Source organism: Cervus canadensis, chromosome 11, assembly GCF_019320065.1.
Source record: "Cervus canadensis isolate Bull #8, Minnesota chromosome 11, ASM1932006v1, whole genome shotgun sequence".
Taxonomy (NCBI): Eukaryota; Metazoa; Chordata; class Mammalia; order Artiodactyla; family Cervidae; genus Cervus; species Cervus canadensis.
In genome coordinates, this window is record NC_057396.1 from 43,462,996 (window position 1) to 43,607,174 (window position 144,179).

General features: G+C 37.7%; 10 protein-coding genes and 4 pseudogenes across 10 annotated transcripts; 4 read left to right on the forward strand and 10 right to left on the reverse strand.

Annotated features, from left to right (window-relative positions):
• Nucleotides 1–2,071: 2,071 nt before the first annotated feature.
• LOC122450257 (olfactory receptor 56A4-like) lies at nt 2,072–3,013 on the reverse strand. The gene has a single exon (XM_043482498.1). It carries the CDS (start codon nt 3,011–3,013, stop codon nt 2,072–2,074), a length of 942 nt encoding a protein of 313 aa, XP_043338433.1.
• Nucleotides 3,014–17,864: 14,851 nt separating this feature from the next.
• Nucleotides 17,865–18,812, reverse strand: LOC122450132 (olfactory receptor 52E5). The gene has a single exon (XM_043482304.1). It carries the CDS (start codon nt 18,804–18,806, stop codon nt 17,865–17,867), a length of 942 nt encoding a protein of 313 aa, XP_043338239.1. The 5' UTR covers nt 18,807–18,812.
• Nucleotides 18,813–34,419: 15,607 nt separating this feature from the next.
• Nucleotides 34,420–35,355, reverse strand: LOC122450009 (olfactory receptor 52E4). The gene has a single exon (XM_043482146.1). The coding sequence runs from the start codon at nt 35,353–35,355 to the stop codon at nt 34,420–34,422; it is 936 nt and encodes a 311-aa protein (XP_043338081.1).
• An 8,856-nt stretch (nt 35,356–44,211) lies between these two features.
• LOC122450085 (olfactory receptor 52E8-like) lies at nt 44,212–45,150 on the reverse strand. The gene has a single exon (XM_043482226.1). It carries the CDS (start codon nt 45,148–45,150, stop codon nt 44,212–44,214), a length of 939 nt encoding a protein of 312 aa, XP_043338161.1.
• Nucleotides 45,151–45,915: 765 nt separating this feature from the next.
• LOC122449198 (cytochrome c oxidase subunit NDUFA4-like) lies at nt 45,916–46,283 on the forward strand. The gene has a single exon (XM_043480714.1). The coding sequence runs from the start codon at nt 45,981–45,983 to the stop codon at nt 46,215–46,217; it is 237 nt and encodes a 78-aa protein (XP_043336649.1). The 5' UTR covers nt 45,916–45,980; the 3' UTR covers nt 46,218–46,283.
• A 7,740-nt stretch (nt 46,284–54,023) lies between these two features.
• LOC122449259 (olfactory receptor 52E8) lies at nt 54,024–54,980 on the forward strand. The gene has a single exon (XM_043480803.1). The coding sequence runs from the start codon at nt 54,030–54,032 to the stop codon at nt 54,978–54,980; it is 951 nt and encodes a 316-aa protein (XP_043336738.1). The 5' UTR covers nt 54,024–54,029.
• Nucleotides 54,981–65,967: 10,987 nt separating this feature from the next.
• LOC122449792 lies at nt 65,968–66,910 on the forward strand (annotated as a pseudogene).
• Nucleotides 66,911–68,095: 1,185 nt separating this feature from the next.
• LOC122449794 (olfactory receptor 52E8-like) lies at nt 68,096–75,737 on the reverse strand. Its single transcript, XM_043481807.1, has 2 exons — nt 74,829–75,737; nt 68,096–68,128 (listed from the first exon to the last, which is right to left on the reverse strand). Exons 1-2 carry the CDS (start codon nt 75,735–75,737, stop codon nt 68,096–68,098), a joined length of 942 nt encoding a protein of 313 aa, XP_043337742.1.
• Nucleotides 75,738–89,805: 14,068 nt separating this feature from the next.
• LOC122449260 lies at nt 89,806–90,594 on the reverse strand (annotated as a pseudogene).
• Nucleotides 90,595–102,720: 12,126 nt separating this feature from the next.
• LOC122450062 (olfactory receptor 52N2) lies at nt 102,721–103,726 on the reverse strand. The gene has a single exon (XM_043482201.1). The coding sequence runs from the start codon at nt 103,708–103,710 to the stop codon at nt 102,745–102,747; it is 966 nt and encodes a 321-aa protein (XP_043338136.1). The 5' UTR covers nt 103,711–103,726; the 3' UTR covers nt 102,721–102,744.
• Nucleotides 103,727–112,180: 8,454 nt separating this feature from the next.
• Nucleotides 112,181–120,265, reverse strand: LOC122449261 (annotated as a pseudogene).
• Nucleotides 120,266–120,829: 564 nt separating this feature from the next.
• Nucleotides 120,830–121,792, reverse strand: LOC122450099 (olfactory receptor 52N2-like). Its single transcript, XM_043482252.1, has one exon. It carries the CDS (start codon nt 121,790–121,792, stop codon nt 120,830–120,832), a length of 963 nt encoding a protein of 320 aa, XP_043338187.1.
• Nucleotides 121,793–130,543: 8,751 nt separating this feature from the next.
• On the reverse strand, nt 130,544–131,473 carry LOC122449262 (annotated as a pseudogene).
• A 10,257-nt stretch (nt 131,474–141,730) lies between these two features.
• Nucleotides 141,731–142,687, forward strand: LOC122449263 (olfactory receptor 52N1). The gene has a single exon (XM_043480805.1). It carries the CDS (start codon nt 141,863–141,865, stop codon nt 142,685–142,687), a length of 825 nt encoding a protein of 274 aa, XP_043336740.1. The 5' UTR covers nt 141,731–141,862.
• Nucleotides 142,688–144,179: the final 1,492 nt, after the last annotated feature.

Sequence of the window (144,179 nt, forward strand, 5' to 3'; positions counted from 1 at the left end):
CACAATAAATTTAATGCACTTGAATCTTCCTGAAACCATTTTCACCCTCAGTCTGTGGAAAAAATTATCTTCCACAAAACTGGTTGGGGACCACTGGTTAGAGCAACCATAGGGGCATAGATTATACAGTCGATTGTCCCAGACCTCATTTTGCCTATCTCATTTAAATGACCGTCTTTCCTTCTCTTCACATCAATGACCTCAAGGAGGTTTGCTATGACCAAATAAAAGGGAGAGGTCAGAGCTCAGGCCTAGAAATGAATGAGTGATATTGCTATGTTGTGGAAGCTAAAATGTTGTCACATTACAGCCTTAAGTCATGAGTGAACTACAAAGATGGAGGCAGAGCTCTAAGCAGTGCATGTGGTCATCAACTTGATGTACAGAAAGAATTAGCAAGACTTGACAATCAGAGGCAAAGAGGTTTTGGGGAAGAAGCATGTGAATACTCCCATGGAATCTGGCAAACAACATGTGAATCTAATGGTTCATATTAATGGCCACCAAGGAGCTTGTATCAGGGAAGAGGAGGTGAGGAACAACAGGGCAGCTAGAGGTAGTGACTTCTAAAAACACTGATTGAGTGTGAGCAGAATCTAGAATGAATGGTAAAGGAGGAGGTGAAGAATGAAGGGACCAGCTGCAGTGGCAGTAATATATCTCCCTGTCTTGAATCCTTCCTTAGAAAAATTGTGAGAGGCCACTGTCTTGAAGAACTAGTGACAGGTCAGCACCAATGAACACAGAGAATGAGAACATCTGATAGTACAGGGGTGGCTGTCACAGAAGCTCTCAGGGCCCTGTCCCTGCTGCTCCCGCACTTTAACACCCACACAAGGGTACTCCTCTCATGGTATATAGCTAGTGGGAAACTGTTGTATAGTACAGGGAGCTTAGCTCCCTGCTCTCTGATGACCTAGAAGGGCTGGATGAGGGCTGTGGTGGAGGCTTAAAAGGGAGGGAATATATGTATACATATAGCTGATTCACTTTGTTCTACATCAGAAACTAACAACATTGTGAAGCATTTTTACTCCAACTAAAACAAACATCCATGCAGTTCTACTGCAAACTCCTGGGACTCTGCCTAGGAGTGCCCTCTAACCGTGGAAGTATGATAGACTCATGGTTGGGACATGACTGAAATGAGGTATCAGGGGGATTAAAGCCTTGTGAAACATTTTTCAAGTTGTGGTGGACAGAATTTTGACAAGATCTTTCCAGTTCTTTTGATCATCACTTGGGTCTGTTCTCTACCATAGGCATATCCTGATTTATTCTGGTGGCCGTCATTTTAATTTCTGTGCCAGAAACAAACTATGTTATGTGAGATCTCTGCTTATGTGCTGGAGATACCTGATGTTACTGGGATCTCATTGGGTCTAAAATTTACCTCTATGGTTACTGTGGTATGTAGATAACTAGAGAGAACTCAAGGAAAGTCAGAGGCCAGGTGTAAGACAATATTATTTAAGACATTACTTGCTTAGGATATGAGGTCATCTTTACAGTTATTTTCTTTTAGAAAGTTGCACAGAACCCTTTATGTTGCCTCAATGCAGGGTTTTTTTTTTTTTTTTTTTTTTTTTGTATAAAGAGTACATAAGATGAGAAGTCTTCTGGCATCAAAGTTTCCATTTATCTTTTTAGCTTTCTTGGTGAACTGATTAACTCTTTTAGATTTCAAATTCCAAAATGATCTGATAGAAATTTAACAACACAACCAAGAATGTTTAATTGAGACCTCAGTTCAGTCACTCAGTCGTGTCCAACTCTTTGCAACCCCATGGGCTGCAGCATGCCAGGCCTCCCTGTCCATCACCAACTCCCAGAGCTTGCTCAAACTCATGCTTATTGAGTCAGTGATGCCATCCAACCATCTCATCCTCTGTCGTCCCCTTCTCCTTCTGCCTTCAATCTTTCCCAGCATCAGGGTCTTTTCAAATGAGTCAGGTCTTTGCATCAGTTGGCCAAAGTATTAGAGTTTCAGCTTCAACATCAGTCCTTCCAATGAAATTATTGCCTGTCAGCAATTTCTGTTCCCAAGGTTAAGCCTCTCGCGTTTTACCTCTTATAACCTCCTGAGCAGTTTCTGGATTCCCTGCCTGATCTCCTTGGTTCTCACACCATAAACAATGGGGTTCAGAGCTGGGGGGATGAGGTGGTGCAGGATGTTGAGCAGGATGGGGACATCTGGGGGAATCCTCTCCCTGGCCAGGTTAGTGATGACCAGGACCAGCAGGACTGTGCTGAAGAAGAGGATGAGGATGAAGTGGGAACCACAGGTGCTCAGGGCCTTGGTGGCAGCTCCCTCAGCCTTAATCCTTAGCACAGCTTTCAGGATAAAAGAGTAGGAGAGAATGATAAGGATGAGGTCAGAGCCCAGTAGGGTCCAGCCTGCCACGAACTGGTAGAGTCGATTGAAGGTGATGTCATCACAGGAGAGTTTGGACACAGAGAGGTTAGTGCAGAGGCAGTTCTTGATGATGTTCTCCGCACAGTATCTGAGTCTGGCAGAGAGAATTGGAACTGGTAGTGAAGCAAGGGCATTCCGGGCCACTACAAAGATGATGGCTCTGGCCACAAATTGGTTAGTGATGATAAATGGGTAGTGCAGAGGCTTGCAGATGGCCACATAGCGGTCATAGGCCATGACCATGAATGTGCAGGACTCCATGGTCAAGAAACTGTTCATGATGAACATCTGGAGGAAGCAGGAAAAAAACCCGATAGACCTGAGGTCAAACCAGAAGATGGCCAGGACCTTGGGGATGACGGTGAGGCAGAGCACCATGTCCAGCAGGGAGAGCAGGCTGAGCAGGTAGTACATGGGCTCGTGCAGAGAGGCCTCCAGCCGGATGGTGAGCAGGAGGGTGGCGTTGGCCCCCATGGCCAGGAGGAAGAGGAGGCTAAGGGGCAGGGACAGCCAGTGCTGCCAGCTCTGGTAGTTAGGGAAGCAGATGAGGAGGAATTCAGAGACTGGAGCAGTGGTGTAGTTGCTGTGTGAGGCCATGCAGCATATCCTGATCACACTGAAAATCCAGAGTCCTTAACATGTAGAACAGAACATATCACCAAGGGAAGTGTACGTTATAATTGTAGTAAAACTCAGGTTTTCACTAGAGCTCTGAAACTGCCTCAGTGATGTTTTAAAGTCATCATCCATCAACATTGTTCATCATTGCTGACATTTAACTAAAAACTTGCCATGCATGTGGTATCATACCAAAAGCTTTATACTCATTATATCACTTACTCTTTTAAAAACGTGTAAAAGTAACTAATATTGTTATTTTCATAGATAATGAAGGGAACAAGGAAAGAGAGGCTGAGTACTTTGATCAAAATTAGAAAGTTAGAACATGAGCCACATTTCCTGGTGGCTCAGATGGTAAAGAATCTGCCTGCAATGCAGGAGACCTGGGTTCAATCCCTGGAGAAATGAATGGCAACCCACCCCAGCATTCTTGCCTGGAGAGCTCCATGAACAGAGGAGACTGGTGGGCTACAGTTCATGCTGTCACAGAGTCGGACATGACTGAGTAACTAATACACACACACACAGGAAAGCCAAACTGAAAACCAGGGGATCTGTTTCTAGAGCCTGTGCTTTCAGCCCCAGTACAAGATTTAGCCTCATTAAGCCCAATTACTTAACTCAGCTTTTCCTTCCCTCAGAGTTTACAGGGAAGATAGCTCTGTTCAGCTGATTCTAGAGAAGCCGAGCCCTCTGCTCCATACAATTGCACAGGGACTGACTTGAGGATTCTTTATTTTCAGTATTCAGGAAATATTGGATTAGAGGTGGAGCAGCCCTTTGCACCATCGAAGGACAACAATTTCTTCCAGCTCCAAGAGGATTTCACTTCAAAGTATGATGTTTATCATTTTCTTACTGGATTAACTGCTATTGCTTCTCTTTGTGAAATTTCAAGAGTGCTTTATTAGATTTGAGTCCTTTAGAAAAGACTGTGAATTTCCTATTCTAGTGACAGAGACAGTATTGCAAGGTACACCAGGAGGTTACCAAAGGTGAAATAGAAGCTTTCAATAGTTAGTGAGTTTTCAGCATATAAACTCAAATAGGGCTTACTTACCTGGTAAGTAAAATTATCCACGAATCCTTGTGACCAGGATCCAATTATTTCAGCATGTGGAATCTGTGTTCTGAAATTTTACCTGCTGTGATTCTAGTTGTTTTTTTCTTCTTTTTTTGGTGTTGGGTTCTGTGTTAACTCCCTCACTGCTAAACCGAAAGTTGACTGACCGACAGTAAGAAGAGTGACAACAATGGCTACAGCAACTGAAGACCGGGGCCGGGAGTCATGGAAGGATGAGAGAAGGAGCCCAGGAGACATACAATCAGCAGATTTGGGGTTACCGATTCTGCTCATGTATCCCATCTGACCAGCCTCTTACAGGAGAATGAATTGTATATGAGAAGGTATCAGATGTTGGCTGCCAGAGAAGGAAATGAATGGTTTTTCTTGATCTAAAGAGTTTCACTGTGAATATCCTAGACTTTCCAAACATAGATTATGCAATAAACACACACAACTTTCTACTCAGTGTAGGACTTTAGGAAACCAAAGATTCGGGGGCTCAGGGGTCAAATCTGGGGTAAGGACAGCTATGTACTAGTTCAGTTCTGTATTTCCATTTGCAATTAGAGAAATTATTCTCAGTATGAATCAGAGAAATAAGGAGGATAGGAAACATACCTATCTCTTCTAAAAAGGGTTCTCCTTCTCAATAATCAAGTTCTAGATCCTCAGAGTGACTCAAACTATTTGAAAAATAAAGAAAATGATCAGTGCCTTTTCAGACCTGATCTTGTTTGGCATACAGATGCATAGCATGGATTAAGTAAAAATGATTATTTTCAGGGAGATTAACTAATAGAGAAAACTTGCCTTATAAACATGTATAACACATGTTATAATTGTGGTTATAGTAAAAAAGATCTTACAAGCAGTGGGAAAGAGACAAAAGTACAGGTGAATGAAGCGATGTTCTGTAGTTGAAAATTTGAGTTCCAACTCTGGCACTTATACTCATTATATGACCCTGAAGGCTATTTAAACTCTTTGGTACCTAATTTTCTTATATGTGAAACAGATAAATGATACTTAGCTTTGCTGTTGTTGTGGGGACAGAAAGGATCATTTCCCGAGATCCTATTAGCCCAGGGACATAATAGGCTTAGAGCATCTGAGAAGGCACATAAAGCGGTTATATTCATCTGGAGAGAGGGGAGGGTTACTCTTGTAGGCAATGGCAAGAGAAGAAAGGTCTGCCTAGGTGGATGTTCAGTAATGATTAATGATGAGGTATTAGGGGCCAGTAGATCCTAAGGTCTTTGGGGGGAGGAGGTAGGAGAGCAGGAGCATACGCAGCCATTCACAGCCCACCTGGCAGTAGGCAGTCAGGTACATCCTAAGAAATCAACAGAGAATTTGACACAAGGAAGTGTTATGCTACAGATGGGACAAAGGAGAACCACGCACCAGCCTTTTAGAGAGTCCTGAAGAGTTCCAAAGGAAAAGTGATCAAAATCTGAACACAGGCAGGTAGCTGGAGAAGGAAGGATATATTAATATTTGAGGGGTGAGAAGGACACCTAGATTTAGTGTAAGGAAGACTGAAGACACAAAGCAACTGGAGTCAAGAACATCATCAAAGGTCTTTTAACAGACACAGGGAAGAAATGTCCCTTTCAGACCTGATGTAACACTGATATAGTATAGCGATAGACTTTTAGTCCCATCTTAGAATCCTTTTAAATTCCTCAATAGCTGGGACCATTTTTTCTCTATATACATATTCTCCTCAATGAAACTTAAGCCCCTTAATATGAGAAATGAGGATTTGTTGGCCATCTGGGGCATAGCTTTGATCTTCAATACTCCAATTTCATTAATTACTCTATTAATTCCCTTAGTTATACTCACAGACATACTTACAAAGGAGTGGTCATAGTGGTTCCTTATTCTAAGTGCTAAAGAACAAGACATGATCCCTGACAATGAAATGTTGAGAGTCTAGAAAGGAGAGACAAGTCTTAAATAACCCAAATGATAACAGAAGGTCTGAACCTAGCTATGATTGCCTAGAAACAGAGTGATCATCTTGGCTCACAGATGGGTTTAGACAAGAGAAGAAAGAAAGGTCCTGACCCAGCCAGGCACACGACCTTGGTCTTCTAGCCGTGATATGGATGGTGGCTTTGAGTCTGCAGTTGTTTGGGGTCAACAAACTTTGTATGGCCACAGGATCTAAGTGTGTTGGCAGAGTCGACATCTATATCAGGCCCTATTGGAAGATTTCATCTCGTTTTCATTCCAGGCTCCTGGACTCACCTTTCTTCATAGTCTCCTTCCTCACAATTTTCCTGGCCTCAACTTGGGACTTACCAGCTTCCGATGTTTGCACTGCCTCTATTTTTGGTTGTTGGAAAAAGTATCCGAACTGGCCTCTTCAAAGGCTCTAGAGGCTGATTTTATGGCCTCTGGCTCCTCTGTGCCCCTTCCATTCCCATTACTTTCAATGGTTGGTGACTTTGTTAGACATCTAGACCCTGAGGCCCTTTGGTCTATTTCCCAGGAGAGTATTTTGTAAAAGACTTAATTCAGCACTGTGAATAGAGTGAGAGAGATCAAAGGCTCTTGGGGAGTCTGAATAAAGAAAAAACACCCCAAGAAAAGAAGGGTATGAAAACTGAGTGATGAGAATCTTCTTTGGAAAAATTTCTATGGTTGCACCAGTGGGGAAGGAATAGAATAAATTACCCTCACAGGGAGATGAGAGTGATATCTCTAGTGATCAAAGGAGCAGGGGCCTCTAAGCAGCTTGGACTGTGGGCAACTGTGGGGGCCAGGAAGTCAGAAATGTTCTTTACAGGGAGGAAGGACTCGTTTCCTCTTATAATGGTGTGAAATAACCTTCAGAGTGCAACACGAGAAAATGACACTAGGTGGCAAATGTTGGCACTCTAAAATTTTCTTAACTTTATTCATGTAATTATTTTCTCTCCTTCTGGACTTAACTAGACAGATAATTAAGCTGGTTACCTGTGCTTTATCTACTTGAGTGCAAAACACATGCTAGATTATCCAAAGTAATTGACTGATCTTGAAAGTATGTGTTAATGGTGACACACTTTGGAGGAAGAGAGTATGAAAAAACAAAGATAGTCTTGGGGTCACAGTCAAGAGCAGAATAATTGACCTGAGGTTCTTATGAAACAAGGAGAGAATAAAGGAGAAAATGGGTGAAATAGAGAGAAAAGGAACTATGGAAAATAATGAAAGAAAAGAAAAAGGGAGGGAGGGGAAGGAAAACAAATTATAAGAAAGAAAAAAGCACAAAGATAGTGAATTAATGTTTTTACATGCATATAAAATTGAATGAAAAAAGTCAGTAAAATAATTACTGTTTTCAGTATTTTAGACAATGAAACAGAAATATGGGGAGTTTAAATTAATTGCTTATTTTGTGTGGCTGGCAGTAGCCTAGCCAGAATATTAAACCTGGCTTCCACACTTAAAATCTAGGTTTTTTTACACTGAAAGTGAATGCCAGGAAATTCTTCCTCAAGAGTATATGGCATATTGACCAATCTGTCACTCAGTGGAATGTAGGAAGAATCAGCCATGGTGATCATTATAACATGTGTATTATTTGGTGAACTAAACAATCTTTTTCTCTAAGAAAAGAAAATTGGTGCAAAAGGAATATGAAGTGATGACACTAAGCAAGGCAATATTATCCCACAACAGGAAAAAAAAGTCTCAGAAATATCTTCTCACTGATATTAGTTGCCTGGATAAATGTACAGAACTCCTCAGACATCTCTTAAGTCAGCAGAGTACCTAAACTCAGGCAGCCTGCTCTCACCTCAGCTGTGAGGAAGCAAGATACTCAGACCCATAAATACCACCACCACCTCCACTCTTGGCTCATTCTACAGACAAATCAATATTTACTTTTACAGGAGTGAGCACAGGTCTCGGGAAACTCTCAGCCTATTTCTCAAATAGGACACAGTTCTTAATTCTATTATAAACATCCAAGTAAATGCAAATTCAGTGATTTTGTTGAGGAAATCCATCAAGGTCTGTCTTCCTTAGGTATTAACTCCTCTAATCCCCTTCCCAATTATATCCCAACAACAGTGTCTTCTGACAGACAACAAACTGTGTAAACTAAAAGAGAATCCTCATTTGTTTGGATTAAATGTTGAACTCCTGATGTCACCCTGGCAAAATGGCAAAGCAGGTCTGCGGAGAATATTTAGATGGTCCTGGGCTGGGGTCTGGGTCTGGGGAGGAATTCACATCCCTGAACCGCGTCTGTTGAACTTCTGTCTCTGACATGCAGTTTACCCATACTCCAGCCAGTGCCTTCTCCTCCTTCCTACCACAGGTGAGGGGGATGATGGGAGGGATCTCAATGTGTCCCTCTGCTTCTCTCTCTTTTGTCTAAAATAAACATGGGGAGTTATTTAGTGAAGCATCTGGAAAAAGTAAACAAGAAGTAGATCAGGCTGTAGGACAGACAGTGTCTCAGTGAGACCAGAAGAGCCATAGACATATTCTATGTAGGAGACAGAGGTTCTCCTACCACTTCTCACCATTCTCACGCCATGGTTGGATTTTAGCTTGGCAATCAGTGTGTATAAATGACAGAGACAAGGTTAATTTTTCCACGCAGAGTTCTTTTTCCTCCTAAATACAAATAAATTTACATTTTCCAGGCATACTTGCAGTTGCACATGTGCTCAGTTGCATCTGACTCTTTGCAACCCTATGGACTGTAGCCCACCAGGCTCCTTTGTCCATGGGATACTCCAGGCAAGAACACTGGAGTGGGTTGCCACGCCGTCCTCCAGGGGATCTCCCCGACGCAGGGATCGAGCCCTTCGGTCCTGTGTCTCCTGCATTACAGGCAAATCTTTACCCAATGAGCAAACTTGGAAGCTCATACTTGTAGTTGTGTGGGGCTTTATGACTAAGTCTGGCCAAAGGAATGGCATGCGCCTCTTCCAGGAATGATTTTTACAACCTCCTCAATATCCTCTGCATTCTGTCTCTTCCTCCTTCTCTGGCTCATTGCAGATAATTCACTGGGAGACACAAACCCATAGAGAATAGTGGAACCATACAGTGAACAAGGCTAGGACCCTGAATGACTGGAAGGAAGAGAGCTTTCACCTTTCACATACACTGAATTCAATGTCATTAAAAAGTATAAAATTGCATTGTGCTAATTCACGGGTAAATTGGAATTGTTTGTTTTGACGGCTGGTAGAGAATCTGCTGGTCAATACAGGAGATGCAAAAGACGTGCATTCAATCCCTGGGTTGGGAAGATCTCCTGGAGAAGGACTGACAACCCATTCCAGTATTCTTGCCTGGAAAATCCCATAGACAGAGAAGCCTGTCGGACCACAGTCCATGGGGTCCAAGGAGTTGAACGTGTCTGAGTGACATGCCTGACTGAACACACATACACGCAAACACAAGTTGGTAATTCTAGGGGAAAGGTTGAAAGAATTCAAAATAATAGTGTGTGTTTGCAGTTATTGATTTAATTTGATAAGTTGTTATGAGTAATAAATGAGCTTAACAGAAAGTTAGCTGGTTTCCAAGAAGAAATTAATCACAATAGATAAAGTTTATAAATACAAAGTCTTGTAGAATGTTCCAAGTACTTGGGAAGTCAAAGGTTAAGAGAAAGATTTAGAACGTCTTTGAGTAGCAGACTCATAAAAAATGACTCTGAGAAAAGACTAGATTATGTGAATCTCTGTCCTCTCAAGTCTGATAGCTTTAGATAGACACCTTTATGTAGAAAAGCAGTTGTCTGGGGAAAGCAAAAATACATAAAAAAGGAAAGAAAGTTTACCTAAGAAAAATCTTGTTAAGTTTTTAAGGGGTCTCACTGCTAAAAGAACATGATCTAGGCTTTTAAAATGTCTTTGATTAAAAATGAAAACAATCATTGATTTTAATATTTGACAGACACAGAACAGTCTCCAAATGCAATATCTGCAAAAGAAGTCACATTTTCCAGTGCCTGCTTCATATAAGGCAGTGGGGAACACTGAAGAGACACAACCCCACAGATGCAGAAAAAGGACATGGAAAGCAATAGCCAGGAGAGATTCTCCCAGAATCATATAAAGTGTGTAGTCAAGGGAACTTACCCAACTGTTAGAGATAAAAGTATTGCAGTGTCTGCCCCCAAAGTATTTCAGAATTACCACTGACAAGTTCCTGCTAAATGTATTCCATGCTTCAGTTCAACTGGGAATCTTTTTGTTTATGCTCCACTATTAGATGTATGGTAGGAGGAGGAAGATGACTCATCCAAGAGGAACTACATCAGGACTCGATGGAGATGACCACACACGCCTGGAGACCTTGGACTCTCTGAGGACACAGTGCCTAGGTGAGGGTTCTGGTAGTCTCATTTGGGAAGAGGTTATATATGCATTACATGTGAGGGTCTCTCATATCATTTTTCTTATTGTTTAGTCACTAAGTCACATCTAACTCTTTGTGACCCCATGGACTGCACCAACCTAGGCCTTTTTGTCCTCCATCATCTCCCAGAGTCCATTCAAATCCCTGTCCATTGAATCAGTAATGCCATCCAACCATCTCATGCTCTGCTGCCCCCTTCTCTCACCCTCAAGCTTTCCCAGCCTCACACTCTTTTCCAATGAGTTGGCTCTTCGAAACAGGTGGCCAAAATATTGGAACTTCAGCATCAGTCCTTTCAATGAATATTCAGGGTTGATTTCCTTTAGGGTTGACTAGTTTGACCTTATTTCTCTTAAGAAATAAATATTTAATCAACAGGCCTCTCCAGCTAGATTTATGTAAAAATTCTGGCCAAGGGAATGACAGAAAAAAATGGTGTAAATCTCTCTTAAATTGAACCCCTAAAATATCTTACAAAATGCTGCTCACTCTCCCCCTTTATTTGCCTGACATATTCAGAAGCACCAGTGGCAGTCTGTAAGGGATTAGAACATGAAGGAGTCAACTAATCAAAGAAGCATAGGTCTCTAAATGCTGATGTGAAACAAAGCCCACATGTATTGGAATGGTATGTGGATGAGAAGTAAACTTTAATTGTTAAGTGTGTTAAGTTATGATATCTTTGATGTGTGATATCTTTGATGGAGAAATCAACTTTACTTACACTGAGCAATTCACTTTATGTTGGGTTGTACAGTGGTCTGCCTTTGCTATTTATAATATGGACCATGAAAAAGTCCAGGAAACTGCAAAACTATCCAGTTGAAGTCTAACAATGCAACTCACTCTTCAAAACTGTAATAGGAAAAGCAGATTTATGTAGCAGATGTGCCTAACTCACTCTTGACTTTGGCCACTATTAATTAAATGATCATTAGGAATTTATCATTTTGCTTAATTGCCTAATTGGCAAGGGTGGAAATAATGATAAGTCATGGGCTGTTTTGAACATAATCTTTCTTAAAGTAGCTTGTTTCTTGGTAACTGTCTGTACTAACCACTATTTTGTGAATCACACATATGACACTTGATAACTAATTTTTTGGTTGGAAAATGAATAAATGTTATTTTTATGTATAGCCTCTAGTCAAATATTACTAATGTAAAATCTTATAAAATGTTGAGATATATTTTATTTATGAATACTTGACTCATGTCATTGATTTGATATTGACTTTTCAATGTCAATAGAGAAAAGGAAATCAGAGTATAAATTGTCATATATATCTTTTATTTTTTAAATTAACCATTAAAATTCCCAATGGCTTTTGATCATGAAATACAGTATTTTCTTCTTTGAGCTATCCACTGTCCTTCCTCTACTGTTGGAGATCCCAGAAATTTTTATTTCAAAGTTGTCAGTCTCCTTTCAAACACCAAGCCGACTTAAGTAGAATCACTCCAGTGTTGCTATTCTGGTTAATAGCCACAAGGAGACACTGTTGAGTTGCCAGCAATGAAGCCTTTGATGGGTCCTTTTGGAGAGCTCTGACAAAACGTGGTCCACTGGAGAAGGGAATGGCAAAACACTTCAGCGTTCTTGCCTTGAAAACCCCATGAACAGTATGAAAAGACAAAAGATATGATACTGAAAGGTGAACTCCTCTGGTTGGTAGGTGCCAATACACTACTGGAGGAGAGTGGAGAAATAGCTCCAGAAGGAATGAAGAAGCTGAGCCAAAGTGTGAGTGTGTCTGGTGATAAAAGTAGTCTGATGCTATAAAGGACAATATTGCTTAGGAACCTTGAGCATTAGGTCTACAAATCAAGATAAACTGGAAGTGGTCAAACAGGAGATGGCAAGAGTGAACTTCGACATTTTAGGAATCAGTGAACTAAAATGGACTGGAATGGGTGAATTTAATCCAGATGACCATTACATACACAACTGTGGTTAAGAATCCCTTAGAAGAAATGGAGTAGCCATCATAGTCAACAAAAGAGTCAAAAATGCAATACTTGCATGCAATCTCAAAAATGACAGAATGATCTCTGTTCATTTCCAAGACAAACCACTCAATATCACAGTAATCCAAGTCTATGCCCCAACCACTAGTCCAAAGAAGCTAAAGTTGAACGGGTCTATGAAGACCTACCAGATGTTCTAGAACTAACACCAAAAACTGATGTTCTTTTCACCGTAGGGGATTGGAATGCAAAAGTAGGAAGTCAAGAGATACCTGGAGTAACAGGCAAGTTTGGCCTTGGAGTACAAAATGAAATAGGGCAAAGGCTAACAGAATTTTGCCAGAGAATGCACTGGTCATAGGAAACACCTTCTTCCAACAACACGAGAGATGACTCTACACATGACATCACTAGATGGTCAGTACCAAAATCAGATAATTATATTTTTTACAGCCAAAATGGAGAAGCAATATATAGTCAGCAAAATCAAAACTGGGAGCTGACTGTGGCTCAGATCATAAACTCCTTATTGTAAAATTCAGACTTGAATTGAAGAAAGTAGGGCAAACCACTAGGCAGGTCAGGTATGACCTAAATCAAATCCCTTGCAATTATGCAGTGGAAGTGACAAATAGCTTCAAGGGATTTGATCTGATAGACAGAGTGGCTGAAGAATGATGGATGGAGTTTACAATATTGTACAGGAGGCAGTGATCAAAGCCGTCTCCAAGAAGAAGAAGTGCAAAAAGGCAAAATGGTTGCCTGAGAAGGCCTTACAAATAGCTGAGAAAAGAAGAGAAGTGAAAGGCAAAGGAGAAAAGGAAAGATATACTCATCAGAATTCAGAGTTTCAAAGAATAGCAAGGAGAGAAAAGAAAGCCTCCTTAAGGGATCAGTGAAAAGAAATAGAGGAAAGCAATAGAATGGGAAAGACTAGAGAGATCTCCTCAAGAAAATTAGAGATACCAGGGGAATATTTCATGCAGAGATGGGCACAATAAAGGACAGAAATGATATGGACTTAACAGAAGCAGAAGGTATTAAGAAAAGGTGGCAAGAATACACAGAGGGACTTTACAAAAGAGACCTTAATGACCCAGATAACTATGATGGTGTGATCACTCACCTAGAGTCAGACATCCTGGAATGTGAAGTCAAGTGGGCCTTGGGAAGTATCACTATGAACAAAGCTAGAGGAGGTGATGGAATTCCAGTTGAGCTATTTCAAATCTTAAAAGATGATGCTGTTAAAGTGCTGCACTCCATATGCCAGCAAATTTGGAAAACTCAGCAGTGGCTCCAGGACTGAAAAAGGTCAGTTTTCATTCCAAACCCAAAGAAAGGCAATGCCAATGAATGTTCAAACTACCACACAATTGCACTCATCTTACACGCTAGCAAAGTAATGCTCAAAATTCTCCAAGTGAGGCTTCAGCAGTATATGAACTGAGAACTTCCAGATGTTCAGCTGGATTTAGAAAAGGCAGAGGAACCAGAGATCAAATTGTCAACATCTGTTAGATCATAGAAAAAACAAGAGAATTCCAGAAAAGTTACTACTTCTGCTTCATTGCCTACACTAAAGCCTTTGGCTGTGTAGATCACAATGAACTGTGGCAAATTCAAAAAGAGATGGGAATACCAGACCACCTGACCTGCTTCCTGAGAAATCTGTATGCAGGTCAAGAAACAACAATTAGAACTGAACATGGAATGATGGACTGGTTTCAAACTGGGAAAGGAGTACATCAAGGCTGTATATTGTCACCTTGCCTTTTTATTTAACTTATATGCAATGTACATTATACGAAATGCTGGGATGGATGAAGCACAAGCCGGAATCAAGACTGCTAGGGAAAATATCAATAACTTCAGAAATGTTGATGACACCACCCTTATAGCAGAAACTGAGGAGGCACTAAAGAGCCTCTTGATGAAAGTGAAAGAGGAGAGTGAAAAGGCTGGCTTAAAACTCAACATTCAAGAAAACTAAAATCATGGCATCTGGTCCTATAACTTTATGGCAAATAGATGGGGAGACAATGGAAACTGTGACAGACTTTATTTTCTTGGTCTCCAAAATTGCTGCAGATGCAGTCATGAAATTAAAAGATGCTTGCTTTTGAGTGGGGGGGAAACTTTGAAAAACCTAGGCAGCATATTAAAAAGAAGAGATATTACTTTGTCAGCAAAGGTCTGTCTAGTTAAAACTATGGTTTTTCCTGTAGTCATGTATGGATATGAGAGTTGGACCATAAAGAAGGCTGAGCGCCAAAGAATTGATGCTTTTGAATTGTGGTGTTGGAGAAGACTCTTGAGAGTCCCTTGGACAGCAAGGAGATCAAAGTAGTCAATCTTAAAGGAAATCCATCCTGAATATTCATTGAAAGGACTAATGCTGAAGCTCTAAAACTTTAGCCACCTGATGTGAAGAGCCGAGTCATCAGAAAAGACCCTGATGCTGGGAAAGATTGATAGGAGGAAACGGGGATGATAGAGGATGAGATGGTTGGATGACATCACCTATTCTATGGACATGAGTTTGAGCAAGATCCAGGAGATGGTGAAGGACAGGAAAGCCTGGAGTGCTGCAGTCCATGGGGTCGCAAAGAGTCAGACATGACTGAGCGACTGAACAACAACAACAAATGCTGTTTAGACACCCAGATTCCCTGTCCTGATGTCCCACTCTGGGTCTCTGAGGTCACAGTTGTCATCATTAGCATCCACATGCTTGGAATATATCCTAAGCAAAATATAGCATCAGATGTACTAAGAGGCTTGCAAACTCCACTTTATGATACATGGAATGCATAGTTTTATTTCCTCAGCAATATTTAGCTCTTTGTTTTTAGTCTTGGTCACTAGGTTAGATTCTTGTTTCCTCTAGATATTTAATTCCCAGGTAACCTGTTGCTCTCTCTTGCTACTGGATCTTGATTAAAATTTTCTCTGTTTCTCAATACTGTTCAATGGTTTCAGATCTTTATTTCTCAAAAGGACCTGTGTTGCTCATGTAAATTTCTTATGCAAATATGGCAAACCTGCAAACCAGGGAGTGAGGTGAATAGTTTTGATAGGTCCCACCTTACCCTTCTCTGGTTCTTAATACAACTTCTTCCAGAACAACTGAACCATAGTCAAACTATAATAGCAAAGCAACTCTTCATAGATTTTCTCAGTTAAATTGACAAAAACAACTACTGTCTACTAATTTAAAATACATCTAGTTAATACTAAATCTGGCCAACTAAGACTGTGCTAAGAGGACTTTTTTTTTTTTTTAATATTATTGAAACTTCTTGGCAGTGTTGGATCTGCCCTTTAAGACCTGGTTCTTTGAATAATCCTGGCCCCGTATTCCCATTCCCTTTACCTGTATGTAGAATCACCTGAAACCTTGTCTTAGGACCATTTTGTCCAGTTTCTTGAATCACCTTCCCTGGTTTTGACAATTCTGTGAGAACCTGTGGTCCTCTTTAACCTCTCTCCTTAGAACCAGAGCAGAAAGACACTCATATTTAGGGACTGACTTCTGTAGAACTGGAGATCTGTTGTAGACACTATTTGTCAACTCTACATTTATACACTTCAGTATTGTAAGTAAAGGAATGTTTTCTGAGCCCCTGCATGTGCCAAAATTGTGCTAGTTATCATGAGGAATGACAACTGGTATATGGAATCCTATATCCTTTACAAATCCTTAGAACAAATTGGTAGTATCTATCCCTGTGAACACTGACTTTGAGTCAAATTTCTCATAATTGTGTTGCTATTTGCATTGATTTAAAGATTCTGTGTCTTCTTCTCTATTTTCTGATTTTGTCATCTGAATAACATTAATTTTCTAAATGATTTTGAAAGATTTGCAAATTTGTTAATGTTGCAAATGAGTTAATATAGTATTAATATAAGAAACATGACAAGTTATCATGGCTTCTTACCATCTTACTGGGGCTTCCCTGATGGCTCAGGGGTAAAGAATTCACCTGCAATGCAAGAGATGTGGGTTCAATCCCTGGGTAGGGAAGATCCCCTGGAGGAGGAAGTGGCAACCCACTTCAGTATCCTTGCCTAGAAAATTCCTTGGACAGAGGAGCCAAGGGGTAGCAAAGAGTTGGATGAGACTGAGCATACACACCATCTTACTTGGATGAAAATCTGCAATAACCTTTTTTGTCATCTCCCTTCATCATTTTGATCTGTTTAGTTTTTTAAAAATCTTGTTTGTGTCAATATTGTAATTTCTATGTAGAAACTGATCATTTGGTCATTTTTCTTTATGAATTTACACAAAGTATCATTTTTTTAAGTTTACCACCTCTCTTTGTTTACATTACCACAGTCCCATTCTCTGTTTATTCCTTGCTCACTCTCTCCTGAATTTTAACCAGGGTCCCATTTCCAATTAGAAGCCAACTGAATGTTTCTGCAGTTCCTAGAATACCCAAAGAAATCAGTTATACCATCTAGCTTCCATACTCAGGTGAGAATGACTTTGTGTTAGTAGCTACTCTCGTGCATTCTGCCCTAAAGCTAACCATTCTGCCTCATGCCCTAACCAGGACTGTAGGGCATGTGGTTTCACTGAGAAAGTGAAAGAGTGCCCAGAGAAAGCACTCTTAACTCTTTAGGCATTATAGCCTTCTGACTTAAAGGCTTTGACCAAGGTCAGGGTTGAGTCCCTGCAGACCCCCAAGCAGCGGGGTCATCTGCAGCTAGAACCAGTGACTGTAGAGGAGGATTGAAATTAGTAAATTAATCTACATGCACCAGAAGTAACAACCACACCAGAAACACATGCGTTTATTTTCAATGTTTCTTTGTTCTTAGAAGCTGCAAAGATGTTCACAACAGTTTTTTTTTTTTTTTAGTTATTTTATTAGTGAGTATACTGACACTCAAAGAGCTCTAAGTGACAAACTCAGGTAAACCTTCCAGTCAAGGACAGAGCCTGAGTTTAAACCTGGATCTCATGACTCGTGCATGTCCCTTACCACTGTGTCTTGCTTGACTTTCATGAAATTCATCATTTTTATAGTCATGGACTTCAGCTTCTGAGCTGTGAATAACAAGACCATGAGAAAGAAAATTATTTAAGGTACCGGGGACATGACTTTTTCAAACCTTTTTCTCCCTTTAAGAATTTTGTAGCATCAGTGGGATTTCAATGTGAGAATTTTTGATGTACTTTTCCTGTGGCAAAAAGTAGAGTGATTATTTTGGAATCTTTGAGCTATGCCTTCCAATGGGGATATACAGATTATGACTGATGGGCAAAATAGTAGTGTGACTGGCTTGTGTGGGAATGCCAGAGGAGTTTAATGAAAATATTTCCAGTGTTTACTACTGCTTTGATCTTATTATTATCCCACTGATGATCATGGAGGATTTTCTTGGGGCTAAACATCAATAGCTTTTTGGGTTGAGCATCCTAAGTACTCGCTCTCTTATCTGCTTTGTCCTGACCCCATAGATGATAGGATTAAGGGCAGGAGGGACAACCACATATAGATTGGCCAGAAGTATGTGGATGCAGTGAGGGATACTGTGGCCAAAGCGGTGGGTCATGAAGGAGAAGAGTGCTGGCAGGTAGAAGGCCAGCACGACGCAGACATGGGATCCACAGGTGCTGAGTGCCTTGAGCCGTGCATCCCAGGACGGCAGGTGGAAGACTGCTCTGAGGATTTGGACATATGAAAATCCAATCACAGAAAGATCAAGGTATCCCACAGAGAAAGCAATCAAACCATAGATTACGTTGACCCTAATACTGGCACAAGACAACTTTGCCAAACCCATGTGTTCACAATAGGTGTGGGGGATGATCCGGACTTCACAGAAAGGCAGTCTCAGGATAAAGAAAATAAATGGAGTCACAAATAACAAAGTCCTAAATATGATGACTATGCCAAGGATAGCTATTACCTTATTGGTGAGGATCATGCTATATCTCAGGGGGTTGCAGATGGCAATGTATCGGTCTATGGCCATGACTGTCAGCACCACAGACTCCAGGCCAGTGCATATGTGAATTGTGTACATCTGTGTGATGCAAGCACCAAACACAATCTCCCTGAGATTGAACCAGAAGATGCCCAGCATCTTGGGGATGGTGGCTGTGGACAGGCCAAGGTCAGTGAAGGCCAACATGGCCAGGAAGTAAAACATAGGTTGGTGGAGGCTGCGTTCAGTCTGGATCACAAACAGGATGGTAATGTTTCCCAGGAGAGCTATTAGATAAACTGCAAAGAAGGGGAAGCCAATCCAGATGTGCACATCTTCCAGCCCTGGAATCCCCATCAGAAGAAAGGAAGAAGGATGGAACTGTGTCTTGTTGGGGTGCAGCATATCTGTTTGGAGTGGTTATAGATACATTGTTTGCAGTTTTCTTACTTCCAGGGAGACACCATAACCTCTTTCAGAGCATGTCACCTGTTTTCTGGAAGAATAGAAGATCCACTCTTTAATTTCATAATACAGCTGAGGAGACCTAGAGACGGAATATGAGGCAGAATTAAAAAGACATTCTCACTTCAAAGTATTTACCTCACCAACATAGAAAATCATGTGGAAAATTTCCAAAAAAAAGCCATTCTTCACTTGTATCTTTTTCCCTTCACTCTTTAAGGAAGAAACTATATATGGCTATAAAATAACAAATATTGATTGTTAATTATATCTATTAATCATCATGTAAAGCCTAAACAAGATGGTCTGTGTGTGTATAAAATCATAGGACTTGTATTGATATAGATGGTTTAGGGGAATGATACATTCTTTCAAGAGAGGCCTGAAAAGATGGTATGTGGATACATAAACAACAAGGTCCTACTGTATATCACAGATAGCTATATTTAGTATCCTATAGTAAATGATAATGGAAAAGAATATGAAAAAGACTTACAACATTATAAATCAACTATACTTTAATAAAGTTTTTTTTTTTTAAAGAACAAGGAATTGCTAAATGAAAAGAGAAAATGGTATGTGGGAGAGAACTTAGTTAGGGTGGAGGGGTGGACAGCTGGTGTTTAGAGCTGAGCTAAGGAATGAAATTACAAAATTTTGACGTATCAGGAGACTAATGTATAATTCCAGCAAAATAATAAACCTTCTCAGAACTATAAATTCTTCTAAGTCCAATCACCAAAATAATTCTTAGTCTAGATTTAATGAAACTCTATCCACAGAGCCTTCCCCAGCTGGCTTATTTCATGATTATTTATTATTTTTGTTATTTTCCAGAAGTCTATTTATCTTGCTGTTATGCTAGTTATTATTGATTATTGGTGTTTTTTAAAGTGTAGTCCCTGGGCCATGGGTATCAGCATCATCTAGTAATTTGTTATAAATGCTAATTACTGGACACTACCCTAAACTCTCTAAAGCAGAATCTCTGGGATTGAGACCTATTAATAATGCTAATTAAACCCTCCGGGCGATTCTAATGCTCATTCTAGCTTAAAGAAACCCTGCTAGCTTTTTACCACTAAGGTAAAATGTCTTTGAGGTCAAAATCTGTGTCAGATATATGTTCATGGTATAAAGTATCTTTATACTTTACATAGTGATAGGCAGAGATCAACAATAGTTAGCAAATAAAAGTTAAAGATTTAGCGGAAATAATCTTTCCAATTATTATATAAATATGAGATCCTAGATAAATACAAACTGGGTTATAGAGTGGCATGCAGAGGGATTTTGGAGGAGATCTCTCAGAAATTATACTTGTAAAAAAGCTAGTAAAGTAGGACTGGGTCAAAGGAGAAGCTGGCTCACCATGAGATAGCATCTGCGGCCTCCAGTGATATTATGGGAAGCTCTGGGGCTGGGATGGCTCTTCTATGTTGCCCTACGATGATGCAAGGAAGTCAGTTATTTGCATTCCATGGTGTCCTGCCATTGGCTGCGTGTTACCCTGAGTGATGGGACAAAACTTGGGTTGAGATTGTTTCTTGGGTTGGATGACAGTTCCAGAAAGGGGTGCAGATGTGAGCTCCCAGTATCTGATATTCCTAGTAGTTGGGAGGTAGATGCATATTTCCTAAAAAGCAGGTCTGGAAGGTGTGTCACAGGGCACACAACAGATGGATTATGTTTCTGCTCGTTCTTGGCTGTATTTCTCTTTCAGTCTCAGGAAACTTCCTCTTTCCTTACGTAGTTGTCTGCATTTGAACTTCACATCTTACTTTTTCTTCTTTCTCTACCTTCCAGTATTCTCTGTATTTCTTGTGTCAGGGGCAAAACTTTAATTTGCTCCTGGGCATGGCTTGGACTCAAATTCACGTTTGCGTGCATGCTAAGTTGCTTCAGTTGTGTATGACTCTTTGTGACCTTATGGACTATAGCCCACCAGGCTCCTCTGTCCATAGAATTTTTCAGACAAGAATACTGGAGTGGACAGCATTGCCCTTCTCCAGGGGATATTTCTGATCCAGGGATCAAACCTTGGTCTCCTGCAATGCAGACAGATTCTTTATCATCTGAGCCACCAAGTACTTTAATAGTGTTAATCTTCAGAAATAGCTATCAAATCTATTTTTCTTCCCCCTCACAACTACTGAGTTAATTAAGACTTCTATAATCTTTTATCTTAATTTTTCAATAATTCATCCCTCTTCACCAATGACTGTCAGTAATTTTCCTTTTGAAAAACATATGACTGATCAATATAATACTATCAATAAAATGTGATTGAACAGGATACATATCCTGTTCAACGGGAGTAGGGGGTTCAAAGATTCATGTCCTGTTCAATGAGATTGTCCAGTGTTTCCAACGTTTACTACTGTTTTGATCTTATTATCATCCCACTGAGTGATCATGGAAGATTTTCTTGGGGCTAAATATCAATAGAAGCATATCGTCATTGACAAAAAATCTGTCTGTTTAGGTCAATATGTTGCAACAATTGTCTGTACTGTGCTTCCCTGGTTGCTCTAGGGGTCAAGAACCCACTTGCTAATGCAGGAGATTTGAGAGATGCAGGTTCAATTCCTGAGTTGGGAAGATCCTCTGGAGGAGGGCTTGGCAACCCACTCTAGTATTCTTGCCTGGAGAATCCCAGGGACAGAGGAGCCTGGTGGGCTGCAGACCATAGGGTCACAAAGAGTGAGATATGACTGAGCAACTGAGCATGTACACATGCATTATCATTACTATGACCACTACTGATGCAGTCATCTTCACCTTTTGTGTGCTTAATGTTATTTTCTGTTTAATAAACACTTCCATGTATATTTTTAAAGTTTATGTTCACCATAACTCTCTGAAGCTCTTTCTTTTCCTTTCTGAACCTCTCTTTCCTTTCAGACACACAGTTCCCCAGGTAAACTGTAGTGAGCTTCTCCCAGGGACTGGCTTCCATCTTTGCAGCAGAATTGAATAATCTCTTTGCCCAGGTTTCCAGGCTCCCCCTCTCTCAACCCCTCTGAGCCTCATTTTCAGAGATGCTGTAACCTCTCACTAGGATGATTGTGCCCAGGGTAAGAGGTTCTCTTCTGAGATATCAAAATGGAAGGCTGTAGAGAAGGAAGGAGTTCATTTGTTCCAGCCAGTGAGTTACCATTAGTATTTTTCCCTCCTGTTTGCATATCACATTCTTTGTTCATATGTTTGAATCTATCTGTTCAATATCTGTCTACCTATCTGCTGAGTTTGTTGATATCAGTTTGCATATTTAGTCCTGTGTTCTGCTATGTGATTTTGTGTTAGTGACTGATGTGCATCTATAAATTCAGGTTTTTCTCAACACAATTTCTTGCTTCTCTGCTTGGAGATAGCCTTCTCTACAGAGACTCTGATGGAGCCACTGGAATTCCATCATTCCATGAACCACTTTAGTTACTGTCATTGTGATCCCTCTTCCAGCATAACCAGAAACTGACTCACCTACCTCTGGCTGGCATCTGAGAAATCGTTTGTGAAGAACTAGATGCCACAGCCTGCAGCCTGCACATGTCTGAGTTCTCAATAGCCAAGGCCAAGGAGTTTTATGAGAACTCTAGCCCCCTGGAAGGGCCTTCCCACTGTGGGTTGTGTCCCTGGACCTGTAATATGGCATGGAAAATTTCCATATCCCTGAGGACAACCTTAAAATTTTCTGGTCAGAAATTCCCTCTGGTTACAGATCTATAGTCTGCATCCTCCAGTGAGTACCCTCAGGAGTCTAGTCAGTCAGAGGAATAATGGCCTCCCACCAAACTGGCAGGCTGCAGACCATGGGTCACAAAGAGTCAGACATGACTGAGCGACTTTCAGTTTCACCTTTTTTTTCCACCAACATCTTAAATATCACTGTGGATCAGGTGGAGTTACTTTTGGCAGACAGTGAAAGAGCACTACAGGAAAAAACCCAGCATTTCTCAAACTCAGTGCAGAAATATATGTACATTTAACAAAGGCCGGAGCCGGAATCCTTTTTTTTTTTTCATTTATTTTTATTAGTTGGAGGCTAATTACTTTATAATATTGTAGTGGTTTTTGTCATACATTGACATGAATCTGCCAGAATTCTTATGTAAGTTTACAAACTTAGAGCTATGTTTGTTTTAAGAATTACACTAAGTGATTTTTGTGAGTATAGCACCTCTAACACTAGATATAATAGTAATTATGTATCATGTATATTAGGAACATGGTCCCTTTGCCCATCCTTTGTTCTATGACCTTAGTCCATTCAATTTACCTTTTGCGCTTTGGTTTTCTCACAGGGAAATGAGTAAAGAAAATCAACTTAATGGGATTGTTGTAATGATACAATAAGATAATGCCTAGAAAGGACTCTATCATTGTTTATCAGAAATTAATTGATATTAAACACTGGCTATTTAATTAATTTATGGCATTATTTCTAGAGTCAACATTTTAGAGTCAGAAAACAAGTTTAAATCTATTTTATACAATACAAAAACTGACAGACTTTGAGCATAATTCTTTACCTCTATAAGCCTCACATTCCACCTTATAAATAAATAAAATCTTTAAAAAGGGATGAAAATGACAATTCACATCCCATGTTTTTTTCCAAATTAAGATAATGCAATGAGATAGACGTGTTTGACAATAGATCCAAGCTATTACTAAAATGGACATTGTCTTTATTACTTATTTAAGATACATGTTTTTGATGGAATTTGAATAAAACTACTGCAGTTACTTTTTAGTTCACTCCTACTTTTATAAAGGACTCATTTAATTAAGAAATGCATTTAGCTTGACCACTAGGTGTCAGTAATGCTCATATGACAAGCAAACATTCTTGATTCAACCTATTACTTACTAAGCTCCTATTAGACAACACATTATTTAGGTGTTCAATAAATATAAGCTAAATCGACAAAACTTTGTTTGTAATTTTAGCTTTATACATATGTAATGGTATAATCAACTACTTCTTGAGCAAATAACAAAAGATTTCTTGTGAGCTATCAGGTAAATAACTGTAATTTTTCAAGATATTTTACATATAGCTTTACTTATATGACTCCAAAGTGAATCACCATCTTCTCCTCAGAAAGCTTTGATTTATTTTATAGTAAAAGAGTATAAAGGATAAAAAAAAAGTTTTTGACTCTTCATCAATTATAGTATTCTCCACAAAATGTGTTATATCTGGCTATACATTTTAACATCAATTTTTTTGAATTTCAGTGCTAGTTAAAGCTTTAGAAAGCTCAAAGTTTTCTTCAATACCCATGGATTTTATAAAACATGTAAAAGAATACTTCTGGCATTTCGGTTTTTCTTTCACCTCACTTTAGACCTTAGGGAAAAAGTAATATAAAATTACTTGAGACCATACAGAAATACAAACATAGGACATGCATGGCAATTACATGATTATCCATTCCTTCTTTTTAAAAAATTTTGATCCTCCAGGTAAACATTGTACATTTAATTTCAGAGTGAATTCCTAACATAATTTTTGAAAATCAGAATTATTTTGCATAACTCTTGAGTGGTCTAAAAGGATAAAAAGACATTCTAATCTCTTCTAAGGGGACTCTGAGAATGAATGGTGTGTGTGCATGCCTGCTAAGTCGCTTCAGTCGTGTCTGACTTTGTGCGACCCCATGGACTGTATCCACCAGGCTCCTCTGTCCATGGGGATTCTCCAGGCAAGAATATTGGAGTGGGTTGCCATGCCCTCCTCCAGGGGATCTTCCCAACCCAGGGATTGAACATGTATCTCTTGTATCTTCTGCATTGGCAGGCAGGTTTTTTACCTATAGCACCCCCTGGGAAGCCTGAGAACAAAGAGAGACAGTATCAAATATCACAGATACAATCCTGAAAAAATAGTCTAGTACTTGAAAGGAGAAGATATAAAAATGCTGGCCTTCGAGATTTTGTTCCGAATTTTTTTCTAGCTTTTCATTTATGTGGGCCAATGTGCTGCATATCTTCTCTGCCTCTCTAGGACCACTTCATACTCTGTATCCTGGAGGACTCACACAAATGTACTGCATTGATTGCCTCCTTTGCACTTTGACACCTGGTTGTATTCAGAATATAGAAAACACCAGCAGGAGGGTAACAGGGAGGAAAGTCAGGGTATTCACTCTGGTTTCCAAGTGCCCACTCTTTGTAGATGAACTGAAAGTCATCATGTGCTGGGTGAGTCCCTCAAAATAAATCCCAGCTCCTGCCAGGTAGGTTCCTTCACTGTGTCTTGTGCCTATAGCTTGCCATAGTTTAAGGGCACCAGCTTGAGTTTGCCAAATATTTTTTTCTGAAATTTTAATAGTCAGTAAGCAACTTTATCATTCACTGAGGATCTCTCTATTTAAATTTGCTTTTAGTTTATGCAATAATGTACAATATATAACATATCTTATATATTGTATGTTTTATTGGTCCTATTTTTAACATAGGCAGTTTTATCTTTAACTCCAATTTTCCAAAGGCTTTTGAACTGCATTCAAATATATATTAAAGGAACTAGTTTTGTAGTTATTGGAAAAGACTGGTACAAACTCAGGCTTCCCAGGTGGCTCGGTGGTAAAGAATCTGCTTGCCAATCCCTGAGCTGAGAAGATCCCCTGGAGAAGGAAATGACAACCCACTCCAGTATTCTTGCCTGGAATCCCATGGACAGAGGATCCTGCTGGGTTGCAAAACAGTTGGACACAACTTAGTGACTAAACAACAGCAACAACACAAACTTTATAAAGGAAGATTTAAAAATGGTCAGTAAGTGCCAAAAGTATAATCAATGTCACTAGCTATCAGGGAAATGAAAATGAAAACTACAATGAGATACTGTTTCTCATGCACTAGAATAGCTAAAATTCAAAAGATCAAAAACCCCTCAACATTGGTGAAAATGCAAAGCAGCTGAAGCTCCCATACTTGTTGATGGGAGTACAAAATCATGAAACCACCTTGGAAAGTTGTTGGTAATTTTCTTCAAAATTTCCAAGTGGGCACCTGGGAAATGGAAGTGTCTGCAAAGAATTTTCCAAGTTTTTAAAGATACCCCTGAATTATGGGTGGGCTTTCCTTTTGGCTTAGCTGGTAAAGAATCTGCTGGCAATGAGGGAGAACTGGGTTCGATCCCTGGGTTGGGAAAATGCCCTGGAGAAGGGAAAGGCTACCCACTCCAGTATTCTGGCCTGGAGAATTCCATGGACTGTATAGTCCATGGGATAGCAAAGAGTCTGGTCGCAAATGAAGCACAAGTTGGAATCAAGATTGCTGGGGAAAATATCAGTAACCTCAGATATGCAGATGACACCACCCTTATGGCAGAAAGTTAAGAAGAACTAAAGAGCCTCTTGATGAAAATGAAAGAAGAGAATGAAAAAGTTGGCTTAAACTCAGCGTTTAGAAAACTAAGATCATGGCATCCAGTGCCATCATTTCATGGCAAATAGATGGGGAGACAGTGGAAACAGTGAGAGACTGTGGGCTCCAAAATCACTGCAGATGGTGACTGCAGCCATGAAAGTTTTTTAAAAGACACTTGCTCTTTGGAGGAAAAGCTATGACCAACCTAGACAGCATATTAAAAAGCAGAGAGGTTACTTTGCCAACAAAGCTCTGTTCAGTCAAAGCTGTAAGTTTTCCAGTAGTCAAGTATGGATGTGAGAGCTGGACTATAAAGAAAGCTGAGTGCCGAAGAATTGATGCTTTTGAACTGTGGTGCTGGAGAAGACTCTTTAGAGCCCCTTGGACTACAAGGAGATCCAACCAGTCAATCCTAGAGGAACTCAGTCCTGAATATTCATTGGAAGAACTGATGCTGAAGCTGAAACTCCAATACTTTGGCCACCTGATGCGAAGAGCTGACTCATTTAAAAAGACCCTTATGCTGGGAAAGATTGAAGAGAGGAGAAGGGGGAAGATTGTAGGAGGAAAAGGGGATGACAGAGGATAAAAGTGGTTGGATGGCATCACCGACTTGATGGACATGAGTTGAGCAAGCTCTGGGAGCTGGTGATGGACAGGGAAGCCTGGTGTGCTGCAGTCCATGGGGTCTCAAAGAATCAGACACAACTGAGCATCTGAACGGAACTGAACTGAATTATGGGCTGATAAACCAAATTAATTGACCAATATTGGAATAGATTTGAGAGATATTGTATCTGGATTAAATGTCTTGAAAGTTTGCTTCTTTCTTTTTTTAAAAACATGATTTATGTACATTTATGGCTTTATACAATAATAACAAAGATTTCTCTTGTGTCTGTAAGTGATCAGCATCATTAGGCACTTCTCAGAGAGTATTGGAGTGGGAATGTGGAATCTGCACTGGTACTAAATTCCGTCAGCTAAATGTGGGCGGGCCTGTCTGCGTCTGGTTGGGAGGAAGTGGCCACCCTTGGCCAGGCTGTCACCCCCACTCAGGGAGGAGGCCAAGAGTAATGTTAAGCTGTTTTGTCCGCATAAACCACACTGTATCTTTTACTGAACGATTACTAGTTAATCATTCAGTTGGAGAGTGGGGTGTGGTGGGGGATTGGTAACATATATTCAGCAGCTGCTGCTGCTGCTAAGTCACTTCAGTCATGTCCGACTCTGTGCGACCCCATAGACGGCAGCCCACCAGGCTTCCCCGTCCCTGGGATTCTCCAGGCAAGAACACTGGAGTACTGGAATGGGTTGCCATTTCCTTCTCCAATGCATGAAAGTGAAAAGTGAAAGTGAAGTCACTCAGTCGCATCCGACTCTTAGCGACCCCATGGACTGCAGCCTACCAGGCTCCTTCGTCCATGGGATTTTCCAGGCAAGAGTACTGGAGTGGGGTGCCATTGCCTTCTCCATATTCAGCAGCTAAATAAGTACAAATCATATACTTTGGGGGAACTGTTTCCATTTAGAGTGTCTTTCTTCTCTTCTTGGGATGTTCCATTGATTTACTGCTCACTGGGATTTTAATTTAGACTTTGTCAGTTTGTCAAACAGATCTTTCCAAGTAGCACATCTATCCCTAAATATACTCCATATGTCTACATTATGGAAACAACACTTTAAAATATTCGAATAGCTCTATAATACAAAATGCTTTTAATAACAGTACAAACTAGAGGAAATAAATCAGTTAGACTGAGTTATGTCCACTCTCAAAGTGCTGGTGAGTAATATAGAAAGAAACAACACTAATATTCTATGAACTAGATGGGTTTCTGTATTCTGTGAAGTACCCTGTGGTGTATAAAGTGTTCCCGTGAAGAAGGGGTATCTGGGAGTGTAAGGGTGGCTTAAGTGAAAAGGCATTGTCTTGGGGCATTTAATCTGATAGAATATAATTAAAACTGGAGTAATTTTTCTCTTGTCACCATTTCCTTAACTATTTTTATGTTTATGTATTTTTTCTTCTTATCATATTGTTCAGTGTTCAGTGCTAGTCACTCAGTCATGTCTGACTATTTGTGACCCCCATGGACTATAGCCCACCAGGCTCCTCTGTCTATGTAATCTCCAGGCAAGAATACTGGAGTGGGTTGCCATTTCCTTCTCCTATTGCATATCTTTGCTATTAAGTCTGTATGTAAAGCATTTAATTTTCAGACCCTAGCAAATTCATGTCATGTGTAACACAAATATAAGCATGTGTGCACACATACACTTACACACAGCATCGTTCATAAATCAATAGTCAAACTGCATACATATTATTCCCAGAACACTGGGATCCTGTTCAGGTCCAGGACAGTATTACCATGACACAGATCATAGGAATGAAATGGGATGTTAAAAGTTGGGTTCACAGACACTGAATGTAAAAGTGTATGGAGGACTTGACCTATCTCTATATCTGGTGCCTGGGCAAATGTGTTCTTTGGGTCCTGAACATACAAACAATTTGCTCAAAAAATGTATGATAAACACCATGTGATATATAGTAATTTATCAATGAGCATTTAAGATAATGAGTAGAGAAGAATTAATTATATATTTGGTTATTGTCTAATCACTGCACAAAAAGATTCTTTGTAGTTTCCAGGTACTTTCTTCTTCCTGTTCAGCTCCATGAACTACTTGTTTTTTAATTGAGAAGACAGGCCATTTCTGGCCATTTCTAGTCTCCTGCTATAAAAGAAGGTTCTAATGTGGTTATTATTTACTATGACATGGCTGTTCAGAACAATATAGACCATCTTGTTTCTAGCATTTCCAAATTCCATTTGTTTAATGCTGATTGCATCATTAGTAGGCTGCTGCATTCTCCATTATATTACCCATGGATAATAACTTCCAATGACTCTTCAAAAGTTCTTTCTGTGTTTCATTGATGATGACTACAAATGCCAGGTTTAACCAGATCCTACAGGAAAATGTGAATTTTTCTTTTTTACTGTTTATATTCCTTTTTTTTTGGACTTTATAACATTAATGTAGAAAAACACATATTTTGCCACCTAAAATATTTAATCCCTAATGACTGCATGTCTAGAAGATGATCTCTTTCAGTTCTTACTGCATTGTTTCCTTTCACACTGTGTCACCAGCTTGTAGCATAGGTGAGGTGTCTGTAGTAAAATGAGAAGGGCATTCTCGCTCCTGTAAGAAATACCCCTACCTCATCTGGCATTATTTAACATTGACTTGGGGTGGCATGTCATAATATCAGTTTTCTACAATGGTCACAAATCCTTTGTAGTATACAGGTGTAATCACTTAGCTGACAGGTGATATGGAGCTTGCAGAGAGGATGGGATGGTCAGTCATTCTGGGTACCAGGGCCATGGTGAGGAAGGCAGGAAGGTAAAGGAGGTCTGCTGCTCCTGCTACTACCTTCAAGCACTGTAGCTAGGAAGCAGCATGAGAGTGTAAATGTAGACAGTTGAAAGACAGTGAACAGTTCTAACACATAGTTCAAGCCCAGCATTTCAGAATGGACCATTGGTAGCCTAGAGCCCTGAACTCATCCTATGTCTGTCACGAGTGATGAGTGAGAAACACCTCCAATTAGCATGTCAGAACCCTTCTGGTGGCTTCATCTCATGTGATTCCATGAAAGTCTAGAAAGACAAATCTGCTGACCAAGCCACTCTCCTGAAACCAGGTCCCAGGGTACAGCGATGAGGTCCCAAGACAACCTGATAGACATGGGTCATAGAGCCTCTTGGGGCAAATGTCTGACTCCATAAGGTGGTGGGTGTTGAACAAAGGGAATCAGAGTCCTGTAAAGAGGGGAATTAATGATTAGGCCTATGTGTGCTTGGTTCAAGTTCAAGGCACCCTGCACAGACAGTGTTGCTATCTCCAGCTGACCCCAAGCAGCAGAAGTGAACTTAGAACCATTTGGGGAAGCTACTCCAAAGCACAGAGTTGCCCCGAGAAGGGAGCTGAGGGCGGGAACTCTGCCCAGCCAGGTCCAAGCATAGCACTGCAGTTTGATGGGGAACCATTTCAGGGCCAGCATTACTGTTCACTTCAATCCACTTTGTGTACATTATTACTATTACATTGAATTTTCCCCAATATCATAAGTAGATTTAATCATAAAGTTGCTTTTTATGTGTCACAGACCACTTAGTATCATTGACAGAGAAATGAGAAAGCATTGTCTTTATTTAGTCTGTTTGTGTGTGGTATAAATATGAATGACCAGGGAGCTAGTCAGTCCTCACCACTCAGGATTTATAGACCACAGTAATGAGGACTGTATTAGTCACTCTCTGCTACTATTCTGCTTGCACCTGCAGCAGAGTTGCTGTAGTCTCCTTTTTCTCATTACCAACACCAATCCTAGGTTACTTGCTCTGTCTTCCACTTGCCTAGCTATCTCTACCTGGCATTATTATTGGATTGCCACTTATTTACACCAAGTATTTTCTATCCAGATGTCCTGCAAGCGTTAAGAGTTTGTGGTCAAAATGATTTATCTGAGTGATCATTTCTTGTTACCTCTGTGAATGCATGCTAAGCTGCTTCAGTCATGTCCAACTATGTGCAACCCTATGAACTGTATCCCCAGGCTCCTCTGTCCATGGGATTCTCCAGACAAGGATACTGTAGTGGGTTGCTGCATCCTCCCCCAGGGCATATTTCTGACCCAGGAAGAGAACTTGTGTCTCCTATGTCTCCTGCATTGGTAGGAGGGTACTTTACCACTAGAGCCACCTTGTTACCTCTAAATGATGCTAAATGCAGATCTGCTTTATACATAAATTTCCTGCCTTTCTTTGAACTTTGGTTTTCTTATTTGTAAAATACAGGAGGTAGATTAGATCTCTCCATCTTTAAAATTCAAAGTTCACATAAAATTTTAGGGACATGAGGCAGAGACCTAAACAAAACAAAACAATTTATAATACATGCAGACAAGCCTAAGGAAATTACATAAGGTGTTATAGGATACAAGAATTGTACTTAGCCAGTGTTAAATTTCAGATCAAGAGCTGACGGATTTACAGGAATTGCAACATATGTTGTTGCTTTCCTTGTCTTATTGGCTATATCTTTCCTAGTTTCCAGATATCTAACTCTGAAGAGCTTTGAATATTTTGCCTATCTTCATTCAACCTAGAGAGTGGTTCTAAAACACAGGATATGATAGAGACTTCTGATTTCTACACAAGAGTGTCCTGGTCAGTCACAAATTTCAAATCAGTGCTCTTTTTACCTAGTTTAAGCAAACCACACTTTCCAACCATATCTAGAGTTTGTGCATGAGACTATACATGCGAAATCTACAGGGTTAATAAATTCAGTTCAGTTCAGTTCAGTCGCTCAGTCATGTCCTACTCTTTGCGACCCTATGAACTGCAGCATGCCAGGCCTCCCTGTCCAGCACCAACTCCCGGAGTCTACTCAAACTCATGTCCATGGAGTCAGTGATGCCATCCAATCATCTCATCCTCTGTCATCCCCTTCTCCTCCTGCCCCCGATCCCCCCCAGCATCACGGTCTTTTCCAATGAGTCAACTCTTCGCATGAGGTGGCCAAAGTACGGGAGTTTCAGCTTCAGCATCAGTCCTTCCAATGAACACGCCAGACTGATCTTCTTTAGGATGGACCGGTTGGATCTCCTTGCAGTCCAAGGGACTCTCAAGAGTCTTCTCCAACACCACAGTTCAAAAGCATCAATTCTTCAGCACTCAGCTTTCTTCACAGTCCAACTCTCACATCCATACATGACCACTGGAAAAACCATAGCCTTGACCAGACAGAACTTGGTTGGCAAAGTAATGTCTCTGCTTTTTAATATGCTATCTAGGTTGACCTTAACTTTCCTTCCAAGGAGTAAACATCTTTTAATTTCATGGCTGCAATCACCAGTGCAATCTGCAGTGATTTTGGAGCCCCCCAAAATAAAGTCTGACACTGTTTCCACTCTTTCCCCATCTATTTCCCACGAAGTGATGGGACCAGATGCCATGATCTTAGTTTTCTGAATGTTGAGCTTTAAGCCAACTTTTTCACTCTCTTCTTTCACTTTCATCAAGAGGTTTTTTTAGTTCCTCTTCCCTTTCTGCCATAAGGGTGGTGTCATCTGCGTATCTGAGGTTATTGATATTTCTTCTGGCAATCTTGATTCCAGCTTGTGCTTCTTCCAGCCCAGTGTTTCTCATGATGTACTCTGCATATAAAATAAATTACAGTGAGATAATTCTGAACTTGACACCAAGACGGGTCTTATTCATAAACCATAGAATGATCCTGATTCCTTTTTAAGTGTTCTGAAGTCCTGTATATCTGAAGGTACATGGTATAGAAAACAAGACAAATTTTAAGTAGAACTCAAGGAATTAGACATAGGACAGATGATAATTCACATCTAAAATGACTTTTTTGGCAGGCCGTCGCCCGCCTCGCTGATGCCCGCCCTGCCGCGGGTGGGGACGGGGGTCCAGTACGGAGAGCCCTAGTTCCTGGGACACTGGGGCGCGGCCGGAAAGGCGATACCCCCTTCCCAGTCACACACCTGCACTTTAGTGGGGAACCTGGTGCTAAGCCATTGGTAGAGGACCTGCGTCTTTGTTGGGGTTTCATAGGTAGCAGAACAGCTCCCTCCCTGTGATCTATTGAAAATCAGCCCTGAACTCAATGGTTTGAAAAGAAAAAAAGAAATTAAAAAAAATAAATAAATAAAGGTTAAAAAAAAAAAAAGACTTTGCTTCAGGAGGGAAAACAATGTTATGTATTCTTAGTGCTCACATTGCAGGTTCTCTTATTCTTTAATTCCCAAAAGCTTGATCTGTTAGAGAAAGAGAGAGAGGAACTAAAAAGAATAGTAAAGATAAAAAGGAGCAAAATGACAAGACTGAGGGATCATAAAAATAAAAATAAGTCCAGGATTCTAGAGAAGGGAGACAAAATTCAAGGATTGTTATAAAGAACATGGTCTTACGGAACAGGATATTCTAATTCAGATGTCACTACCCACCCATGGTTTGAACTTTATTTTCTTGATCTATATAATGAGATCAGTGTTCTATCTGATTTTAAACTTACCTAAAGAGAAGACATGGAGAAATGAGGGAAATCTCACCCTTTTCCATCAGGCATTCTATCCAAGACCACTGCTGCCTCCAGAATATTGACAGAGTCAATTCCTAGGTAGGTTGATAAGAAGTCTGGGGTCCTGGAGGAGGAGAGAGGGGTCTGGAGCTCTCAAGGAGGAGATAGGGGGTCTGGAATTCTCAAGGAGGAGGAAAGGACATATCTTTTTTATCCTCTACATTCCTTAGTCTTAGGCACATAAAATGTTTTTTTCTTTAAGCCTGGAATTGATGATTATACAACAAACAACTCAGTTTTAAACTCTGTAGTAAGGATTATATAACAACAATGTACCCTGCTTGAGAACAGTTTCTCCTTCTTGAAAAGTTCCTGACTAATCCTGATATCTTAAAATGTATCTTATGGGAGTGGGTCTAGTAAGATCATTACAGCTCTGAGACATTCTTTTGATAATAACCAATTAAAAAAGTATATAGCTCCCTTGCTAACACTAAGAATGGGGGCACTCTCAGCCCCCCCTTTTTATGTCAGAAGCTTTCTCTGTCTCTTTTTATACTTCAATAAAACTCTGGTACACAAAAGCTCTTGAGTGATCAAGCCTGGTCCCTGGTCCCAAAGTTAAATCTTCTTCGGAGATCTAGAATCTGACACCATTCACTGCAAAGCTATCACCTTGGGAGCTCGTCCAGGATCTTCAGGACAAGGTAAAAACACAGAGCTCTAGCCTCTCTGCTTTCTCAATATACATGCTTTCTACTTTACTTTACTAACTCTATGGTGTGCTTGTGTGATTGAATGACACACCGTGATACTGTTTACCATAAGCTATCAATATCTTCCTGTTTTGTTAGTCCTTGCTCAGTTACATGGGGAAGGTGACCAGAGTGGACAAAAATGGTAGTTTGCTTAATCTGTTTACCGTAAGCCATTTCCAATAAAAATGAAAAATCTGGGGAGTACTATACATTATAATGAAAAGCTTAGATCTTAGATTATTAAAATTTGACTATATGTGAATATATTTCCCAGTCATTTCACAGAGCTATTATTTCTGTACAAATATTTTTACAACCCGCTCTCGGATTTGCTTTGTCCTGACTCCATAGATGACTGGGTTAAGGGCAGGTGGGACAACCACATATAAATTAGCCAAAAGAATGTGGATGTAGTGGGGAATATTACGGCCAAAGCGGTGTGTCATAAAAGAAAAAAATGCCGGTGTATAAAAGCACAACATGACACAGACGTGAGACCCACAGGTATTGAGAGCCTTCAGCCGGGCATCCTGACAGGGGAGGTGGAAAACAGCCTGAAGGATCAGTACATAGGAGGAGGCAATCAGAATCACGTCTACAATAATATTAGAAATCACCATGAGCCCATAGATAACATTGATCTTGATGGGTGCACAGGCCAATCGGGCAAGACCCATGTGCTCACAGTATGTATGGGGAACAATGTGGTGCCCACAGAAGGGCAGCCTCAGAATGAGAAACACAAATGGAGTCACAAGAAGTGAATTTCTGCCCACAACAACAGAGGCCAAAATGCCGATGGTTTTACTGGTGAGGATGCTGGTGTACTGGAGGGGGTTGCAGATGGCAACATAGCGGTCATAAGCCATGGCCACCAGTAGAACAGTCTCCATTCCTGTGAACATGTGGATAAAGAACATCTGAGCAAGGCAGCCTCCAAAGCTGATCTCTTGGAGGTTGAACCAGAAGATGCCCAGCATTTTGGGGATGGTGGAGGTGGACAGACCCAGGTCAATCATGGACAACATGGCCAGAAAGTAGAACATGGGCTGGTGGAGACTGTGTTCAGTCTTGATCACATAGAGAACAGTGATGTTCCCCACAAGGGCAATCAGATATACAACACAGAATGGGAAAGCAATCCAGATATGTACAGTCTCCAGCCCTGGTATTCCTAGCAGGAGAAAGAAGGGAGGATGGAACTGGGTGTCATTGATAGAAGGCATTCTCCTAGAGGTGTCATTGAATTCTTGTCAGAAAGTAGAATCACACTGTTTTTCTTATCAATAAGTCCTGGAAAGAGGAAAAGACTTTTAGTCAGTACACTGGAGGTTATGGTAAAAGCAGTTAATTTAGAAACATTAGATATTCTCCTGTTTCCTGAGAGTAGTCAACAACTCTCTCAATAGAAGTTATTGTTCTGAGATTCATCAGTTCAGTTCAGTCCCTCAGTCATGTCTGACTCTTTGTGACCCCATGGACTAAAGCGTGCCAGGCTTCAGTGTCCATTATCAACCCCCAGAGCTTACTCAAACTCAAGTCCATTGAGTCAGTGATGCCATCCAACCATCTCATCCTCTGTTGTCCCCTTCTCCTGCCTTCAATCTTTCCCAGCATCAGGATCTTTTTAAATGAGTCAGTTCTTAGCATCAGGTGGCCAAAGTATTGGAGTTTCAGCTTCAGCATCAGTCCTTCCAATGAATATTCAGGACTGATCTCCTTTATGATAGACTGGTTGGATCTCCTTGCTGTCCAACAGGCTCTCAGTCTTCTCCAACACCACAGTTCAAAAGCATCAATTCTTCAGCACTCAGCTTTACAGGCACTATTATTTATGGTTTTTATTTTTTCTTATATATGAGAATTTTGAAGGAACTGGCAATATTTCAAAGAAGAGTGTATACTATCTTTTATGGTATTCTCTTCCTTTTCTTTTCCAAGAAGTTTTTTGGTTACTTTTGAGAAATTATTATACCTAGTGTTTTTCAAAGTGTGGTCTGGTGTTAAAGAATCCTAGGTCTAAATGAAAACTGCTAACTTATACCGCTGTTTGTGCTTGCTATTATATAAATATAGGAATTTCCCTCATGGATCTGTTGCAGCCACATTATGGGAAGCAGGGCTTCCCTTGTAGCTCAGTTGGTAAAAAATCTGCCTGTAGTGCAGGAAACCCGGCTTCAATCCCTGGGTCAGGAAGATCCCCTGGAGAAGAAAATGGGAACCCACTCCAGTATTCTTGCCTGGAGAATCCCACAGACAGAGGAGCCTGGCGGGCTACAGTCCATGGTGTTATAAAAGTCAGACATGACTTAGCAACTAAAGCACCACCAGTCAGATGGTCTCTCTTAGAATTTTCTTCTTTCTCCTTCTACTAGAAAGCCACTGCTATTTTTGATGCTTGCTGATCTTATGGAATTAACAAGCATCAAAAATCTAATCTAAGCTGCTAATCTTACTTTGGCCACCTGATGCGAAGAGCCAGCTCATTGGAAAAAACCCTGATGCTGGGAAAGGTTGAGAGCAGGAGAAGGAGGTGACAGAGAATGAAGTGGTTGGATGGCATCACTGACACAGTGGACATGAGTTTGAACAAACTCTGGGAGATACTGAAGGACAGGGAAGCCTGGCGTACTGTAGTTAGTGAGGTTGCAGACCAGAGTCAGACATGACTGAACAGCTGAACAACAGCAAAAATTTTATGGAAAGGTTTGGTTTCTGATCTGACACCTCCAGATTCCTGTTTATTCTGTGATCCCTTGATGTTCTTACAGTAAGTACAGTAATTTGTCTTTTGCTTATCAGCTAAATCATGTTCATATGCCTTACATGCCTTAACTTATCACAAATTAACATGCAAAATTGCACTCATGTCCTGAAATTATGCCTAGCTTCAGGTTTATATAGATAAAATGCCTAGCAAATTTAAGTGACACTAAAATTAAAGCATTGTGAATGAATCTTTCCTGATGCTTAAAAGTAATAAAGTTATATATATATATATATATATTATATATATTTATTTATTTAAGTTTTGGCATTTCTAGGATATTATACAACTCTGCAGCATCTAACATGACATGATTTTATTTATAAATTTTTCTATTCCCTACCAACATAAATGCTGCTACTGGAAGTAACAAACCAGGAGTATTTACTTTAATATCTCTAACATTGACATGTGAGGATATGGCTCCCAGTTTTTCAGAATGTAGCTGTTGAATGGAATTAGGATTTGTGTATGTGTGTGTTTATATGTATGTATGGGTAAGAGAGAGAGTATGTGTGAATGTATGTGTAAGGGAGAGAGAAAGAGCAGAAATATTCTGCGTATAACTCAGTGACATATCACATTTTCTCACCTGTGGTCATCTGCTTTAATCCCATATACTATGTCATGTTTTGTTTGTGTGTGTGTGTGGCGAGGATAGAAAATGGTTACTTTGGATACCTTCTCAGCAAAGGGGAGGCTGCTCTCCCATTCTCTCCTCATTTGCCTCTTCTTTCTGTAGCATCTCATTTCTCTCTTTCATGTATCCTTACCTTTCCAATATTTCCTTCTCCAGGCCTTCCTTGGAACAGTGTGTCATAGTATAAGCCCTGGTGCTATAGATGGTGATTGGAACCCCAAGAAACCTCTGGGTTTCAGTTTGTCCTATCACATGAAGAAAACCTTTATAGTGAATGAGGGTGTCTCTAAGTCTAAGCATGTCCCAGAATCCCTAACCTTAGCCTTCAAAGTCCTCTGGGCATAAACATGGGCTCATGGGTCATTAAATCCAGCTAACTCTTTGTTCTTCCCCACTCCATCTGCAGAGACACATCACCACACCAGACTTAATTCTTTAACTCACAGGAAGGGATGTCTCTTGAGCTATTAGGAAGGGAAACATCCAGAAGGGAGAGGAATCAGCATATGGGATGATACTGACTCTGACCATTTCAAAAGGCATAAAAGTGTTAAATTTAGACCATTAAGTTTTTCAAAATGTGACTTCTTAGGGAACTACCCTTAGCAAGTCTTTTGTTTTGTTGAATATAGATATGTGAATCCTGAAGCGGTTTGACAATGCTACAAGTGAATTTCAAAAGTTAAAGAAGGAGATCTGTCAAACAGACACACTGGACTCTGTAACAGCAAATTTTGGTTTTGGGTAGTGCTCATCATACCTGTAGAAAATGGCATCAACTTTCTTCTAACCTAGTAAGACTCTCCTTCCTAAATTATAACTAATGGTAAAGGTAAAATCTTCAGAGAGGGGCTTTCTTATGTTCCAGTTCTTTGGGCAGAAGGTGAAAGAAACTCCACAATCTCCTGAGGAGACAGAATCCAGGTAGGGCTCAAATTCTAGAGTTTACTTAGAATTTCCCTTCCTGGAAGGTGATGGAGTTGACCTGAGAGTACCAGGATGCGCCATAGATCATGGTTTTCCTGAGTGCAGATAGAAAAAGACTGACAGAAAATTGAATATGCTAGATAATCAGTTTTTCTTTTTTTATCTTCTGAGTTCAGACAATTTTGTGTTATTATGACAGAAGATAATGTTATTTGTGATCCAGAAGATTCTGGTTCAATCTCATATGTCCCTGCTTTTTCACTGCTTCTCTTTTAGATTAATGAGACCTGTACTTCCAGTCTTCCCCATCACTTTCTCATGTTATCCATCCTCACCATTGTGTCAACATTTACCTTCCCAAATCAAGTCTGACTTTGTCAAATCTTCTGTTAAAATTTCTCCCTATGACTTTCATTTCTGTGGTGTGTATTATGGACTTTATTTGGTAAAGCATACTCAACATTGTTGCCAAAACTTTCAGTCAATACCTAATCACCATTTTTAACTTTAGTTCTATGTCATGAATCTTCAAAACACTATGCTGTTTTGGTGGTCAAAAGTCCTCTTTATGAAACCATTTTCCTTACCATGCCATTTATGAAGAGTCTGTATGAAGCAGATATGATCTGTATGTCTCCTGCATCAGTTTGTGATACTATTATAACATGAACAAATTATTTTATTTGATTCTGTGTTTACTCCCTTTCCCATTTTTTCTAATATTTTATTGTGATAGAAACACTTAACACAAAATTTTCTATCTTAACTATTTTTAAGTATATTTCAGTAGTACTAAATACATTCATATTGTTTCACTTTGTTAAAATAAAAACTATATCCATTAAACAATAACTGCTGATGATCTACTCCCTTCAATCCTTGGTAACTACTTTTCATTTTTTAAATAATCTTTTTTCTTCTAAGCCCCAGCATGTGGTAATTGCCATTCTACTCTCCCGTTACTATGAGTTTGACTTCTTTTAATAAAGGTGCCACATAAAACCAAGATCATGCAATGTTTGTCTATGTGACTGGTTTATTTCACTTAGCATAACTTCCTGTTTCTTTCATGTTGTAGGAATGATGGGATTTCCTTCTTTTCTAAGGCTGAATAATATTCCATTTTATATATAAACCAAACTTTAAAAGGTCTGCATTGAAGTTTTCAGTTCAGTCATTATATTCTTCAGTTCCAGTATTGCTGTTTAGTTCATTTTATAGTATTTATTTGTTAGCCTTCTTATGTTATTCATGTATTTTTTTCCTGATTGCATGTAGTTGTATATTTTCTTTTGTAGTACACTGAGCTTCTTTAAGATAATTATTCTGAATGATTTGTCAAGCAGTTCATGTATCTCCATCTCTTTAGGAACAGTCATTGGAGCTTTATTAGTTACCTTCACTGGTGTTTGTCTGATTCCTTGTGGTCTATCTAGCCTTGAGTTGGTATGCACATTTGAAGAAACAAGCATGCCTTCCAAGATTTAGATTGATTTTAGCAGGTAATGTTATTCTCCTGCTGGGATCTTGGATTGATGGGACTGTCACTGAGATCATTGTTGGATAAAAATGGAACTGGGCCTTATGGCTATTATCTGGTCTATAGTCAGGTCTGCAATTGGCAGGATAGTTACCAGGTTGCCAGGGGGTGTGGTTTCCACTGGTTCTCTGAGAGTGCTCTCATTGGGTCACTGGACTGGTCTCTATTTGGCAAGAATTGCCCCTAGTCTGTGCTAGAGTGGAATGGCTTTGGGGGTCAGGATTAGGTCTGAAGCTGCCATATCTATCACGTGGGGAACAGATAGGCTTGGTTCTTCAGGGCCCCTTGGCAGCAGTAGCTAGTGATAGAACTACATACAAGTGGGACTGGAGTTGAACTCAGAGGTGAACTGAGAGGGGACAGTATGCAGTCACACATCAGACAGTATGCAGAACCACAACATCAGGCCTGACATTGGTGTGCTGGTTTGCATTCCCATAACAGTCCTCCTTAATCATAAGCTCTACCTGGATTCCAAGCTTCCTCAAAGACATTATTTTTCTTCATGGATGGCTGCCAAATATTTGTTTCTCTGGGTGGACATAAGTTGGAGTATTCTTGGTTGAAAGTTTTTTATTTTTAGCATTTTGAATACATCCTCCCACGTCCTCTGCTGAAAAATCTGAAAGTTTTATTGGGTTTCCCTTGGGTGTTAACAAGTTGTTTTTCTCTTGCTTCTAAGATTTTCTTTATCTTTAACTTTTGACATTTTCATTGTAATTGTGTCTTGGTGTGAATCTCTTTAGGTTCATCTTATCTGTAATTCTCTATGCTTCTTGAGGGCTTCCCAGGTGGGCTCAGTAGGTAAAGAATCTGCCTGCAATGCAGGAGAAGCAAGAGACATAGGTTTGATCCCTGGTTTGGGAAGATACCCTGGGGGAAGGCATGGCAATCCACTCCAGTATTACTGCCTGGAGAATCTCATGGACAGAGGAGTCTGGTGGACTATAGTCCATAGGGTTCCTGGACCTGGATATATGTTTCCTTCCTCAGATTAGAAAAAAATCTTCAGCCATTATTTCTTCAAGTAAGTGTTTGGTCTATTTCTCCTTCTGGGACTCCTACAGCATAAACGTTATTCTGCTTAATGACATATGTTTTATTTCCCAATAATGCTATATATTTATTATTTTGTTTCTAGATTATCATTAATTTCAGCATGTTTTTGAAGGAGAGCAGAAATGAGTATTTATGCTCAAAATATAGCTTGACACAGAAATGTAGGCAGAATTTTTTTGACAAAAACTCAGTCATAAGATGTGTAAATAAATAAAGTGTTTGCCCCTCATTACTTTCAGGGGTACAGAATATTTATCAATATTTTTGGAATTTGACTTGGAATATGATTATGAAGATCTGTGGGTAAGTTATTTTTTATTGTTCTCTTCTACTGTCACATCAATATTAACTCTCCTGAGATTGAAATATAATCATTAGTAATATATTTTTCAATGTTGATTTTGTATATTAAATTAATAAGAATCACTAGGATAGAAATGTCATAGAATTAGGTGAATTGATTGCTATGATAACTTTCAAAGTCAAATTTGAGCTTGGAGAATATTCTATTGATACTTAGGTTAGTCATCCTTTAAAAGTTTTATTTTAAATTATCATTCCTTCTTTTCTATTGACATGTTTGTAAACCATGAATACATTGTTTATACCTACTTCATCCATTTTATATATTTCTCTCATATTTACTTTTTCACATTCCAAAATTTTTAAGGTCTTTTACAGTCCACTTTCTTTATTTGTGTTTTGAAGTTCATGAATAATTCTCTTTTTTTTCTTTTTGTATATTTCAACACTTGAAGTCATCTAGTTAAAAACCAATGAACAAAATAAATATTAATCCTTGCTCTCTCTTGCTACTATGTGGCTAAATTGTGCCCCATGTCTCTCTCTCGTGTCTCATACCTGACATCTTCCCTTTATTTGCATTATAACTGTCCAAATTACAGTTCTCCTTGAGTCATAAAATTATCAGAAATCCACTTTGTGCTTCACTAATTGTCTACGTCCTATCTTTCCTAAATGCTAATGTGACATAAGACTTTCTAAACTCCCACATAACCATTTTACTCACCAGTTTACAAACTTCAATTTCTAAATGAATAAACTTCAGGCCACTAAACACACCTTTTTAATCTTTTCAAAGTATGACACAATTGTTCAGTAACATTTTGCTATATTCAGTCACTCAGTCATGTCCAGCTCTTTGCAAAACCATGGACTGTAACCTGCTAAGCTCCTCTGTCCATGGAATTTTACAGATAAGAATACTGGAGTGGGTTGCCATTTCCTTCTCCAGGGGATCTTCCTGACTCAGGGATCAAACCCACGTCTCCTGCATTGGCAGGTGGATTCTTTACCACTCTGCCACCTGGGAAGTAACATATTCTTTTATTATCTCTGTTTTTAATTAAATTGCTTTATCAATTGCTAAAAAATATGTCTTATAATGATTTTCATTCATTTCAAAGCATTTTTAAACTCCAGAAGGAAGAACGTTTCTTTGTCACAAAATACATAGTGTTAAATTTACCATTTCATGAATGAAAGTGTTTAAAGGAGGTTAGGCTTATGAAGAACTTCATAGAATCAGAAACTTGAGAGCATGGAAGGGGAAGAAAACACTACAAAAATGTCAATAGAAAAGAAAGAATGATAATTTAAAATAAAACTTTTAAAGGATGATTGACCTAAGTGTTAATAGAATATTCTCCAAGCTCAAATTTGACTGAAGCTCGAAAAAATTAGTCTAATTCTTATCATTTGCTTGATTATACTTTGGTAAAAATTTTACTATTTACTTTTAGACAGTACTTTATTTTCAAAATTAAAAAAAAATTATGGGAGAATAGTTGCTTTACAATGTTGTGTTACTATCTGCTGTGCAGCAAAGTGAATCAGCTACATATTTACATATATCCCCTTTTATGGATTTCCTTTCCATCTAGGTCACAACAGAGCATTGAGTAGAGTTCTCTGTGTTATACAATAGGGTTTCATTAGTTATCTATTTTATGCGTAGTATCAATAGTGCGTATATGTCAACCCCAATCTCCCAATTTATCCTACTCCCCTCTTTTCCCTTTGTATCCATACGTTTGTTCTGTTGACTTAGAATATATTCACAACTTAAAAGTTCAGAGTTATGTTTGATTTGGCAGGAATTTTTAGGACTTCAAGCCCAGTAGGCAGTATCTCAAGTAACCTTAATAGAACTGATCCAAGGAGGCAAGCAGGGGAGGGGAGCCAGGAGATACAGAAGTTTTGAAACAAAGGTAGTCTGATCACCAAAAGATTTTGTTAATTTAAAAAATAACAGATATCTAAAGTTAAGAAATTTAGTGCTTTTCTGGTTTTCTATGTATGGGAAGGTGCAAGAGTCTAGGCTAACTGAAATCATTCTTTTGGTATGCACCTTAGTCATCTGGGACCAGTAACCTGTGTTTTCACATTCAGAATTTCTTCATGGCTCACTCTGAGGAGTGGCTGCAGTCTGATGGCTCAAAAACAGCAGGTATTCTTTTCCTTCCTGAGTTCCCTCAAGGCTCACCAGCTCATTTATAAAAACTTTGCATTTTACTTCCTACTCATCATGTGATCTCATTGAATATCCTTATGAAAGAAATCTTATTACTATCTGAAAGAGATCTAGAGCACCTTACAGTTTTAACAGAAAGCTATTTCTTCAGTGAATAAATCTCTCCTCCTTGAGATTTACTCTTGCATGGCATATTCTGTGCCTGGGTCAGCAGTGAATATCATTGTAAGTATACATTGAGACACGAACAAACACACATGCCTGCAACAATTACAACCAATATTTCTTTTCTATGTCTACATATAGTCTATATGGTACTTATTCAACTTTAAGGGGTTTCCCTGATGACTCAGTGGCTAAGAATCCACCTGCAGTGCAGCAGATGCAGGAGACAAGAGTACAGTCCCTGGATCAGAAAGATCCCCTGGAGGATGAAATGGCAACTCACTCCAGTATTCTTGCCTGGGAGATCCTTGAACAGAAGAGCCTGGTGGGCTGCAGTCTATGGGGTCTTAAAGAGCCTAAGTGACTAAATTCAAGCATACACACACACACACACACAATTTGGGTGAAACACATTGCTTTATTAATTTAATCACAAATGTCAGTCTTTGTAGATTTTATACCTTTACAAGTTGAATGAATTACCTCTAATTCATCTTTTTTTAACAAATATACTCTGTACATGCTCCTGGATTTGCTTTGTCCTGATTCCATAAATGACTGGGTTGAGGGCAGGGGGGACAACTACATAGAGATTAGCCAGAAGGATATGGATATACTGGGGGATGCTATGACCAAAACGATGAGTAAGGAAGGAAAAGAGAGCTGGGCCAAAGAAGACTAAGATAACACAGATATGAGAACTACAGGTATTTAGAGCCTTTAGGCGGGCATCTTGGGAAGGGAGATGAAAGACAGTATTCAATATCCTAGCATAGGAGATAATGATAAGAAGCACATCCAGAAACAATATAGAAATATTACCAAGACCATAGTAGACATTAGCACTAATGCTGGCACAAGCCAGTCGCGCCACTCCCATGTGCTCACAATAGGTATGAGGAATGATTCTGTGTCCACAGTAAGGCAGTCGCAGGAGGAGAAAAATGATGGGGGCAATCATGCATAAACTTCTTAGAACTACCACCATACCAATCACACCAATAACTCTATTGGTGAGGATCGTGCTGTACCTGAGGGGAATGCAAATAGCCACATAGCGATCAAAACCCATGGCAAGAAGTACAATGCTCTCCATGACTGTAAAAAAGTGGATAAAAAAGACTTGAGCAATACAGCACCCAAAGCACAGCTCCTGAAGGCTGAACCAGAAGATACCCAGCATTTTGGGTATGGTAGCAGTAGAAAGACTCAGGTCAGTCACTGACAGCATGGCCAGAAAGTAGAACATGGGTTGATGAAGGCTACGATCTGTCCAGATAACAAGCAGAATAATAATATTCCCAATGAGAGCAATCAGATACACGACACAGAAGGGAAAGCCAAGCCAGATCTGGGCAACTTCCAACCCTGGAATCCCCAGCAACAGGAACGAAGAAGGATGTGACTCAGTGACATTGGGAGAAGACATTCTTCTGCAGGTGGCATGACTTTTAAAAATTGTTGATGATTACCATTGGACAATCCACAGTTAACTGATATCTATAAAGATTAAAAATAAAAAATTCCCAAACAAAGGTTTGGTATTAGGAATAAGTTTCTCTAAATGTCTTTCATTATTTTTTTCTTTTTCAGTTCTCCATACATAATCCTAGTGACTCTTCTCACCTGTACCATAAGTATGAGAGTTGAGGTGTCAAATAGAATTTAACACCATTTTTCTCTTAAAATTATGGGTTCAGAGTAGATAAATGCACTAACTCTCCTCTTCTCCAAGAAGTGATACTATTAAGCTATAATAAAATTGATAATAATAGCAATAACCACCACAATAATAACATCTATCTTGAATTGGATACCTACTATTCTTCAGACATTATTCTTACTGTTATGTGCTTATATTATCTCATTCAGTCCTCCCCACAATTTTATGGCATAAGTTTTACTGGTCTTTGATTTATGAAAGTAAAAGGTTTTGAGATGTTGGTTAACTTATACCATTGCTTACAGAGCTAATAATCATCAGAATCAAGATTTGAAATTAGTTTGGAACTAGGTTTTGTGACATTGCAAACCTATATTTGCAAACTTGTCAGTAGAGGTAGTGAAAGGGGGTAGAAAGAAAAATAAAAGATGAGGGAGAATAAAAGGAGTTGGATCAGTCAAAAATATTTCAAAGAAGAATAAATCTGAAATATTTACACTATCAGATACGTTCCTCCCAGATGCGGTGAGTGCTTAATCTCCGGCCTTCAGGCTTAGTTTTTCTCTCGGTTTGGACTTGAGGCCTCTGTCCCAACCATGTTCCGCCAGATCATCGGTCAGGCCAAGAAGCATCCTAGCTTGATCCCCCTCTTCATATTTATTGGAGCAGCACTGTATGTCACTTGCCTGGCATTGTTCAATCCCGATGTCAGTTGGGACAGAAAGAATAACCCAGAATCCTGGAACAAACTAGGTCCTAATGATCGGTACAAGTTCTACTCTGTGAATGTAGATTACAGCAAACTGAAGAAAGAAGGTCAGACTTCTAAATGAAATATTTCACTTAAAGCTGCTTAGAATGAAGGTCTTCCAGAAGCCATCCACACAATTTTCCACCTAACCAGGAAATATTTCCCCTCTAAATGCATGGAATCATGTTGGTTATTGTGTTGGGGTTTACACTGATGAATAAATAGTCTGAAACTTAAAAAAAAAAGAAAAGAAATTTTCCATAAAGCTATGATATATCACAGTGTTACTGGCAAAGTAAAAATGTAGAAAAAGAGACAATGGAACAGAATTGAGAATCTAAAAGCAGATCCACACAATACTTGGGGTCCAGATATCTAAATTTCAGATATCCCCAAGTAGGAATTTAAGATACATCATCAAGAGGGACATGATAATCCATGAAGTTTCCTCTCAGAATGAAGTTCATTATTAAGAACTTGTCGACTTCTTTAACTGTTGAGAGAAATGTGACATCAGATCTGCAATAGCTAAACTGCAAAGTTAAGGCACAGTTCCTAAGACTTTCCTTCCTATTGACACAAACTTCAAGTATATGGGTTTTCCCAAATTATACCCAGGTTCAATAGTTTACTAGAAGGACTCATAAAACTTACTGAAAGCTATGATAATCATGGTTAGAGTTTATTCTGGAGAAAGATTAAAACCAAATAAAGGAAGAAATGCTTAGGGAAGAGGGTGAGGTTTCCAAACATGAAACATCTATTGTCCTTTCACATAAAGTCAGGATGAATTACCCTCCTGGAATTGATATGTGGCAATGTGCATTGAGCCAGAGTGCCAACCATGAAAGTTCGCTTGACCTTTTGTTTGGATTTTATATTGTGGTTTCTTTACATATACTTGATAGATTTTTTACACACATGGTTGGACACCCACTGACTGATGCCACAGGACCAAAATCTCCAATTCTGTTATATTGTTGGTCTTTATGGCATGGTCAACCCCCACACTCAGGTCTGGTTTGGCCAGCCCTCACCTTAAATAAAGACACTCCTATCAGATATGACACAGATTACTTCATGGAAGCCAAGAGCAAAGGCCAGACCTTTCTCTGGGCAAAGCCAAATTCCTTACTCACATCTGTTCGTTTAGTTCCAAAGATATTTTTTTTTTTTTTGCTATTGCTGTAGTTATGCTTTCCACTTCATACTTCATATTGGGCTATGCCATCAAAACGTTAATTCAGGTCTCCAAATAATCAAGTTTGAATTCAGTTTAATCCCTTTGAAATATAAATCAGGAGAAAAAAATCAACAACTGATCATATTGTAGGCTTTTTTGTTTTACATTTTGGTATGTAGGGAGTCACTAAGTATAAGGGGATTCAAGTTCATCATTCTAGTCTTATTTGCCTACTCAGCTTTTTTTTTCACTTTGTGTTTCACTCATTATCATGGTAGTATGTGTAGGAAAAAGAAGCAAAAGCATATAATTTTTAGTATTACTTGTCTTGTGGCATGAAATAGTCCTGAGTCTGTTCTTACTGGCCTTGTGACCTTAGGTAAATTGCACTATGTTCTGTATTTTAATTTTATTTAGAAATAAGCACAGTCATATGTACTTCATATTATTATTGAGTGGGATAAATGAGGATATATAAGCCTGAAATATTATAGGTGTCCAGCAGGTACTTTCTCTCCAACTTCTTCCCATGTTAGTCCTCCTGGTATCTCTCCCCAGACCACCGATATGTGCCATTTTATTCCTTACCCCATACTCGAAGTCTTAACTTAATTTCTGTGAATCTGAATCCCAATCTTAGACCTGCATTATTCAGATCTATTAGGGGCACTTACCAGGTTCTCTGTCTTCTGTTGAAGGGGATCGTGTAGCAACTGAAAATTCAGTTATTAACATTTTTTTTTTTTAAGATCAGAGCCTTGATACATCCCAGGAGTGGCTAACAAATGTTTTTGTGCCTGTGTGTTGAGGAGGATTTGCAATGTCATCTCTAGATGCCAGGCAGTCTGAGGCACTGGAATTAAAACGAATAGGAATTCCCTTTTGTCATTGCTGCAGCTGAAGAGAAGCTCTAGGGAAATCTTAGGGACCTTGCTGCTTGTTATTTGGTCAACTGTCAATTCTTGCTGTTTTACATAGTATTAGTGATCGATCATATTTAATCTTTTTTCCTTTCTTATTTCTTATCCTTTACTCTTTTAGGTCATAAAATGCTGAGACTAATTCTCTGGACTCTTTTGGGCATCTATATAACCAGAAATTCATTTTTTAAATAGTAGTAAAATACACATAACATAGGAATTGACCATTTTAGCCACCCCAGTTCAATTCCTGGGTCAGGAAGATTTGCTGGAGAAGGGATAGGCTACTCACTCCAGTGTTCTTCCACAAGCCCTTTCACAAGGGCTTCCCTTGTGGCTCAGCTGGTAAAGAATCTGTCTGTAATGTGGGAGACCCTGGGTTCGATCCCTGTGTTGGGAAGATCCCCTGGAGAAGGGAAAGGCTGCCCACTCCAGTATTCTGTCCTGGAGAATTCCATGGATTGTATAGTCCAGACCAGTTCAGTTCAGTTCAGTTCAGTCGCTCAGTCGTGTCCAACTCTTTGAGACCCCATGAATCGCAGCATGCCAGGCTCCCTGTACATCACCAACTCCCGGAGTCTACCCAAACCCATGTCCATCAAGTCGGTGATGCCATCCAGCCATCTCATCCTCTATCGTCCCCTTCTCCTCCTGCCAACAATCCTTCCCAGCATTAGGGTCTTTTCCCATGAGTCAACTCTTCCCATGAGGTGGCCAAAGTGTTGGAGTTTCAGCTTCAACATCAGTCCTGGTGGGCTACAGTCCATGGGGTCACAAAAAGTCAGACATGACTGAGAGACTTTCACTTCACTTCACTTCAACCATTTAAAGTATGCAATTCAGTGGCAATGGCAGAAAGTGAAGAAGAACTAAAAAGCCTCTTGATGAAAGTGAAAGAGGAGAGTGAAAAAGTTGGCTTAAAGCTCAACATTCAGAAAACTAAGATCATGGCATCCAGTCTCATTATTTCATGGCAGATAGATGTGGAAACATTGGAAACAATGGTTGACTTGATTTTTCTGGGCTCCAAAATCACTGCAGATGGTGATTGCAGCAATGAAATTAAAAGACACTTACTCCTTGGAAGGAAAGCTATGACCAGCCTAGACAGCATATTGAAAAGCAGAAACGTTACTTTGCCAACAAAGGTCCATCTAGTTAAGGCTATGGTTTTTCCAGTGGTCATGTATGAATGTGAGAGTTGGACTATAAAGAAAGCTGAACACTGAAGAATTGATGCTTTTGAACTGTGGTGCTGGAGAAGACTCTTGACAGTCCTTGGACAGCAAGGAGATCCAACCAGTTCATCCTAAAGGAACTCAGTCCTGAATATTCATGGCAAGGACTGATGCTGAAGCTGAAACTCCAATACATTGGCCACCTGATGGGAAGAACTGACTCATTTGAAAACACCCTGATGCTGGGAAAGGCTGAAGATGGGAGGAGAAAGGGACAACAAAGGATGAGATGGTTGGATGGCATCACCAACTTGATGGACATGAGTTTAAGTAATCTCCAGGAGTTGGTGATGGATAGGGAAGCCTGGTGTGCTGCAGTCCATGGGTTGCAAAGAGTTGGACACAACTGAGCAACCAAACTGAACAGAATTGGACTTTCATTCCAACATTTTTTATGATAGCCAAGATTTTGAAGCCATCTAAGTGCCTATGGATAGATGAATGGTAAAGAAGATATGGTATACGTATACAATGGAATGATACTGAGCCATAAAAAATAGAAGTCTTTTCATTTGTGACAACATGGATGTATCTAGGGTTCATTATACTAAGTAAAATAAGTCAGATAAAGAACAACAAAAACAGTATCATCTCACTTTTACGTGGAATATAAAAACAAAACCAAGCAAAATGAAAGCAGACTCATAGATAAAAATAACAATTATTTGTACTAGTTTAGTTTAGATTAAACTATTAGATTAGTTACCAGAAGGGAAAAATGTTGCAAGTGTTGAAACAGGTGGAGGGGATTAAGTACAAATCCCTGTTATAAAATAAGCCTTATGCAATATACAGCATAAATAATATGGTCAATAATATTGGAGCAACTTTGTATGGGGACAGATGTTTACTAGACTTATTGCAGCGATTATATCATAATGTTGCAAATTTTAAATCACTATGTAGTGTAGGATACCTGACATTAAGATAATATCGTATGTCAAGTGTATTTCAATAATAGTAATAACAAAGAATTCTTTGGAGCCTGTTAACTGCATCAAATCCCCTAAGATACTATTGGGACTCATCCCAGGGGATGTGGGTTTTAAGAAAAGTATAAATACCTCCCACTTGGCATAATAAATGGTATGTCACGGGATGTTTCTTAGAGACCAAGGTAAGTTATATAATGGTTAGGCTGTGAAAATACCAAGACAAATGGGGAAAGCACTTATGCCAAAATAGTATGAAGAGTTGGAGGAAAAGTGAAGGTAAAAAAGAAACAAGATGAAATGAGAATGCACACTCACAACCTCCTGAGGCTACACGTTTACCTACATGTTCTTATACCTATGATTGTGCAACATCTCATATGGAAAATGTGGAAGGAGATGCACCAATATAGCCTGCATTGATTTAGCTATTGTTTCTGATCTAATTTGCAATTGTATGTGTGTGAATAGCAAGAGGACAAGGACTAGTTTTCTCTATTTTCTAGAACTGCTTTTGAATTCATGAATTTGTTAATAAATGAATCTTGAAGCATAGCTCTGGAGAACAGATTTAATGAAAATAAGACTTAGGGCTAGGTTGATAAAGCATCTGAGAAAGGTTACAAAATTAGGCCAGGACAAGAAGAAGGTATACATGCTCCTTGTGCTCATCAGTTCCGGGAAATGGGAATGTGGATGGTTGGGGTCTGCTGGTGGTTAGTGGAATAGGGCAGAGTAAGTAGATACCATGTCAAAGAGATGGCTGCTGGAGAGCTAAATATACTCTCATGTAGAACTTTAAAGTTAGAAGGTAAATGAGGGATTGGGACCAGTCTTAATTCTGAACCCAGAGAAATTGAAATATATATGAATATATATTGAAATAACAGGCCAGTATACATTATAAAATGATTAAATGATTTGTTGATTTGTTAAGTGTTTACAGACTGGAAATGATGTTGACTTTGAGAGGAGGTGAGCATCCATTTTCAAGTCCATTTAGAAAATTCACAGAAATAAGTGGAATAATTGGTTTTCTTGGGATGTAACTGTATTTATTTTCTAAAGTTTTGCTGTGTGGTGCCCTTAAGATAGACTAAGACATCAGATGATTAAGAATTTGGTCATTAATCTACTGGATTTCTGGATAAGTTCATTGAGAGAATCTGTTATTCCTTTTTTATGTTTATTCTGTCCACTGTGCTTTCATTTTCACTTTATTCTTACTCTTCACTCCATTTAAAATAAAACACATTTTGTTCTTTGGCTGAATAACAGTTCTGTGAATCTTAGCCTAAGCTTAACCACCTCCATGGAATTCTTCTGACCCATTTCTACACCAAAGCATTCTGTGAATACTTCTAAATTGAACTAACAATACAATTTCCAAATTTCATCTTTGGAGTTTTATCTCCCTTACTGCTCAGTGGTCTCACTGAAGGTATGTGGCCAATTTTATTCAAACTTGTATTCAAATTCCCTAATCTAGGTTGGTACACAGAGGACCTGTTAAGAACTTGACGGGTTAAATTGAGAGAGTACGTCTCCACTTGGGCTTCCCAGGTGGCCCAGTGGTATAGAATCCACCTGCCAAGTCAGGAGATTCAGGAGACGTGGGTTTGATCCCTGGGTCAGGAATACCTCCTGGAGAAGGAAGTGGCAACCCACTCCAGTGTTCTTGGCTGGAAAATCCCATGGACAGAGCAGTCTGGCGGGCTACAGTCCTTGGGGTCATAAAGAATTGGACACGACCGGCACAGATGCACCTCTCCACCTACCTTATATATTCTCACTAATGAAAGACAGAAAGCTAGCTCTGAAAGTTCAACATTACAAAATTGAGAACTTCAACTGTCTTCTCCTCAGCCCTAGCAGTCCAATTTTACCTCACAGATATATTATATAACATAACATATAAAAATATATATATTTCCTGAGAGAATTTCCCAAAGTATCAAATTATCTCTCATTTTTGCTAGTCTTCATAGGCTTTAAAGGACACAACAAATCTTGACATGGGTCAAAGTCAACAGATGTGTTTACCTTCTTGTGCATTTATCTCTGATGGATGCTTCTCAACTTTGACTTCCCTCAATATTCGAATAATCCTAAATTTGAATCAAAACTTTCCATACAATTGCACACATCAAACTTTCACATTTTCTATGCAACTAGTTTTTCCAACAAAATCTTCCCCTTTTGCTTCAAATATTTGTTTATTATAACTAAGTTCAGAATTCCCATGTATTCTGGATGAGTGCTATGAAACAAAATCACTTGATAATTCTTTTCAATGTCAGTATAAGGAAGGTATCCATAAAGACATGACAGCCAGGATAGAATCCTATGAGGAAGTAAGATTTAGGGTATCTAAAATGCTCTGCCCTCTCCCCATGGTTACAAGGCAGAAATATATTTGAAAGTTGCCTAGTCCAGAATATTTAATCTCTGCTCCTTCAGCTGGGCTGTATCTGGACCGTGTCTTTACTGAATGTGTTGAGTTATGAACTCTCTAAATGATAGGCTTATTTAGATTAGAATGATCTCTCAATTCATGTTTCATCATAACTAAGAAAATACTCTGTCAAGTATTTCCCTCTCTTTGATATTATCCATTTTCCAAATTTGACGGGTACTTTTAAAAAAAAATTATGATGAGAACTTGAGTTGTTTATTTTCTAAAATAGGACATAGAAATTTCTTGCCCTCTTTCTTCTTCAACAGTTCATCTATTTATGAAGTTTTTAAATTAATTTTTATGTGGTACAATTTTTCATTCATATGTGTAAATAAAAATAAATTGTTTCTTCTGCCCTAAAAAACCAGACCATCTATTATTCACAAACACCACAAAAATACATAAACATACACACAGGATTATGCACATTATATTTTGAGGGGTTTTTAGATTCCCTAATAGGGTAATAGTTGAAATTACAAACACCAAAGAAATCACCATACATCCTAAGCAAAAAATATATGGAACACTAACACATACAGAGACTCTGGAATTTTATTCTTTCCACTTATTTCTGGCTATACTGCAGATTTTTAATTTTCACAGTGCAGAGGATGTTAGTCTGCCCTCTCTTGTTTATATCAGTTTTTTTTTTTTTTTTTAGGGAAAGCGGTAATAAAGTAAGGCAATTTATATTCCTGGTGCCACATGTTGCTCAAGAGATGCTAGCAAAAAATGAGTGGGAGTGTGTTTAACCTTATTCCTTTTTAAAAAATTTTGATATAATTGATACATAGCATTGCGTTACGTTCAAGGTATACAAAGTGTTGATTTGATACATTTGTATATCACAATATGACTACTGCCATAGCTTAAGTTATCGCTCCCCTCACATCACATAGACTTTTATTTTTCATGATGAGAACATTCAGTCTGCTGGCAATTTTGAACTATGTAATCAGTATTGCTGACAAAAATTATTTATCTTATATTTTTAACAGAAACAAAGGAAGATTAAAATGTTCTTTTGCATCTTAACAGGAGTGTGAAAAAATGGAGACATGGAGGAGGGATCACTGACTGGAAGCCAACAATTGTTTCTGATATGGACAACAGAAAAATTGTGGCAGAAACGATGTGGCAGAATAATTGTGGCAGAAAAAATGTCTATGCCTAATAACACCCAGTTCCATCCTTCTTCATTCCTTTTGTTGGGCATCCCTGGCCTAGAAGACATGCACATCTGGATTGGATTCCCCTTTTTCTTTGTTTATCTTATTGCACTCCTGGGGAACGCTGCTATCCTATTTGTGATCCAGACCGAGCATAGTCTCCACCAGCCCATGTACTACTTCCTGGCCATATTGGACTCTGTTGACCTGGGTTTGTCCACAGCCACCATTCCCAAAATGCTGGGCATCTTCTGGTTCAGCCTCAAAGATATATCCTTTGGAAGCTGCCTTTCCCAGATGTTCTTTATCCACTTCTTCACTGCCATGGAGAGCATTGTGTTGGTGGCCATGGCCTTTGACAGGTACGTCGCCATTTGTAAACCCCTTCAGTACACCATGATTCTCACCAGCAAAATCATTGGCGTCATTGCAGGCATTGCTATTCTGCGGAGCCTGTACATGGTGGCTCCACTGATATTTCTACTCCTGAGACTACCCTTCTGTGGGCACCATATCATTCCTCATACCTACTGTGAGCACATGGGCATTGCCCGTCTGGCCTGTGCTAGCATCAAAGTCAACATATTGTTTGGTCTTGGGGATATGGCTATCTTATTATTGGATGTACTTCTTATCATTCTTTCCTATATCAGGATCCTCTATGCTGTCTTCCACCTGCCTTCCTGGGAAGCCCGGTTCAAAGCTCTCAATACCTGTGGCTCTCACATTGGTGTTATCTTAACCTTTTTCACACCAGCATTTTTTTCTTTCTTAACACACCGTTTTGGCCACAACATTCCTCAGTTTATCCATATCCTCTTAGCCAATCTGTATGTGATTGTTCCACCAGCCCTCAATCCTGTAATCTATGGAATCAGGACTAAGCAAATTAGGGAAGGAGTTTTGAGGAATTTTTTTTTTTTAATGGTTAACCATCAGTAGCCTTAGAATGTTCAACAGTTCATATTTTCTCCATATGCTTATTAGAAGGGGGTTATTGTCTAAAAAGATAGAGGGCAGGGAGACTTAACAGTGATTATTGACAGTAATGACATTCCTTTGTTCATAATTCTTTTAGTTTAAGAATAATAATGAGTTTATTGATGATAATATAATCATCAGTAAGGATTGTGTCTTTTGAAAACTGTTTATAGTTAGATTGTTTGGTCAAGATAGTCCTGTGAAATAGTTACTCTATTTACAAGTTTTCAAATGAATAGTTGAAAATTCATCTGAAAATTCAGTTGTTAGTGGAAGGTAGATTGCTAAGGCAGGTAGCTTTAAAATTATAGTAGTTTCTGGATCACCAGACGAAATGTAAAAGCAATAGAACAAAATCAGTAGCAGGATTTTAGAAATAATAACAATGATATTATTTAGAATCATTGGTGTTTATTCTTCTAGAAAATTTACTTATATTAACACATATATTTCTTATGTGAGTTCTATGATGTGGTTACTTTTAAAATTTGCATTTTTATATGAGTAAATGATGGGTAATAAAATTCTCCATAACAAATTATGATCATGATATTCACTGTAGAGAAACAGGAGAAACCATGCATTAGAAATGAAATAGGGAATTCCCTGGTGGTCCAGTGGTTAGAAGTCTGTGTTTTCACTGCCAAGGGCATGGGTTTGATGCCTGGTTTGGGAGCTAAGATTCTGCAAGTCTTGGGGCAACATATAAGAAGAAGAAGAAGAGGAAGAAGAATGGTACATAAAGAATGCTGCTGCTGCTGCTGCTAAGTCACTTCAGTCGTGTCCAACTCTGTGCGACCCCATAGACAGCAGCCCACCAGGCTCCCCTCTCCCTGGGATTCTCCAGGCAAGAACACTGGAGTGGGTTGCCATTTCCTTCTCCAATGAATGAAGTGAAAAGTGAAAGTGAAGTCGCTCAGTCGTGTCCAACTCTTAGCAACCCCATGAACTGCAGCCTACCAGGCTCCTCTGTCCATGGGATTTTCCAGGCAAGAGTACCAGAGTGGGCTGCCATCACTTTCTCCCACATAAAGAATAACAGTGCATAATTATGAAAAATACATTCAGTACCATGAAATTAAAAGAGATTTACTCCTTGAAAGGAAAGTTATGACCAACCTAGACATCATATTAAAAAGCAGAGACATTACTTTGTCAACAAAGGTCTGTCTAGTCAAGGCTATGGTTTTTCCAGTAGTCATGTATGGATGTGAGAGTTGGACTATAAAGAAAGCTGAGCACCAAAGAATTGATGCTTTTAAACTGTGGTGTTGGAGAAGACTCTCAAGAGCCCCTTGGACTGCAAGGAGATCCAACCAGTCCATCCTAAAGGAGATCAGTCCTGGGTGTCCATTGGAGGGACTGATGCTGAAGCTGAAACTCCAATATTTTGGCCACCTGATGTGAAGAGCTGACTCATTTGAAAAGACCCCGATGTTGGGAAAGATTGAGGGCAGGAGGAGAAGGGGATGACAGAGGATGAGATGATTGGATGGCATCACTGACTCAATGGACATGACTTTGGGTAAACTCCAGGCATTGGTGATGGACAGGGAGGTCTGGCGCGCTGCGGTTCATGGGGTCGCAAAGAGTTGGACATGACTGAGCGACTGAACTGAACTGAAATAAATATTTATGAACTTCAACACACACTAAGTTGTATGTGGCTATTTGATGATACACAGATGGAAAGGGAGAGTCTTTTATTTTTTTTTAATTATTTTTTTTGAAAGGAAGAGTCTTATGTCCTGAGAATCCCATGGTAGGAAAGTTAGGCTATTAAGGCCAAGAACATTCTGTTATAGGATTGTATATTACTTTATTTTGGGAGGAGCCTTTTAGAAAATTTGCAATAGTATCCAATAAATATTACAAATATTGCTCCAATATATTGAAGAATACCAAGCAACACTAGAAATACATTTGGCTTTTTTCACTTTCTAGAATAATCATGCAAAAAATTATTGCTTAGTCCTTAAAGGAGGTGTCATTTGAAATTGCATTCAAGAGGGTCTTCTACAGTTATCTCTTTTACTTCAGTTACTTCAGAAATTTTTACTTCTGATTCTTCCTCAGCTTATGAGCATGGACATTTTACTGCATGACCAGAAACTGTCATGGAGAAATTTAAAAAATAGATATTGTCTTCTAAATCTTAAAGCTGATTTTAGCAAAAATGTAAACTGGACAACATAGGTATGCATATGTCATACTTGCTAAAAAAACTCCATAGAAACTACTAAATCTTTTGTATTTAGAAAATTTAATAAACCAAAAGAACATACTCAGGCAAATTAATAAACAGATATCAGATAAATTGAGTCAAGCTAGCCTATATATTCAGAACCTCCTGACTCTAGACAGGCAAGAAAGTTTTAGTCATCCAAATAGACATCAGAGGAGCTTACATTAACAAGCAAAAATAATACTATCATATTCAGATATAAGTAAATACAAAAAAATTTTAGAACATTATCTACAGCAAATTGGGCCTTTGGAAAAATAATCACAGTAAGAAAAAAAAAACCTCTTGAAGACTTTTGAGGAAGAACATATAGCTAGCCAATTTGTTTTTCAGTAGTCAGAGGATGAAAATTAAAAAATATTTTTTGACACATTTAAGTTAGGCATTCCTGGTGTTTACCAACATTTCCAAATGTTTACCAACATTTTTTCTTTTTCTTCCAGAAACATGGGGGGGTTTATGCGTGTAAAACTTCTCTCAGTTAGACTTGGCCATGGGACTTGCTATGGCAAAATATTTGTAGAACTGACATTTGCCTACTCTTAATGAAATATTTAAGACTAATTATGTACTTCTTCATTTTCTGTCTCCCACCTCTTGTGTTCACTGAAGGCTTTGGTTCAGATGTCATGTCATAAATTTCTGACCTTTGTCAGAATAACTCCCTGAGTGACTACAATAGAGTCCCTCCCCACTCCCAAAGCCTGTATTAGTCATGTAATAGGAATAAGAATTAAACCTTTTATTTCTTAATACACTGAAATTTGGGAAGGAATGGGTATTATCTCAGCATAATCTACACTATCTTGAGTAGTATCATATTCATGAAAAGTGTCCAAGAATAGCCAATTTTCTTTCTGAAGAACTATATTGGAAGTCATACAGACAGACAACAAGACCTGTTCTAAAGCTATAGTAGTGAAGACCTACAATAAAGCATAGTAATCTGGAGAGTATTGTTTTGGTGCAAGTATAGAAAAACCAGTCCAAAACCAGTCCAATGAAACTGAATAGAGAGTTCAGAAACAGACCCACAGATACATGTTTGCACGAATTATAGGAGAGATAACATTGTAGCAAAAGGTGATATTTTCAATAAAAGATTTTGGATAAATTGGAGAATCACAGGAAGGAACAGTGAATTTTGATGTTTATCTCACATTATACAAAAAATCCTTCCCAAATGAATTGTATATGCAAACTTGAAAGGGCAAACCATACAACTTCTGGACAAATAACTTTCCAATAAGAATGGATTATAAAGACACAATACATACACATATATGTGCTAACAATATGGGAAGTATATAGTCAGTGTATATTAAAGTTAAGAACATCTTTTATCAAATAAAACATATCAAATATATATATATTTTATCAAATAAATAACAGGGAGAATAGACAAACCAAATGCCTCATATTAAAGAATATATATACGATGCTTATGAATTGATAAGAAAATGGAACACTACCAACCAGAAAATTTAGCAAAGGGTTTATATGGGGCTTTTGCGCAGGAATGTCCAAATTTCTAGTGAGCATGAAAAGATGCACTGTTATCTAAGTCACAAGGGGAATACATATAAAATCGTTAAGCAATTCCACTATATACTGACCATAATGGATAAAGTGAAAGAATCACAAGAGTTGGACATGGCTTAGCGACTGAACCACCAAAGTACCAAATATGTGCAACTAGAATCCTCAAACATTGCTGGTGAGATGGTAAATTGATAAAATCACTTTAGAAAACTATTTGGCAGTATCTCAGGAAGCTATCCTTTGCACCCCAATCCACTCCATGATCACAAACACAGAGCGTCTTTGTTTGATGTTCATATCTTGAAAACTTGTTTATGTTAAGTGGGTATTGTCTTGGTCAAGATGTTAGTGCCAGTCCAGTGAGCCAATGACAACTGTTAACTGCTTTTTTCTTTCTCTGAAGAAAGTCAGCTACATAATTCTATACTTATCCAGGCTAGACACAGTGCATAATCTTTTGTGATGTCCACATTACACAAGCAATGTAATCCACAAGTAATATTTTCCTTTGTAGTTTTTATTGTGCCAACTTCCAAGCCCTTTCTAAAGGAAATTAGGTTAGAAAGCAAGAAAATGTACAAGTTTTCTGACTTTCTGTAGCTGTAAATTTAACACTATACAACTTAATTATTTGCACATTTATAAGTTGTTAGTGGGACTTCCCTGGTAGTTCAGGGAGAAAGAATCTGCCTGCACTGCAGGAGACAAAAGTTTCAATCCCTGGGTAGGGAGGATCTCCTGGAGAAGGAAATAGCAACACACTCAAGTATTTTTGCCTGGAAAATCTCAGGGACAGAGAAGCCAGACAGGTTACAATCCATGGGGTTGTAAAAGAGTCAGACACAATTTAGCAACTAAACAACAACATCCCATGGTTAGTATTGTCTACGCAACCAGACTATAGGCCTCAAGGGGAAAAGATTTACAGATTAAACCTATCTGACCACATACTTAATCTTTTTTTTTTGGCCATGTGGCATGAGGGATCTTAGTTCCCTAACCAGGCATGGAACCCATACCCCTTACAGTGGAAGCATGGAGTCAACCACTGGACCACCGAGAAGTCTACAGATTCTTAATTTTAAATAAGTGTTCAGTGGCTACTTGACTTCTAGATCAAGGCAAAGATATTTCCTAGAAAAAAAGTGGCACAATAATTAGAGAATATAACAGCCTTGGGGGACCAGATAGAAAAATCATAGGTTGCTTCAGATATTATTCTTATAGGACTGATGGCAAGGGAATAATTAGAACTATTGGGTTGTGAGAGAACTAGAAATACTTGGAAATTGGGAACCTACAGGGAGAAATTTGAAAGTCCCAAAGGCTTCCTTTGCCCATGTCCTTTTTTATGCCTTCGAACCTGTGGTAAGAACTTGTGAATTAATTTTCTTTGGTGCTTTCATACTGTGGAGCCCCAGAAGAGTAGCTACTCCCAGTCTGGGAGAAAATTTTCCATCCCAGTAAGCTTTTCTCTTTGGACCACAGTTATAGTGCTGAGACATGCTTAGAGCATTTATTAGTCTGGATTGTACATTTGTTTTTTAATGTTGGCTATTCCTGAAGCTGGTAAGTTGGTGCAGGCTTAGCTGTGGCTATATGTATTTGAACATATAGATTAGGAAAGTATGGACTTGAATCTATTGATTTAACCCCCTCACTAACTTTACATATGAAATTAATTTGGAGGAGATAAACCAAAATATTTTACATTCTTATTTCTAATTGATATAATTGTAGGTAATTCTGTGTATTTTGGTGTTTTATTACTTTTTTGTACAAGGATTTCTAATTTTCATGAAAAGAGGAATAAAAAGAAAAAGGTAAACTGTCAACTAAACAACTTGTTATGATACTGCTGAATTCTCTCTCCTCCTCTTCCATCTTTTCTGTCCCTTTCCCTTACAAATTCTGGCTTCTTTGTTTCTTTCTGTATCTCTTTCCCACTCCTCCCATTTCTAATTCTCTCTTTTAGTTTAATTCTACTGAACTTTGTCATGCTACAGGTTATTTTGGAATATTATTTTGCACTTAATATCCAAAAATAGACATTCTAAATTTTTTTTCAAATCAAGCCAACACATGAAAAAGAGCCTCAATATGTTTAATTACTTCCAGATTCCAAATAGTTTGTAGTTTCTTAAAAGCATACAATGAAATTTCCATGCTGATTTATACGTATAAGACTGCTTGTTTACAAATATATTCATTCTTGATTTAGTTTTCCATATTATCAAGTAAGTTTAGTGTTAAATGGGCTTACGTGGTGACTCAGCTAGTAAAGAATCCACCTGCAATGCTGGAGACATGGGTTCAATCCCTGGGTTGGGAAGATCCCCAGGAGAAGGGAATGGCTACCCACTCTGTCATTCTGGCCTGGAGAATTCCACGGAGTGTATGGTCCATGGGGTTGCAAAGACTCAGACATGACTGAACCACTTTCACTTTTTACTTCAGCATTAAATATATAAGCTGTATATAAAACACACAACACCAGCAGGTGGAGCTGGTGGTAAAGAATCTGCTTGCCAATGCAGTAGATGCAAGAGACAAGGGTTCGATCCCTGGGCTGGGAAGACCCCCTGGAGAAGGAAATGGCAAACCACTCCAGTATTCTTGCCTGGAAAATCCCACGAGCCTGGTGGGCTACAGTCCATTGGATCACAAAGAATTGGACACGACTGAGCAACTGAGCACACAAAAACACATAACAGTTGAAAAATAATCAGTTGTTAAAATCACATCTCTTCTTTCCTGTAAAAGTAGCTATTTGTAGAACTCAATCATTACTTGCTCTTCCAGTCTATTTATTACTTAAAAAAAAAAAATTAGAGTCTCCTTTGCTGCCCTGTACATACACACAGATATAAAGAACACACTTTTGAACTTAGTGGGAGGAGAGGCTGGGATGATTTGAGAAAGTAGCATTCAAACATATACATTATCTTATTTAAAATAGATAGATGGTGGGAGTTTAACCTATCACGCAGGGCACCCAAACCTGATGTTCCATGACAACTACAGGGATGGAGTGGGGAGGGACTTGGGAGGGGGCTTAAGGAGGAAGGTGAGACATGTGTGCCTATGGCCAATTTATGTTGATGTATGGCAAAACCATCATAATATTGTAAAGTAATTATTCTCCAATTAAAATTAAAAAAATGTATTAGAGTCAAATTTGGAAAAAGTAAGATGATAGTCTCTCCCAAATTATGAACATGTATTTATTTATTTATTTAGCTATCCACCTGTTCTATTTGGTATAGAATGGGAAGGTGAATCTCATTTGAGTTGAAATATATCTGATATACAACAGTTGCATCTGAACTAGGCTGGTTCAGTGTTGTGCAAAAGAACAAGTTTGATCTTACAGACAGGTACCCTTTTATCCAGGACTGCAGAATACCTTATTGAACATCTTTCTGGTTTTAGCACTGTTATTGAGATTTTGTTGTTCATTGTATATAGGAATAAAGATCTTTTAGAGTGAATAAGAATCTTTTAGATAGGTGACATGCAGGATGAGGCTGTTGTGCAGCAATTTTCCCCCCTATTTTTACTTTTAATTTGTTTCTGTCCTACATAGCAGCCTCCTGAATTGCCTTATTCAGGAGATTTTGATTTAAGATCTGACAATCTTAAACAAGTCTTTGGCATCACCCTTCTGCCCCTTGTACAATTCTGTTTAGGCACTCTAATATAGAATAAATAATGACTTTATGCTGAAAACAAGTTGACATTGCAAAAGACTGAATAACTCTGATTTTTGAAAATGTACCACCATGAAACTATATTATTGATGTTTTACTGATGTATTAGAGTAGCAAAATAGGAGATCCCATGAGAGAACAAGTTATGCAAGAACAAACCTACCAGTCACATTTTACTTCCTATTTTTGATTGTCATGATCACCTGTTTTTATAAAATTCTCCCTAGAATGTCCTCTTTATATTTTCTTTTTATTACATCACAGGCCCATTGATAGCTTCCTTGTCAGGAAAGCCTCTGATCAGAGTTCTCTTCCTTATGTACTCAGAGTACCCTTTTTTTGAGGATTATGGTTTTCTTTTCATTTCTCCATCCTTAACTGCCAGATATACTGTATGATATCTGTTACCATTCTTCTAACATGAGGCCTTTTGACCAGGAGTCAAAATTAATAGTTACCTACTCATTCAGTCTTTTTGTAAAAGAAATGTTTTGAGTCACAGCTATCCACCAAATACTGTGCTAGAGAAATAATGATGAACAAAACCACTTCCTGGCCCCTGTTACAACTCTGCATGAAGCTTACAATTACATGGGAACTCGGACATTGATTAAATAGCCATACAGAGAGCTATGGAGCAGAATTACAGGGTCCTGGGAGAGAAATATTACAAGGCAACACTGAGTTCTGTGAAGCCTTTTTGAGAATGAGTAACTAAGAGACCTGGGAGATTAATGGGAGGATGATGCTGGTTCTTTCTCTTCCTCATATCAGTCTTGATGCATATACCTTACGACAGGTATATTTATATATTTTAGCTCCCTATCTTTTCTCTTGAAGGATGCTTCTTTTATTCTTAGAATTTCTACATAGATTTCCTAAAATCTTAAGGGTACAGTGATGTCCCCTAACTTCCTTAGCTTCAAAGAAGAGGTCAAGTCTCTTATTATTAAAACTATTTCATTCTCTTCAAAGAGAGAAGAAAATCTGTCCTTCATGGATTATAATTAAGAACACACTCATATTTGGTTCCCTCTTCTTTAGAAATGTGTATTTAGACCAATTATATTAAATTTTGCAAGAGGTAGTATAGAACAAGGAAGAGTGATTGGAAGAGACTGGAGATTGCTAACATCAGGTTAATGTAGCACAAGAAAAAGAATGAAGAACTGACTACTTAGTTCTAAAATAAGCACATTTGGGCAGAATGCTGGGAATACCAGAAGGACAGAGAGCTGGGTGACTGTAACAAAGCGGTTTTGTTGTGAGGATGAAGACCTGCACCTGCGATTCAGACTAAAAGAAACCACAGTGAGGTCCCATCTCACGCCAGTCAGAATGGCTGCTATAAAAAACTCTACAAACAATAAATGCTGGAAAGGGTGCAGCGAAAAGGGAACCCTCTTACACTGTTGGTGGGAATGCAAACTACTACAGCCACTATGGAGAACAGTGTGGAGATTCCTTAAGAAACTGGAAGTAGAACTGCCATATGACCCAGCAATTCTGAGGAAACCAGAATTGAAAGAGACACATGTACCCCAATGTTAATCGCAGCATTGTTTACAATAGCTAGGACATGGAAGCAACCTGAATGTCCATCAGCAGAAGAAGGGATAAGAAAGTTGTGGTACATATATGCAATGCAATATCACTCAGCTATTAAAAAGAATGCATTTGAATCAGTTCTAATAAGGTGGATGAAACTGGAATCTATCATACAGAGTGAAGTAAGTCAGAAAGAAAAGCAGCAATATAGTATATTAATGCATATATATGGAATTTAGAAAGATGGCAACAATGACCCAATATGAGAGACAGCAAAAGAGACACAGATGTAAAGAACAGACTTTTGGATTCTGTGGGAGAAGGCAAGGGTGGGATGATTTGAGAGAATAGCATTGAAACGTGTATATTACCATATGTGAAATGGATCGCCAGTCCAGGTTCAATGCATGAGACAGGGTGCTTGGGGCTGGTGCACTGGGATGACCCTGAGGGATAGGATGGGGATGGAGGTGGGAAGAAGGGTCAGGATGGGAAACACGTGGACACCCATGATTGATTCGTGTCAATGTATGGCAAAAACCACTACAATATTGTAAAGTAATTAGCCTCCAATTAAAATAAATAATTTAATTTAAAAAAAGAAATTCACTTACTCAGAAATCAGAATCAGTTTCGTTTCCCCATATATCTGAATAGCAAGTAATATAATTTGTTTGAAATTTCCCTATAAGACTGAGACAAATAATTTTAAATACTTGTATAATGTTATTATTTTAGAATTATTCTCTTCCTTCATATAACAATGACAATATAATAATAATAACACTACTCATGTTTCTAAATCCCAATTAGAAACAAAGTTGGAAATGTTATAGGTGTTTTAGAAATGAAGTAAGCCCAGGTTGTTGGTGCGAGAAAATAGGGGAAAAATGGGAAGCCTGAAGTGTTCAGTCAGAGCTTTAAACCTGAGTCAATCTCGCTAAAAGAGAGATGGTTTTATATCTAAAATTAATTTCATAGCATTGAATTTTGTGAAGTCAGTGACCTTATAAGGTAAGGTCCTATTTCAAAGAATAAAGCACATGTCTTCATACATTGATGACAAAAGTAAGAAATAACACACATTTAGAAGCAAAAAATACATATGCTTAGATTTTTTGTATTAACTTTTTAATTGTAATATAATTGCTTAGAGTGTTGTGTTAGTTTCTGCTGTATGACATGAGTCAACTATATAAATGCATATCTCCACTCCCTTTTGAGCCTCCCCGCCCCACCTCTCCAGGTCATCACGGAGGACCAAGGGGAGCGCCGGGTGCTCTGCAGCCCCTTCCCACCAGCTATCTATTTCACACATGGTAGTGTCCCTATGTCAGTGCTACTTTCATAGCATATTGAGGAAGAAATATATGCCATATTAAGTATTGGGGGGAAAAGTTAGTTGATTCCAACTGGAAACCCCCAAGGACATATGTTAGAGTAATATTTCTAGTTTTAAAGGCTGCTTCTGAAATCTATGATAATGCCAGTGCTCACAAATTGTAAACATTTATCAGTGGGATATGAATGTGTGTATCTTCTCTCCATTTATAATTAACATTTCAAAAGTTAGAGCCTAGTATAGAATTTTATATTAACTGATTTTGTCTAATTTCTCACTAAAACTAATTTAGATTATTTTGTCCAATGTCTCAATATCCGTTCATTTCTTAGGAGTATTATCCTTCATGTGCCATATATAGCAATGAAAGTAAATGAGAGGAAGAGAAGTCTGTGGAATAACATGCTCTTTCTTTTCTATTTCTAGAGAAAGTGTACATACTTACATATCTTATCGTTCTTCTGCAGTATTAGCAATATTGATGAGGCATTGGGAAGCCTTATGTAGAACTAAAGATTCCTTCAAATGAGTGGAGCATGACCATCAAAAACCTTTGCCAATATGTCTCCAGCCAATATCTCATGGATCCACCCCCCCATCTTTCCTGCTGTTGGGAATTCCAGGACTGGAAAATATGCAAGTCTGGCTTGGCTTTCTATTTGGTATAGTGTATCTGATTGCCCTCCTTGGGAATGTTACCATCCTCTTAGTCATCCAGACTGAACATAGTCTTCACCAGCCCATGTTCTACTTTTTGGCCATCTTGGCTCTCACAGACCTGGGCCTGTCCACAGCCACTATTCCTAAAATGCTAGGCATCTTCTGGTTTAACCTTGGTGTGATTTCCTTTGGAGGATGCTTAACTCAAATGTTCTTCATACATCTGTTTACAGGCTTTGAAACATTCATGCTTGTAGCCATGGCTTTTGATCGCTATGTTGCCATTTGTCACCCTCTTCGATACAACACAATCCTCACCAACAGAAATACCTGTATTATTGTGGAAATAGGAATATTGAAAAATTTGGTTTTTGTTTTTCCACTTATATGCCTCCTTCTAAGGCTTTCATTCTGTGGACATAATACTATACCCCACACCTACTGTGAGCACATGGGCATTGCCCGTTTGGCCTGTGTCAGCATAAAGGTCAATATATTGTTTGGATTAATCCTTATTTCTCTGATACTTTTGGATGTTATTTTGATTGCTATATCCTATGTGAAGATTCTACACGCTGTCTTCAGACTCCCGTCCCGGGAGGCCAGACTCAAAGCTCTTAATACCTGTGGTTCCCATGTGTGTGTCATCTTAGCTTTCTTCACTCCAGCCTTTTTCTCCTTTATGACTCATCGATTTGGACACAATATTCCACGTTATATCCACATCATCCTGGCCAATTTATATGTGGTTATCCTCCCTGCTCTTAACCCCATTATTTATGGGGTAAGAACCAAGCAGATCCGAGATCAGGTGGTGACAATATTTCATTTTAAAAAAGTTTGATTCTGAACACTTGATTTGAAAAGAGCCTTGAAATAATTTTCTTTTCCATCCTTTAAAAATTAAAGTGTCCTTAAAATTTTATGGAGAATATGCTTTACAGAATATGATATCAAACATCATATTGAGAGAGTCAATTCCTAAGCAGGTTGATAAGAAGTCCAGGGTTCCTGAGGAGGTGAAAGGGGCCTGAGGTTCTCAAGGAGGAGACAGGGGTCTGGAATTCTCAAGGAGGAGGAAAAGACAAACTTTTTTTTCCCTCTACATTCCTTAGTCTTTGTCACATAAAACGTTTTCTTTTTAAGCCCGGAACTGATGATTGCACAACAAACAACTCAGTTTAAACTCCGTACTAAAGAAAGTGAAGTCACTCAGTTGTGTCTGACTCTTTGTGACCCCATAAACTGTGGCCACCTTCTGGCTAATCCTGTTATCTTAAAATGTAAATTATGGGAGTGGGTCTAGTAAGATCTTTACAGCCTTGAGACATTCTTTTGATTTATTGTAATAACTAATTAAAAAGCATATAACTCTCTTGCTAACTAGCAAGGGGGGAATTCTCCCTCCCCCTTCTGATGTCTGTGTCAGACACTTCCTCCCTCCCTTTTCTTACTTTAATAAAACTCTGATACACAAAAGCTCTTGAGTGATCAAACCTGGTCCCGAAGCTAAATCTTCTTTGGCGATCACGAATCGACATCGTTCACTGTAAGCTACCAACATTTCCTTATTTATGTGCAGTATCAAATTGGAGATAAATTTACAGAGCAATTATTAGTCCCTAGACAAAATTTAAATTTTATTGTTAAATAGTTCGGTATAATTTATTTCTGTAACAGATATTAAAATCATCATTTGAGAATTAAGTCTTAATGCAACTCAAGTAGTATTAAATAGTCTCTCTATACAGAATTCATTGATTATGATAGAGGAGTGCTGTGCTGCCAAGAACTGTCTTACCTATATGGGTCTAACTAGACAATGCTGCAAGATATGAGTTCCTGAAACACTAATCAAAGAATCTGAATGCAACCTTTTTGTTTCCATGGTAGAGTTGGTTCCCATGAAAACATGATCATAAGGTAGAAAAAAAAATTAACAAACAACATAGGCATAATTTTGTATTCAATTTCATGCTTCGTAATAGCAACTGAAGCAATTACACAGAAGTAAAACAATTCAAAGGACTCATAAGACTTTACAGGATACGCTCATTAGGCTCTAATTAAGATCAAAGTAAATAAAGTACAGCAGGAGAGAGAAACAGATATAGCAGGTAAACATAGAAAGAGATTGAAAATGTTTAGCCACAACAGATGACTTGTCAATTGTACATACTGAACTTCATCTTTGTTGTGAATCACCAGAAAGTGCTCAGACAATTAGTGTATGTGTACTTAGTCATGTCCGACTCTTTGCAACCTCATGGATTGTAGCCCACGAGGCTCCTCTGTCTACAGAATTTTCCAGGCAAGAATACTGAAGAGGGTTGCCATTTCCTTCTCCAGATAATCTTTCCAACCTAGGGACAGAGCCTATGTCTTCTGCATCTCCTGCATTGGCAGGCAGATTCTTTACCACCTTGCCACCTGGGAAGCCCATAGTTTTACCCGAGCCAAGGCACATATCTACTGAGAATCTTTTAAACTTTACTGTTTGCATAGAGAAATCTGGGATTTCCAAAGTATGGATGGACATCATCCAATCAGTTGAAGGCCTAGATAGAACAGAAGACTGACCTTCCTTGAAGAAGTTCTGCCAGCTGTAAGTATATCTATTCCAATTATGCATTCTGGAAAAAACCACGAAAGAGTTTCAGAGACCAAGTGGGCCAATGTGGGATGGGTCTGTGTTAAAATTTCATCGCTCATCTGACTTCCTTCTTTGACTATGTATGGACTTTATAAAATATATATAGATATATATTTTTTCATGATATACTACTAAGATATAAAAAATGCAAGTCCCAGACTAAGAGAAAATACTTGCAATATATATATCAGACAATGGATTTGCATGCAGGCTGTATGAAGAACTTTTTCAGGCCAATAATGAAAAGACAGCTCAATTTTAAAAATGAAGATAAAATTTTAATAACTATTTCACAAAAAGATTACAAATGTTTGATAAGCAAATGAAAACATGCTCACTACCACTGGTCATTAGGGAAATGCAAATTGAAGACACACAAGATACCATTATAATCAAAATTGTTAAAAAGACTAGCCATACTAAACATTAGCAAGGATGTGAAGCAACCAGAACTCTCACATATTGCTGTGCATGTGTGCTAAGTCACTCAGTCGTTTCTGACTTTTTGTGACCCCATAAACTGTAGCCCACCAAACTCCTCTGTCCATGGTGATTCTCCAGGCAAGAGTACTGGAGTGGATGGCCACAGGGGACCATTCCCTGTGGGGGACCTTCCAGACCCAGGGATCAAACCAAAGTCTCTTATGTCTCTTTCGTTAGCAGGTGGGTTGTTTATCACTAGTGCCACCTGGGAAGCCCCTGGTAGCTTGATGTAAAATGGAAGACTTTGGAAAACAGTTTTGTATTTTTAAAAATATTGTTTAACATATGCCTATCATATGATCTAAACAATATACTCCTAGATGTTTACCCAAAGAAACTTTTAAAAAATGGGTGCACACAGATATTCATAGAAGCTTTATCTGTAATAGGTTTGAACTGAAAACAAACTGTTGAACCTACAAGATTTTAGTTTTCTAACATAATGGCATAAGGGAAAACAACCTTTTAATATACAACACTTCATGAGTTTTACAACACCTGTTTGGCATACTTTGGTTAGTCAAGAAATGAATTAAAAATAAGAACACAAGATGGTGCAAAATTAATGAGCACTAACTAAAGCAAAATGAATATTTCCATTTACATAAGTACAGTCATCATAAATATTACTAGACATTGGATATATTTCCAAAAATGTATATACATATTTAATGTTATGATCCAAAAATATTTAAATGCAAATAAATAATTATAAATAAATAAATGTATCCACTGAACATACTTAGAAGGCTAATATTTAATGTATCAATATATATCTTTGTAAGTATTAAGAAAGTTTTGGTACAACATCCTATTCTAGATCATTAATTTGATCTTTAAATCCTTACTGGTTGTGCCTGGAGACTTTGTGCATAGACTTTGCTATGCATATTTGTTGTTGCCTTTTATAGTATTATCTAAAACAAAAATAAATAAATAATCCAGAAGAAATAAAAATAAAACTTTTCCTATCCAATTAGAGAAAACAAAAGCAACTGGTATCAATATTCTAAAGAATTGCTTACTATATTTTAACAAGTTAAAATAATAACACAAGAACTGTATTTTTAATAGCCTACTATTTATTTATTTTAATTAAGGTATAGTTGATCTACAATGTTGTGTTAGTTTAGGTGTACAGTAAGGTGATTCAGTTATATAGACATGTATCAATATATCTAATTTTTCAGATTCTCTTTGTTTATGAGTTACTGCAAAATATTGAGAGTATAGTTCCCTGAGTTATACATTAGTTCCTTTTAGAGTATATTTTTTGGAGAAGTTTTAGATTCATGAAAAAATTGAGTGGAAGATACAGAGATTTCTCTTATATGCTCTGTCCCCACATGGATAGTTTCCTCCATTAAACATCACTCACCAAACTAGTAACATGTGCTACCACTGATGAACCTATATTGACACATCATTATTTCCCAGGGTGAGTGAAGTTTACATTAGGATTCACTCTTGGTACCAGTATTCTTCATGAGTTTGGACAAATGTACAGTGACATATATTCACCAACGCGGTATCATACAGGGTCTTTCCCTGCCCTAAAAATCCTCTGTGCTAGTCATCCACTTCCTAGCCCTCAACTTCTGGAAACCACTGACCTATTTACTGTTGCCATGCCTTTTCTAGGATGCCATACAGTTGGAACCATACAGTATGAAGCCATTTAACATTGGCTTCTTTCTCTTAGTAATATGCATTTAAATTTCCTCCATGTCTTTTCATGGCCTATTAGCTCATTTCTTTCAATGCTAGCCAATAATCTGTTATTTAGATGTACCACATCATCTTTCATCCATTGAAGGACACCTTGGCTGTTTCCAAAATTTGGAAATTATGAATAAACTTGCTGTAAACATCTGAATGCAGGTTTTTCTATGGATATAATTTTCTACTCCTTTGGGTAAATATCAGCAAGCATGACTGATTTCTGGATTATATGGTAATACTGCATTTAATTTTGTAAGACTACCAAATGTCTTCCAAAATGGCTGTGCCATTTCATTTCCACCAGCAATGCAGAAAAGGGAAAGGAACCAGAGATCAAGTTGCCAACATCTGTTGAATCATTGAGAAAGCAAGAGAATTCCAGAAAAACACCTATTTCTGCTTTATTGATTATGCCAAAGCATTTGACTGTGTAGATCACAATAAACTGTGGAAAATTCTGAAAGAGATGGGAATACCAGACCACCTGACCTGCCTCCTGAGAAATCTGTATGCAGGTCAGTAAGCAATAGTTAGAACTGGACATGGAACAACAGACTGGTTCCAAATAGGAAAAGGAGTACATCAAGGCTATATATTGTCACCCTGCTTATTTAACTTATATGCAGAGTACATCATGCGAAATGCCAGGCTGAATGAAGCCCAAGCTGGAATCAAGATTGCCAGGAGAAATATCAATAACCTTAGATATGCAGATGATACCACCCTTATGGCAGAAAGTGAAGAAGAACTAAAGAGCCTCTTGATGAAAATGAAAGAGGAGAGTGAAAAGTTTGGCTTAAAACTCAACATTCAGAAAACTAAGATCATGGCATCTGGTCCCATCACTTCATGGCAAATAGACAGGGAAACAGTGGAAACAGTGAGAGACTTAATTTTCTTGGGCTCCAAAATCACTGCAGATGGTGACTGCAGCCATGAAATTAAAAGACACTTACTCCTTGGAAGAAAAGCTATGGCCAACCTAGATAGCATATTAAAAAGCAGAAACATTACTTTGCCAACAAAGGTCCATCTGGTCAAAGCTGTGGTTTTTCCAGTAGTCATGTATGGACTTGAGAGTGGGACTATAAAGAAAGCTGAGTGCTGAAGAATTGATGCTTTTGAACTGTGGTGTTGGAAAAAACTCTTGAGAGTGCCTTGGACAGCAAGGCGATCAAACTAGTCCAACCTAAAGGAAATCATTCTTGAATATTCATTGGAAGGACTGATGCTGAAGCTGATACTCCAATACTTTGGCCATCTGATGCTAAGAAATGACTCATTAGAAAAGACCCTGATGCAGGGAAAGATTGAGGGCAGGAGGAGAAGGGGACGACAGAGTTTGAGATGGTTGGATGGCATCACCGATTCGATGGACATGAGTTTGAGCAAGCTCAGGGAGTTGGTGATGGACAGGGAGGCCTGGAGTGCTGTGATTCATGGGGTCGCAAAGAATCGGACACGACTGAGCAACTGAACTGAACTGAACTGAGCAATGCTCTCTTTTCCTAGTCTTTTTCTCATTTCCCATTCAGGTAACTTCAGTAGTTTTCATGACCCTCAGGAATAAAAACTGGAAAGGTTTCAAACTTTTTCCACTAATCACTTTGTTTTGATGCTTTGATATGCCTACTTACCTGTAATGTGTCTTGATATCTGGAATATTTATCTGTTTTATCTGAACTCCTAGATATGAGATATAGGCTTTGTGCTGTGTGTGCATATGTGTTAAGTCACTTCAGTTGTTCTGACTCCTTCCAATCCTATGGACTGTAGCCTGCTAGGCTTCTCTGTCCATGGAATTCTCCAGGGAAGAATACTGAAATGGTTTGCCATGCCCTCCTGCAGGGATCTTCTCGACTGGGGATCAAGCCCTCTTCTTTTATGTCTCCTGCATTGGCAGGCAGTTTCTTTACTGCTAGTGCCACCTGGGAAAGCCATATAGGCCTTACCAGAAACCTATATTTACTCTTATAAAATTAATTTATATAGTATAGTATTGGCACATGTATAGGAAAGTGGATGAGTGAATCAAGAAATAGATCTCTCTCTATACTAGTATCTGATTTACTCCAAAAGTGTCCTGAAATACAGTGTGGAAAAGATGGACTTTTCAATAAATGGTTCAGGATTAACTGGGATATCATATAGGAAACTTGGTCCTAATTTCATATCAGACACAAAAATCAATTCTAGATGGATCATAGAGCTAAATGTAGAAGTAAAATAATAAAGCATATTGAAGGTGGTGCTGGTTTTCAGTCACTAAGTGATGGCCAACTCTTTTGAGACCCCATAGACAGTAGCCCAATAGACCCCTCTGTCCATGGGATTTTCCAGGCAAAAATACTGGAATGTGTTGCCATTTCCTTCTCCAGGAGATCTTTCCAACCCTAGGATTGAACTTGTGTCTCCTGCATTGGCAGGTGGATTCTTTACCACTGAGCCACCAGGGAAGCCCATATTGAAGGTAACATAAGAGAACATCTTCATGTTATTGAGTTCAGCAGAAATTTCTTCAACAGGACTAAAGAACAATAGCTTTATTGAAAAATATTTATAAATTGAACTGCATTGAACATGACAACTTGAATTTCTCAAAAAACACCACGTAAAGGGTTAAAAGCTAGATCATACAGTGGGAGAAGATACCTGCAGGATATACATATCTGAGATATGTATGAGATGTCTCATACAGACATCAAATACAGACCATAAAAAGAACTTTCATGATGTCACTGGAAAAAAATTCTACAAAAATGAGCACAGATTTCACAAAGTGTTCTAAATAAAACATCCAAATGCCAAATAACCATAGTTTTTATGACATCATTAATGATCAAGAAAATGTATACTAATGCATCACATATCCTACATAATGGTAACAAAAACAAATACACATCCACACCCACACACAAGCATACATAAAGAAGAAGTAGTGCTGGTGAGGATGCATAGCAATTGGCTGATACACAAAATGTAAATGATGCTGCTAAAAATGTAAAATGATGTATAGTTCTGGAAAACTGGAACTTTCTATTAATATGAAAATAATCACTCAGCAGTCATACCCTTAGAAGTTATAATTGCCTGCACTTATCTCCCAGACAACATGTAGAGAAATATTTATAATGACTTTATTGAAAATAACCAAAAATAGGATAAAGCCTAAATATCCATTCAGAATGGATAATTAAATTTGGTACACTCATAAAATGGAATACTATACAACAATAAAAAGTAAGCAAGTTTCACTATATGCAATCACATGAATTCATCTCATAGATATAATTTTGAATAAAATAAGCCACCACAAAGGATGCATATTACATGACTTAATTAGTATTAAAACTAGAAACTAATTTATAGTACCAGATGTGAATAAATGATGAACTCTGAAAGTTACTGACTAGCAGTGGCATGAAGGCTCCTTATGAGTTGTTGGCAATGCCACATATTTTGATATAAGTAGTAGGTTACAAAAGTTCTGTGCTGTCCTTAAGAAGCACGGTTACTCAAACAAATGCTTTTCCTGGGGCCACTGACTACATGAACAGTTTGAATCACGTCCAAATCAGCATGCCAGAACTATTTTGATAGACCAACCTTTAGCAGTCTCATGAAATGAATACTGCACCACCCAATGGAGCAGTCTGTTTTCTAGGCCACTCCCCTAGAATTGGGGCCACTTAAAAGACCCTTGGCATCTCTATGGGCAGTATTCCTGGAGCTCTATGGGCCTTAATCACATTTCATTATGAATGAAATAATACTAAGGTCAAAGTCTTTTTTTTTTTCTGTTCCAAGATTCTGTAGCTGAGAAACATAATCTCCTTTTCCTAGACTAAAACAAATATCTCTGAGACACCTTGTATCAGCCTTTTCTCAAAAAGATGCTTGAAACCCTCTCCCTAATCTGCTTAGTCCTCACTCCATAGATAACAGGATTAAGTGCAGGTGGAACAACAACATATAGATTAGCCAGGAGAATGTGAATGTATATGGGGACATTCCTGCCAAACCGGTGGGTCATGAAGGAGAAAAATGCTGGAGTGAAGAAGACTAGAATAACACAGATATGGGAGCCACAGGTATTAAGGGCTTTTCGTCTGGCCTCCCGAGAAGGAAGGCAGAAGACAGCTTGGAGTATTCTCACATAGGAGATGAAGATCAGAATCACATCAACAAGCACCATGGATATGAGAATCAATCCAAATATCATGTTCACCTTTATGTTGGCACAGGCAAGTCGAGCGATTCCCATGTGTTCACAGTAAGTGTGGGGGATTATATGGTTTCCACAGAAGGGAAGCCTCAAGATGAGAAACACCAGAGGGATAACCAAAATGAAATTAACACCAAACACCACAATGAGGATGAAACCAATAGTTCTGTTAGTGAGAATCAGACTATACCGCAAAGGATTGCAGATGGCAACATAGCAGTCAAAGGCCATGGCAACCAGCACGACAGTCTCCATAGCAGTGAATATATGGATGAAGAACATCTGGGTGACACAACCCCCAAAGCTAATTTCCCTTAAATTAAACCAGAATATGCCCAACATCTTAGGGATGGTGGATGTAGACAGACCCAGGTCAATGCAGGCTAACATAGCCAAGAAGTAAAACATGGGCTGGTGAAGACTTTGCTCATTCTTGATCACAAACAGGATAGTGTTGTTCCCCACAAGGGCAATCAAATATACAGAACAGAAAGGAAATCCAATCCAAACGTGCATCTCTTCAAGGCCTGGTACTCCCAGCAGGAGGAAAGAGGAGGGGTGGAAGTCAGTGGCATTTGAGGGGAACATCTTCTCCCTGTTCTCTTGGAATCCCAGAGGAGATAAACAGATGATCAAATAAATTTAAAAAGTCAAACCATCTCAAAGAAAAGAATTTAATAAATTGTGAGCACTAATCAGTAGGAAATTGTGAAGGAGATTATATGCTAGCTTTTAAAGTATGGATTCATTCAAATCTTCAAAAACAATAATTTTGCTAAGTGTAGAAAGCAAAGCCTTTGATTTCATAATATTACTAGTTCAGGAATGAGACAGTAGCTAAGTAAATAACAAATATGTACATGTATACATGTGTATACATATATATATATATAGTGCACATATATATTTATATATACACTTGTACAGCAGGTAGATGGTAGGAAAATAAATGCTTTAAAGTAAAACAAAACATGACAAGTAGATGAAGTTGGTGTCATTTTAAATTTATCACGACGGAAGTCCTCTCTAATAAAGTGACATATAAGAGGTTACATGAATGCAGTATGAGGATGATTCAGCTTAATGTTAGTAATGAACATTAAAGACCTTTGACATGGGATGACACTTCAGTTTGAATTCTAGAAAGAAAAACTTTTAGAGCTGTGGAGTGTATGCTGAAAGTAATAATAATTGTTCTCTAACAAGGTTATGAATTAATGACTTTAGGAAAGTCAGTAACTCTCTCTGGGGGATGAAGAAGCAGGTTTGTGAGGAGGAGTAAAGAAGAAATTGAATTCTCCCTCCTTGTTTTATTTTCTTCTTCTGTTATAAGTGGCTGGTGTGGCAAATTGGAGCTAGGGGTATCTCTGCTTGGGAGGTTCTCTGAACACCTCAGCTAAGTGAGACTCATGTATGATGGACATAACCAAGAAAGTCATTACATTCAACGTTTTCTTTCTTTCTTTTTTTTAAATCAAGCTTTCTATTGAAACATCTGTAGAAATTGGCTAAAGATTCTGGATAGGAAGAAAAAGAATATGTCTTATTTTAAAATATCCTTTTTTGTCTATGCTTTAGAGAAAAACTGAGATTAACAAATACAAAGTGGAAGACTTTACCCTGCCCCTACCAAAAATATCCCAGCACCACCTACCTTATGCTTCTCTGTTCCTTACGGTTCAAGTCCCATTCAGGGGATCATTGTTTGTCAGTATTTGTCAGAACTCATGTCCCCCATGTTGGGCAAACTCCTAGAGCCCAGCCTTGAGCAGCACCACCTGCCTTAGCCATGTCCGTGATTCATATGCATGATCCTTTAAGGATCAGATTACAGCAACAACTCCCCATCTGACTTTATATAACTGTCATAACTATAGAGAAAATTTATATTTGTGCTGCAATTATCTCCCAACCCCCAGCCCGTCTCACACAGAACCATTAATCCCTAGGGTCTAGAAGGTCCCTCTTCTGGAAAAAAAAAAAAAAAAGCTAATCCTCCTGTGACTATATTTTTGTACCATGAGGTCTATAGTTACCACCTTCATTATTAGTGTCCACTCTACCCAGTTCCACAGACTCTATCCCTAAATTTGGTCTAGCAGCATTAAACTCTTAAAAGCTGTTGGCTTTGATTTACAAAAACAGAAGGAAGATGATATAATTAGAATGTATGATGTAGTCTGGAATAATTATGAATACAAAAATGCCAATGCCATGGCTTGTAAACATGGTACTGAATTTCTGTGAGCAGGAGTCCAGGCCTTCTGGAGTACACATGCCAAATCTTCTAGAATTGTGCTAATTCATGGAATTTCATGGAGATTGGCGCAGTAATAGGTTTTTTACTATACACACTCTGAGCTCACAGAGATCCAGCATTCCCTCCCCCTGGGATCTAACATCATTGTGACTGAAAGTAGCAGCCTTAGTCTGCCATGTCGGTATTCAGATTTCAGACATGCCTTCTCATGATGTCTAAGCTACTTGTCCCTTTTTGTTGAGATGATCAACATATATTACACTCCCAGAGTCTAGATTACACCATGGATGAGTAGATTTACCCAACCAGGACAGAGGAGTGCTTGGCGTAAAGAGGCTAGAAATCCTCCCACATGTGAGTAGATACAGGTAAATAAATGCAAAATGGAAATTAGAGAAGTCAGTGAACATGGAAAAATAGTTTAGGAGGAAGAAATAGCAGAGAACAAAATAATTTACTGCCGAAGATGGTAAGGAGTAGGTGGACATGGAGTACATCTCTCTCCATGATACATCAGGGATCCCCCCTTCATACACAGAAGTGCATGCAGAACACCAGTTGAGAGCAGACAGGAGTACCTGACCAATGGAAAAGAATATATAGAACCAAAGTAGAATGAAGGAACTAGGGGGAAAAGCAGGAGTGTTAGTAGGACTGGACCCGCTCTCAGCAGGTGGGGAAACAGAAGCAGGGTTGATAACCACATTGCGGCAATCCTCTGAGTCAGAAGAGAAACATTTAAGGCTGAGAGTGAAACAGCTGTTCTGTGGCAGCCTAAATGGAATGAGAATCAGACAGTCCTTGCTGCAGCCATACCCACTCGTCAGGGATGCAAGTTCCCTAGAAGGCACAGCGGCTGGGAGCTGGAGTTTAGGGATTGTGGAGCAATCCCAGGGTGGTAGCTGCTGTTGACTGCAGAGAGACAGATCGAGGGGATGTGAGGGAGGAGATTGTGGTGCGAAATGCCTGTGGAGGAAAGCCAGGTAGCCACAGAAGCAAGGCAATACTGCTGAGTCACGCATAGGGGTGGAGTCATCACCATAGACTCTCCCTGCACGCCAGCATTGGCAGCTGAATAGAGAGGCTGGCCCATCAAACACCTGACACATTGAACTACAGGGTACAACCCCACCCATGGTGCCCCTTTAACTACCTGAAGCACTGATCTACAGATTAGGACCCCAGCCAGGGAGCCCCCTTTATGTGCCTGATCTATTGAACGACAGAGAAGGACACCAGGGCAAGGGAGCCCTCTAAATGCCTGAACAGGTAGAGCTATGGAGAAAGACTGGCCAAAGAGGCCTTCTGATCATCAGCTACAAGAGGCTCGAAAAAAGACTCTGATAGGGCCACAACTCCTGTGGCAGAGGCAGGCCATGTCCCCTGCACACTTGGCACCACCAGGGTCCCTGCAAGCCAAGCAGCTAGCCACCTTCACGCTCAGCCCTCACTGGGGCAGAGCTGCCACAGGCAAAAAAGTCTTGCATCTATGCATGCAGGGTCACTTCCGTCATGTCTGGCTCTTTTTGACTCTGTGAACTGTGGCCTGCCAGGCTTCTCTGTCCGGGGGGTTCTCCAGGCAAGAGTGCTGGAGTGTATTGGCCAATACTGGCCACCATACCCTTCTAGAGCACTGTATTTCCTGCTGCCCTAGACATCGACTCCCCTGAGTACCTGCTGCTGCCAGTACCCCTGCCACCCACCCAACTGCACCACCTCCACACCTGGCCTTCACTTGGGCAAACTCAGGTCCTCCAGGGCAGCCTCAGGAGCAAAGCCAGTGGACAACCCTCATGCAGAGGTGGAAATAAAACCACAGTTGAAAGCCAGGGGCAGTGTGACTAAGGAAGATGACTCAAAACCTTCCAACCAGCTGTACAAGCTAATTAAACCCACACAATCAATGAGGCAGACTCTGTGTCTATGGAATATATAAAGGGACACTGAGAGCTCCCACAAAAGAAAACGCACTAGTTCTGATAGCTGTGGACATTGGAGGCAAGAACACACAGAAGTAGGGCCGGATTAGAATCTGAGCATCCTCCCACAGCAGGTCCAGAGACCAGCAGTGTTGGAGGGCATCCTGAGGAGGTGAGGTGGACTGTGACTCCCAGCGAGGGAAAGTACTCTGATTGCAGTAACTCAAGAAAAATTTTTATTATTCTTATGTTTTGACTTGTTCTGTAGATTCTTTTGGATTTTTTCTCTTTTTTCCCCCTCCCCCCACCTCCTTTTAGTTGTTGATTTTATTGGCACTATGAAAACTAATTAAGCTTTTGAGCTTTTTTTTCCCTAAGTCACATTTTTTATTGTCATTATAAACTTCTGCCTCTGCAATGGGCTTTTGAAGTTCTGTGGAGTTTTCCTTTTTTCTTCCTTTTTTTCCTCTTTTTTATAAATTTTAAATTTTAATTTTTTAAACCTACTATTATTTTTTTACATTTATTTATTTGTTTGCTTTTCCTACTGTTCTTTTCCCCTTGCAGATAATCTTTAATGCATATAAATCTTCTTTATCTACCCCTGTTTAACTTTCCATATATAATCTTTCTTTCTTTTCTTTGTTTCCTTTCCTCTTAACATATTTGTTAGTTTTGTTTTCATTCCTTTATTCCCCACTTGGCACCTTGCTTTAGTTTTGTTTTTCAGTTTGTGCTTTAATTAGTTTTGTTCTTAACTGGTAGATATAATTTTTGGTTTCCTTTGTTTGCTGGGTCAATCTATTGTACTTTATTTTTGTTGGACTGTTTTGATTTTGCTTATGGGTGTATATGTATACGTGTATAATCCACTATTCTAATTCCACTATTGCTTGCCTGATTTTGTAACTGCCATTTGTTTGGGGTTCATCTTTGGTTTCTCCTTTTTAGTTATTTGTTTTAATCTCACTTAACACCATAACAAAACACTTGTAGAATATTCATTCCTGACCAGAGGTCTCACCCTGAGCCTTTGGACTGGGAGCATTGACTCCAAGACCCTAGGTTACCAAAGAACTAACCCTGGGGAGTATCAAATAATGAGAACTCACATGAAGGAAACCACTTGAATACAAGACCTGGCATCATCCAACTACCAGTAGCACCCTGTACAGGACGCCTCATCTAAACCAAAAGCAAAGCAAAAATACAAACCCAATCATCAGCAGCCAGGATTACCACCTCACTCAGCCTTGCCCATCAGAGGAAAAACAAACGAAAACAAAAACTCAGCACAAATCTCACCCAATAGTAAGCTTACACAAACCACTGGACTATTCTTAGGAGGGCAGAAACCAAAAGGAAGAAAGAATACAACCTCGAAGCTTGGGAAAAGGAGACCTCAAACACAATAAGTTAAAAAAAATAATGAATAGGCAGAGAAATACTACACAAATAAAGGAAAAAACTAGAAACACAGAAGTCCAAATAAATAAAGAGGAAATAAGCAAACTACCTGAAAAAGAATTCAGAATCATGATAGTAAAGTTGATCAAAAATCTTGAAAGCAAAAGGGAGAAAATGCAAGAATCAATTAACAAAGACCTAGAAGAATTAAAGAATGAACCTACAGAGACAAACAACAATTACTGAAATTAAAAATACTCTAGAAGGAATCAATAGCAGAGTACCTGAAGCAGAAGAACAAATCAGTGAGCTAGAAGATAAAATGATGGAAATAACTTCTAAAGAACAGAATAAAGTAAAAAGAATGAAAAGAACTGAGGACAGTCTCAGAGACCTCTGGGACACTATGAAATTCACCAACATTCAAATTATAGGGGTCCCAGGAGAAGAAGAGAAAAAGAAAGGGTATGATAAAATTTTTGAAGAGATTATGGTTGAAAATTTCCCCAACATGGAAAAAGAAATAGTCAATGAAGTCCAAGAGGCGCAAAGAGTCTTCAGGACATTCCATCCAAATGCAGATGAATACACCTTCTTCTCAAGGGCACATGGAACATTCTCCAGGATGGACCACTTCTTGGGTCACAAATCAAGCATCAGTAAATTTAATAAAATTGAAATTGTATCAGGCATCTTCTCTGACCACAATGCTATGAGACTAGATTTCAATTACAAGAAAAAAACTGTAAGAAACACAAACACATGGAGATTAACAATGCATTTCTTTTTTTAAATTAAGTTATTTTAATTAGAGGCTAATTACTTTACAATATTGTAGTGGTTTTGCCATCATTGACATGAATCAGTCATGGGTGGACATGTGTTCCCCATCCTGAAACCCCCTCCTACCACCCTACCCATCCGATCCCTCTGGGTCAACCCAGTGCACCAGCCCTGAGCACCCTGTCTTATGCATCAAACCTGGACTGGTGATCTGTTTCACATATGATAGTATACATGTTTCATTGTTATTCTCTCAAATCATTCCACCATCACCTTCTCCCACAGAGTCCAAAAGACTGTTCTATGCATCTGTGTCTCTTTTGCTGTCTCGCATATAGGGTTATTGTTACCATCTTTCTAAATTCCGTATATATGCATTAGTATACTGTATTGGTATTTTCTTTCTGGCTTACTTCACTATGTATAACAGGCTCCAGTTTCATCCACCTCATTAGAACTGATTCAAATGTATTCTTTTTTTTGTTTGTTTGTTTTGTTTTTTTTTTAATTTTTATTTATTTATTTATTTTTTTGTCATACATTGATATGAATCAGCCATAGATTTACACGTATTCCCCATCCCGATCCCCCCTCCCACCTCCCTCTCCACCCGATTCCTCTGGGTCTTCCCAGTGCACCAGGCCCGAGCACTTGTCTCATGCATCCCACCTGGGCTGGTGATCTGTTTCACCACAGATAGTATACATGCTGTTCTTTTGAAATATCCCACCCTCACATTCTCCCACAGAGTTCAAAAGTCTGTTCTGTATTTCTGTGTCTCTTTTTCCGTTTTGCATATAGGGTTATCGTTACCATCTTTCTAAATTCCATATATATGTGTTAGTATGCTGTAATGTTCTTTATCTTTTTGGCTTACTTCACTCTGTATAATGGGCTCCAGTTTCATCCATCTCATTAGAACTGATTCAAATGAATTCTTTTTGACGGCTGAGTAATATTCCATGGTGTATATATACCACAGCTTCCTTATCCATTCATCTGCTGATGGGCATCTAGGTTGCTTCCATGTCCTGGCTATTATAAACAGTGCTGCAATGAACATTTGGGTACATGTGTCTCTTTCAATTCTGGTTTCCTCTGTGTGTATGCCCAGCAGTGAGATTGCTGGGTCATATGGCAGTTCTATTTCCAATTTTTTAAGGATCTCCACATTGTTCTCCATAGTGGCTGTAATAACCAACAGGTTACTGAAGAAATCAAAAGGGAAATAAACAAAAAATTTCTAAAAACAAATGACAATGAAAACACGACAACTCAAAACCTATGGAATGCAGCAAAAGCAGTTCTAAGAACAAAGTTTATAGCAATACAATCCTACTTCAAGAACAAGAAAAACATTGAATAGATAACCTAACTTTACACCAAAAACAACTGAAAAAAAACAAAAAAGCCCCAAAATTAGTAGAAGGAAAGAAATCATAAAGATCTGAGCACATATAAATGAAAGGGAGTGAAAGGAACAATAGTAAAGATTAATAAAATTAAAAGTTGGTTCTTTCAGAAGATAAAATTGACAAACCTTAGCCAAACTCATCAAGAAAAAAAGAGAGAAGAATCAGATCAGCAAAACTAGAATTGAAAAGGAGAAGTTACAACAGACAAGGCAGAAATACAAAGGATTATAAGAGACCATTATGAACAACTATATGGTAATAAAATGAATAACCTGGAAGAAATGGACAGATTCTCAGAAAAGTTCAATCTTCCAGGACTGAACCAGGAAGAAATAGAAATTATGAGCAACATAATTACAATCACTGAAATTGAAGCTGTGATAAAAAATCTCCCAAGAAACAAAAGCCCAGGACCAGATGGCTTCACAGGAGAATTCTGTCAAACATTTAGTGAAGAGTTAATGCCTATCTGTCTAAAACCCTTTCAAAAAATTGCAGAGGAAGAAACACTTCCAAACTCATTCTATGAGGCCACCATCACCCTGATACCAAAAGCAGACAAAGACAACACAGAAAAAGAAAACTACAGGGCAGTATCACTGATTAACATAAATGCAAAAATCCTCAAAAGAATTTTAGCAAACAGAATTCAGCAACACATCAAAAAGCTCATACACCATGATCAAGTTGGGTTTATTCCATGGATGCAAGGATTCTTCAATATACACAAATCAATCAATGAGATACACCATATTAACAAATTGAAAGATAAAAAACATGATAGCCTCAATAGATGCAGAAAAAGCCTTTGACAAAATCAGCACCCATTTATGATTAAAACTTCAAAAAATGGGCATAGAAGGAACCTGCCTTAGCATAATAAAGGCCATATATGATGAGCCTCCAGTTCAGTTCAGTGACTCAGTCACGTCTGACTCTTTGTGATCCCAAGCATAGAAAAGCAAAACTTTCCCTTGCATAGAAAAGGAAACTTTAAGCAAGGTGAAAAGGAAACTCTCAGGATGGGAGAAAATAATAGCAAATGAAACAACTGGCAAAAGATTAATTTCCAAAATATACAAGCAGCTCATACACCTCAATACCAGAAAAACAAACAACCCGATCAAAGAGTGGGGAAGAGACCTAAACAGACATTTCTCCAAAGAAGGCATACAGATGGCTAACAAACACATGAAAAGATGCTCAACATCACTCATGAGAAATGAAAATCAAAACTACAATGAGATATCACCTCACACTTGCCAGAATGGTCATCATCCAAAAGTCTACAAACAATAAATGCTGGAGAGGGTGTGGAGAAAAGGGAACACTCTTGCACTGTTTGTGGGAATGTAAATTGATACAGCCACTATAGAAGACGGTGTGGAGATTCCTTAAAAAAACTAGGAATAAAACCACCATATGACCCAGCAATCCCACTCCTAGGCATATACCCTGAGGAAACCAAAACTGAAAAAGACACATGTATCCCATTGTTCACTGCAGCACTATTTACAATAGCTAGAACATGGAAGCAACCTAGACATCCATCAACAGATGAATGGATAGAGTGTATATTCCATATACACAATGGAATATTACTCAGCCATAAAAAGAACATATTTGAGGCAGTTCTGATGAGGTGGATGAACCTAGAACCTATTATGCAGAGTGAAGTAAGTCAGAAAGAGAAAGATAACTATCATAAATCACTGCAGATGGTGACTGCAGCCATGAAATTAAAAGACACTTACTCCTTGGAAGGAAAGCTATGACCAACCTAGACAGCATATTAAAAAGCAGAGTCATTACTTTGTCAAAAAAGGTCCATCTAGTCAAGGCTATAGTTTTTCCAGTGGTCATGTATGGATGTGAGAGTTTGACTATAAAGAAAGCTGAGCGCCGAAAAATTGATGCTTTTGAACTATGGTGTTGCAGAAGACTCTTGAGAGTCCTTTGGACTGCAAGGAGATCCAACCAGTCCATCCTAAAGGAGATCAGTCCTGGGTGTTCATTGGTAGGACTGATTTTGAAGCTGAAACTCCAATACTTTGGCCAGCTGATGTGAAGAGCTGATTCATTTGAAAAGACCCTGATGCTGGAAAAGATTGAGGGCAGGAGGAAAAGGGGATGACAGAGGATAAGATGGTTGGATGACATCACCGACTCAATGGACATGGGTTTGGGTGGACTCTGGGTGTTGGTGATGGACAGGGAGGCCTGGCATGCTGCGGTTCATAGGGTTGCAAAGAGTCAGACCCGACTGAGCGACTGAACTGAACTGAATGCATATATACCGAACCTATAAAAATGTTCCTGAAGAATTTACAGGCCAGCAGTGGAGAAACAGACATAGAGAACAGACTTATGGACGTGGAGAGAGGGGAGAAGAGGGTGAGATATATGGAAAGAGTAACATGGAAACTTACATTACCATATGTAAAATAGATAGCCAATGGGAATTTGCTGTATGGCTCAGGAAACTCAAACAGGGCCCCTGTATCAACCTAGAGGGGTGGGATGGAGAGGGAGATGGGAAGGAGGTTCAAAGGGAGGGGATACATGTATACCTATGGCTGATTCATGTTGAGGTTTAACAGAAAACAACACATTTTTGTAAAGCAATTATCCTTCATTTAAAAAATAAATAAATTAAAAAAAATTTACTGCCTTATGTGATGGGGAGAACTGTGAGCATGATCCACTCTCTCAGCATTCAGTATTGAACTGATGACTCATCTATCAACAGATTGCATAGTATTCAGTAGGAGACCAACTGCATCTCTGAGTGTCGAACATTCAGGAACCTTGAAAGATGAACACTTGTTTATCAGTCTAATCACTTAGACCAAGGAGGCCTCTCCTTGTCATGCCTAATTCATCAGAAACATAGGCCATTTAAATCCATAAATCTGAGAGTCTGTTCATTAACATTGTTGAAGATGACACTGGTGAATACTAAATAATACACTCATGATAACTGCCAAGGAACTATTTACAAGGAACAGCTTTATGCAGGTTATCTATATCATTAGGCAAGTGGTTCATTTGATTCTTCAGGGGAAGTAGGTACTAGGCACATGAAACTTGTCATTGTGTTGATTTTTTAGTGTTCCCTTGCTGCCAGAACTGTGGAAGATACAAGCCATGAAATTATAAGCAAAGGTTTAAGATAGCCTAATGATAATGAATTATCTTTCCACATGCTTGAATTGGTATTCACTGGAGTCTACAGTTGGAAGTCAGGGTCTCTGATTTGTCATTACAATCATCAGATAACTCCAGGGTACCAGGGGGACCTTCAGCATATAATTCTTCCATCTATGGAATAACTGATTAACAATTCTAACCTCATAAGGTTGGTGTACAAGTTTTTAATCTTCATTGTCCTCATCTTCCAGATGATTCACATTCTCTCTTAACATCCTTTATAGTCTAATAATTAAGTGATCAATGCATGAGCACCAAACCTTCCAACAATCATGAGGAGAGCTTCTATATCTCAGTATTTTTGCCATAAAACAGGGTTAGGATGTATCCTGTTAAAAACCTGGCCACTCACCTGTTTCTGCTCCTCAGTAGTCAGGATGTGAGAATCAAACACTTCCCTGGCATGACCCAAGGGCTTGCAGAGAAGCCTCATGATTGCTGATTATAACATGCTGACAAGTACCCTGATCCACCACCTCAGGATGTTACATGTATCACTAAGTTTGAGCACTTATCAGTGACCATTTTTCCCAATGATGTGTCAACTATATTTCTGGGAGGTCTGCATGGAGAGAATTCTTCAAGTTAACTTTTACTTTTAACTCATACTTTAATTGTAGATCTCAAACTTCCTTTATAACCCACAATATCTATTATCTATGATGCAAAGTCTTCTGGAAATTATTATAATTTTAGTCTATATGACTTTCCAGTTGATGAATTTAGATTAGCATTTTGTAGAGAAGCAGTTATTTATTCTTCCATCTAACAAATACTTATTTAATACCTGTTATGTTGTAAGAATCATTCCACTAAACACAACAATAATGCATTTATAGTGATTTCCCCCCCTACTATTCAACAACTTCTGTGCTTGGTGCTAAAGTCCCTGCTAAAACAATTATTTTCCCATTTATTTGACATGAAGTTAATTTCTTAACATTGACTTTATTTATATTTTATACCTTTTTTTTCTTTCTAACATTTGTTATAAAGTTTAGAAAGAATGTAGATTGTAAACTGAGCACTACTCTATTGTATACAATGAAATGGCTTTCAAAAGAAATGAGAAAACATGTGCAAACTGACATCAGTGATAGTAAATATAATTTATAAGTTCATGTTACCTTTTTAATTAGTTATCTTTTTTTAACCTCTAAATTGAAGCATGATTGACATTAAAAAATGCTGTGCATACTTAATTTCTATGACAATGAGTTTGGAGATAAATATATACCCATGAAACTATCACAACAATAATACAATAAGCATATCCATCACTTCTAAAATTTTCTTTTAGCCTCTGTCTTTGTTCCTTCCTCCCTTCCTTACTTTATTCCTTTCTTCTGTCCTTTCTTCCTTTGCTTTCTTCTTTTCTTAGTTTCATTCAACAAATGTGCTGAAGCTTTGCTAAAACTATGCCAAAGACATAAGTCCTTTCAACTTATGGTGCTAGAATAATTAGATAGTCACACACATGAACCAGCAAAATAAAGAAATAAAAATTCAAACTTTCATCCTTACCTTACATTATTTAAAAAATTATGCAAAGTATCACAAAAATAAATGTGAAATATACTATAAAATGTCTAAAAGAAATCATAGGGAAAAGTTAGAGACCTTGAGTTTGGCAAAGTTTTTGAAATTATACTATAAAAACAAAATAATGAACCATTAAATCTGCTTCATTCAAATAAAAATAAATTGTTCTTCAAATATTATTGTTTCCAAAAGAAATGCAAGGCTTAGATTGAGACAAAGCATTTGAAAAACCTATCGTGGATAAAAGGTTTGTATTGAGAATATAAAAAGAACTTTGCAAGTTAATAATAAGGAGGCATATAGCCCAATTTAAAAGAAGCAAAGTATTTAAACAGATATTTCAAAAGCAAAGATGTACAGATGACAAGCAGAAGTAAAGATGCTCAACATCTTTAGTCATTCAGTTCAGTTCAGTCACTCAGTCGGGTCCGACTCTTTGCGACCCCATAAATTGCAGCATGCCAGGCCTCCCTGTCCATCACCAACTCCCGGAGTTCACCCAAACCCATGTCCATCAAGTCTGTGATGCCATCCAACCATCTCATCCTCTGATGTCCCTTTCTCCTCCTGCCCCCAATCCCTCCCAGCATCAGGGTCTTTTCCAATGAGTCAACTCTTCGCATGAGGTGGCCAAAATATTGGTTTCAGCTTCAGCATCAGTCCTTCCAATGAACACCCAGGACTGATGTCCTTTAGGATGGACTGGTTGGATCTCCTTGCAGTCCAAGGGACTCTCAAGAGTCTTCTCCAACACCACAGTTCAAAAGCATCAATTTTTCGGTGCTCATCTTTCTTCACAGTCCAACTCTCACATTCATACATGACCACTGGAAAAACCATAGCCTTGACTAGATGGACCTTTGTTGTGGGAATGTAACAGAGAACTATTCTGGAATAATTTTACCTTTTTTTTTTTTTTTAAGTTTCACATATATCTGCTATTCCACTGTTAAGTATTTAAGAGAAATGAAAATACATCCCTGACCAAAAACTTTCATATGAATGTTCATAAAACCTTTTTTGTAATATACTGGAATATATTATAAATAAACTGGAATGTCCAATGACAAACCAAATGTCCAACAACAGATAAATGGATAAACAAATTTTCATGCATCCATGAAATAGAATACCACTCAGCAGGAAAAATATTTACAAAATATACCCAAACAATAGCTTCATGAAACTCAAAGTGACTGTGAATGAAAACAACCAGACTAAAAAGATTGCATTCAGTGATATTTCACTTATATAACATTTAAGAATTTTATACAGCTAATCTATAGTGACAGAAAGGATGTCAGTGGTGTCAGGTTTGGACAATGCATGGATCACTAAGGTGTACAGGGAATTTTGAAAGTGATGATATGTTAACTTGACTCTAGTGATAACTTCATGTGTGTATATATATGTAGCGATGCTTTGTTTTTATTAGTCTTTGTACTAAAAATTTATAAGACACAAGGTATTTAAAGATGTTTATGGTATGTATGAATAAACAAATAGGCAGCATTGAACTTTATTCCTTAATAAATAATATGTTTTCTAGTTTAATGAAAATCTACAGTTCAAGAGGCAGTGGTTTCACTATACATTATCAGTATTTTTGATTAACCGGCATGGTGCCTTTTCTCAGTTTTATCTACTAGTGGAGAAACTTTTGCTTAGGGACAAAACTTTTATCTATTACTTCCAAATAGCATCAAATTCAGTTACTAGGACTAATGGAAAGGCTAGCGATAGTGTTATTAGATTTAACTAAATTGATTTGTGGGTCTTTTTAAAAGGAAAGTTTCTCAGCTTTATATACAAGGTCCTACAGAAGTGTAAGAATGATCTGTTAACACTCATGGATTGAAAAATGAATAGATGCTGTCAAATCACATATACACAGCCTGGTGCAAATGTCTTAATCTATGAAGATGTTTTCCTCTCATTTTGTTGGAATTTTCTTTTATCTCTTTCTTCAGTGCTCTTTTGCTAAAAAAAGGTTTGATCATTCCTTCCTGTATTTGCTTAGTCTTTATTCCATAGATAATAAAATTCAGAGTAGGTGGCATAAACAGGTATATGTTAGCCACAAAAGTGTGAATGCTGTGAGAGATTGTATGACTCCCAAATCAGTGGGTACAAAAGGTGAAGAAGGCTGGAACATAGGTAATTACGATGGCACAGATGTGGGCAGTACAGGTACTGAAGTTCTGCTGAGCCTCTGCTGAGGACAGGCTGACCACTGCCTCGAGGATCATGGTGTAGGAGACTGGATGCACAGATGTCAAAGCCCCCAATCAGGAGGGCAACCATTAGACCATAGATGACACTGACCTTGATATTTCCACAAGGCAACTTGGCCAAAGACACGTGGTCACAGTAGGTATGGAAAATCATATTGCCTTTGCAATAGGGCAGTCTTTAGGTGAGTACTGTAAAAGGAATGACAAGTACCATGCCTCAAAGGAAGGTGAGAAACCCACCTTGGCAATGACAGAATTGGTGAAGATAGTAGCAAAGCATAAAGGGTAGCAGATGGCCACATAGCGGTCCAGGGCCATGAGCATGAGCACCCCAGATTTCATCCCTGCGAATTTATGAGGAAAGAACATCTGCACCAGGCAAGCACTGAAGCTAAGCTCTTTGAGATCAAACCAGAAAATGAAGAGCATTTTGGGTACAGTACTTTGTACACTGAACAATGTCAGTGAAGGAGAGTAAGGCTAAGAAATACTACATGGGCCAGCGTAGGGACTCCTCAAGATAAATGAGATAGAGGAATCCACAGTTCCTCAGTACAGTCACAAGGTACATGGAGCAAAATGGGAGGGAGATCAGATATGTGTACCTTCTAGCCCAGGTACCCCATTCAATATGAATGATTCTGGGGTCAGTCTAGAACAGTTGTAACCATGCATGGTGGCCAATAGCGGATATGTTACTTTCTTCAATTTTGATGCATCTCTGAAAAGAAAGAGTTTAAGAAATATATATCAATGTATTAGTTATTATTTTAACATTTTTGCATAAATCTTCTCAATGATATCAATTACTCATAGACAGAAATTATTATATCATAGGTAAAAAAAGTTGATATTAGTGAGTTAGCATTGGCTGTAAGTCTTGGCTTTTTACCACAAAGAATGCATAAAATAATTTTTCTCCTCTTAGTCCCTTTAAGATCTCAAATTCTATGTTACTACCTAATCATTAGTATAATTTTGACCAATATAATGTGTCAACTAGTGAGCATTAAGATGGTTAACAAATTCTTTACCAGGAAATTGTGAAGTGAGTTGTAAGAATTTTCCTACTTTCCAACTGTGGATGTGGGTAAGGAGATCTGCTTACCAGCACGAGTATCAGCTGTTCTTCAGGTTCTGAGATAGAAGATTTCAAAACATTGTCAATTATATTCTTGGCTATTTCCCTCTTCATAATCTAGACAGGTTGATCAGCAGTAGATAATGAAAATGGACTCATTAATAAGGGAACGCACTAATGTCTTTATGTGGCTAAAAAGTGATACTAAACCTTCAGCACAAATACACTGGCACCACATCAGAATCCACATTACTCTTTCAGTTGCTGTTCGTCTCTTTATCTTTGAAACTAAGTCCCCCAAGAACTAAGTTCCCCTGCTGATTTTATAATTAACCTCTCTATCCAAATCTTTATTCCCTTTTTTGTCCCCCACCACTCATTCCCCTCAAGATTGAGGTGTATAAAAGCATAGGAATCGAAACCAAGCAGGACCCTATGGGATGTCCCAGGCACAAGCTCTTTTGTGTCCACCTCTTGTTTGTGGAATAAAACTTTAGACTCCTAGATCTCCCCAAGTTCCAAAGAACAGGCTCAAGCAGTTAATCATTCAAAAAGGGGTAAAAATGAGAACGAAGAAGGTGCAGTCAAACAAGGAAGGAGGTAATAATAACTTAGGAGATACGTCAAACTATAGGATTGCATCATAAGAACATAATTTTCCTAGAGGAAAGCAGATACCAATGCCTAACACAAATTCTTCAGTTTTTTTTTTTTTTTTTTTTTTTTTAACAAAAGCCAGTCCCCTGCCCTGTCCTCTTCCCCCACCCCCAATCAGGTGGAAACTGCTGACCTCAAACATGTAGACCCTGGGCTGGAGTCAAAAGATTGATGATAAGTCCTGAAACACCACCACCATCCTACTACCTCACCTAATCAGAAAATAGTCTATGGACTGATCACACGTCGCATGAGCCGCTTTCCGAGGAATCAGGTGGAGAGGGAGATGGGAGGGGGGATCGGGATGGGGAATAAGTGTAAATCTATGGCTGATTCATATCAATGTATGACAAAACCCACTGAAATGTTGTGAAGTAATTAGCCTCCAACTAATAAAAAAATTAAAAAAAAAAAAAATGCTTGCTTAAAAGACATCAGGGAATTTTGACAATGAGCTGCTCATTTTTCCTTGCTTGGCACCCCTGCAATAAACACTGTACTTTTCTTCATCACACCTCAGTAGATTGACTTTGCTGCATGTCAGGCAAGCAGATCCAAATTCAGTTTGGTAGCATCTCACTCTCCAGCTTCATGTCAGGCTTCTAATATTGTTAAAGAACCCTATTTGAGTCCTTTAGATCTGGCTCCAAAACGTATTACTGAGTGAGGCAAACCATGTTGCTCACTAAATACCTTTGACTTAATTGAAAATCTCAACATCCACTCCCATTTTCAGTCTCAAGTACTTCTCTGTTTATATCTATATATTTTTTTTTCTCCCACAGTGGTGTAACAAGGTATATATTAAAGAAAGAGACTCCAATTGGTAAATCTGCTTTAGTAGATCTGGCATAACTATATATGTACCAGAAGCATAAAGAAAGGACAACGGCCTAGGAATCTAATGACAACGCTGTATATGCTATCCACAAATTACTCACCAATGTTCTTCCTATTCTATAACCTTGGTTAGTCATACTCATTTTAGCCTCTCAGGGTACCCTGATTCCTAGAATCTTGGATAAAGTATCAAGAATATTGACCATCCTATTTACCTGTTACAACCTCAAATATGTTCTATTTCTTCTTTCAGTCACAAACAGCATAAAAGTCAAAACAGAAGTAGAGCAAGGGATTATTTTTTGGAATAATACATGGAAAAGTTAATGAAACTCAATTTCCTCTTCTAGGGCTCTGCTATGTCACCACAGCCTTTGCCATCATTTTCTCATTCTTACCAAGAAATTACTTACCAGTTTCCAGCTTTTCTTTCCAAACAGAACTCTAATTCTCTGCCTGTTATATAATCACCACATACATCTGTTTTTACACTCTTCAGGGTCAATGTCGCTATTCTAGTACTTCAGAGGCAAATATGCAAGATGAATAGCATTCAGTATTTTAGACTCTGAGTTTATAACTCCAGGGACTCCAACTCCCCTCTCATGACACCATTTACCATATAGACATTTAAGTTATATGACTGCATGGAATCCTTGAAGAATACGTCATCTCAAACTTAATGCAGGTCAATGAGTTCTAGATTTCAGAACTGTGACTTGGTGTAAAAAGCATAATACATGAATATTAGTATCACTATGTAAATTTAGCCTAATATGTAGAGAGCTGACTAGATATATCTAAGCAGGAGAAAAGAGAATTATAATTAGAAACTAAAATTCCCAAGTCTTGTCCCAGGTAAATCACAATTTTGTGATCCTGAAGAAAATAAATGCACATAGGATAAAGTTTAGGAAATGCATGTACATTAATCATTGTATGGCAGAATTAACATACTCACTCATGTTTACAATGGATTGTGAGTGAAATTACTGGGGAGAAGTGAACAACCTTACCGCTTTAAAAATATGGTTATAATTATTCATTGTGAAAAATATGCATTCTTAATAAATGAGTTGAAGTATACAGAATGCTGACAATAGACAATTTCCTGTCCCTCATATATTATCTTTTCCATCACAGAACTCCAAACTCATCACTATCCTCTATCTAGAAGCAGAAGTGGAATGAGGATTAGATGGATTTTAAAAATAGCAGTACTTAAAAAAATAATTACAAGATACATAGGGGACAGGAAAATTGATTTCTGGGAATTGAATAGGGCTTTCTGAAAATGAAAGAAGTTAAAGAAAATTAACATCTAGTCTTCATTGAAAGTGATTGATTTCTAATATAATGAAATGCTAAAAGACAAATATCAACATTCAAATCTAACTGGATTCTGCAAATGCCTTTCCAAGTGATAAATATGCCCCATTAAAATTGCAGGCTAAGGAACTTATATAAGTATTTGATGGTATCTGTCTTTGTAACATTCTGGAGAAGGAAATGGCAGCCCACTCTAGTATTCTTGCCTGGAGAATCCCAGGGATGGAGGAGCCTGGTGGGCTGCCGTCTATAGGGTCACACGGAGTCGGACACGACTGAAGCGACTTAGCAGCAGCAGCAGCAGCAGTCTTTGTAAAAGAACTTTTCAAATCTCATAAATCAGCATTAACAGATGACCACTTACAATCAATTTTGATGAGTGGAAACAGTAATCTTGAGTCCTATGTAACTGCAATGTTACCACAAAAACAGGACTCTCTTTCCTCACTAGCAGATCTGAATTACCAACAAAATGTACTAAATAATTTTTACTGTGTTTTGAATTTTTTCAGTAAAAATTGTAGACATTTGTTTTCTATTTTTATAAATGACTACTTAATATTCTTGCATCTTGCTTGCAAAACCTAAATTAAGTACTATATTGCCATTTATAGAAAATGTTGCCAACTCTTGGTTTGGGAAACTATGTGGAAAAAATTTCCTTTAATTTTGGAATCCCAATTTTTTATTTCCTTTCCTCAGATGTTAATCTAATATTAGTATTTATTCTGTGCTTTCAGAAACAATCAATGCTCATTTCTTTATTCACATTTGCATGTTATAGTGGTTTAGTCATGTCCAGCTATTTGTGACCCTATGGACAGTAGCCTGCCAGGATCCTCTGTCCACTGAATTCTCCAGGCAAGAATACGGGAGTGGGCAGCCATTCTCTTCTCCAGGAGATCTTCTTGACCCAGTGACTGAACCTGGGTCTCTTGCATCACAGGCAGATTCTTTACTGTCTGAGCCACCAGGGAAACCCTACTCACATTTTATGCTTTATAATTTTAATTTTTTGATTTATAAATTTTATTTCAAAGAGTCTTTATTTAATAGTTGTCTAAGTTGTGCCTAGTCTTTGCTAATGCAAAAATTAGGCAATGAATAATTTAGAATGAAAATTCACCTAAATTCAAGGGAATTCTTTTCTATTAAAGAAAAATGAAAACTCATTGATCTCGAAAATCTCATCATATGGAAGGCTAATAAGTGTGCAGTAAGCAGTTCTCATGGGTAGGACTCTGTTTTGTTCACTAAAATATCTTGCTGGCTTGTAACAGTATGTAGTATCTCGTAGGTACACAACATCTATTTGTGGAGTGGACAAACAAATGAACTGTAGGAATGGAAAACTTTTTCCTTCTTCCCTAATAGATTCTTTGACTGGTCTAGCAATTAAACTGATATAAGACAGGTGAACAGGAGGGAAACAAATTTTGTATGTATAGGAGCCTCACAAAAATATGAAACTCAAAGGCAGTTAACCAATTGAGGCTTATATGCTATCTTGAGATTAAAAATAGGATAGAGAAAGTCTTTTCTCCACTGGATATCTTTCCCTCTTTGTTATAGATTAATTGATCATAAGTGTGTAGGTCTATTACTGGGTTCTAAATTCTGTTCCTTTTGAACTGTGGTGTTGGAGAAGACTCTTGAGAGTCCCTTGGACTGCAAGGAGATCCAACAAGTCCATCCTAAAGGAGATCAGTCCTGGGTGTTCATTGGAAGGACTGATGATGAAGCTGAAACTCCAATACTTTGGCCACCTCATGCAAACAGTTGACTCATTGGAAAAGACCCTGATGCTGGGAGGGATTGGTGGCGGGAGGAGAAGGGGACGACAGAAGATGAGATGGCTGGATGGCATCACCGACTCGATAGGCATGAGTTTGAGTAAACTCCGGGAGTTGGTGATATACAGGGAGGCCTGGCGAGCTGTGATTCATGGGGTCGCAAAGAGTCGGACACGACTGACCAACTGAGCTGAACTGAACTGAAATTCTGTTCCATTGATTTATATTTCTGTTTTTGTGCCAGTATTATAGTGTTTTGGTTACTATAGCTTTGTGGTATAGCTTGAAGTCAAGAAGCATGATTCCTCCAGTTCTGTTCTTCTTTCTCAAGATTGTTTTGGCTATTTAGAGTCTTTTGTGTTTCCACACAAATTTTAAAGTTATTTGTTCTAGTTCTTTGAAAAATGCCTTTGGTATTTCGATAGGGATTGCCTTGAATCTGTGGCTTGCCTTGAGTGGTATGATTATTTTAACGATATTGATTCTTTCAATCCAAGAGTATGGTACATCTTTTCATCTCTTTGTATTGTTTTCAATTTCTTTCATTCATGTCTTATAGTTTTCCAAGTATAGGTCTTTTATCTCCTCACATAGGTTTATTCCTAGGTGCTTTATCCTTTTGATGTGATGGTAAATGAGACTGTTTCCTTAATTTCTCTTTCTTATGGTTTGTTATTAGTATATAGAAATGCAACAGATTCTCTTCAATAAGTGATGATGAGAAAATTGGATAGCTACATGTAAAAGAATTAAATTAGAACATTCTCTAACATCATATACAAAAATAAACTCAAAATTCATTAAAGATCTAAATATAAGACCAGAAATAATGAAACTCCTAGAGGAAAACATAGGCAGAACACTCTTTGACATAAATTGTAGCAATATTTTCTTTGATCTGTCTCCTAAAGCAAAAGAAATAAAAGCATTACCAAAAAAAAAAAAAAAAAAGGGACCTAACTGGACTTAAAAGCTTTTGCAAAGTAAAGGAAACCATTGACAAAATTAAAAGACAATCTACTGAATGGGAAAATATTTCATATGACCTATAAGGGATTAACATACAAAACATATAAACATGTCATACAACCCAACATCCCCTTTCCACAAAAAGCATTTAAAAAAGGTCAGAAGACCTGAATAGACATTTTTTCAAAGAGGAAATGAAGATGGCCAACAGATACATGAAACAATGCTCAGCATTGTGAATCATTAGGGAAATGCAAATCAAAATCACAATGAGATATCACTCTAAACTATCAGAATGACTATCATCAAAAAGACACGAATACCAGATATTAGTGAGCATATGAAGAAAAGGGAACCCTTGTACATTGTGTGTGGAGATATAAATTGGTTCAGTTGTTATGGAAAATTTGTAAATGAGCTCTGTTGTGTTGGCTTAAAGAAAATTTAGTTTTAATTCCCACACAAATGTTCAAAAAAAAAAAAAAGCGAACACAAATGAATTTCAGGTTCATGTGATCAGAGAAAGATTCAATATTATATGAAAACTGGTATTAGAGTTAGTTTAAGTTTGTTGGTTTGATTAACACAGATCTATCTGTATATATAAATATATAATATTGATAGTCATCAATATTAAGTATAATAATTTTATCATACCTAGACTTACTGTAAGTCAGTGAGATCTTATTATTTCTATTATAAAAGTTTATCAGCAAGAAAAATAACTTGGTCTAATGAAACTTCTAAGTAAATTAAATGCAAATGAAATATGAATTTTTAGGTAAACCTTTTAAGAATAATTATGTTTTAGGTTTGTCTATCTAAAAATAGTTTCTCCAGAATTTTGGTAACTTGCAACTTTAGAGTTTTTCAAAGTTAAATAAAGTTAATTCATTGAATAACATTTATCATTTCCAAACAAGATAAAGCACTGAAATATTAATCACTAAACAAGTCTTAAGTTTACCTACCTTTGTCTTCTTATTAGAGAAAAACTAAAGATGTTTAAGTTGGTTGGACACACATCTTGTACTACATTGAGGAAAAAGTTATACTATGAGAAAATGAATGTTTCTTGAGGTTACAGAATATATTCATAAATTGGTCATTTGGGAAATACTGATATGACAAACATTTCACAGTTACTTGTTTCTTGGTTTTTGCTAAAGTTTAAGGTTTTAAGGTTAAAGATTGAAATATATATAGATATATATAATAAAATATATAATAATAAAAATATTTCAGTATGCAAATAAAGTAGGATGTGTATTTTCAGTAGAAAGGTACAAGAAGTGGAAATGTATTTTAAGGGAAGAAAAAGTAATTTTATCCCAAATTTGGTTGTTTCTCAATGTGAAAAAAAATAAGGGAAAATTAATATGAGTACAGGAAGTTTTGTAAAATTTTTGGAAAAAGAACCCTGAGAAAGAAATTTAGTGTATGATAAGGACTGGCTTGGCAACCCACTCCAGTATTCCTGCCTGGAGAATCCCCAAGGACAGAGGAACCTGGCTGGCTATAGTCCGTGGGGTTGCAAAGAGTCGAACATGACTGAACGATTAAGCGCAAGGACTGGCTAAAATTAGGTTGAATTTAATTGAGTAAATGACTTTTGTTATTAAGAATAATTTGGAGCAAAATCAGAACTTGATTTTCTGTCTCTGTTAAGAGAACAAAGTTTTCTTGGAATGCTGATATGCTTTAGATTATGTTTCTTTACCTTTAAGTATTCTGTTGTAACTTTCTGCATTTGCCTTTAAAATTTTTATTGTCATTTTGATTAAGTGAATAAGTGCTGTTTCACAATAGCCTATGATCCTTCCTGACCAAGTGTTTTAAAATCTCTTGAAGATTATTTTGCATACTTACAAACTTTTCAAAGGTCAGATTTTAATTAAATTTCTTTTGATATTTAATTAACTTTGGAATGCTTTGGAGGGGTTCTCAAAAATGTAAAGATATATTAAATTAATTAGGGTTACATGGCATGTTAAATTGAATGGAAACACTGTTAAATGAGTGGTGCTAAACTTCATTAGGTTATATTATATGAGCAAATGTCATAATCTAAATGTTCTAAAAATTAGATAATATTAAATTTCTAAAATTTGTGTATGTCCTAGCATATTATCTTTCATAATTCTAGTTATTATCTTAAAGTATTATATGTTACAAAAATAACCAAATTTCTTTCTCACTTACATTGTAATCAGATCTTTCACCATGACCTGCTAAATCTTTGTCATTTATTGACAATTATTGTTGTCTCCCATGTTTTTGCAAAAATGTTTCATTTTCAAGAAGATTCATACAAAGGACTTCTAGACAATGACACATTTCTGATAAATTTCAGATCATAACACTGAATTGGGTAAGAAATTAAAGAATTCTAATGGAAACTCTGATGACTTCATAAAAAAACACTTGCCAAAAGATTAAGATCAAGGATGAATTACATAGGATTGTGTGAACTAATGAAGAAGGTAATAAGTTTTTTGTCTTTTGCCTAAAGTATTACTGACTTAATTTTTGCTTTCTGTATATTAGGAAATCTTTCCCCTTAAACTAATTATGACTTACAGAAATTTAGTAAATTGTACTTTTATAAGTAGAATTGAAATATTTACTTTTTCTATCTATCTAATTCAGCCAGAATTTGGAAACTCTTAGTGAGCATTTTTATTTTTAGCAATATAGTTACTTGCATAAGTTTAATAAGGGTTGCTCCTTATAACAGACATAACTGGAAACATTGGTTATATTACCATACATTGATTGGAATATTATATTTGTGAATACCCATAAAATCAGATATGATCAAACTGCTTTAAAAAACTAAAGTAAATTACGGAACTGTGGAAACTCTTGGAAAAACTACCTGGTATCTTGCTTACAGGGTTTCCCAGCAGCCTTACCAGTTCACCACAGTAATCTACCTTTAGATGAAGAGTAGATGCCCCATGACCTGAAACCCAGAGATTATGCATATTGGAAAAGATATCAGATAAAAGACAGCCCCATTGAAAGGAATCATATCAGGACTCCTCTCCTGAATGGACTGCAATTCCTGGATGAGAAGAAGAGAACATCTGAAGTAGACAGCAGACCCAAAATGCTGGACCAGGTCTGTATATGATTACCTTGATGATTGTTCACACTTTTGCTTATAAATAAATGTATTTCTCTCTTGGGATCAGTCATATGCAAGTATCAAAAACCAGTTCAACTTTAGTTTAGTGGCCAATTTCTAGTATTCCTAGGTTACCTAGGTTGATTTGTCCTCATCATTGCTCTAGTTGGATGGCCCTTTAGGAAGTTTATTTTAATAGAAGGAAGTTATAGTTCTGTTCTGATCACTATTGATATTACTAGATAAGACCATTTTGTGTTGTTGAATAATCATACTTGCTCTGGCCATGGCCATAAATGTGAGCTTTCTTTAAAGTTACACAGACTCCATTAGAGCAACAGGCTAAATTACAGTCAAAGAACATAACTTTCCTGTTATTAGAAGGGCCACTTCCTCAATTATGGGATGAATTTACATGGCTAACAACAAGCTATGGTCATTTAAATTTAAAGGCCCCTCATGTTGGGAATAGTTAAATCATTTTAAAGGTAAACAGCCTAATAACACTAGGAAATTGAGCTGAGTGCCTGATGAACAATGGATATATCATTACCTTTGAGAATCAGTAGTTGTTTTGGAACTGATTGAGATGACCAGGAAAATACTGGGTAGCTTTTAACAGGACCCATTGGATTTATGGAACAAACTTATGGTCTTGGCTCACCCCAGGTTGGTAGGAAGATGCACAATTGGTTTCCTTTGGGCTCAGGTTTGCTTTATTGGGCTTCCCTGGTGGCTCAGTTGGTAAAAATCTGCCTGCAATGCAGGAGACCCTGGTTTGATTCCCTTCTTCACTGGAGAAGGGATAGGCTACCCACTCCAATATTCTTGGGCTGCCCTTGTGGCTCAGCTGGTAAAGAACCTGTCTGCAATGCAGGAGACCTGGGTTCAATCCCTGGGTTGGGACGATCTCCTGGAGAAGGGAAAGGGTACCCACTCCAGTATTCTGGCATGGAGAATTCCAAGGACTAGTCCATGGGGTCACAAGGAGTCGGATATGACTGAGCGACTTTCACTCACTCACTCAGGTTTGCCTATGGGTAGCCTTGAAAGTGACCCTACCAATCTACTTTTAATGTAGCACACTGGGTCCCATCAGTTTTCTAGTGGTAAGGTCATTGGGCTGCAATGTTTGCTTCTTCACTTGGAATGAAGGATGTCATTAATCACATAGAGGCTTTAACAAAATTTACTTAGCAAGCTTTGAATGATAGTAATCAAGCCATTAACTTGGTAAATTTGAAATCTCCATGATGAAAAAAGTGGTCCTACAGAATCACTTGTCCCTCAACTTCCCAAGGGTGAGACTTATGCTATAATGTGTACTGAATGTTGTGTCTTTAAATCTGATGAGTCTTCTAATATAACCCATCTTATGATAAGTAAGAAGAGTCAAATTTCTACTCTGAATGATCCTTTTCTCAGTTTAGACAAAATATTAGGAAAATAGACTTGTTGTGGAAAATCTGGCTTAAATCTTTATTAATGACATTGTTACTCTTACTGGCAATTTGGATTACTTGTGTAAGATAATAATATCTAAAAAAGTTGAACTACTGGTCACATCTGTAGTTATTTATAAATTAATGAGCATGAACAATGTACTTGCAAAGTAAAATTGGCATAAGTCTTGCTGGACAACTTGGAATTGACTGTCAGTCCTTCCAGACATCCAATCAATACAGCCTATATAAGAGTAAAGAAATAACTAGACTAAAAGGCCTGGCATTGAGGGACATGATTGATTCAAGACAGGAAAGCAACCATGCTGGCATCAATGGATGAGATAATTGATCAACAAATTCTTTCCATCAAGAGATTAATAATCAAAAGGGGGAATTAATGAAATAAAATTATTTTTATGACAGGAAAAGAAAAATTCTACATAAAATTTTCTCTGGCATTAAGTGACTACCATCATTTGATAAAAAGCATGGAAGCTGAAATTTAGAGAGATTAAAGTCTGTCAAAACTTGTAATAAGAAATTAAGACACAAAATTTATGCTTTGGAACTCTCCAAATCCAAAATTAATGTGGTCCCCAACTCTTCTGCACTGATTTTTTGCTCTCTCCATATTGAATCCACTTTTTATCTTGTCTTCTCTTTCACATATATTTCCTCTCATGATCCCTGGCTAAAATCTAGCTTCCAAGCACCTTGAGGCCAGAGATTACATCATACTCAATTCTGCGTTTCTTTCATTAAACCCAAGGTATGACCCACAATATAACCTTAATAAGTATCTGGGGAAAAAAAAAAGAATGAGTGAATGAATTATAACATATACTAGAAATTTAACAAGTGCCTTTGCTTGCTTGAATGATGATATCACAGTTATATTTTTAGGTGTATTTTAAATGGAGAGTCCCAAACTGATAAAATGAAAAAAATAGAATACTTAGATATATATAAAATGAAAAATATTTAAAAAAATTTTGTTGATAATTAAAATTGGGAGATTTCACAAAATATCTGAATTTAGCTTGCTTAAAAAATACTGGAAAGTATTTAATACTTGGCCCACATAACCCCATAGAAATAATGTGCTTGATTTGAGTAGAATCTCCGTTATGGAGAGGATGTGCTTGCTGTACATCACCACAGCTTCTTGTTCTTACACACAATGCTTTCATTGATATTAAGCCTGTGTTTGTCATTTTCTTACCTGTCTCTTCACACGTCATGAGTCTATTAACCCTTACATAAAATATAAAACCTATAAGAAATGAGTATGTGACTTCTTTATTCTGCATTTTCTTTTTTGGTAGAATAAAAAAATTTTTTTCTACACAGGAAAAAAATTTCATAAATTATACTTGAAAAGGTTTCAAAGAATCTATCTACTGGAGGACTTAGCTTTTAATACTATTTTTTTTTTTTTTTACAAACATTTCACAGCTTTTACAGATTTCTTGCTTCTTTTACAAATTTATTCACATCTTTTACAAATTTCTTCTTCATTCTATTTTACCATCTCCCCACCCCCCACATCACCCATCCCAAGCAATGTATCTGTTTTAAGATTTATGTGTCTTGGGTAAAAGCAACCTTCTCTCCAAGCAAAAATTTGATTACACCCTCACGAATCTGTTTGGTCTTGATACCATAAACAATTGGGTTCATTGTAGGAGGCAGTAGCAGATAAAGATTGGCCACAATGATGTGTATGTGGTGAGGGATACTGTGTCCTCCAAAACGGTGGGTGAAAAAAGTGAAAAAAGCTGGGACATAGGTGATCACAATAGCACAGATATGTGATGTACAGGTGCTGAAGGCTTTGTGACGAGCATCTGTGGATGACAGGCTCACCACTGCTCGCAAGATCATAGTGTAAGACACTGCAATACAGAACATATCAAAGCCCCCAATCAGGAGGGCTGCCAAGAGACCATAGATGGCATTGACCTTGAAATTGCCACAGGACACCTTGGCCACAGACATGTGGTCACAGTACGTGTGGGGGATGAGGTTGCCTCGACAATAGGGCAGGCGCTTGGTAAGGAAAGTGAATGGAAAGATGAGCATCACACCCCTCAGGAAAGTGGCAAGACCAGCCCTGGCAATGACAGCACTGGTGAGGATGGTGGCATAGCGTAAGGGGTAGCAGATGGCCACATAGCGGTCCAGCGCCATGAGCATGAGCACCCCAGACTCCATCCCAGTCAACATGTGGACAAAAAACATCTGAGCCAGGCAGCCATTGAAGTCAATCTCCTTAAGGTTGAACCAGAATATGCACAGCATGTTGGGTACCGTGGTGGTGCCCAGGGTGACGTCCGTGAAGGAGAGCAGGGCCAGAAAGTAGTACATGGGGCGATGCAGGGCCTCCTCATGGCCGATGAGGTAGATGAGTCCACAGTTGCCCACAACAGCAATGACGTACATGAAGCAGAATGGCAGGGAGATCCAGATGTGTGCAGCTTCCAGCCCAGGAACACCATTCAAGATAAAGAATTTCGGGGTTAGACTGGAGCTGTTGGCTCCAAACATAATGGCTGACAGGAAGAGGGCATATTACATTCTTTAAAAGTGGTCCTTTCCTGGAGAAGAAAATAACTCAGAGGTGAGCAGAGGGCTTGAAAACAAAATGTAAAACAACAATAACCAAAATGACTTTTCAAATGATAAGTATTAATTAAGTTCCTTGGAGTCACCTTATCTAAATTCATATTCCATCTCTGGTTCTTACCTAGGATATAATATTGATGAGTTTATTGATGAGTTTAGCCATTTTATGTCTGTTTTCTCAGTATAAAATGAAAATAATAACTGTGCCAAGCTCAGAAAGTTGTCAATATTGCTCAATAAGATAATCTAAATGTTGTGCTAAAACTGTGTATAACACATAGTGAATACTCAAAAAATATTAGCAGTAATATGCTGCTGTTATCACTATTATTATCATTTCTTGCATGCGTGCTAAGTTGCTTCAGTCATGTCTGACTCTGTGTAATCTATGGACTGCAGCTTACTAGGCTCCTCTACCCCTGGGATTCTCCAGGCAAGAGTACTAGAGTGGGCTGCCATGCCCTCCTCCAGTGGATCTTTCTGACCCAGGCATCCAACCTGCATCTCTTATGTCTCCTACACTGGCAGACAGGTTCTTTATCACCAGTGCCCCCTCACCTTACCTCAGGTGAGGTAAGATGAGGTAAGAGTGCCCCTTATCTCAGGATAAACATCCTATGTGATCGAACTTGCCCTGACTAATATAGTAAATTTAAATGGAGCTACTCAGCTCTGCTGTAATTCAAGTGCCATAGTGCACTTTAGAACAGGAGAGGAATATGAGATTTTGAAAAACCTCAATTATATTGAGATGATTGAGAGGTGAATTTTAGATAGCAAGTGTTAGTTACTAGGAACTCCAAGATTAAAATATATTCTCATATCTTAGAAAAAAAATTATAAATGTCTCAACTCTGAAATATAGGGACATCTCATCCAGTTCAATCCCTGCAAGTTCTTGCTGATTCCAGGTAGCAGGTAAGCATGTAGCAATTGGAACTTCTGCAAAGAGAATTGGCGTATATGAGATTCCACCTCTGATGTCTGCCTCCTTCTAAGATAGTTCCAGGGCACTAAAGCCACAAGACTGAAAAGAAAAGACCAAGATATTAAGATATCAGAGGAGGAAAAACTTTTGGCTCTGCTTGTCTAGCTTGTAAATTAAAACTGATTATGGCAAATTCTCAGGCTCCCAAACATCAACACCATATAAGTAAACAATCTATCCACACTTATTAAATCATAAACAGATGAACAGATCAACTCAGTAGCCAGTTCTTTTCCCGCTACCTTCAATAAGATTTCTCTTATATCCTCCCTGCTAGATGATTTTGTTATAATATGAGCTATTTTTAAAACTTAAAATATATTTGTAAAAGGAAAATTAGATGGATATCTGAAAATATGAGAACAAAGTTTTATTGTATGCTTATTTGTAGAGACATAGACACTCAGACTCCATGATGGACTTGAGCAAGTCTCATATCTTCCTTTTTAAAATTTTCGTGACTTTTAAAGAAGGGGAGAGGTGATAAAAGTACATAATTAGAGGTGCTATAATGGTTAAATGGAAGTTAGTCCTCCAAGTGGGGTCTAATAAGTCATTAATGTACATTACATATTATAATAATAAAAACAATTCTCTGGTTATATGCTAAAATGTATATATTTAACAGAGATTTTTCTAGAGATATATTGTTGATTGAAATAGAAAAAACCCTCTCCGTTCATGGAGCCAATATTCCAATGGAGGTTGACTTCTACCTTCAAATTTGTATTAATGCCAAGGGTATATGTTACCATGCTTATTTTATACTTAAGGAAATGCAAGTTCATGGTAGTTTGATGAGAAGTGTGTCAACAAAAATTTAGAAATTGGTAAAGCCAGGTTTGTTTGACCTTGAAGCTGTGTGTTTAATCATTCTATATCTGTTGCCTAAACTGAAGAACTGCATTAACTGCACATAACTAGTTTACTTTATGATGACAGAGGAAGAAAGAAAAAGCTTGCTCTTATTACTGTCTTAGAGAAGAGACAGAATAAATGTGTAAAGTTATAGAAAGTCAGTCTTTATGTAAAGGACCTATCTGTAGCAAGAGAACTTATCTGTGAAATAGCCAGATTCCTATTCCTAGATTTTTTCACATAAACACTTTACAAAACCTGGTAGGGGAGTTGCATGAGATTTCTGCTTCCCTGGTGGCTCAGTGGTAAAGAATCCACCTGCCAAGGCAGGAGACAAGGGTTCTATCCCTGGGTTGGGAAGATCCTCTGCAGACAGAAATGGCAATCCACTCCAGTATTCTTGCCTGGAGAATACCATGGACAGAGGAGCCTGGCAGACTACATCCATGGGATTTCAAAAAGAATCAGGCACCACATAGCGACTGAACAACAGTGAGAAGATATCTACAGGGAAGCCACTCAGGAATTCCTCTCACTCCCTTATAAGATTCAAGTCTGCTCATCAATTACTTTCCACAAAATCTATTCTCTTGGAAGCAATTTTGAGTATATATATATCTATTAATTAAGGCAAAAACTTTTGTTTTCCGTCCTTTCAAGTCCACTGTTGTCTGGAGTTCTCCATCATCAGTGAACCATGAGGTGGTTTTAAATATATTTCACAATTAGGGGAATGCTGTTTCTTTCCTTAGTTCCCAGAGATAAAGTCATCTATTCTGCTTAGAGTCAAAAAGAAATACTGAGTTTCCAATCAACAACATCTCAAAGAAATTGCATTTCTTGTATGAAAAACTTTATATTTGGGGAAAGTGTAAGTCTTTGGGAATCTCTGAAACTCGCCTTAGTGTGGGCAAAGACCAGATTCATGGGCATGACTGAGACTTCTGAGTGTCAAAGAGTTCAACAACTAGTTTCCACCTCTACATAGAATTTCTGTGTCCTTTAAGGATTCCACATACTTGGGTGTTTACAGCTGATTGGATTTCCACATTGACCTATCAGGGGACTCTGCTTAGAATAAAATTCCTTTGGGACTTTTGAAATTATTTCTATATTTATCAACTTTTATATTCATAATTATCAGCAGGAGAGATGTTGATAAGAGGATTAAAGTTAAATACCTTACCCCGGGTGTGGTTTCTGACCAATAATTCTGATAATTATAAGAACTATTTGCTTTTCACTTATTTTGCTTTATAAAATAATGATCTAACTATATAATCACAAAATTTCAAAAATATACTGAAGCATATTCAATGCATATAACCTCTATTGCATATATGTTCATAATATATTTTTGTGGAAATATATATATAATATTTATTTTATATTTTATATTTAGAGAGAGAGAGGCAGAAATTGAAAGTGACAGATACAGAAAATAAAATATGTCATATATGAATAATAGAAATATTTTGTGCCTACTTTGTGGTTTGTCCTGAGTTTATTAGATAAGCTAACAAATACACAAACCCACACATCTGACCATATTATATATATGTATATATATTGTGTCAAAAGAGTTTTGCATTTATTTTACATTTTATTACCTGAGTTTCCCCTGTACTATTTTATTATGAAGAAGACTAATTCTGGAATGATTGAAAAGCAAATCGAAATGATTTTTGTCATTCTCAATGGTGAATGTGTAAAGATTCCTGTTAAACTCAGAACAAATGTTGAAATTCTCTCAATTAACCATTGAAAGTGTATCACAAAACTCCCCTGATACTGTAACTCTATCACAATATTGGGAAAAGTTTAAAATTGTATGGCTATCTTGCAGAAAAACTGAAATACTTATATATTGAGAACTATAAAATACTGATACAGAAAATTGTAGATGATTCAGAGAAATGGAAAGATATGCTTTGCTCTTGAGTTGGAAAAATCAATATTGTTAAATGACAAAACTATCCAAGACAACCTACAAATTCAATACAATCCCTCTCAAATTATCAACGGTGTTTTTTCAGAGAACTAGAACAAATCATTTTTAGATCTGTGTGGGAACACAAAAGACTTTGAATAGCCACCACAATCTTGAGAAAGAACAGAGCTGGAGACTGCAGGCACTGAAACTTCAGGCTATACTACAAAACTATTGTCATCAAAACAGAATAGAGAGCCCGGAAATAAACCCATGCAATTATAGTCAATTAATCCACAACAGAGGAGGCAAAAACTTGCAATGGAGAAAGACAGTATCTTAATAAATGAACAGTTTATATGTCAGTTCAGTTCAGTTCAGTCGCTCAGTCATGTGCGACTCTTTGTAACCCCATGAACCGCCGCGCCAGGCCTCCCTGTCCATCACCAACTCGCCAAGTTCACCCAAACTCATGTCCATTGAGTCGGTGATGCCATCTAACCTCTCATCCTCTGTTGTCCCCTTCTCCTCCTGCCTTCAGTCTTTCCCAGCATCAGAGTCTTTTCAAATGAGTCAGCTCTTTGCATCAGGTGGCCAAAATATTGGAGTTTCAGCTTCTACATCAGTCCTTCCAATGAACACCCAGGACTGATCTCCTTTAGGATGGACTGGTTGCATCTCTTTGTAGTCCAAGGGACTCTCAAGAGTCTTCTCCACCACCACAGTTCAAAAGCATCAATTCTTCTGTGCTCAGCTTTCTTTATAGTTTACATGTAAGAGAATAAAAGAACATTCTCTAACACCATATACAACAGTAAACTCAATAACACCTCTGTTTTTTTCGCCCCAGTTCAGCAAGTTCTATCAGAGGCAAGGAAGTTAGCATCAAAATATCAACAATTTTATGGCATACATCAGGGAAAATAAAGCTTTAGATCTTCAGTCAAAAGGGCTTGTTTATATTTTGCCCCCGATTTAGGTGAGTTTGCTCACTCAGGCAGCATAGACAAATGAAAATCTCAGTAGGAGCAGCTGGCCACTAACCACACCAACGTGGACAGATCAGAATGTATGGTTTAATCAGAGAGAGGTTGACTAGTAAGAAGGAACAGGGCTTAAGTTATAACTCACTAATATCAGATGCCCAACTGAAACTTCTTATTCAGATGAATGAGTTAGAACAAAAAGTTAAGAATTTTAATCTAAATGAGGCCCCTATACTTTAAGTAATAATTGAGGAGAATAATTGTTCTCCATCCCAAGTCTCCTTTTTATTTCTCCTTTGCTTGCAAACATTACTATTTGTTCTTTCCTGTTGTACCATGTCTTGTACAATATTCAGATTGTGATAAACTCCCTTAAATTTTCTTTTTCTCTTTTCTCCTTTTCCTTTTCTTCTGTAATACTTTTATTTCTCTTTCTTTCCTTTTTGCTTGATTTTCCTCTTTTATGGCCTCAAAATTCCAGATTTAAGTGCAACCAAAGTGCTTATCACTATTCTAGCGTGCAATATTTTACTCTCAAGAACTGTGCTTAGCAAAATGCTCCACTTGATACACACAACTCTTTCTCCACAGGACATTCAGCACCATTTGCACAAAACCTCATACACAGCAGCCTACAAACTCTTTGTGTGCTATTGTTATCTGGGGGCTTAGGGTGTGTTTGGGTACATGAAGATAGTATTGATTGTATAAAAAAATCTGTGCCTTTGATCATTTAACATAAAATATCCAAAGGTAAATAGATAAGCACAATTGTCTAGTATTTCTATAGATATTTATTGTTCCAAAGGAACTGGGGGAAATACCAGACTAATATCAAACTTCTTTTCCGTTGACTGAGATTCCTTTGACTTCTGAACTCAAATATAGAAATGGTAAAGTTAAAATCTCTGATTATCCTGCAAAATAATTAAGCCATCTCTATGCAATCTTGTTCAATTTTTAGCATTCTATAAAATTGCTTTGGAAATAGTTTAAAGTTAATTTGAAAGACAAGGTAGGTGTATGGTATTTTTCATTTCAAAGAGAAGTTTGTTATTCATGGATCCTGAGAGACAGAACTAAAGGGAAGAGTGAAAAAAGATTCTAGTTATAATTTTGGCTTAACTTTTCCAGCTCATTAAAACATAAAACCATACTGTTGGCAGAGTCTTGTGAAAAGGTCATGTGGAATGCTCACTTAACTTTGTATTGTCCTAGTTGTACTGTTTTGTTGTTCTATTTTCTTTATGTCTGTACATCTGCACATGTGTCCGTATAGAAGTGGCCAAATGATTCTGGAGATTCTGCAAAAGCAAGATAACTTTCACTACCTTGGCATCCCCTTGTAATTTCTTTATAATTATTTTCCTTTGGAAATATTAATATATCATATTTTAAAGGAATTATGATTTAATTAAACTGAAATATGAGTTCTCTGTACCTAATACATTGGTTCTAGATCTAATCAAACTATGTGAGGTTGAATGTGGGAAGACTGGGTCTTTTTCACAAAGCCCCCTGAGCCTAGCCTCACAACTTTGTTACTAGGTCACGAGATGGAATTTGAAATGCCATCCACCTTTTTTCCCATGTCTTTACTTCTTTCCTTCTCTCTCATTTTCTTCTTTCTATGCTTTTCTCTCGCTCTTCCTCCTCATAAATACTGAGTAGAATATTCTTTCATCACCATTTATTTTATAATTATTTAAAAATTCCTCAATGATTCCAGCCTGCTGGCTCTAATTTAGTTGTAAGTCATAATTCAGAATTATACTGTTGTTTTATTTATTTTCTGTGAAACCTATTTTGTGTTAATAATGTGGAAGATAGCATAAAATTAATTGGTAATTCTTACTCAGTGCCTCAGATATATTTCATTTATTGCATTTTATTTTTTCAGAGTTTAAAAGTTATGTTCTTGCTTAACTTTTTGCTATTGTTGCCTCCTATACACTCTCCCCACAATGTAAGCTTATTAACACTACTGTATTTAAACTTTAATTTTAATATTCTGAGATTTAAACAGTCTAGCTGTACTATATATATATTCCTTATATATAAAATGAGGATAATAACAGCTATGTCATAATTTTGAAGTAAAAATTCAATAATATATATACATTTTAAAATGGCAGTTTACGTAAATTTCTTGATCTGTTTCCTAGTGTGTGGATATGATTTAAGTGAGAATATATGATGGGTAAAATTTACCAAATCCCAAAACAGAAGTCCAGAAGAGAGAAATTTTTCTGATTATCAGTTTACAATTTTTATTACATGCAAACACTTAAATTATTTTATTTTTTTAAAAAATTCATTTTAAAGTTTTAAAAAATTCATTTTAAAGTTTTAAAAAAATTCAGGTTTTTCTTCCAAGCATCAAAATTAATCTTGCAAAAGTACATGGAATTTTCAACGTAGCTCACAATTATTTTATCATACACTTGCTGTTTTTCAGTCACCAAATTGTGTCCGACTCTTCATGCCATCATAGACTGTAACATGCTAGGCTTCCCTGTCCCTATAACATTATATTAAAATACATTATCCATATTAGCAATGATGAGCATAATCTTAATCTAACATCTCTAACTCTTCCCCTGTTTGTAACCATTTCCTGATCCCATTCTATTTCTTCAGTTTTCTCTTGAATTATGCCCTTATTTTCTTCACTTTTCATTCAATATCATTGTTTCTTAATACCACATTTATTATTCCTCTTTCATTTCTTTTATTATTCATATTTCCAGATGTCTAAATAAGGTGCTCTTCTCTTCATTGTCCCTGATGATTAATTGTTGCTCTTTCAATGTTAAAATTAAGGAAAGTAGTTAGCTCAGACATCTTTGATTGGCTGAGTACATAGATATTCTTCAAGTCTGTTTTCCTCTACTTATAAATCCTCTCCTCACATAGCCATCAAATATTATCCTGTGTACCTTTTAAGAACCTGTCTGAAATAAACTCAAAGGAGTACATTCCAGATTATGAGCAGCTCTAGTATTTGTATCTACTCCCACTTCTTTTGTATTTACACTGACACAGTCAAAGGCATCCAGATAATTTCCTAGGAACAAAAATGTCAGAAATAAATTAACAGTCAAGCTTTTTTATTCCTCTAAAGTTATGCAAGTGCCACATAAATATTGAACAAAAAGGTTGACAAAGACCCTTGGAAATCAGCACATTCAGGAAAGTGTTTCTTGCTTCCCTGTAACACACATGACAGTTCACTTAGGTGCCTTCCTCAAACCTCCGGAGTTTCTCCAGGCTACCAGCCCTTCTTTATTCTTTACTATATACTCCCTCATGGTGTTTGGATCAAAGTGCATTCATCATCAAGCATTTACTACAAGTTGTATATTCTGCTATTTCATTGTGTGCATCCATTCCACAAGGTCTAGCTAAAGTTAAACTCCCTAGGAATACAATAGTTTCTCGTCAATTTTATTTTTTCTATCAAATTAGAGTCCTCAGATTACAAATTTTGTGATTGTTTCATAAATCTTATAAAAGAATATTGACAGGCATTTTCTCTTGACCTCATGGTTATTGAGTTTTATGTTTTTTTCTCTTCCTTTCTATATATTTCTTTATAATTATGCTAAATCCAGATTTTATGTATTAGATTTATCTTACATTCAAAATGTCTTTCTCTCTAAAAAACAGTTTGATCACTTCTTCACAGATCTGCTTGGTCTTCACTCAATAGACAATTGGATTCAAGGTGGGAGGCAGCAGCAACTAGAGCTTGGCTATTAAAATGTGGATATGGTGAAGTATGCTGTGTTCCCCAAAGTGATGAAGGCTGGGACATAGGTGATGACAACAGCACATATGTGTGATATACAGGTGCTGAAGTCTTTGTGACGAGCATCTGCAGAAGATAGATTTCCTACAACACGGATAAGTATGGTGTAAGACATAAAAATGCAGAAAATATCAAACTCTCCAATCACCATGGCAACTATGAGACCATAGATGGCATTATTCTTGATGTTGCCACAGGATAGTGTGGCCAGAGACATATGCTCACAACAAGTTTGTGAGCATTCAACAACAAGTGTGTTGAATGAGGTCACCTTTGTAGTAGGGAAGACACTTGATCAGGAAAGTGAATGGTATAAGCAACACATTTCGAGTCAAGGTGACTAGGTCAACTTTGGTAATTATGGTGTTGGTGAGGATGGAATAATATCATGTGTGTGTGTTAGTCGCTCAGTCATGTCTGACTCTTTGCAACCACATGGACTGTAGCCTGCCAGGCTCCTCTGTCCATGGGATTTTCCAGGCAAGAATACTGGAGTGGGTTGCCAGTTCCTTTTCCAGGGGATCTTCCTGACCCAGAGATTGAACCCGGGTCTCCCACATTGCTGGCAAATTCTTTACTATCTGACCTACCAGGGAAGAATAACATAGAGGGTAGCAAATGGTCACATAGCGACACAGAGCCATAAGCATGAGCAAGCCAGACTCCATGTCTGTCAGCATGTGGATGAAAAACATCTGCACAAGTCAGGCATTGAAGTCAATCTCTGAGACGGAGCCAAAAGATACACAATGTATTGGGGACTAATGAAGTGCACCTACTAGCATCTGTAAGAGACAGGAAGGCTAGGAAGTAATACATGGGCCAATGAAGGGCCTCCTCATGGCAGATAAGATAGATAAGCTCACAGTTCCCTATGACAGCAATGATGTACATGAGTCAGAATGGCATTGAGATCCAGATGTGTGCAGGTTCCAGTCCAGGAATCCCATTGAAGATGAAGTATCTTGGTTTCAGGCTGGAGCTTATGACTCCATGCACGATGTTCAACTGCAAAGTATGCTACTTTTGATACCAATAAATATGTCCAATAAAAGAAGATAGTAGTTTTTCAGTCAGAGTCAAAAGATGGATAAGTATTTGCACAATATAAAGTATGTTTAGAGGAAAAATCATCTTTTTGTACCCTGACTGTGCTATTTGATCCTACTGAAGAGTCTTGAGTTTGCTACCAAATAAAAAGAATTCAAACAGTGCAAATATAGTAACAAAGACCTAGTCTTGCTTGGCTTTATACTCTTAACTCTTTCTATAAGCATCTATTCATATTCCTAGGCCATTCACTAGTCCTTGCTTTTGTCTCATCTACCAATTTCCAAATGATGGACTCAGTTTTAACAAAACTGATTCTCTTAAGTCATATAATTTCCCTTCTTCCAAGAAGTCTTTTCTGTTGTGTCCACTGGATCATAGTCGAATTTTGAAAGCACCTAATTATTGCACATGTTTTCCAAGCTGAGCATGATCTCTCTATAATTCTTGATATTCGAAGTCAGAATAATCACGGACAAAATATTTGACTGGCCAAAAAGTTACAAAGATCTACAGCTTAAAAAGCACAGCCATAGACATTTCTATTATATCTCTAATTGTTTCTTGTTGATAAAAGATTTTAGTTTATATTTAACTAATGGCCTTGTTAAACTCTAATTAACTCTCATGTTTTCTATTTATTCTCTTGAATCTATGTGTAGGTAAGCAGGGAATATATATGTATAAGTAATCATATGCTCATGTCTTTTTTGTGTGTTAGTTTTAGCCCCAAAATAGCTATGAAACATTATATTGGATAGGACATAATATTTATTAATAAAGTTGTGTTTTGAAAAAGTTCAGTTCAGTCACTCGGTCGTGTCTGACTCATTGCAACCCCATGGACTGCAACATGCCAGGCTTCCCTATTCTTCATCAACTCCTGGAGCTTGCTCAAACTCATGTCCATTGTGTTGGTGATGCCATCCAACCATCTTATCCTCTGTCATCCCCTTCTCTTCCTGCCTTCAGTCTTTCCCAAAAGAAAGACTTTCCCAGCATCCAGGTCTTTTCCAATGAATCAATTCTTCACATCAGGTGGCCAAAGTATTGGAGTTTCAGCTTCAGCATCAGTCCTTCCAGTGAATATTCAGGACTGATTTCCTTTAAGATGGACTGGTTTGATCTCCTTGCAGTCCAAGGGACTCTCAAGAGTCTTCTCCAACACCACAGTTCAAATGCATAACTTGGGAAAGTTAGAGTTCCAGTTTTCTTCTGTACTCTGGGACACAGATAAAGATTTTTTGATTAATATCAAAAGACTTCAGGAGCCTTCTTTTTTGAGAAAATTCTTCATTTATATTTTTAAACCCTCTTCTTTAGTCTCTTTTGATAACCACCTTGATTATATTGTATTTTATACTGTATATTTTTATCATTTAAAATATTTTATATATTTTCTGTTATATTGTAATCTTCCCCATATCACATACTTTTCCAAAATTCTGATCTTGATTGTGCTCTCTCTCGATCACTCTCTTTCTCCATGAGATTTAGCCTAGAGTGGTCTAGAAGTGCTTTTTTTTAACCATTATTTTAACTGGTGGAAAATTTTTTAAGTAATGATATATAAATAATATCAATATATAAAACAGGATAAAAACAAATTTTTCTAGAAAGAAAAAAGGATTAGAACTGAATTTTCTCAACTGTAAATTCTTTTAGCACTAAGAAAAACCATGGATATTTTGACCACAGGCTGGGACATTTTCAACAAAATATATAAGACCATCACAATTATGTTTAGTATTACTACCATTATTTGGCTCTATAAAAGAATAGAAGGAAAGCCATGCCTGCTGCTGCTGCTGCTAAGGCGCTTCAGTCGTGTCCGACTCTGTGTGACCCCATAGACGGCAGTTCACCAGACTCCGCAGTCCCTGGGATTCCCCAGGTAAGAACACTGGAGTGGGTTGCCATTTCTTTCTCCAGTGCATGAAAGTGAAAAGTGAAAGTGAAGTCGCTCAGTCGTGCCTGACTCTTTGCGACCCCATGGACTGCAGCCTACCAGGCTCCTCCATCCATGGGATTTTCCAGGCAAGAGTACTGGAGTGGGGTGCCATTGCCTTCTCTGAAAGCCATGCCTAGCCATCTCTTAAACCTCTATATTGGTTTCAGGTGTATAGCAGAGTGATTCAGTATATTTACAGGTTATACAGCATTAAACTTTATTGCAAGATGATGACTAGAATTCCCTGTGCTATATAAGATATACTTTGGTGAAAGTCTTACCATTTCCTAAGGAAGATTCCCCTGCCTTTGGAGAGCAGAGAAATTTTTCTATTATTGTACAGAAATATGCTTGTTTGTAATACTATCTTTGGTCCTTGTCATATCAACATCACACAATCTTCTTTCTCTCATGCCTAGCCTACATTTAATTTTCCCCCCATTTCTATTTTCTCTTCATGGCAGTTGACAAATCCCATTGGTTTCAGAAGACCAAAAGTAAGATAATTTAGTCTTCCTTATTCAACCACCCTATGATTCAAATCCCTCCTGTTTAGTAATGTCTGTGTATCACTTGGTTTTTCTTCTGAATCACTCAAACTCAGCCTGATGCCAAGTGTTTTAGAATCCTTATTCATGACTGATCTTGCTCAGAATGACTGTTCTGCATTGGTTAGTAGCTTCTCTGGAGATTTTCCAAGCAAAGGGAGAACATTTTTTTAGAGCTTCACAGGTAGATGCTCTTTAGGTCTCTAATGAGAGAGGAGGTAATTTTAGCTTTGTTGAAACTAAGTCTACCTTTAGAAAATATTTGAAAATGGGGCGGGGGGGGGAACCTCAATAATTACCATCTAATTTTAACATTTTTTCTTTGGTAGGACATGTGAACTGTGTCTAGTATTCACTGATGTATAAACTATAATTATATATGAATTCCCAGAGTGCTTCAATTCCAGCCTTATAATTTTTGCCATAGCTTTATGTACACAGTATGTATGGGGCTCAAAGTTTTCTCAAAAATATTGAATAAACAATAATAATAATATTTTTAAGTCATTAAAAGTAGAAGTCACTGGTTAGAAGAAAATATATGGCAACATATGTAACTGAGAGAAGGTTTCCAAAATACATAAAGGAATCCTATACACCATATGAAAACAATATTCTAAAGTGAAATGGACAAAAGTTTTAGCTTCTACCTGCCTCCTCGGAAAAAAGTATTCAATAACCAAGAATTTAGGAAAGTGTATTCCATTCTCATCATCACCAGGAAAATGCAAATTAAGATCCTATTGTTGATGCTCAGTCAGGTGTGTCCATGTCTTTGTGACTCCATGAACTGAAGCAGGCCAGGCTTCCCTGTCCTTCACTATCTCCTGGAGTTTGCTCAAACTCATGCCCATTCAGTTGATGATGCCATCCAGCCATCTCATCTGCTGTCACCTGCTTCTCCTGTCCTCAATCTTTCCCAGCATCAGGGTCTTTTCCAGTGAATCAGCTCTTTGCATCAGGTGACCAAAGTATCGGAGCTTCAGCTTCACCATCAGTCCTTCCAATGACTATTCAGGTTTGATTTCCTTTAGGATTGACTGGTTTGATCTCTTTGCTGTCCAAGGGACTCTCAAGAGTCTTCTCCAGCATCACGGTCAGAAAGGATCAATTCTTCAGCTCTCAGCCTTCTTTATGGTCCAACTCTCACCTTTGTACATGACTCTTGGAAGAACCATCGCTTTAACTATATGAAACTTTGTCAGTAAAATGATGTGTCTGCTAATGAAATACCACAGTTCTGACAATATCAAGTGCAGGGAAGAATAGAAAGTGACTAGAATTCTCATACTGCTGATGAGAGTTTAAACTAGTGCAACCACCTTGGAATATAGTTGGTGCTATATACCAAAAACTAAGCTAAAAATACCATATGATCCAGAAATCCCACTCTTCGGTTGTAAACCAAAGAAATACACAAATATTTACTGCAAAAGATGTATACAAAAGACATATATGAGAATGTTCACAGGAGTATCATTCACAGGACTTTGCCAAAAAAGTCTTCAAGAGTACAATAAATAATTGCTGTATATTCACAAGTCACAATAATACTTAGGAATGAAAATGATCCAAATAATGCTTCACAAAACAACATGGATAATTTTAAATACAATCACAGAAATTTTTAAAGCTGAGAACTGATCTCACTCTCTTTAGAAACTTGGAGTTGCAAGATAGTACATAATAATTGCATAATAATAATAATAATTGCAAAAATATATCTACATTTCTTTTTCATTCTGTCTCCTCCCATTTATTTCCTTTTCCTTCTCTCTCTCTTTATTCCTCTTCTCTTGTTTCTCTTTTACCATATCTATTTTCTCGTTTGTTTTCTTTACATGTAGCCTATTCCCTGCCTGAATCCGAACTGAATTTTGTTTATAATCATTACTGTAGTGCTAATATTTTTGAACTGTCTATTGTAATCTCTTGAAGTCCTTTTTTTTTGTATGTGACATAGTCTTTGAACTTTCATGTGTGCACCCATATTAACTTTAGATCCATTATTTTCTTTATGGTTTTGAATATTGTTTGTGTTCAGTAATTCTGATCACTGCTTCATTATCCCAAGGAATATTTATTTTATTCTTCATTCTCTGTCCTTTATCTTCTCTCAGCATTATCACCTCATTAAATTTATCTACTGTCTCCTAAAACAACTTATCATGTTTTCTAATTACTAATTTCTAATAATCACTAATTTTAATGCATTGATTTTAATTTTGCAATTTTTTCTTTCCTAATTAAACTTTCTTATTCTCATTTATCATTTTTGTTACTATCCCATTATTTTATTATCTCTCTGTCCAATCTGGCCATCCATTGTATCTCTGTCCTATGGTTTTTTTCCTTCCTTTTTCATAGATTATATAAAATTATTCCCATTTTTGAAAACTGTAGTCCTTTTCATCTAAGTGTGTGTGTGTTAGTTGCTTAGTCGTGTCCGACTCTGTGTGACCCCATGGACTGTAGCCCACCAGGCTGCTTTGTCCATGGGATTCTCCAGGCAAGAATACTGGAGTCGGTTGCCATTTCCTTCTCCAGTAAACATTTTATATACCTACAATAATCTTTTCATTGTCCTACATGCTATATCTTGTCTCTCCTTTATCAGGATATTATTATAGGCTCAATATAATGATTGTCTGTGTTGGTATTGTTTTCCCTTTTTATTCATCTCTAACCAGAGCTAGATTTGTCTATTTTGAGTGTTTTTCAGCAAACATGTAACATTCATATGTATGTTTCTTTCATTCTTATCCTTGTTGTACTTAGACATGGATGGAAGAACAGTATATAGTTTCTTATACCACTGTCAGTTTTTAGCAAAGTTTGATCAGCTTTTCTCTTCTTGAGGAATTGTTCTTCTGCCATGGCTATTAGTGTACAATGTATAAATTCGAGGAGCTTCTTAAATCAAGATTTATCCTATCAATATCCCCCTGTATAGTAATTATTAGTAAAGACTTATGGACTAAATTATTAATGTATATTTCTTGCTACATTTTAATACTTTCTTGTTGTTTAATTGTCTTCTGTACTTGCAGCTTTCCCCAGTCTGTTGAAGGTAGTGTGGTGTGGTGAATTATCTGTGTGGTATGGGGAATTAAGAGAGTTGCGTAAAATGTCAGGATATACACTGATTACTCCACTGTATAGAGAAAATAATTGAATGTAGAGAGAAAGATTACTGCCAGAAAATGTCTTTACTGCAGTAATCTTTGTCTTTTTGATCCATTTATAACAATATGTGTTGCATTAGTGTTTCCAAAAATTATGACAGTTATAATATTTTTTTCTCTATCTTTGGGCTAATGAGCATAGATTTTAGTTCCCCAGAACAGTATGATGATTTAAGATTCTAGGATTAATGCTTATATAACTTTTACACATGAGCAATAGATTATCAATACTGAAGTTATTGGAGTAAAAGTCTTGTATAGGTACTGAATTTTCATCTCTTTCTCTGCTTTTGTGATTTCCCTTTTTATTTCTAAATTTTTTTTTGCTTTTTAGTTTTTCCTCTCTATAATTTCAGAAATATATTTAATCTAGTATTTTTATATATATTTAGAGTGTCAGGGGAAATTATGTTCTTGTTTACATTTACACTATATCCTGGCTGGAAATCATCAAAATATCAACTCAGGATGATCTAGCAGCAAGTATACTAGCATTTTTGGTGTAATATATCTTCAGAAATCTCTATGTTACATATCACAGGGTTCAAAATTTTTAGCAGACATATAGCATACTTTTCTATTTACTTTCAATGATACACTTCAATAATAATAAATGTACATTTAAAATGTGCATTTCACAACTACCTTTCATGATACATGGTTTGGATTGACATTAAAATTCATAAAACTCAGAAAACTTTCATCTAGAACTGCATTTCCTCAGTGTACAGACAGATATAGGTAATGGAAATCAGTATACAATGTATTTTCATGCTTAAGTGCCCAGCAATGATCCAAGTGCAGTTTCCTAGCTTTCCAAATTTTGCAGTTGGTAACAAGGCCTGTTACAAGAACCAAGGGCAATCAGTGTTCGTGAATACTTAGCCATTATGCAAGCTTGCTTTGAGTGATCAGCCTCACCTTGGAGTAAAAAAATCTTGATTTTTTAGCTTTGTGGTAGCTGAACTTAAAGAAAATAAAACTATAAAGTCAGCCAACCCAAATGATTATAGATTTTGCTGGTGAATTTCATCTATTTCCTACTACCACTTCACAATTAGTCTTTGAAATAAGACTAAGTCCATGTCTGCTCCAAAAATCTTCCAGAGTTATCCTTAGGAAATTATTTGTTCTAAATTTCTCTGACTCTATTTCCTTGCTTACCTTCATAGTTTTCATTTAGATCACATTGATTCAAATATTTGAATATTATTCTCCTTAAGAGGGGAAATTCAATACAGCTTATGTAGACATGGGATAGTTTAAAAAACTAAACCCAGTAATACAAAATGATGTGGTAAGAGGAATAGTGAAGTAAATGAAGTCATTAGAATAAGTGAAAGGCCTTATGAAACAGACTCAGATTTCTTTTTCTATGGATTTCCCCTAAGAACAGATGAATCTCCAACACAGGATCAGGAGATCTTTTATTCTTCTATGGTGTACACCCTGTTAGAGGTTAGTTCAGCATACAAATCATTAGGACTCTATGCGACACATTATTTAAAACAGTTTTAAAATTACTGTGGAAGTCCTTTTAGGAAAAAGTCCTCAAATTCAGAGGCATATTGATTTATTTAATTTTAACCATTGATGAGTTTTACAAAAAGGCCAGTTAATATTATAGCAGATATTCAATGAAATAATGAGATCAATTGGTTTAAAATTTCCACTCAAGAATCTCATCTAAAATATCATTTGTCTTTCCTTGCTTTTAAATATTAATGCTTTAATCTATTTCATAGCAAAGATATCTTTCTCCTTAAAAAGTAACGTGATGACTCCTTCCCGGATCTGCTTGGTCTTGACTCCATATACAATTGGGTTCAGGGTAGGAGGCAACATCAAATAGAGATTAGCAATTATGATATGGACATGAGGAGGAATGTTTTTTTCCCCAAAGCGGTGAGTAAAAATGGTGAATAAGGCTGGAACATATGTAATGACAATAGCACATATGTGAGACGTACAGGTGCTGAAGGCTTTGTGACGAGCATCTGCGGAAGACAGACTCACCACTGCTCGCAAGATCAGAGTGTAAGACATGGAAATACAGAACATATCAAAGCCCCCAATCAGGAGGGCTGCCAAGAGACCATAGATGGCATTGACCTTGAAATTGCCACAGGACACCTTGGCCACAGACATGTGGTCACAGTACGTGTGGGGGATGAAGTTGCCTCGACAATAGGGCAGGCGCTTGGTAAGGAAAGTGAATGGAAAGATGAGCATCACACCCCTCAGGAAAGTGGCAAGACCAGCCCTGGCAATGACAGCACTGGTGAGGATGGTGGCATAGCGTAAGGGGTAGCAGATGGCCACATAGCGGTCCAGCGCCATGAGCATGAGCACCCCAGACTCCATCCCAGTCAACATGTGGACAAAAAACATCTGAGCCAGGCAGCCATTGAAGTCAATCTCCTTAAGGTTGAACCAGAATATGCACAGCATGTTGGGTACCGTGGTGGTGCCCAGGGTGACGTCCGTGAAGGAGAGCAGGGCCAGAAAGTAGTACATGGGGCGATGCAGGGCCTCCTCATGGCCGATGAGGTAGATGAGTCCACAGTTGCCCACAACAGCAATGACGTACATGAAGCAGAATGGCAGGGAGATCCAGATGTGTGCAGCTTCCAGCCCAGGAACACCATTCAAGATAAAGAATTCTGGTGTCAGGCTGGAGATATTGGCTCCAGACATGATGCTTGACATGTGGGGGGCATTTTATATTCTTTGTCAGCAATTGCTCTCTGTACAGGAGAGAGAGGTGGGTTTAGAGACCAAATATGAGAATGGTTTGTGCAATGATACCAATGAAAGCCATGAACACTCATCTTGTTAGGATAATCAGGATGGTTTCTTATTTCCTCAGCTCTAGCAAAAGAATCTTTGAACTATGTTATCTAAAAATAAACAGTAGAGTCTTACTTTGCTTAATGTCCAGCAGCAAACTTTCTGCTTAGAAAGTTAGAAAGGATACTTTCTACTATCCTTACTGTCTCTATCTCTTACAGTTGTTGCCTTGAAGATTATTAGGAAGGCAAGTTATCTATGCAAAATTGTTCTGGATATCTTGCTAATAATAATATACTTAGAAACAATACAATTTTTGAATTAGTAAGGATTTAATATGATTGGCATTCAAACTCTGATGTCAATATCATGCTTTTCCATGTTGTGAAAATTCAGGTGTTCTTGAGAAGGAAAAAAAAACACTATTTACATTTCTAAATCATTAATAAGTTTTATGGCATTTTGGTAAAATTTTTAAGAAATTTTTGAATTTATTCAGATACAGAATTCTTTTCCTTTGGCTTCTCTGTACCTAAAATAAAATCTTTATTTTTAATACAAACTAACACTCAAGAAACCCTTGGATTTCTGGAGATTATTGATTGCCTATACTGCTGTAATTTAAACAGTATTTCATTATAACTCAACAGGTAATCAGAACAACAGACAATACCATATCTTTCAATTGCTATTTCTTTTACGGCAGTAGAAATGACTGAAAGATATTTGAAGAAATGTATATATTCAGGGATATTTGAGAAAAAATGAAGGTTCCAAATGGTTAAAATTGTTCTTTTATTTGAAAAAAGAAAATGATGCTTAAGCTGTGGCATAAACCTGAGTTCTCATGTTGCAAAGTCAGCGTCAAACACACCCATCATTCAGCAGACTTAAGTAGATACTTGTAGTGTGATGGCATGTATTACATGGCAGTGAAGCTACAAGGTACAGATTCTTTTCACCTAAATATTCAAAAAATTGCCATTGTGTCCACTTCTACTGACCAGGCTACAGAGAAACCACAACGAAAAGAAGAAATACAAAGGAATACAAGTTTCAGAGGCTCATGGTCTCTGCTTCCTAATCTGACTTAATCTTGTGTGAACCATCTCTTATAAAAAAGCCTCTCCCAAACCTCTCTTGAAATGTCACCACCTGGAGAAATTATCATTTCATGGACCTGGATTAGAAACACTAAAGATAAAAATCTCCAGTGTCCACCATCTTTTATGTATACACCAAGGGGAAATGAATAAAGTGGAAATGAGGTTAAGTCTAGCCAACCATAAAGACAAAAAACCGTTGTCTCTTAAGAAGTGAAAGGGAAAGAGAAATACATTACTTCATGCTAATATTGTCTTTTGGTAATTGTGCCCATATTCTTAGCCATTGTATTATTATCCAGTAATATCTCTATCTTTTTCAAATGGCTATTTTTTAAAATTACCCAAACTTACCTCAGTGTTAGGCACAAACAAGTTCTTATTCATGGCTGAGAATCCTTAGTTTTTCAAAACCTGGGCTGGCATCTTCTTACATAGGAATTTTAGTTTCCCTGGAGAATCTTCAGCAAGATATCCCAGGTGATTGACTCTCCACAATTAGATGTCTCAGAAGAATCTGAAAGAGAATGAACTTTGGGTTTATGGTACTAGAGAGACATTTAGATACTTTTGAATAGAAAAAGGAACAACAAAAGCAAAAACATGTTAAAGTTTAATGCTTTATTCTCAAGTGAGGAATATGACCACCAAGACTGGTGGAGACAAATGTCATTTAAAATTTTCTTCTCTTATTGCAAAATAAATATATTTTTAATGTAGAAAAATCTAAAAAGAATCTATAGAAACTTGGAAAATCACTTGTAATCGTAATGAAGTAATAGCCACTTAAAAATGCTTTTTCTATTTGTCCAATAATTTTGGAATTACTATGTATAATATTCTCCTTCACATCAACTTCAGACTGCATGAAGTTTTGCACTTTTTCCCCTATTTAATATAATGTGCATTTCTCATGTCATTCTATATGCCTTGCAACTGAAATTTTAGACCTAAATTTTCCACCCAATAATTGAAGCAAAATTAAACATTTTATTACTCTTGAATATTTAAATTGTTTCTAATTTTTGCTATCAAAGAGAATTATTTTATGGATATCCTAATCTGTTTGTATTGTTGATTTTCCCCCTCTTAGAATTATTAGAAATAGATTTTGAAATTTGTGGAATAAAAAGGCATAGACAGTTCAATTATGTTGATAAAAGTTGGAAAAATCATCTTCATAAAAAATCATCTTCATATGGGACTTTCACTCCCATACACAATTAGTATGCTATCCCTCTAAAGTACTAAGTTTTATATGTTTGCTCTCTTTTCCCCAACTGAATTTGTGAGAACACTCTGTCTTTGATATTTTAGCTTGACTTAAAATTAACTTTATTAGTAGTGACTATGAACTTTCTTTTCAAGTGTTTTTTGGTCAGTTGTTTTTCTAATATTTTGAATTATTCATGCTTCTCCTTATCCATCTCAGTAGAGGTGTTGGCTTTGATTTTATCATTTGCTGGGCACTTTCAGTACTAAAATAAGAACACATTTTCTGTCATAGTTTGCAACCATTTTCAAAGGAAGTATTGTCACTAAACTGGTCTGGAATCCACTTGCCAGATGCACAGCAAATCAATCTACTGACAATGACTTGTGGTGAGGGAAAGTATAGGATTTATTGCAGGTCACCAAGCAAGGAAAAGAGGAAAAACCCGCCTGTCAATGTTGGAGGTGTAAGAGATACAGATTCAATCCCTGGGTCTGGAAGATCCCCTGGAGGAGGGAATGGCAATCTATTCTAGTATTTTTGCCTGGAGAGTCTCTTGTACATAAGATCCTGGCGGGTTGTAGTCCACAGGGTTACAGAGTCGGATACTACTGGGACAACTTAGCATATACACATGAATGCATGCTCAAAAGATCCAAACCTCTCCTTGTCTTTTAGGGAAGTGTTTTCAAAGACAGTGAGAAGAATAGAATCGTAAGACGTGTGATCAGTTTTGCACAATTCTCTGATTGGTCGGTGAGGATATATCAAGGTGAAGTTTCAGGAATCAACATCGTCTTCTGACTACAACCAGTCTGGTGTCTGTGTGATTGTGGTGAGCAGTCTCCATTGGTAGGACTCTGGTTTTTGCAAAGCAACTGAGGAATGCACAGGAGACCTTTACCTGTATCTTTCAAAGGGAACTGGGAGTTTTAACACTTTACGGCTGACATTGTTTAAGCTATTATTACTTTTCTTGTCTGACTGCCTTTACTTTGTACTTTGCCTCTACATTCCCTTACTTCTCTAATGTTAATTCCTTGTGCTTTCTCTTTGGAATTTGGAGAAGGACTAGGAGACTAAAGCTTTTTCTAGAAACAAGAAGCAGGGGAACACAGAGGGGTCTTGTCACTGAGAAGATCCCTTGAGGTCCTGCCCAGTTTCAATTCCCTCTTTTCTTTGATGCGCCTCCATCCTGAGGGGAACAGATGTGGTGACGGCTCTGGCTACTTTCTGATGAATGGGGTCAAAGTCAATTTTTCAGGAGTAGAGGAACGATAATCATTGACTTTCATTTCAAAGAATTCTCAAGTCCTAGACTTGGCATCAACATTTTCCATTATGAAGACATTACTCCTTTTTGACTTCTTTGTCAAGGCACCTAGACAATCATTTGAAAATTAGCAGATGCATTACAATGAAGATGATGATCAAGACCCATCTTTGTAGAATTCCTGAGAAAATCCTCCCATCCCAGACAGCAACCAGGAAGATAAATCTTGGAGTGGGTCCTCTTTTCATTCATCTTGTAACCAAGTAGCCTTTTGAAATAATCTATTCATTAGACTTTCAACTTCTCCTGAGGTATTTGTATATGTACAGCCTGTGGCAAGTACACATACCCCTCTGTGTTTGGTCAAAATGAAATCCAAGGAAATTCTGTTATCAAGGACCACCCGAGCCAAAGAATCTAGAAACACATGTTGGGGCATAATGCTTTTTGGGCAATCTGTCCAATTGTGGTAGACAGATTGCTTATCATATCTATCGATATATTGACATGCACTCTAGCAATTGTGATGAGGATACCAAGAATATTTTGTCCTACCATCCTACCAACATCTTCTTAAGGTGTATGCTATTTCTAGGAAGAGATGTAAGGCTTTCTGAGCTGTGCACCAAAAAAAAAAAAAAAAAAAAGAGAGAGAGAAAATATTCAGTATCAGCAGGACTCTTCATGTTGCCAGCTCTCTAGGCAGTAGTATAACTACCCTTGTGTCAATGAGTCACTTCCTATACTACAGACAAAAATATAACTGGCCGGGGCCCTCAAGTTATCCTTACAATTGTGGTGTCATTAATGCCTTCATTTTTAGATAGTACAGAGATTGCCTTATGAAGCCAAATTTTCCATATTCCATTACATGATATCCAATCTGTTTGACTTTCTGGCATAACCTGTCATCATTTCTACTTTTTGTACATGGATCAATTGTGCATTAGGGGTAGGTGACACAATTTTTCATGTGAAATGCAAGGGATTGCAAGGGACCAGTAATCACCTTTTCTTCAGTGGAGATTATTTCAGATAAGTTGAGACAGGGGGCCAGACATTCTGAAGTTCCCTGGTTAATTAAACCTGGAAAGAGAATTTTCATGGAAGAAGATTATAAGAAGTCTTAAATTCTAACACTGCATCAAAACTGACTATTGGGACCACTGAAGGGAGACACTGCCTATGGAAGGTCTGGGGAATTCTATGGTAATCCAACAATCACTTCAACTTTCCCCTCTGTCTACACTTTGTGACAGTTTGATTTAAGATATCAATATTTTCCTTCTAGGAAATCGCAGACCAGGTGGGTTAAGACAGAAAAAGGAGAGAAAAAACCATTGTCATTTTAATAGCAACTTTCAAAGTTATCTATTACTAACAGATCTAGCTAGGTACCAAACATTTCTAAGAAAATTAGATAGGCCCATAGTCAAGCAAGGGAACACTGATAGGTCAGAAAAATGCTCCAGTCAATCACAGATGTTACTATGAAAAGCCACAATCAATACATTACTTATTTAAGATACTTTAAAATTTTTCAATCTGAGTCCTAGTCCAGGTTCACAAGACTATCAATTTTGAGCCAGTGTGATGGCCATTTTTCCAGTACTTGTTGAAGGCTGTGGAGCTGCAGTCAGGTCAGAAGCTGACTTTACTTAAGTGTGGTGGACCCACAGCTTAATTCCTGCTAATATGACAGAAAAATGAGTTTTTAGCACAATCTAATAAGGTTCCACCCATCAGGTCTGGAAATGATTCTCCACATGTGCCCCTTTCGAGGTTTTAGGAGCATCCAGTCCCTAGTATAATGCAGTGAAGAGGGACATTCAGGGAGCTTTCCTTATTAGCAAATGTATGAAGTGCATTCAGAACCACCTCCAGGTTTGTATGTACCTCACAGTGTCTAGTTCCCTACCCTCTGATCAGATGTTTGAACCCTTAAATGCTCAGAATAGGAAAAGGGTTTCTTATAAGAAATTTCATAAGAATTCAGTTGGAAATTGTTTCTAGGAGCCACTCTAATTCTGAGTAGTGCAACTGCTGCTGCTGCTGCTAAGTCGCTTCAGTCGTGTCCAATTCTGTGCTACCCCATAGACGACAGCCCACCAGGCTCCTCCGTCCATGGTATTCTCCAGACAAGAGTACTGGAGTGGGTCGCCAGTGCCTTCTCCGAGTAGTGCAACTAGCAGCACTTTATATTAAGCTAAATTAGTCTCTGGACAGATTTTTGCTATGGTCTTCTTCAAAGTATGGTTCATCATCTCTGTCTTTCCAGCTGATTGATGCCTCTATGATTCACGTAAAGTCCACTTTATTTCCAGTTATTTAGATAATTCTGATATCACATTGGCAACAAAGGCTTACTCCTGTTATCATTCTGGATTGAACCAGGGAAATTTACCCAAATCTGATTATTGTTTCTTTGAGCAGAGCCTTTACTATTTCACTCCAATGGGGAAATGCCTCTATCCAGGTTGTGAAAATATCCATCATCACCAGTAAATAGCAGAAATGGAAATTCCCCTTATCTTTAGACAGAACTGTAGAATCTATTTGCCAGCCCTTTCCTGGTCATTCTCCTCTAGCTTGGATCCTCATGCAAGGTGAGACAACCAGGCCTTGAAGTTGCTTTCTTTTTTCTTCTTTGCATTTTTTAATTAATTAATTTAATTGGAGGTTAATTACTTTACAGTATTGTGGTGGTTTTTGCCATACATTGACATGAATCAGCCAAAGGTATACATGTGTCCCCCATCCCAAACCCCCCTTCCACCTCCCTCCCCATCCCAGCCCTCTGGATTGTCCCATGCACCAGCTTTGCCTGCCCTATTTCATGCATGAACTTGGACTGGCCATCTATTTCACATATGATAATATACATATGTTGAAGTTGCTTTTTTGCATAGATCATGCATTTTTGTACCTCCTTCTGAATTGTTTTGCTCAATATAATGTTGAGTACACTGGAGAGTGTTCTATTTTCTTTATCTCTACATCTACACATGTGATAAGTTACGTGTGATTGGTTAAAATGTTCTCAAGATTCTGTAGGAGTAAGGCAACTTTCACTACACTTGGTATCATCTTGCAATTTCATTCCCCTAACTTTCCCTTGGTAATAATATTCCATAGATGAACAGGAAATGTGATTTAACTAAATTGAAATATGACTGGGAGCTGCTTGTACCCAATACCTTGGTTCTAGATCTAATCAAATTGTGTGAAGTTGATGTGGAAAGATTGGACCATTTGCACCAAGCCCACTGAGGTCTGCCTCACAACTCCTATCCTCTCCAGACAGGAGATGTGATTTGAAATTCCATCCACCTTTTTATCTTGTCCTCACCTCTCCTCTCCCTTTCTTCCCCCTCCATCTCTAACTACCCCCTCCCATGAACACTGAGTAGAATTTTCTTCCATCACTATCTGCTTCATAATTGTCTAAGAATTTGTCAATGACTCTGGTCTCCTGGCTTTAATTCAGTGGTGAGTCTTAGTTTTCCCAATTATGTTGTTCTTCATTTCTTTCTGTGAAACTCATTTTTAATTTTGAAATGGGGAAGATGATATAAAGTTAATTGGAGATTGTTACTTGAGTGCGTCAAAGTTTTCATTCACTAAGTTTTATTTTTCCAGGTTTTTGTGTTCTGCTCTGCCTTTATTGTGGCTGTCACCTCTCATACACTCTTCCCACAGCATACGCCTATTTACATTATGGTATTTAAATTTAAGTATTCCAATATTCACCCAGCTGGCTGTTTATATTTCTCATATTCCTCAACTATCAAATGAGAGGGACTTTCCACAGGGTGCTAATGGTAAAGAATCCACCTGCCAATGCAGGAGACACAGGAGATGTGGGTTTGATCCCTGGGTCAGAAAGTTCCCCATGAGCACAAAATGGCACCTCACTCCAGTATTCTTGCCTGGAAAATTATGCTGTAGTTTTGAAATAAATGTTTCAAACATCATTATAATACATGATAAAATATATGTGTTTAAAACTGACAGTAGGGAAAAGTGCTGTTTTGGTATGGTTTAAAAGAGAATACTTTATGAGTAAAATTTTCCAAATCCAAAAACACAATTTCAAGAGAGAACAACTTTACTGATTATTAGCTTACAAGTAGCATTACAGAGAAGCACTTTTGTATTGATAATATATTTTTAAAATTCAGGTTTTTCTTCCAAGCAGGAAAATCATCTTGCAAAAATATGTCAAGTTGTAAACATATTTCATAATCATTTGACTATGTATAATATGATATTGGGCTTCCCTCGTAGCTCAGTCTGCAAAGAATCTGCCTGAAATGCAGAGACCTGAGTTCAATTCCAGGGTCAGGAAGATCCCTTGTAGAAGGAAATGGCAACCCACTCCAGCATTCTTGCCTAGAGAATCCCATGGACAGAGGAGCCTGGAAGGCTAGTCTATGGGGTCACAAGAGTCGGACACAACTTAGTTACTAAACCCCCAATATGATATTAAAATTTGTTCTTCATATTAACAGACTATAGAAGAATATGGGGCTCCCCAGGTGGCCCAGTGGTAAAGAATCTGCCAACCAATGCAAGAGTCCTTCTGCCAATGTAGAAGACTCAAGCATCTTGGGTTCAATTCTTGATTCAGGAAGATCCCCTGAAGGAGGGAATGGCAACCCACTCAAGTACTCTTGCCTGGAAAATTCCATGGATGAAGGAGACTGGCAGGCTGCAGTCCATGGGATCACAGAGCTGGACATGACTGAGCACACACAAACACACACATAGAAGAATATACTCTTAATCAATATCACTAATTTCTCTATTTCTTTATATGATTCATTCTGTGTCCATTCCAGAAAGTCTAAATAAAGTTAAAGTCTGTGAGAATATAATTATTTCCTGTTAATTTTTTCTATAAAATTTAGGTCTCAGAGTAGAAATTTTGTGATTTTATCATAAATCTTTGAGCAGAATACTGACAGGTAATTTTTCTGATCTCATGGCTGATGAATTTTACATTTATTCTCTTCTTTTACTTACTTTTATTGATTTTTGTACTAAATACAGAATTCTATATCATAGACTTATCTCACACTCAAAATGTCTTTCTCTCTAAAAAGCAATTTGATCACCCTTTCAATTGGATTCAAGGTGGGAGGCAGCAATAGGTCGAGACTTGCTATTAAAATGTGGACATGGTGAGGTATGTTGCGTCCCCCAAAATGGTGAGTAAAGAAATTGAAGAAGGCTGGGACATAGGTGATGACAATAGCACAAATGTGTGATGTCCAGGTACTGAAGCCTTTGTGACGAGTGTCTGCAGAGGACAGATTTACTACAACATGGAGAGTCATGGTGTAAGACAGGGAAATACAGATGATATCAGACCCTCCATTCAATACGGCAGTTTTGAGATCATAGATGGCATTAATCTTGATATTGCCACAGGATAATTTGGCCAGGGACCTGGTCACAAAGGTGTGTTGAACAAGGTTTGCCCCTACAATAGGGAAGATGCTTGATAAGGAAAGTGAATGGTATCACCATCAACACACTTCAAGTCAAGGTGACAAGGCCAACCTTGCTAATTGTGGTGTTGGTGAGGATGGTAGAATAGTGTAGAGGGTAGCAAATGGCCACAGAGTGATCCAGAGTCATAAGCATGAGCACGCCAGAATCCATGCCTGTCAGCATGTGGATGAAAAACATCTGCACAAGTCAGGCATTAAAGTCAATCTCTTTGAGGCTGAGCCGAAAGATATACAACATATTGGGAACAAATGAAGTGCACCCACTAATATCTATAAGGGGCAGTAAGGCTAGGAAGTAGAACATGGGCAGATGCAGAGCTTCCTTATGGCTGATAATGTACATGAGCTCACAGTTCCCCACGACAGCAATAATGTACATGAAGCAGAATGGCAAGGAGATCCAAATGTGTGCAACTTCTAGCCCAGGAATCTCGTTGAGGATGAAGTATTTAGGTGTTGGCTGGAGCTGTTGACTCTGTGCATGATGGTCAATGGCAAGGCATGTTACTTTTGCTTCTAATGAATATGTCCTGTACAAGAGACAGTAGTAGATTGTTTTCAGTCAGAGACAAAAGACAAATGAATATTTTTCACAACATAAATAATACATTTTGGTGAAAATTAGCTTTTTACACCCAGACTGTGTTGTTTGATCTTGCTGAGGGGTCTTGAGTCTGTTACTGAATCAAAAGAATGCATAGTGCAAGCATAGCAAAGACCTGGTCTTTCTTACTTTCATACTGTAAGCTCTTTCTCTATGTTCCCAGTCATATTGCCAGACCATTCACTAGTACTTGCTTCTGTCCCATTGATCAGTTTCCAGATAATGGACCCTGCTTTAATAACACCGGTTCTATCAACTTCTCGTATAATTTCCCTTCTTCCAAAAAGTCCTTCAAGGTATGTCCGCTGGATTATAGTCATTTAAATTGTGTGAGAATTTACTCATTGCACACATATATTATGAAGTGAACATTATCTACAAGTCTGGATATTCCAAGTTAGAATAATCAGGGACTAAAATTTGGCAGGCTTAAAATTACATAATAAATTGCAATGTACAATGCACAACCATATGCATTTTCCATTAAAGGTCTAATTGTTTCTTCTTGATAAACGTGAAAGATTTTCTTTTGACATTTAATCAGTGATATTTTAATCTATAATTATTAATAGTTCTTGTGGAGTCTATTGATTCTCTTAAATCTCTGAGTAGGTAAAGAAGAAATATATATGTATAAATAATCATACTTAAATTTTTGTATTTATTATTTTTAGCCCTTAATAAATATGAAGAATGATGTTTAATAGGGTAAAATATTTATTAATCAATTTACTTAGCTTTCCACCTCTTTTCTGTGTTCTGAGACATGGATACAGCTTGAAAGCTTTTGATTAAAATCATGACTTCAGGGTCTTTCAAAATTTTTTTGCAAAAATATTTTTGCTATATTTTTAAAAGCTCTTGCTTAAGTTTGTATTAGATTATAAAATTGATTCATTCACTAAATCAGCTATCTATTATATATTTTCTTTCATTAAGGATTATTATATATATGTTCTATTATATTTTAATCTCCCCCATATAATAGATGTTAAAAGTTCTAATTTTGATTGTTACCATTCTCTTTTTCTCTTGCTCTCTCTTTGAGATTTTGTCTAGGGGTTTCCATGTAAGTATGTGTCTTGTTTTAATCTTTATCTTTAATCAGTGGAAAAATTTTTAAATTATGTTGAATAAATTATATCAATACATTAAAAAAGATAAAAGCAAAGCTTTCCAGAAAATAGGAGCAAGTTAAAACTGAAAACTTTTAAAAGCAATTTTCTCAACTGTAAATTTTTTACTGTTCAGAAGAGTAAAACCATGGAGATTTTTACCACAACCTGGAACATTATCAGCAAAATATATTGTACCACTACAATTATTATTAGTATCATTACCATTATTTTGTTTTGTAAAATGCATGTAAGTAAAGTCATCTCTGGTTATCCCTTAAACCTTCAGTATCTTTACATTTCAGATCAAAAGCCAACATCCTTATTTTATTTACAAAATCCTACACAATTAGGACCCCTTTAAATCTCTGAATATATCTCTCATTACTTATATTCCTTCAATCCATCCATACTTACTTACTGGAGGTTTCTCAAGTTCAACAAATGTGCACAACCTGGGGCGTTTCCAGTTTTCATTTTCATTGCGTGCTAAGTTCTTTCTCAGGCAATATCAGCATATACCCTTCATAATTCCAGATCTCTGGTTACCGTCAATGCCAATCTAAAGCTTTTCCTTACTTCACAGTTTAAAGTTGCAACCCCCAGACCCTTGCTAATACATGCCTTGTGTATTATACTTACACACCCTAGGGGCATACATGGGTTTTGCAGGAAGTGCAGTGGTAAAGAATCCGCCTGCAGGAGATGCAAGAGACCCGGGTTTGATCCCTGGGTTGGAAGAGCCTCTGGAGTCGGAAATGGCAATTCACTCCAGTATTCTTGCCTGGAAAATTCCATGGACAGAGGAGCCTAAGAGTCGGACATAACTGAGCACACACAGAAAGGCATACATATGTTGAATGGGAAAAGTTATAAGAAATTAGACTTGAGTTTGGTAATATTGGTCATTCATGTTGATATAAATTTTAGATAGATAACAGGATAACTGTCATCAGATGTATTCAATCAAAAGGAGAATTAGACAGTTCATGAATGTGATTGTCAGGAAGTTGGGATAGATGGTCACTGGAATTCCTTCCAACTCTTGTACTAATTAATTTTTTTGGCAAAGACTTCCCACTTTCTCAGTAACACTCTTACACTTATGGAGCACAGACAAGTTTTCCTATTATTGTACAGAAATGTGCTTACATGTAATATTATCTCTTTGGTCCTTGTTATATTATCATCATACAGTCTTTTTCCTCTAGTACCTAAATTATTTTTAATTCTCCCCACATTTTGCTTTATCTTCATGATTATTTGCAAATCCCTTTGGCTTCAAATATAAAGAGAGAATTTAGTCTTCCTTATTTGCCTACCCTCTGATTCAAATCCCCCCTATTTAGCAATATCTGTGCTTCTTATGTATTTTTTCTTGAGTCACCCAATCTCACTCTGAGTTTGGGTGGTTTGCCACATGTTTCTAAATCTCTATTTAAAAATTGCTCAGTAATATTGTGCTGCATTAGTTTAGAAAGCCTCTATAAAACACTTCCCTGGGGATTTTCCAAGCAAAAGGAACAAATTTGTTTGTAGGTTCCCAGAGAAATGTTCCCACAGGTTTCTAATGAGAAAGGAGGTAAATTTAGCTTTGTTGAAACTAGATCTACATTTAGAAAATATTTGAGCAGAGGGGAAAATCTCAATAACTACCTTTAAATTTTAACAACTTTTCTCTGGTGGGGTGTATGGACAGTACCTGATATTCAATGAAGTATAAATCTGGATTTATTAATATATCTGACTTCCTAGAGTGATTTAATTCCAGCTTCAGAACTTTGGTTATAGCTTTATCTATATAGCACTTATGGGGTTCAAAGCTTTCTCAAAAATATTGAGTGAACAATTTCAGAATTTTATGGGATTAAAGACTTGTTAAAATTTATTTTATGTACTAAGGTTGTATGTTCATTTGAAACACTACAGTCTTGTTCAGTTGTCAAGTCGTGTCCAACTCTTTGAGACCCCATGGACTGCATGCACCACTCCAGGCTTCCCTGTCCTTCACCATCTCCTAGAGCTTGCTCAAACTGATGTCCAATGAGTCAGTCATGCCATCCAACCATCTTATCCTCTATCACCCCCTTCTTATCCCAGACTCTTTAAATGCATTCTTTTCATTCCTGCTCATCTCTACCTCTCTACAACATTCTTTAACATTTCAATATCATTTAGCAGATCTTGATCAAATCTAAGTAATCATAGAAGACTGAAATTCTCCCAACAGTGAAGGAATTTCTGGGTACATGTAGCAGAGTACATCATGACCACAATTTAATATCATACCTGGGGTTTGTAGAAGTAAGTGCAGGCTAATGGAGGGTGAAAACGGGAAGTAATCTGGCACAACAGTATACCTTTCTTCTAGAACAGGAAGCGACAAGAGGCAGACACACATAAATTGAGATTTTTGGTTGGCAGTGAAAAAATTCACTTTTTACAACACGTTAAAAAAAAAAAAAGAAACAACTCTCACCACAGATCTCCTGGCCAGAGTGAAAGTTTTCAATTATAAGAGATTTCGTGAAGCATGGCTTCATTCCAGAACAGATAGCTATGATACACGAAAAGTCTAGAAGCAAACCTTCCGTTGATATATGCTGAGTTACAATATTGATTGCATTAGGTAAAGTAATATTTAAATAAAGTAAATAATAATCTATCAGATGGCATGTATACTCCCTAGTTTCTAAGCTCTGCAAAGTAATTCTTCAAGGAAGAAAATCTTGAATGAAAGCATATCTGCTTAAAGTCTGTTTTGCTTGTTCTGGTTAAAATGATATTAAGCAAGTATGTGTACTTATAAATATTATGCATGTATTTTAACATATTATATGCTTATGAAATAAATAATGTATAGGCATGAAAGTTTAAATGAAGCCTGTTTTTCTACATGTGGTTTATAGTTTGTACAACAGTTGACAGGGTATAATAGTGTGTGCCAAGATGTCTAGTAAAGATAATTCTTCTATGTTTATGAGTGAATATGAAAGTGAAGTGGGCTTCCCAGGGGTGCTACTGGTAAAGAACCCACCTGCCAATGCAGGAGACTTAAGTGATGGAAGTTCAATTCCTGGGTTGGGAAGATCCCCTGATAGAGGGCATGGCAACGCACTCCAGTATTCTTGCCTGGAGAGTCCCATGGCCAGAAGAGCCCGGCAGGCTACAGTCTACAGTCCATGGGGTTGCACCGAGCTGGACACGACTGAAGCGACGTGGTCCTAGCACGACATGGCTCGGCACATACAAGTGAAGAAACGGACAAGAGGTCGAATTGATAAGAGGAAATTAGAAAATTCTTTGGTTTTTCTCATCATATAACTGAAAATATGTAATATTAAGTAAATGAGATTAAATGAATATGAAAAGGTCAAAAATTTATGTTAATATTCTGTTCCTTCCTTTGCGAAAGCCTCTCTGAGTTAAGCTTAGTCCAAACTACCACTTAATAAACATGAAAAATTTTCAAAAGGTTCTCCTCAGATCCTGTTAGGAAAAGGTTCCCTGATATAAAGGACATATAAGGTGATTTTTGTAGGAATAATAGTAAGGATCAAAATAGTTATGACACAGTAGCAGGCAGAAAGCTGATGTGTAAAATTCAGTGCAATGCAGTGTGAATAAGTCTTTGGTGATTGATGCGCGTGCTTTGTTGCTTCAGTTGTGTTCAACTCCTTGAGACTCTATGGATTGTACCTGCCAGGATCTTCTGTCCAAGGGATTCTCCAGGCAAGAATACTTAAGTGGGTTTCCATGTCCTCCTCCAGGGGATCTTCCCGACCCAGGGATCAAACCTGGGTCTCCTGTGTCTTCTTTATCACAGGTGGATTCTTTACCTCTGAGTCACTGGGGAAGCCCTCCTGAACTTAAATCCTTCTATTTCATTTAATGGCTCTATGAATTATGTTGTTCATTATCACCTATAAACTCCTATTGGTATCAAACCAATTTAATCCCTATATCATTATAATAATAGTATATATCTCAAAATCATGTTTCAAATTTTAAATGATATAATTAATCTAAAGATAATGGGTTTTTACTTTACTCTGTAATATCAAGAACAACATTGATTAATGTTCAAACACTAATTAAGTCTCTTATTTCTGGGATAAACTCCAATGTGCTATATATAATTTTCCTTTTCATGTATTGCAAGGTTCAATTTTTAATATTAGTATCTCATTTGAGATTTTTACATCTGCATTCATAAGGTACACTGGTCTCTAAATTTTCTTCCTTATAATAAGTTGTTAAGGTTTTAATATTGAGGCTCTGTGGCTTCATTAAACAACTTTGGAAGTGTTGCAAATTGTTTCTCTGAAAGAGTTTATTTTGTATACATGTGTGTGCGTATATAATTAAATGCATTAAATATGTGGAATATCCAAGTGTCTATCAACAGATAAATGCATAAATAAAGTGTGAGGTGTATAGGTTAATACTCAGCCATCAAAAATGAGACTTTGCTTTTTTGCTTTTTGCCATAACATGGATGGATCTGGAGGATATTGTACTTAATAACTCAGACAAAGAAAGATGAAACATGTATGTTATCACTTTTATGTGGAATCTAAGAAATAAAACAAAAGAATAAATACAGCATAACAGAAACAGACTCACAGATATAGAGAACAAACTATTGGCTCTCATGACAAAAGAGGTGGTGGGGGGAAAGGGCAAGATAGGGATAGGGATTAAGAGGTCCAAACTAGTATGTATAGTATAGTATAGTATAGTATAGTATAGTATAGTATAGTATGTATAGACAGAGGAGCCTGGCATGCTACAGTTCATCGGGTCACTGAGTCAGACACAACTGAGCAACAGAAACCAACCAAACAAACAAAAAAACAAAGGGAGAAGCAAAATATTCTTCATATACAGTGAGATGGTATGTATCTAGATAATCCAAAATAATCTATACAAAACTATTTAATAAACACCTTCATTAGGGACACTAACATATACAAAATCACATATAAAACTAAGTTGCTTATATACCAACATTATTTAGTTATTCTTCAAAAATATTTTTTCAGTATGATTTTGTGCATGACTTTGTGCTAAGATTTGAAAAATGTGGAGAACAGGTCAGTCCCCGCCAAGGATTTAATTCTAAAAGTTTAAAAGGTCTCAGAGCTACATATTCTTTGTTGTACTTATAAAAAAAAATTATACCAGGAGTCCTAGACTATGATTTGAGACAAAATAATTCCTAAAGCAATTCCCAATTGCTGAGCCAGGGTCCTTAGGACCCAGCTATATCTGATTCCTAAGCTTTTTTTATAGATAACTTAAATACACGTACATGGAAAATAACTATTCCTCTGAGACGATAGTAGAACGAGATAGTAACAAGTTTTTCCAGCTCTTCAACTTCAGGTAATATCATATACATATACCACATGCACCAAATAGAAAATAGAAATATTCCCTTCTCCATCTACCTCCTCATGGTCTTGATACAGGTCTTAGATTTCTCCTGCAAGCCCAGTCCATCATGTAGACATGAATATGACTTCATTTGTAGATATATTTTCAATTTCTTGAAGAGTTCCAGCAGCTTTCAGGGTAAGCAGATTTCTGAATTGAGGGTGCATTTTGCTTTTTAAAGGTGTGGGTACTGATTATGATAATGAGAGGAAAGGAAAAAGGAGAGCGTTGTCAAATAGGATTATTCTCTTAAGTTTCAAAAGGGCATGATGGACCATATCGTAAGTCTGCTTCTGCATACTGGCTTGTATGCTCCATTTTCATGTTGGATAAAATATGCTTTTATACTTAAATCTTGTGGTTCATACTGAATAATCCTTGTGAAGAGTCTTCTAGAGAAGTGATACATCCCACTGGCTGTGAAAACTAAAAACAGCATTTCTGTGAAAAAAAAAAAATTTACACAATTGTGTGGAAAAGGAAAAGAGAAATGATGGCCTTATTTCATATGTTCTCTGTCTCTCATCTATTTTTCAGTTTAGAGAATTGCCTCGAGTTCACATCACACTTATGATATTTGAATTGTTTCTCAATTCGAAGAGGCCCTAGATTTCATCTACTCAGACTTTGTCTCTTAAAAACTAAAGATATAAAATTTTTGTAAAAGACACATATGAGGAAAGGAGAACCAATTTTTCCCAACCTTAAATTTTCAACAGAGATGTCGCTGAAGTGGCAGGTGAGTTACCTCTTATATACACAGGAAATACTATAAATCTGAGTATTGATAATTGTTATTCAAAGAGATTATTATTTTTTCTCCAATAGTCCTCTCTTTTGGACTTCCTCCCTTATCAAACTACTTGTACATTTTCCCCCTAAGTCAGCACACTCCAGCCCAACTTAACCTGCTTCTTCAGACTTGTGCATTTAATTTGCATACATTCTATGGTCATGACTGTGTTGTTATTTCTTCACACTACACTATCACAACAAATATTTTCCTTCTTACTACTCAGAACCATTTTGTCAGTCCTTATTTTTCCCACAGCTTTTTTTCCCTATGGATTGAAAAATGTATTGAGAATCTCCTTTATACTATGAAAATTTAATTTTGGAGCTAGCATAGACTGAGAGATATTGATTCTATAATTCTCTGGGGTGGTGATCAGGATAGGAAATACAGTACTATGTTGTAAAGCGAAAGTGAAAGTCACTCAGTCATGTCTGACTCTTCGCAACCCTGTGGGCTGCAGCCAACCAGGCTCTTCTGTCCATGGGGATTCTCCAGGCAAGAGTACTGGAGTGGGTAGTCAATCCCTTCTCCAACTATTGTCTAAAGGAAATGTCAATTGTGTTAGTTTACAGTGATGGATCCTCAGTTCTTACCAGATTAGGCTATGCAGTCCATTAGAAGAGATTATAATCCTAAAAAAATAATATTAATTTCCCATAAGTTATTGTGCTTCCAATGATTCTTCACTATCTATTTCTTTTGATATTGACTCAAGAAATTAATGGGTGACCCTTTGATGGTTAGAAAGAGGATTTTTATTATTTTTTACCTTTAAGATCATTCTATAATTTTGCTTAAAGAAAGATTTTGGCACAGGGGATGATTTATAGTTTTCTGCATTTAGATTTCCTGAGAACCCAAAGCAGGGGATTTGAGCTAAAACTAGGTTAATAGCATTGTCAGTATGCCCCCCTAGATTAGACTGGTTGACTTTGAAAATGGAGCCCACAGGAGCCATTGAAGAGTGATAAAATCTCAGAATGGAATAGGCATTTTTGATTAAGATGATGACCAACTGGAACATAGAAAATATTTAATCAATCCTTGATCATCCCATTGTTTAATTAGAGGTCAACTTCAGCCTAGAGAATGAACTATATGATCTTTTTAAAAAGACACATCCAGATCCAGCACATCAACTGGATTCAATCAGTTCATCTGGTCAATGTCTAATGCTTAAGGCATGATCCAGTGAGAGTGTTCAGTTCAGTTCAGTTCAGTTGCTAAGCCATGTCCAAATCTTTCCAACCCCATGGACTGCAGCATGCCAGGCCTCCCTGTCCATTACCACTCCCAGAGCTTACTCAAACTCATGTCCATCAAGTCAGTGAGGCCATCCAACCATTTCATCCTCTGTCATTCCCTCCTCCTCCCACCTTCAATCTTTCCCAGCATCAGGGTCTTTTACAGTGAGTCAGTTCTTTGCATCACGTGGCAAAGTATTGGAGTTTCAGCTTCAACATCAGTCAGGATGCCATGATCTTAGTTTTCTGAATGTTGAGTTTTAAGCCAACTTTTTCACTCTCCTCTTTCACTTTCATCGAGAGACTCTTCAATTCTTCGTCTTTTGCCATGAGGGTGGTGTCATCTGCATATCTGAGGTTATTGATATTTCTCCCAAAAATCCTGATTCCAGTGTGTACTTCATCCAGCCTGGCATTTTGCATGATGTACTCTGCATATAAGTTAAACAAGCAGGGTGATAATATACAGCCTTGACGTACTCCTTTCCTGATTTGGAACCAGTCTGTTGCTTCATGTCCAGTTCTAACTGTTGCTTCTTGACCTGTATACAGAGGAGGTCAGGAGGCAGGTCAGGTGGTCTGGTATTCCCCTCTCTTTAAGAATTTTCCACAGTTTGTTGTGATCCACACAGTCAAAGGCTCTGGCATTGTCAAAAGCAGAGGTTTTTCCGGAACTCTTTTGCTTTTTCGATGATCCAATGGATGTTGGTAATTTGATCTCTGGTGCCTTTGCCTTTTCTAAATCCAGCTTGAACATCTGGAAGTTAACAGTTCATGTACTGTTGAAGCCTGGCTTGGAGAATTTTGAACATTACTTTACTAGCGTGTGAGATGAGTGCAATTGTGTGGTAGTTTGAGCATTCTTTGGCATTGTCTTTCTTTGGGATTGGAATGAAAACTGACCTTTTCCATTCCTGTGGTCACTGCTGAGTATTCCAAATTTGCTGGCATATCAAGTGCAGCACTTTCACAGCATCATCTTTTAGGATTTGAAATAGCTCAACTGGAATTCCATCACCTCCATTAGCTTTGTTCATAGTGATGCTTCCTAAGGCCCACTTGACTTCGCATTCCAGGATGTCTGACTCTAGGTGAGTGATCACACCATAGTGGTTATCTGGGTCATGAAGATCTTTTTTGTTTATAGTTCTTCTGTGTAGTCTTGCCACCTGTTCTTAACATCTTCTGCTTCTGTTAGGTCCATACTGTTTTAGCTCTTTCTTGTGCCCATCTTTGCATGAAATAGTCCCTTGGTGTCTCTAATTTTCTTAAAGAGATCTCTAGTCTTTTCCATTCTATTGTTTTCCTTATTTCTTTGCACTGATCACTGAGGAAGGATCAGAGTGTAACATCACATAATGAGAGTGTAACATCACGTATTGAACATAAGAGAATGTACATGTGATTGATCTACAAGAAAGACAAATTATCAACTATGATAAAGAAAATCTTACTTGTCAGCTCATCTCTGATCTTACTTTTTCTGCCTACAGAGCAATTTTATAACCGGTGTATCGAACTTCCAACAGCCAGTACGTCATTTCTGAATGGCACTAGCCTAACTCCAGTCTCATTCATCCTAAATGGCATCCCTGGATTGGAAGAAGTGCATTTGTGGGTCTCCTTCCCTCTGTGTACCATGTATAGCATTGCAATCACAGGAACTTTGGCCTTATGTATCTCATCTACTCTGAAGAAACCTTACACAGACCAATGTACATCTTCCTAGCCCTTCTTTCCTTCACAGATGTTCTCATGTGCACCAGCACGCTTCCCAACACTCTCTGCATATTGTGGTTCAATCTCAAGGAGATTGATTTTAAGGCCTGCCTGGCCCAGATGTTCTTTGTGCACACCTTCACAGGGATGGAGTCTGGGGTGCTCATGCTCATGGCCCTGGACCGCTTTGTGGCCATCTGCTACCCCTTGCGCTATGCTACTATTCTCACTAGTTCAGTCATTGCCAAGGCTGGGCTCCTCACTTTTCTTAGAGGTGTAATGCTTGTTATCCCCTTCACTTTCCTCACCAAACGCTTGCCGTACTGCAGGGGCAATGTCATACCACATACCTACTGTGACCACATGTCTGTGGCCAAGATATCCTGTGGCAATGTTAAGGTCAATGCCGTCTATGGTTTGATGGTTGCCGTCTTGATTGGGGGCTTTGACATCCTGTGCATCACAGTCTCCTACACCATGATCCTCCGGGCAGTGGTCAGCCTGTCCTCAGCAGAGGCTCGGCAGAAGGCCTTCAGCACCTGCACTGCACACATCTTTGCCATCGTCATTACCTATGTCCCAGCCTTCTTCACCTTCTTTACACATCGTTTTGGGGGACGCTCCATTCCTCCACACATACATATTATTATGGCTAATCTCTATCTACTCATGCCTCCTACAATGAATCCTATTGTGTATGGGATAAAAACCAAGCAGATACGAACATGTATCACTAGGTTCTTGCTTCAAGGAAAGGACAATCCTCTGCATAACATTTAATTAGAGTCTTCTGAGAAGTTCTCTTAGTCAGCCCGAGGTCAATGAGGACTACATTTTTTAGCCAATGGGGAGTCTTCCAAATGAAAGCAAATATCTGGTCATAGGAAATATTTGCTGTGATTTTTATATTTAAACTTCTCTTAAAAGGGCACCACTATGTGCATGTAAAAGACCCTTACTTCTAAAATTTCATGTTCTCCAAAACCTCTTTTATTCACAGGAGACTTCAAAGTTCAATTTATCTAATTTTCATAGACTGACATTTTGCTCCTGAATGACAATCGACAAAACTTTGAGTTACAGTGTTGGATCATAAGAATTGGAACTAAACATTTAAAAAATGTAAGTTCCTGGCAAACATAAGGTGCATTCATCAACGCCTGTGCTTTTATTTACCTCAGCATTCTCCTTCCAACACCATTTGGAGTTTATTCTTATTTTCCAAGTCCCTATCTGATGTTTTCTTTACTAAGTTTGTCAGCTGTGTATCCAGAAATGCATACGTATGTTCACCAGAAAACTTGTAAAATGTGTAAGGTGCAGCGTATTCGATACCTAGAAGCTATGTCCGTTAACATCCAGCTGAATGAATAAATAATTGTGGTCTGTTCAAATAAACTGTCAAGTGAAAGAAACAAACTCATACATATTTATGATTTTATTTATATAAAGTTCACCAGCAGGCAAAACTCATTTGTGGTGTGAGAAATCAAGGTGATATTTAACTTAGAGAACAAGGGTATAGGTAATGACTGGATAGAATATAAGAGGATGATTCTGAGGTGCTGTCAAGGCTTTAGCTCTTGACATAAATGGTAATTACAAGGACTTGGTGAATTTTCATGAAGCTGTATACTTATGGTGTATGCTCTTTTTTGCACGCTTATTATGCTTTAATAAAATGCTTATTTAAAACAACATGTCTTGATTGTATTCACCCATCTCCCTAAACTGTGAAACATTTTCTTCCTTGCCTCCTATGCTGCCTATGGCTTACTTCTTTTTTCTTTCAAAAATATGCTAAATTTAGTGCAAATATAAGTACTTTTATACAAATTATATCAAACAACATAATTAAGATAATTATAAGAAACAAAAATCAAAACTTTTATCTTGAACACCCTTTATCTTAACTCATAACCACATCTTCATTTCCATTTTCTTGACTGGGATAGGAGAAGGAGGAGAAGGGGAAAATAGAGGTTAAGATGGTTGGATGGCGTTACCAACTTGATGCACATGAATTTGAGCAAGCTTGGGAAGTTGGTGATGGACAGGGAAGCCTGGCATGATGCATCATCCATGGGGTCATGGAGAATTGGACATGACTGAGAGACTGAACTGAACTGACTGGGATAATCTCATATAAATAATTGAAGAAAGTGACTTGAGTTAACTTATTTAAATTAGTGTGTAAGTCACTGAGAATTTACTTGTCCTTTAAAAAATTATTTTTCTGAGATATAAGTGGCTTAAGGCATTGTATAAGTGG

Coding starts and splice junctions, on each gene's coding strand:
- LOC122449259 (XM_043480803.1), top strand. CDS start 54,030: ATGTCTATGCCTAATAACACCCAGTTCCATCCTTCTTCATTCCTTTTG.
- LOC122450085 (XM_043482226.1), bottom strand. CDS start 45,150: ATGTCTTCTCCCAATGTCACTGAGTCACATCCTTCTTCGTTCCTGTTG.
- LOC122450009 (XM_043482146.1), bottom strand. CDS start 35,355: ATGCCTTCTATCAATGACACCCAGTTCCATCCTCCCTTCTTTCTCCTG.
- LOC122450099 (XM_043482252.1), bottom strand. CDS start 121,792: ATGTCTGGAGCCAATATCTCCAGCCTGACACCAGAATTCTTTATCTTG.
- LOC122449198 (XM_043480714.1), top strand. CDS start 45,981: ATGTTCCGCCAGATCATCGGTCAGGCCAAGAAGCATCCTAGCTTGATC.
- LOC122449794 (XM_043481807.1), bottom strand. CDS start 75,737: ATGTTCCCCTCAAATGCCACTGACTTCCACCCCTCCTCTTTCCTCCTG. Junction 68,129..74,828: donor CTAAGCAGATTAGGGAGAGG/GTTTCAAGCATC, acceptor GATCTTAATTAG/AGCCTAATGAGCGTATCCTG.
- LOC122450132 (XM_043482304.1), bottom strand. CDS start 18,806: ATGCTGCACCCCAACAAGACACAGTTCCATCCTTCTTCCTTTCTTCTG.
- LOC122450062 (XM_043482201.1), bottom strand. CDS start 103,710: ATGTTTGGAGCCAACAGCTCCAGTCTAACCCCGAAATTCTTTATCTTG.
- LOC122450257 (XM_043482498.1), bottom strand. CDS start 3,013: ATGGCCTCACACAGCAACTACACCACTGCTCCAGTCTCTGAATTCCTC.
- LOC122449263 (XM_043480805.1), top strand. CDS start 141,863: ATGTATCTCATCTACTCTGAAGAAACCTTACACAGACCAATGTACATC.